This window comes from Panicum hallii, chromosome 5 (assembly GCF_002211085.1).
Source record: "Panicum hallii strain FIL2 chromosome 5, PHallii_v3.1, whole genome shotgun sequence".
NCBI lineage: Eukaryota > Viridiplantae > Streptophyta > Magnoliopsida > Poales > Poaceae > Panicum > Panicum hallii.
Window position 1 is genome coordinate 54928663 of NC_038046.1, and position 136876 is coordinate 55065538.

Here is a 136876-nt window from a genome sequence, read left to right on the forward strand (position 1 = left end):
AGGTCGAGGCGGCGGCTAGGGTTCGGGGCCTCCCGGGTCGCCCGCGTGGGGGCGACGCGGGGGCAGGGGGGGAGTCACGAATCCCGTAAGATGGTTAGGCCCACTAACAAATTCCCTGACAAAAAATGAAAATGTGTATGGTTTGACTTCGACGATTGAGTTTTGTGGTAGCGGAAAAATCGTTTCTTTTCCTTCTCTTCGTTTCCGAAAGAAAATAGTTTATTGCTTGCGCTGCAGAAGTTGATGGTCATGCATAAATTAGAAATGCAAGGCGCATCGAGCATTCTGTTATATGATGTTTCGTGTTATGAAATTCCAAGTGAAATAAATTTTGAAAAAGGGTCAAGAAATAACAATTAGCGGATTAGCCTGAGCTCCATCTGATAGTGCGAACTATTTACCGCGTTCAAGAGCCGATCAACAATGTCTGACGGAACTTCAGAGATCAGGTGACTTGTTGGAATGGCTAATGACGCCATGATAACACACGTGTCAGTCCCCGCTGCCGCACCCGAGCACTCCACCACTGCGCTGTCCCTCCTCCCGACAGGAGGTGGTGTGCGGCGAGGTGAATGGGAGCGGTGCGCGCTACCACTCCCACTCGCGCGAAGGCGAATCCTGCTTCAGAGCGTCTTCCTCTTGACCTCGAGTTTCATGATGTCTTCCAAGCCTATGTCTATTGTTCAACTGCCATTCATTTTCCTCTCTTGCTGCGTGGCTTTTGCATTACCATGCCATTGCTGGAGCCTGGATGCTGGCGCCATTCGGCCCATCTAGCTGGCTGTAGCCACGCACGAGTGATACAGTCGAGGGAATTTATAGAGCTCTTACCGCGGATGCCTTCAGACTAATAAGGCTGTCCCTTGGGCACTCTGGAGATAGTGCTTTCAATACTTTCTCTACTGCATACTCACGTGGCTTCCGTACTTGGTTGGGACCAGGTTCTTCTTCTTTTTCATAAAAAAGAAGATCGTATCCGTCGGTACAGACAGGAGTATCTCCTACCAATGTATCCAGCCCGAGGGGTGCGAGGTTATCCATAATCTGGCACTAAGCTTCTGAGCGACAGGGCGTAAGCTCCGGGCCTGACAACTGGGGGCACAGTCTCCGGACCTCCCCCCACGTACTAGCAGGTCCGGTACCTCCACATGCCCGTAAGGACGAAGTGCTCAGAAACAGTTACTACGGGCCCAGACCACCGCGCGATGGTCTTGGACCCCCACGTGTGGAAGCCGGACCCCCAGCGGGCCTAAGCGCCTGGGCTAGCCAGGGACCCCCCCGCTAAATCAGCACTGCCACGTGTCCGGTGGATTCCAGCCTTCTGCGAGAAGTCAGCCCAACTACCACATTAAATGCGGGTGGTTAGGGTGCGCATACCCAAGACAGGGCATGGGCTGCCCTCTGACACGTTGGGCAGGTATGGGTGACGTCACGGTAAACCCGCCAGTTACCGAGGCGGCGCATCACATCACGGCGCGTCGTGCGTGGGCGAGGGACGTATGGTCACATCACAGCGTCGCGCGCATGGGCGAAGAGTTATTATGACCTGCTGCAGAAAGGCCACGACATGCGTTGCTACAGTGCGCAAAGGCTACATCACGGCAGGTCAGTACAGCCCCTTCGCTTGTCAGCGGGAGCTGACTCTGCATCGACAGCATGAGACCCTGTGCTAGCAAGACGGCACAAGACCATATCCAGACGGAGGATACGCACGGAGGCCGACGAGGAAGATCTCCCGATCTGAGACATTTAAGGCTCTAATGTGTACGTTATTTAATATATCACCGGATCCACCTGTCAGGGCCCCGCTCAGTGTACGCGCTCCCCTTGAGCGTAAGGGAGAGCGCGCACGTTAGAACACGGACACAGAAGTTCACACACACATAAAGGATCACACTCACGCAGGGTCAGGAGTTCCTCCCCCAAAGTTATAAGCAATACATCACACAGTGGACGTAGGGTATTACTCTCAGACGGCCCGAACCACTCTAAACCCGTGTGTGCTACTCGTGTTCATACGCCTCTAGATCGAGCATTCCTTAACTACCCCCAAACTCATCCTAAGCTAAGATTAGACGGGTGCACTCCGCCACTCGGCTGAAGAAATCCTCCGACAGTATCTTTTCGGAAAAAAAGTTCTGAGTTGTACTAGCGTTTGACCATGAATCGGCAGCTAATGTTTCCTGAAACCACACTGCCTCCTACATGTGCTGTATCCTAGTGGTGTAGTCAGGATGAAAACTTACCTATGGTGAACCACCATGGTACAACACCGAACACGCGCGTAAGGAGAGGGGAAAGGGGGTTCCTGGGGTTCCCGCCAGCGGCAGGGCTGGCGGCCGCCATGACTCGCCAAACTGCCGCCGCCACCGCTGTATCCATAAAAATTTCCTTTAGTTTGCATTCACGTGAGTGGTAGACGCGTTCTAAATTTTATCAAGAACAGTAAAAAACTGAATTTTCCCTTTCATTTCAATGTATTGTCAAATTCTTAAAACTAATCACCCTAACAGTTTAAAACCGGAGCTTATAGCCCAATTTCTACTTCCCGGGCGTCGTCGTTCACAGGCTATCAACAGATACGGAGGGATAGCCCAGTCCTCTGCTAGTCTGCTTGATGCAACAGTAACTCCATACCTCTTGCCGCCGGAGCAGTTGCGTGAAGTATGGTCGCGGTATCGTCCTGGCCGTAATGGCGGAGGACAGATTAAAATTCTAGAAGGCAGCTGTTCCTTAACCTTGCGTCCCATGATGAATATGCACCGTATATGCAGAATACGGATGTGTGCCATGATCTGGCGACCTCAAGTTTCCTGATGTCTGCCAAGCCTGCAACTCATGGATGCTAGTTAGGTTGTAGAATGTACCCCTCGCTTCGTGTGCAGCTTCTACTTGTGTTTGTGTTGGATGCTAGCACCGTTCTACTCATCTTGGAGCCCCAAGCCCCCAAGAGAGTGAAATATATAGTCGAGAGGGATAAAAAATAGAGTGCTCTTACTTATTGTACATCCTTTACCCACCCAGGCATGTCCATGTTAGGTGCTGAGAGTCTGAGGCCCTCACTCCAAGTTAAGAGTGCGGTACTGAGAGTCTGGGGTCCTCTGAGATGCACATTATTGCCCCTGACTTTGAGATGATTTCTGGCGGTCAGATCCAGATAAAAGGATGGGATCAAGTACTACTACAGTACCAATGCTGAAGTGCTAAAATCGCACTTCATGAACAATAAAATTGGTTCTGTGTATGCTATGCAGCGAGTATAATGAAGTAATGCATAATCACTATACGAACACATTTCCATGTTACTTGAATCAGAATTCGAGAGTCCAAGTTGACAAATCTTGTTGAAAAATTGCAGTGCTCAACAGCTCGGTGTGCAATTAGTTTGTTGACAAATCTTGTTGAAATTGCAGTGTTCATGAAAAATTGCAGTGCTCAACAGTCCGGTGTGCAATTAGTTTGTTTGCAAATCTTGTTGAAATTGCAGTGTTCATGAAAAATTGCAGTGCTCAACAGTCCGGTGTGCAATTAATTTGTTGACAAATCTTGTTGAAATTGCAGTGTTCAACTGCTTGAAAAACTAGATTTGAAACTGGAAGGCTACCTTTCTGAGTTGACATTTAAATTAGTGACATGTGTAATTAGATGTGATACTCTCAGCTCCTCAGAACGCATCCACATAATATAAGCAAATGCTCCTTGGTTCTTTCATATTTTGGTTTGTTCACTGAGCATAGATCATAAAGGTAAGAGGCACGCTCAAAGACTAGAGGCAATACCCTTTTCAGGTTGCTTATCGGCAGCCTGTAGTGGGCGCACGGTCACCCGAGGTTAGCACGAGAAGGTTCTCCGGCGCCAACGCCTCCTCAGTGTACATGCATCATCCGCCTCCATTTGGTACTTCACAGTTGCAGACAAGGTAGAATTACGCCAAGGGAAGAGGCTGGAAGCTTCATTTTTGAAAATGGCAAAAGTGGTACGACAAGCAAGAGAACGCGCTCCAGTAGACGACTGTCAGCCGTAACTTCGTCACAAAGATCATTAGCTCAGGAACATACGCTTGTTGGCTCGATGGCAAGACCCAATATACAAGCAATGAAGGATAAAAAAAAATCCATGCATATCAACCGGATTTTAACATAATCAGCCAGTGGAATACTCTTATCCCACAGCTAATCCACCGGAGATTTCACCTGGAAGATGCCATCACTAATGGATAGCAGGAGGGAGAGAACCCATGGAACTACCACGAGGCAAACTAACTACCCGTCTACCTAACCTATCAAGAACAAGTTATTAGGATTAGGAATATGGACCAGGAAGCCAGGCCACCAGAGGTGCAGGCAACCGGCGAGGATGAACCGACCTCTGCTTCACCGCTATAGTAGAGATCAAAGGAGGAAGGAGTTGACAGAATTGAGGTTTGGATCGACCATACGGGGCGCTTGTGTTCAAATGGGTCATGCTTCTAAGGAGATTTCCATGGACCTGAAATTGAATGATGCATCATATATGTGCACGAATAAAATTACTTATTCAAATTTTTTTATAGTGGGATTGCTATAAATGCAGAATTGGTAATTTCAGGGAAGGAGCAATGCAATTAACCTTTTTGTTCTTGATGATTCCCAAGCCTATTATTCATGCTAGGCAACATCCACCGCTTCTTTGCATGTTCTTGCTTTAGCTGTGGGAGATGCTAGCACCACTCTATGCATCTATCCATCTCTTGCGGTCTTGCTGGACCTAGGTAGTCGACGCAAGACAAGAATATTATGATCAGAGATGTTTGTATAGTGTGATCGTCTTGTAACCTTTAATTTGCATGGATACAATATAGCACCAGCTGTGTGCAAATAACAATGAGGACTTGGGAGTGCTTGGGATATATATATTGCTATGATGCTATTCATTCTTTCCAGTGCGAACAGGGCACTTGGGTAACATAAAGCATTTAAGCTTCTTCTTTCCTGATGTGAAAAAGAAAAGAAAAGAAAAGGAGGGCCGCTAATCAGCGAGCGTGCTTCAGGAGCGCTCCTAGCGCGCGATCTACGACACCAGCTATCTTTCCTTTTTCGGAATTGTTTTCTCTGCAACTTTCTTTTTTTTGGAAAGTTATAACTGGTAAATAGAACTTTTACGCATAACTTTTTACAGACACATTCTGAAAAATAAATTATCATTGTAACTTTTGCGATACACACAACTTATACGTATAAATCTTTCCTGACAACGCCTTGAAAAATAATTTTTTAGCACAACTTTTACAATACATACAACTTTAATACATAGTTTTTTTTCTCAAATAATTTGTGGAGGACAATTTTTTAGTACAACTTCTATAAGTTTTTATCCTTATTAGGAAGATTTCATAATCTTTTTACCCACAAGTTCATCTTACAACTTCTAAGTACAAATTCTTCGTATATTTTTAGTACGATTTTTATAAAAAGATTGTTAAGAGAACTTCAAACATAATACAAGGTAAAAAGGAAACCCTGAGAAGGAAAAGAAATGATAGCACCTACTATTACGAACGTAATGGGAAACAATATAGAAATGAAAAGAGAACCAAAAAATTGAATACCTAGTCCGTCAGCCGGTCACGTGGGTGGGGAGGGCTGCTGTCAGGTGTCGCGCCAGGAAGCGCTCTAGCGCGCGAGCATGGAATTGGATTCTCGGGTTCTGTGTGGCTTGCATTGTTCTGCCAGCGATGGATGCTAGCACAGTTCTGTTCACCTCAATCGAAAATACAAACAGAAGGCTCATACTGTACATGCCTAGCACCCTGGTAATGCCTAGTTTTAACCTGCGCAGCTCCTTGCAGGTGTTCACTGGTCAGGTTCTTAGATGCGCATCAAAGTCGCAGAGCAGCAGCGACTCCTTCGAGTTGAATAATTGGCTCCCAGCGCTGGAATTCACCTGGCACATGCTCCTTTAGAGCCATCAGGTGACCTAAAGTTGGACACATGTACCATGTTTTAGCAAGAGTTAAATTAGAGTTTGGAACTAATGATCATGGCATGCAGAATGTGCAAATAGTCAGTGAGGAGAAGACGATTCAATTAACTGTAGAATTTCTGATGCCTCCCAAGCCTATCATCACTCATGCTAGTTCCAACCCTTTATCGATAGCTTCTTGCGTGCTAGTACTGTATTAATGGTGGGTGCTATGCTAACGTTGCTCTGTTTATATTGTACGCTCTAGATAGTTGACGCAAGAAAATAGTAGTGTGATCAGGAGTATTTATACAATGAGACCATCTCTCTGCCTCTACTTGCCTTTCAGCGAGCAGCCTACTGTATCCTAATTTGTGAGATCCTGACTTCAGAGTTGTTCACGTTTTTTTTTTCAGCCAGCACATGGGCTTCCAGAGCTGGGCAAGATCACGTTCCTATTAGAAAAGGGAAAAAGAATGAAAAAAAAGAAAGTCAACAGAGCTGAATACCCATATTTGAATATCTAGTGTCGTCCATTCAGTAAGTATGATGAAATTAGTCTGGAGTTTACATTGTACTAGAAATTTGTGCTCTGGCAATGCTACCAGTTATATGATTTTTGTGCACACAGATCAGACTTGAATTGTTTGCCAATTAAGTTGCAGCAGATGTTGTTACAGTGCCAGACATCAATAACTTGGTGGTGACCCCTAGCACCTTTTATTTCTTAGATTCAGCTAGTAGGCAAACAAACGAAAGTTATCCATGGGCGCTAGCGCTATCTTGTTCGTTTTGTCAACTGAGGTAGTAATGTAGTATGCATTTGAGATCAGTTTGGCAATATGAGGAAGAGAGAAGTCACATGAGAAAAGAGTAAATAAATGTCCAAAACTATAGCCATAGATATTACTGAGCTCATAGTTTACTAATAAATTATCTGAACAGATAAGCTCACAATGCAGCAATTTAAGCTACTCGCTAGCAGTATAGTGAAATGGAATCCAGGGAAGGAGGAAGCAACATTAGATCCATTTGCCATTATTCGTCATTAATCTCCAATATATGCTACACAATGGCACGAATACTGTTGTGTTCAATCAACCAAATGTGATGTTGTTCAATTTCTCCTCCACAGCTTTTAGTCATCATCATAGAATAAATATGAAAGGAAATGTAGCCTAGGATGTGCTAATGAATAGAATGAATGCAACTGCAGGTTTTGTTATATGTACTTAAGCGATTGCTCTGTCTTATGAATGTCCATAGCATGTTCTTCTCTGCCTCTTAAGTTTGTTGTTCCTGAAGCCCAGCCATTTGGCCTGTAGTATTTTTTTACGATGCCCCAGTAGTGGTAATTTTAAAGTACACGGATGATTTTAAATGACAGCATTAATCAATAACTGAATGGATAACTTTGTTAGCATTGCACAGTAAAGTATGAACTATGAAAAGTGTATCTATGCATCTAAGCTTTTATGATCAGAGTGAACAAAGTATAGTACTGAGTATTAGTAGAAGTTACTGATTGAGGTCAAGAACAATCTTTTTATTTATGGAAAATACCAAACATAGATCATATTTATCCATGGAATGACTATGTAGTTGCATTCCTGGACCAACTTCAGTATGCTTATGAACAATGCTATCTCCTCTGAAATCAGGCACAAAAGGTAGCTTGATTTGGTAGCCTAGCCAAGCATTGAAGCATTAATCCACAACAAAGAGAAGCAAGCAGCGTCGCATTAATCCAGCAGCATAATCACAACTGCTGATGGAGGTAAGCTGTAGCCTAGTAGTAGCACACTTCCCAACAAAGAAGATGTACCTGACTGAGCCTAGATTGGTGCGGCGGCCGGCCAGCAGAACCGCAACAGGATGCAGGGGGGGGGGGGGCGGACGAATGATCGGATCCGTGATTAGATTCCGGCGGCCGATGGCATGGCCTGAGGCAACAACAGAGCTTGCTGGATTTGAGCGTGGAAGAAGCTGCAACAACAGCTGGCCATGGAGTTCGTCCGCCTCTGAGTCGCCACAAAACGATGCGGCCGCCACGACCTCCTCCTCCTCGTTCTGGTGGGGGGTAGACGGAGGAGCAGCGGTGGACTGGCGGGAGGAGCAGCGGGGAAGAAGGATGGCCGCGCGCCGCGACTCGCGAGGGGGACGCTGCCGCCCGGCTCGAAGCGTCTGGAGGATGGCCGAGGAACGCTGGCCCGCGCCCCCTGATTATCACCGTAGATGCAAGATGCAACGGCCGGGAAATGCAGGCGACGTGGCCTAATGAAGTTGCCCGGTTTGGGCCTAGAATTCGTGTTTAGAAGAAGAAGATTGGTCCTTTCAGATTAAGTCCGCATTTTACAGTCGTTTAACATTGATGGATTATAATTCACGACCTCCTACACCAACTAACCCAGTTTAATTTCGAGTTAGTGATAACAATAACATGGCTACTGCGATCAACCAGATAGGATTTTTCCCCCCAATTCAAGAGGCAACAGAATAAGCAGTACAGCCGACGATTTTCCCCTTATAGTCTGGCCACATATTTTTCGTCACGTAGGCCATATACTCGAAAAATAGCCGATCAGCCGCCGAATAGGCCACAGCATGCTGTCGTCAAACGTATATTCATATGTAAATGAAGAGTCATATTATGTTTGCCAGAACTTGGAGACAACCGACTTGTAACCCAGTTACATCTCGGCTGTGTGTGTTTGCCGATGTCGTACAAGCCTATGCAACTCGTACTAGCCGCTTGGACATCTCACCCGTATCGAGTAGCTGTGTGCCATGTTGCATCTGTGTTGGACGATGCTAGAACTGTTCTATTCACCTTGCAGATGGCAGAGGGATACCATCTAGAATATTTATAACAAGCTTTTACTTTTATCTAGAGTGCTTGAGGTAGTTAAGCCTTTCAGAACTATCTCCTGTGCTCAGATGAACTGTGTACTTTTTGAGTAGTAATGAGTCATTTTCCATCTGCTATCACCAGTTGTAACGCACAACTGCAAATGCAAGTGTAGCTAATTCTTTACGCAACAACACCCTGCATGTACGGATGTACTGCTCTGTGCTAATCAAGAAATTACTAGTGACTACATATATTTTGATTCTTGAGTGACCATAGTTGCTTACCGGTTGGTCTCTGGAAACTCTATTACAGGCGCAAAAAACTCTAATTTACACCTTCAAATTATCAAAAAAATCTAATTTTCAACAGTTAATTATAAAACCGGATAATGAGGATCATAAAACTGTTGAAACAGAGTAAATTTGGCCCCTTGATTGATTTCAACTTTGAATTTTTTTGTTTTATGGAAATTAAAAATATTCAAGTTTAAACTTAAAAATCATTTTAAATTAGAAAAATACAAAATGGGTGATAATATTTTTTAAAAAAATGTAACCTCTCCGAGGTACTCTAATTCTCAGTTACTCGGATCCAATTTTTTCATATTTCTAGTATTTGTTTGCTTATAGTTATGCCTATTATTCTTAAATAAATAAGATTCAAATAGAGCGGCAATAGATAGGTTACATTTTTAGATCTTGGGTACCAGTTTTATATTTTTATAATTTAAAATGAATTAGTTTTGATTATTTAGATCTAACAAAAATTTTTAATTTTTTAAGAAAATACAAAACCACTTTTAAAAGCACCTAAAGATCAAATTTACTCGGTTTTGACAGTTGATGCCTCTAGTTCGATTTAATTTGTAGTTGAAGGCTTGGATACATATATATCATGAACAGATGTTAGGAGATTGTTCTCTGATAATCCAGATCGGAGTTCTCTAGAACATGTCGAGGCATCCAAATCCAAGAGGCGGCACACGAGACATAGTTGGGTAAATGTGCCATTTCTGTCAAAGGGAGATATAGTCACGCCAAAAAAAGTAATGGTTCCTACACATTCATTCACTGGCGTCCTCACAGAAGCACTAGACATGGATTTCACAATCAGGTCTTCCTCGGATTCCGGTCTCAATCTGCAACCGTTTGGGAACAGAAAAAGCTTCTCGTGATCACCCTCCCACAAAATATGCCCCAATTAAAGCCTCAACACAATCAGAGATGGTTTTGGAACACATCCATCCGTGTTCCTTGTCCAATAATTGTGGATTCGCCATCTACCGCATGTATCTGAGGCCTTGCCTATGATTCCTGATGCCTACGAGGCCTACGCTGATTACTTGTATCTGCATTTGCTGTGCCATGTGTGTTCATCCGTTCCGTGGAATTGCGGGATGTATCATGTATGTGCATGAATATGATCGTAATGCATGGGCATCACCTACATGGACATAAATATAGCAGTCTAGCTCTCTGCACATGTGCCCGTGTGGCGGTGTACTGTGCAGTTTTTTTGCGACTACTTGAATGTGTGCTCCCTGTGCAGATTGCAATCATTTCTGTACAACAGTAAAATCAGGTAGATCCATTTCAACCCCTTTCTAAGAAAAAAGAAACTAAAAAATAAAAGTTCAATGAAAGCTTCGATGTCCGCACAAGTAATGCAACACACAAAGGAACCTGCTGCCATATCTCCCCACTTATTCTTATGTTATTCATTCGCCAATATAGTGTATTTATAAAAAAAAAGATATCGTGTTTTGTGGATTGTCGATCTCCCTCGTTCTAGTTTCACGATTGATATATAGCTCATTGTAATTTTGGTTGCTTTTGATAGTCAAGTAACATTCGACAAACAATTTGACTATAAAGTAGTTGAGTCACATTAGTGCAGAATTGTAAGGAACATGAACCCATTAAGGTATAATTGTGATTTTGGTGATTGTGTGACAATATAGTCAATGGGACTAAATTTTGGTGGATTTTTAGGTCCTATGAATGGAGTCCAATATATATACAAGATGGTCCAATTCGTTGTCAAGATGTTCAAGATGATCCAAATGATTGCAACAACGAATTGGAAAAGTGCCATCCGAAATTAGTCGACCGGTTGAACCAACGGTCCTAGAATATAACGGGTCGGTGCATTGATAGTTGAAACAAGGATCAAGTGAAGAAGTACTCAGTACCATCAGTTGAACCGATGCTATAAGAAGGAAGGCGTCGGTGTAATGAGGAGATAACATGGCAATCAAGTGAAGAGATAATAGAGGCACCGGTTAAACCGACGGTGTAAAGAAGACGTGCTGTGGTTACTTAGTACGCATATTTTGGCTTCAGAAGGGTTCCAAGCAAAGTTTTCAGCACCGGTTGAACCGACGGGCGTCCGTGCAAGGCGTCCGTGCAATGACATCAGCAGAAGATGGCAGTTGGAGTTCAACGGCTAGAGCAGGCTGTGTGTGACGGGTTAAACAGACGGTGGCGACTGGTTTAACCGACGCTTTATGATTTTTAAGGAAAAAGTATGTAACGGCTAGCAGTGGATGTCTAGCCTATATAAGATCTCACCCCGGGTCATTTGAGGCTGCTGGAGTTCTGAGAAACTACCCACACTCTGAAGAAAAGTTCTCAAAGCCACCCAAGAGCTTATTGATCACATCCTTAGGTTTACCACAAACTTTAAGAGTGTTGGTGCTAGAATTAGCTCTAGAGAGAGTGAGAGAGCAGGCCATTGCTGCCTCGTGTGCTGGTTCTTGAGTGAACCACAGATTGTATCTCGGTGTGCCGGCCCCTTGGAGTTTTGGTGGCTCGTCAGCAAGTCATTGACCCTCCGGCTTGGTGTGGAGCGGCGACGAAGGTTTTATACGGGGGACGTGGAGATCCCCTTCCTTCATGGAGAAACTCCTTAGTGGAGACGGCATCGAGGTGACCGGGGACTTGGCGAGAGCCTTGGTGGCGAGTCAAAAAGAGCCCCGGAAGAGACTCTGTGACCGGGAAGCGAGTGCTTCAACAACGTGGACTAGGGGTGACCTTATGCCTACCGATACCACAGGATAAATCATCGTATCAAGAGTTTGCTTTCCCTCATCCCCTTCCTCTAAGCTTCCGCGTTTCTTATTACAATCTTGTATGCCTTTACATTCTTAGTGTAGTGTCTTGTTAGGATTGGCTATAGGTTGAAAAATTCTTTGGGATAAGATTTTCACACTAGTTGAACCCTAGTTGCACATCTAGATAATATATTTTGTGTTAACTAGTTTAAACCATAGGTTAAAGTTTTAAAATTGCCTAATTCACCCCCCCCCCTCTAGGAGGGGGAGGGTACGAGCACCGATTCCTTTCAAATACCTTTGAATTTAATTTAAGTAAATTTAAGAATACTATTTGATTAGTTGAAGCCAATAGTTCCAGCGCACTAATCTGATGTACCTGCACATGCACCTACCCATATCTCGCTATGTACTGATGCATTCATCAAGATAGCGACTATAAGTTTCCTATAGTATGTTGAGTGGTGCGTGGTGACCCTAGGTAATTTCTCTCTTGCTAGTCTTACAGTGTAACTTGTGGGATTGTTCACCTTTCATCTCCCTGGGGATACAAACTAAGTTGGATAATGCTTATACAATATTGCTCATCATAATCTCTTTGTGAAAGAAAAAAGTTTCTGACTTGGCTTTCTGAGTGAAACATTGCAGTCCATTGGAGCTCAAATGCAATATTATTCCTAAGTTCAAGAATTGATCAGAGGCATACACGTGGCTAGTTTAAGCTGGACAATAACGCTTTTCCAAACAGCAGATCGTCAGTGTACTGGATATAAATGGCAACGGGTAAAATCCGCGCGGATATACCCTTCAAATACATGTACCCGCGAGCTAAAACTCACGCTCATGCCCGCATCCGCACCCGCTACCCGCACGGATAGAGAATCACGCCCATACCCGCTATCCGCGGATATCACATGCCTGCGGGCACGCCCGTAGACCTGCAAACTTAAGAAAACCAAGTACACAAAAATATCTAACAGCAAGTAAACAAGCTTTCATGGACATCATCTTCATGGCGCCTGTCGGGCGGGTGGTCCAGGGCGCCGAGGAGGACCCCTTGCGGCAGTGGTGGCCGGTCCAAGCCTACAGGGGCAGTGAGGAGGGCCCCATGGCGGCGGGCGGTCCAGGGGCCGTGAGTCTCCTCGGCGGCTGGTCCACCATGTGCGCGCCCGAGAGGGAAGAGGGAGGGAAGAGGGGGCGGGGTGGGTGCATCGGCGGGCGGCGCGGCGCCTTTCTCCGCGGAGTCGAGGAGGGGGTCTGGGGGCGGATAGCCCTGTGGCGGCGCGTGGAGGGGGAGAGGGGCGGACGGGCCCGTGGCGGTGCGTGGAGCGGGAGAGAGGCGCGGACGGCTCCACTAGTGGCGCGTGGAGGGAGCTAGAAAGGGGCGGACCACAAACGAGCCCCTGGCGACACACGGAGGGAGGAGTTGGGAGAAGGGAAAAAATATGGATGCGTAAGGTTAAAACCCTAACAATAACTTGTATATCTGGAGTTTTGGATCCACCTGTCAGCTATTGATGTGGGTATGGTGGGTTTGCGGATGCGGATATCAATTTTTCATACCCATGAGTAAATACCCGTTGGGTTTAGAATGTTCTCGCGTCCGTACCCGCGGGTATGAACTTAGACCTATATCCGTACCCGTCGGGTTTAATGTCCGCGGGCACACGAATTTTTTTTTCTATCCGTTGCCATCTTTAATGCTCAATCATAGCGCCAGTGGGATTGGCGATGTGCTGGCACCTGGGGCATGATTCCTGAGTCATAACTCATAACGCGCATCTGCATTCCAAGGCAGCACTCTGCTTTGGTCCCCTCTCAATCAGACGAATCCTTCGTTCTCGATCGTGAAACTGCTGCAAGGTGTTAGACTGTAACTTATTGGCTCCAGCATTCCAGGTGACTAACAGTGAACAGTGAAAGCAACTGGCATGTGACTCACCATCAATTTTTGAGAAAAAAAATCTGAGGGTAATTCACTGGTGAATTTTATTTGTAGTCTGGATAATTCTGCATGTGACCTGCAAGTGTTAAGCCACCACACTCCTCTTCATAGAGAAATCAAGTCTCATGACTCGTCATTGTACCACTCCAACCACCCACCCACTCCATTTTTCAGCTCATATAAGCATACACGACACTTGTTTTGCTTCATCGTTTCAGTGTTAATTTGTCCTCTCCTGTTCATATGTTAGTCTGTTACTATTTTTTAGATGGCTATGCCCTATGCATCCTTCAGGTAACAGGATCTTACAACTGTATGTCTCTATACTGTATGTCTACCAAATCCTTAACGGTAGTTGTAGGCTTGGGAGGTAACAGGATCTTACAACTTACAATTTTGTAGTCCGACTGTCCGCAAAGACTGAAGGTGTGTGGATAAAGGCTGCAACAACATTATTGTTGTTCTACCTCGCTACTCCAAGACATTGGAGTCTGAGAGAAGAACTGTTGCTTGTCACCGGAGCCATTCCATCTTTCGTATGCTTGCGGCTGGAGACGGATCCAGCAACATAGCGGCTACTGCAGACGTGCGTTGTTTGTGTGCATTAAGGCTCATCTGCACCATCCGATTTACTCCCTCCGGACCAATTTCTAAGGCGCATGGAGAAGAATTCCACATACCAAGGCAAGATTAACTCAAGCATCAATTTTCATCGTTTCCGCATCTCATTCATTTTGCAATCAGCTGCCTACACGAAATTGTCTTTGCTTTAGACCAGTCTTAATCCACAGTTACCAAAAGTAAGAACTTGGTAACTGTGCCGGAGGAGTGTCATGGTGATAAAATTCTCCTCACATCTTATGAAACTCCCCATCCTCTCTCCTCTCAATAATTCTAACATGTTAGCAAATTTGCTAATATGGCATGACATTTAATCATCTGACGCGCATGCATAGTCCCTTCATATACCTCCTATCCAAAGAGTAATCACCAGCATTGAAGTGTCTGGCAATACGTCTTATAAAAAGATCTTGAGAGAGTAGTCAAATACAGCGAGTTACTAAACAATGAAGTGCTATGCCGCTTTAGGACAATTACATTAGGCAACAGTTCATTTACATCCTCGAACTATCATAAAAGTTCAATTTTCAAATTTCAACTACAAAATCGGAGAACGAAGGCCGTCCAACTATTAAAACCGGACAAATTTGACCCTTTGGGTGGTTTCAAAGTTGGTTTTGTATTTTTTCTAAAAAATAAAAAAATCTGGTTAGATCTAAAAAATCAAAACTAATCATTTTAAAATGAAAAATACAAAACTGGTACCAATTTTTTTCTAAAAATATAACATATCTATCGGTACTCTATTTGAATCTTATTTATTTAAAAATAATAGGCACAACTACAAGCAAATAAATACTAGGAAAATGAAAAATTTGGATCCGAATAACTGACAAGTAGAGTGTTAATAGATAGTTTACATTTTTAGAAAATAGCTGGCACCAATTCCTTTTTCTATTTAATATGAATTACTTATAAATTTTTAGTTTGAATATGATTATTTTTAATTTTTTAAAATAGAAAACCACCTTTGAAACCACTCAAGGGGCTAAATTGATCCGGTTTCCACAATTGGATGGTCTTCGTTATCTGGTTGTAGATATAAGTTGAAAATTAGATTTTTGTGATAGTTCAAAGGTATAAACTAGATTTTTTTTCCATTACATTACTGCATGCCAGCGGTCTCAAAGTTTGTTTTATGTAGTTTCACATAGGACTTCAATAATATGGGGCAGGGAGGAGAGAGAATAAAACGGTTATTACCATTGCTTAAACTAAAATTAAGAACTATAAGATTGCTTCCTTACTATTATACAAATTGTTATTATGTAACCCATCATATTTTATTTTTGAGAAGAGTCCAGTCTACACTCTCGAACTATTGAAAACCCGATTTTGAACGGAGGCTATCCAACTCTCTGAATGCACTATTATTGATTGGAGCTCAAACATTGCCCATGCATTCGCGCAGGCGTTGGTGAAACCGGTTTTGGTACCGATCTTGGTCTTTTTGTCCAAGTTTCAATTTTAACTCTCCACCTATATTGGATTTGGCTCAAGCTCCGGTTCTACATTCACCCGACTTGTGGCAAAGTTGGTTCTTTAGGAGTCAATATTGCGAAACAAACCGCGAAAGTAGGATTACTCAAGCTGTCATTTGGAGATTTTGACCTCTTCTCTTTCTTTTAGCTGTTTTCTTGGTTTGCATCGGAGCTTTCTGATGTCTTGACTACATATTTCTTTTAGGGAAACATGGGTCTAACCTTGAAGATGTAGCTACTTCTGTAATAATTGTGGTATGATGCATCCTGATGTATGTGCCGGAATATATATTCCATTGCCTAAAAAACTTGTAACTAAAGTCATTTGTTTCACCATCAAACTCACCCCTCCGATCTGTTTACGACTGTATAAAGCCATTACCCGGTATGCTATTAGTCTGCGCTGCACCCACTGGTCATGCTACCTTATTTTCCCTACTACTTTTCCTGCCGTATTTATTTCTTATTATGTGGCGTAAGTAAGGCTTGGGAGGTCTCGGAAACATGTGGTGTAGTTCGTCGGCCATTTGAAGCGCTCAGTTTCAGCACATATGTGCGATAGGCGCAGCAGGCTCAGTATTACATGAGGCCGTAGGTTTTCGCTTTTCTGTTGGATTGACCACATGAGAGTGTTGCATATAGGGAGTGGACGGATGAGATGCAGAAGTTCAAAATGATGCTGCCCTGTGAAACAAACTACAGAAGATGACCAGCCAAGCTTTCAACCGATCCATGGTGATTGGTTGGTCCAGCCCTTCTGCGTCCTTTGCCTGAATGAAAAAACTCTGGAGGTGTACTCCTCTTGCTCTGGGAAGTACATACGAGGATGCGCTGCAAGGGTATGGTACGATATGTTCCTTTTGTTATGCCGGTAGTCATCGAAGATCTGGACTTGAAACTACTAAAATTTGTCTGCCTATCGACATCTTTGCCACACCTTCTCAGCAATGCTTAACCTTGGACTCAGAAAAAATAATCTTGTTTACCATTGCTGATGATTGCCGCCAATCGATCTATTCACCAAAATACTCAATCTCCTGGGCTTGAAGCCTTGAACAATTGATATGCCCAATTTAATTAGTTTCTCTGAAATATTAATCTACTTTAAAATGTATATTTGAGATGCATGGATTTCACTGAGTTTCTGCCCGTATAAACGTAGGTATAATTATACAATTATTATCACTAATTTTCCCAAACTGCCACATGTAAACCACGTTGAAATTTATGCATCTGAATATCTGATGCAAGTTAAACTTGCTGCCGCAGCGGCAAGAACCATGGACGCCGATGGATATTGATGAAAGCAAGCGAGACGGTTAAACTTGTTCTTGGTCTACGTATTTGGTTGATCGACTCCCCATAGTGTTACAAGTCATGAACTCATCGCACCTGTAATTCTCAAACTTGGGTTCAGTACTGAAGTTGTATCATTGGAGAATAGAGAGAATAGCAGCATTCTACCGTCGCATCGCAGTTACAAGCGCACCAGCCAAAGCAGCGGTCTGCAAACCTCTGAAGCTAAGACCAAATTCAGTTGCTCTCTGAGGGTCCAGCAGATTGCTGAAACATTATGAAAATTCAGCATGACTGACTGCAGTGCCGGCTCGACATTGTTAATGGCCCAGACTGAACAACTTGACTTCAGAGTGTTGGCTCCTACCTCGATTGAGAGGTTCCTGCTCCTGACGGTGGCGTGACGTGCCCCTGTCCCGGAAGAGGTCCGCGGCAGACCGGAGGGAGGCCGCCGCCCCGCGCCCGGTGCCGCGAGCGCGGCCATCTCCTCGGCGCTGGCGCGCGCGCGGGGGCAGCTGCAGAGTCGGAGGCGAGGCAGTGGTGGGGGATACGCGGAGGCGGGGCTGGGCGAGGGTCAATAATGACCGTAGAACTCCGATCCAACGGCCCCAAAGGGTGGACATTTACCGTCCGGTGGACGGTACCTCGTTTGCCACCCACCCCGACCGCGGCGTCCCGCAGGCGCGCCACCGCATCGCCGCCGCTGCACGGAGGAGGTCTTTCCCATATTGCGGCTACCTCCTTGCTTCCCGGCGGCCAGATGGACCCAGTTCCCTAGACGACTTCATTTGTCTCGCCGGAGCACCTCTCTGCTCAGGCGGGCGCGGCCATCTCCCCTGCTCATGCCGCGATCGAGGTGGAGGGCAGCAGCGGCGGCTCCAATCGAAAGGTGGCTGGCAGGGGCGGCCGGTGCGTTGAGCGCCGATGGGGCATGTCAAGTTGGGTGGCATGGACACGGACACAGGGTCTCCATTATGCCGACTGTTGCATAATGGTTCCGAGGACATCACTGTCTCCAACGCCTCCACGAAGCAGGTGGGGTAAATGTAAATTTCAATTCACTGACGGCGTAGGCACAAGTTTATATGGGTATGTGAGACTAAATTTTGACGACAACATGGACATTCTACTCCCATCTGGGGTAATTCAGGTTATCTGCACTCACTCTGTTTCAGCCTATATAAGTTGCCATGAAGCTTCTCTTTTCATGCTCGCACACTAGTGGCTTATATATGCAGTCTCCCTTGAGCATGCATGTATGTAGGAATTAGTCCCTTAGGTTTCTCCTCGTTAATACACGATGGCAGCATTAGGATTGGAAGGCACTGGGAAGTAACAATTTAGAATATCCATCACCATATCCACAACTCCTGGTTATAGCAATTGCTTGAAGGTAAAGCGTAGCAGTTATGAACCATGAGTGTATCATGTTTCCTCTCACAAACTCTTGACAAAACCAAGAGTGCCGCTACCCACCTCTCCAGTTCTCTCTCCTTCACGAAGCCATTTGTCAGGCGGAACAAGGAGCTTCATGGCACCAGATCTGAAACTAGACCTATATATGGTCAGCCCCCTGCAAAGGCAAGGGAACCAGAGATAAGCCTCGACGCTAGCTGGTCATGGAAGCAATTGTCTTCACACTGATGGCATAAGCGAAAGATCGTGACCAATGGAAACTTGACCAATGCAGCTGTAAGGAATCACTAATCTGAGCTGAGACGCATCTTTTTTTAGTACAAGGCCACTTCGCACTCAAATTCCTTCACACTCAAATTCTTCACACTGATGCGTCTCAGCTGCCTGGCGGAGAAATATTTCTCTCAGCTCAGCTTCGAAGCACGATATCGAATGGCTCCGCACTCGTGTAGTGTAGGATACGCGTCGTAGGCCGCCTAGAGAAGAGGACAATATCAAAGCACCGCTAGGGCTCTTCTAGGCTCTCTTTGCATTTATGTGTACTCATCTGTCAGGTTACTTCGTAGCTTCTCTCTGACTTGTACTAAAAGAAAAGGACGCGTCTCAGCTCAGATTAGTTATTACAAATATTCTTACAGCTGCACTGGTCAAGTTTCTTTCAGTGACCTTATTTACTTGTTGGTTACTCTCTCTGAAAACCCTGAGAACGCTAATTTAATGTCACACTGAAATGAGTGTGCTTAGTAGTATCTGATTATGCCAGTTCTTACATCATCAACAGCGCAACATGCAGAGTAAATGAAATTCATCGTCTATGAGCTAGCAAGTAAGGGTGCACTTGCACGGCCGCTATAAGAGAGATCCGTGTAGACATGCATGATGCATGCTTAGCACTGAGCCAAAAGTAATGGAATGGCCGCCGACTTTTAATATAAAAGTCCTCCCCAATTACCCGCTGCCAATATAATTGTGATACCCTCACAGAGACTGATCGGCTCTTGAACAAGTAAATAGAACATGAACAAGGCTACCTAGCTCTGCCTAGCTCTATTTAATCTAGAAAGGGCTGAAAGCCGAGTGCAAAATGTTTATGATGTTCACACATTAATGTAAAGCAAACTTGGCATTCTGAGAAGGAATGCAATGATTTTTTTCTTCACGCAAAAACCACCACCTTTGGCTGTAGATCTCTGAAGGTAACCTTTTTTTTCCGAGGAATGAGCTCTGGAGGTACTTGCATTAATATGCATCTAAATTTCAATGTCGATGTATCCTTGTTGTTGAGAAATTACACATGTTGGTGTACACTTATTGAGCACTGGGGATGGTTTTTGTGCATGGCCTTACTCATTAATCTATCCCGGCCTATATAAAGTTGGAACAATCTTCTCCTTCATGTTCACCCATGCTGTTGTATCCTGTTTAGCTGTGTGTGTACATAGGGGATAGTCGCTTGAGCATGTACATGGAAATCAACCGACCCAGGATTCCTCCTAGTATTGGTATATGATGACAGCGTTAGGCCTGGGAGGTTCTAGGAAATTAGAGTTTAGCAGGAACGCAAACATCTGCGCAACTGCAGGTTCGTGTGGTTGCAGGTAGGCATGGGAGATGAATGCTTGGGGATTGCATGTTGCGGATTGTTGCAGATATGGCATCGAGGGCATGATCGAAGCCCTGCGCGATGGCAATGGGACGAATCACAGACCACCCCTCCACACTAACCTGTAGATGTGAACTCCCATATGCGACCGTGAAATATGGTGGAGAACAACAAGGAGAAAATTAATACAATGTGCATCGATTTTGTGCAGTACGAGTTTCTTTTACAACTTATTGTGCAAACAAATTAATATACACAAAAAAAGTTAATGGAGATGAGGAACCCCCCTGTATAAGTGCTTTAGAGGAAACTTTTAGGGAACAGGAGGGTGCGAGCCCCTGCCGATTATACATTAATAAAAAGGAAAAAAGTTCTTTACAAAGAGCTTCAGAAGCATTTGCCAGTGTAGAATTAATATACATATAAGTTCACTATATCAATTTTTTCCGTGACAGAAATAGGTCCATGGTCATTGCACCAGGCACATGGTAATCCAAGTTCTGTGCATTCACTCCTTTTTTTTTTCTTTTTCGAGCTCATTTCCAAGCTAGTTTTTACATTTACAAGGGGTTTATGCAGTCTCTTGACTCTTGAGCATGTACGTAGGAATTGGTTCGTTTGACTTCTGTTCGTTGGTGTATGATGATGAAACTATTAACCCAATCAGCAATTTCCGGCGACACGAAAGGTGTCCTGTATGCTACAAATGCAAAATTAGGCTTGGAAGGTGTCCATAGCTCGAGGTGAAGCAGGATCAGAGCCAAGTTATGGTGGTAGCAATGGTTAAGACGCATCGCTTCATGTTGTCCTCGGCCGTGGTCCCAACAAGAAGCCCGCACGTGCGGGTCCACCTGTCCGGCCAGTCCACCGTAATAAGACTTAGCCATCTGGTGGAACATATCGTCTCTTCATCAGGTCGGTCCTGTGAATGTCTAGCATATGAGCAAGGGGGGATAGTTTTCGCGTGTCAAATTTGTTCAAAACAGGTTTCATGTGCAACAAATTCTGCAGAGGAAGTGAGCTATGGTAATCACTTAAAATAGTCTTCAGATAAATGGAGAAAGATCATCTCAACAGAAAAGATGAGCAAGAATATTGGCATTTATTTTGGACATAGAGATCTCTTTCACTCTGCAATTCATCACCTGTAAGACGTTATTCTACCAGCGCAGAGAGCATTGACCGGAATGTAAGCACTTTGCACCGTCCATTACATCTGAAAGAACTCATTACATTCACCCACTTTGCTGAATGAAATAAAATCTCTCAGCGTCTGTTCGAATGCTGTATGAAAAGAAAGTTCTTCTATATCCTGTAGGTTTCTTCATCTTCAGTTGTCACCAAAGAGGTTCTGAGCATTTATTCATTTTCATCTATCCTTTTTGCAGTACTAGACACCAACCGCCTAAACAGGCATACGGAATATAGCAGAAGAATTACTTATGCAGGACACCTGCATACTTGGGTTCTCTTCTAGACTTGCATGGTTTAAAAGAGTGACCCATGTGAATGTTGACTTGATCTTATCAGAACTCGGAGAACAACTCCAAGTGCAGTCCTGTGCATCAGTTCATGGCCATCCTTCATTCACAACTTAGTTTGATATCTCTATTTCAACCTATATAAGGTCTCCCATATCTCCATTCAAGTCCATATGTCTGCAGTTTCATCTAATTCCGTTTTTGCATAGATTTGAAATGTTAATATTTGCTCTGACCATAGCTCTTAGTATATGATTACGATAGGCTTAGAAGGTATCGGGAATGTAGAGTCGAAGCCAAGTAATGGTGGTACTGGCAAACACGACCTGATCTGAGTGTAGCCAACTCTTCTTCGAAGTACTCCTGAAAGCATTCTTGCATCAGTTAAGCAATTACCGGCCGTTCTCTCCAACCATCAACAACCTGTGTACTGCAAATCTTGCATGAGATTAGTTTATCAACATTTTGTTACATTAAATCAGCTTTCAATTAACAGAAATACCACCTTTCACCATGTACTGCAAATGTTTCGACTTGTAGAAATTACATTTCCGTAACATGTTGAAAGGGACTTTGCTAATCAGTGCAAATACAAAACAAATTCAGAGCGAAGTTGATGCATTGATCACTCGACACATTTGCTGCAAAAGAAAAATAGAATCTGTAAAACCATGACCATCGCCTTTTTTCTCCTTGCGAGGGCATTACATTTCATGACACAAAACTGGAGCACAATGCGCCGATGAAGGCAAAAGATGAGGTGCTCATTTGCTCTTCTTAGCCTATGGTACAACACAAGACTGACGGTTTATTTGTACATGTGTCAGGTAAGCTTTATCCTACCAACAACTACAAAACTGCCACACTGCCGTCCATGTAACCACTCTGATGCACTTAGTTTCTGACAGTAACCTATGGCTAAAATCTCACTGAAGTTTAACCTCTCTGTAAAATGGAAAACCTCAGCTCTCAATATCCGTGTCCATGCTGGAGAGCAAGCTCTTCAGTGTCTCGTATGTCATAAAGGCAATGCCAACACTAGGAACAACTTTGAGGTACTCAGGGGCGATCCCTCTATAAAAGCCACGAGGGCCTTCCTTCTGCAAAATGTCACGAACAGTTCCAGTAATTGTTAATTTATGGCCAGAAGCTGTCCCAGCTGCTCCTTGTAGTTGCATCCGCCGTTTTACAAGATCAAGAGGAAATGTGGCTGAAATAATGAATGTGACATAAATACAGCTAGCTCCTCGAGAAGAGTTCATTCTTATTGAGTAAGTAATAAATACTGCAATGCGTGTCATAGTTTTGTTTACTTGGTGAAGAAAAAATCAACACTTAGGGGGGAATTTTGGACAGATGGATTTACCTGTCGATGATGCAATGCCAGATAGACTTCCAGAAAACAAGCTAACAACCACGGTAGAGTCGTGAGGCCTGATGCACAGATGTTCATAACCATCAGTGAGAATTTTGAACAACAAATTCAAGAGGTTGTTATAATATTAAATAAAGAGTAATAACGACGAGCACCTTTCCATTTGCCAATGAGACCTCAGTGATTCATATACAGAAAAGCTGATTGCTATACTAGGTCCAACTCCCTGTAATAATTCCTAAAAATTACTGGCAACCCAACTTAAAAATAGCATATATCAGTAAAATGTTCATGGCCTACCAGTAATGTGGCCCCAAGGCCTTTGTACAATCCTTTGACACCCTCATCTCTACAAATTGTACACACCGCGTGTGAGATGCCCTTGTAATACCTAGTTGTTTTCTGCAGAAATTTAGACGAAAAGAAGCTTTGGTCCATAAAGCAACACCATGCAAAAGCTGATTTGGAGGATACAAAATTGATCGCTTCTTATGTTTTACTCAGGAACAGAATAATAATGTTACCTGTGTCGCCAAACGAGTACGGACAACATCCAACGGGTAAGTTGCAGATGCGGCTGTTATTCCCGCCAACCCACCACCAAGCAAACGTACAACACCAACATTGTTTGAGTCTCTATCCAAGCCTGGGACCATTTGGAGAAGCTGAAATGCTTATTTCAAATCAGCTCACTAAAATAATATTGAATGACAAAGCTCGCTATGCAATGTTTTATTTCAGTGTTAAAGCTCAAGAATCTTGGTGCTTACATTTTTGTAGCGGTCATATGAATAGAAGCTGATGGCAGAATAAGGTAAGCGATGTACAATTGTCACTAGATTTCCTTTCCAAAAGGCTCGGAACCCTTCTTCTCGAACAATTCGTGAAGCCTCATGCCATATGCTATACTTCCTTAGAGCTGCAACATCTGCGTGCATACCTGCCACCTGTCGAATCAGTGTGTCACAAGCTCGTATAAGAAATCTTAAGGTCAAAAACGGTGTTGACTCTTTCTTACGGACCAATCCAAGATTAGACATGTACAGAGAATTAACTAGTAACAGCAACAGGAGTTAAATATTTTCAAGCACGAATCAAGAGTTCAGGACACTAGTTAAGCATCAGGATGTACCACAGCTATGCAAAGAGCGATAAATGCAAAACTGCAAATGATACGACGCGACGTTATTGATGTGCAGTTGGCCACATTTATACTGTGTCCAGTGCCTACTAACACATGAGAAACCTAATGCTTCTTTTAGCTTCCATTCATGACAGTTCTTAACTATCAGTCCCTAGAAACCAGAAATCCTATAAAGGTACATAATGCAATGTTCCAAAATGTCGATAGCCTTATACATGCATAAACAAAGGCATTTCAATTCTAAGTGCCGTGTGAGCATCCAGATTCCGATAAGCCTTCTAATTCTAGTATGAGATGAAAATCCATTTCAACAAATGTTTTAATCCACAATCGTTTGTATCTTTTCTTGAGAAGCTATATCCAGTAACAAATAGCACATGCAAAAACTAACTACTAGAAACAGTAGAATGAACCATCTCTTATTATTAGCATCCGATTCCTTTTAAGAATCATGAAATGAAAGGGAACAACAGGCTTCCCGTCAGTCTCACATCAGACACATTGCTACTCCATTCCATTTTAGAGCACACAGAATCTCAAAACAACAGATAGCATTGCTTTCGCCCACCGACAATGAAGCCAAGGCCACACAAAAAGGGAGATTGCTTTATTATGGACAGAATCCACTCCTCAACAACCATCAAAGCACTACCGAATCAACTAAAACAAACCAAATATACTACATATCTTTCTTAATTAGCTCCGTGTGGCTGCTAGCGTCCGCCAATCAGTTAGACCTCGAAACAGGGATAGAGCATAACATAAAGACATGTGCCTAATCCCCCTCAGAGTAAACAGAAGAAAAAAATCGCATGCAAGATAGACGGTCGCCTCTTTCTTCCGCTCTAAGCCTCTAATCCCGACCCCGAAGCTCGTCGATTCCAATCCGCACCACCACCGCTCAGCGCAAAAACGTAAAAATCTGTTTCTAGATTACCCCGGGGGGGGGGGGGGGGGGGGGGGGGGGCGGTGGAGCAAGTTTACCTGGAAGAGGATGGTGAGCCGCGCGAGCGGGGCGGTGCACGTCTTGCTGACGGCGCCTGCGAAGCCTCCGGAGGCGAGGTGCGCCACCGTGCCGATGTGGCGCTGCTCCTGGCGCCGGCCGACGGCGGCGCGGCCGCCGCCGCCGTCGACGACGACGCCCACGCGCGCCTCCGTCTGCATCCCCTCCGTATAGGGGGGCCTAGGGTTCGCCGGTGTGAACGCGCGGCGCGGGCTGCGGCGCCGAGGCCCGAGGGGAGGAGCCGGGGAGGGGAGCGGAATTCGAAGCTGCGAGGGTGGGCGCGTTGTGCCTTCCACCTCCTCACGTTTCTCTCTCTCCCCACCCTGCTCTGCACCTCTTCTTTCTAGGTTTTTTTTTGTTTAAAAGAAAGATAAAGAAATCTAGGAGCCGGCACAAATCCGAGTCGAATTTCGAATCCGTGCATGATTTTCGTCAGAGATTTCGGTAGGAAATCATACAGTAGCGCCTGCATTTCAGCATTTGAGATTATTATTTTGAACTGGGCGAGCGCATCACAGTTTCCTAGGTTAAAAGCGCATTTAATTTGTGCCTCTTGCATTTGCAGCACAATTTTGCTTGGGCCACACACCGTGCCGGAGCCTAGCGTAGGTCATACTGGCCTCCGGCCCCCTTGATTTGGCAAAATTACTAAGATTCAGCAGTACACCTATTGTTTTAAAACACCATCTTATTCTTATTCTTACTCCATAAACCGCAGATGCGTGGCATCGAAAGAAAAAGAATACAACAAGATGACCATATTCTTGCCGATATTGTAGTGTCGGTCACGTGGATCACAAGGGACCCGACAGGCCAAGGGTCTTTTGTCACCAAACGTCTGAGCATATCCTGCTCCTGCACCCTAAGCAGCATGAGCTGTATCGCCGGAAGGAGTGCCGGCGTTGGTTTTTTTTTTCTTTTTCTTTTGCCCTTCTTTTCGTTTGTTGTTATAGATATATAGATATTCATGTGTCGTCCAGCTTGCTCATTTTTTTTTCTCCAATTTGCTGCGTCATGGACTCATCGATATGATACCATATTGCGAGTTGTTCTATGCAAAATGTGGACACGCAGGAAACCATGGACCAGCCGGAGGGCCGCCCCTAGTTTCTCCGGGAAAACCAGAGTTCAGAGGCACATCACCTCACTACTTGGTAGTGTCACTGCCGCAAAGATTCTTGTGACGGTGCCACAAGCGGCAGAGAGATGAGGGAGATGGAGCCGTGCTAATGGTTCAGGATTAGCGGCGTAACTGTACGCGACAACGCGATTAGCACTGACCAAAGTAGTCTGACAAAACTATGCGGCGCGTCGATGATTCTGCTGCGTCCAGCCCTCTCCGTATGCGGCACGGAACAGAGTTTGCTTTAGCCCACAAGCACAGCTCTACTGGGCCGGGAACCGCTCGACGACTTGGGCCGTCCGGAAAGCCCACAAGGCTGAGATTACAAACGTACGCTTCTGCATGCGCTCAATTATTGCTCTCATACATATCCTTTTTTAGATAAAGTGCTCTCATACATATCCTGCCCCAGAAAGATGCTTCAGCACAGACTACTAGCACGAGATAATTAACGAGAATTTAGCCACAAGGTTACATGCAACAAGCAGTATCAATGAGATTTGCGTTGAGCCAAGTGACAGAAGGACTGATCCAGAGCTCCAGCTTTGCTGTTTCTGACAGGCTAGCCGTGCTGTTTGCTTAGATAGTGCTATATTAGGGTCCAGGTAGGTATTGGATAGAATATTTACAGGGTAAAGCAGGTAGGTATAATTCACATAATACAGTACTGTGACTACTGCAAAGAGGTACTTTGACGGTCTGTTAAACCATGTACACATCATAGTCTTCTGAGATGAAAAGTTGGCTGGAGAAAGGGGTCATTCTGAATCTGTCTGCTCAGCTTCATTTCCTCTGGCAGTCTTCTGTCTCTTTGGCTCCCTCTCTTCTTTAATCTCCATATTCTCCTAACATCAGTGGGAAAATTAACCAACTTGATCATCGTTCAGGATGGGGGCCAACCAAGAGGGCCGCGGCTCTGGTGCGAACTGATGGTAGCAGAAATTTTTTCGACTGTAGTCTCACCAGCGGGCTCCTCTGCTGAGACACCGACGAGCTTTTGCGCCGGCTTATCAAAGATCATGATGTTCATAGCGCCTGTCGCGTCTTCCATTACTGCATCCAGCTTGTACCTTGGTTACCGACAGCACCATCATGGTTAAAGAAATTTCAGGAGGAGAAAACAAAACATGGCGCTGTGTATAAAACAACGAGTTTGAGAAGCCATGTGGGAATGGCAGCAAGGGTCTTTCAGGTTCTTACAGTGGAACAGGTAACCTGTTATTGGGACAACCTTTGATGCACAAGGGTTTGCTTCCATCCCGACTGATCGGCCAATCGCAGTGGAAGCATCCCTCGTACCACCAATCCTCGGTGCAGTTGATGCCTTTCAAGGTGACTATGCACAAAAATATGGTCCTCGACTATAATAAAAAAAAAGGGACATATCAGTGAGAGACTGAGAGAGACATAAGGTTTGAATCTTATCACAGGACACCTACTTACGTGTAATTCATATGGGTTCAGGCTTCTCAGCTGTTCGGTTGTTCGCTGGCTATCAACTAGCTCAGTTGGATTTCGGTTGTTCGCTGGCTATCAACTAGCTCAGTTGGATTTATAGGGCTTTGTAGCTGACATGGGAGGCGATCGATTGGTTTGTGTTGATCAGCCAAACTACATGCACATAAAACAGTTAGTGCTGCTGAACTAGTGTTATGTAACCTTAATCAGTATTTCTCCTCAAGTATAAAATCATTGAGTTAACTCAGTCCACACCTTGCGCGGAGCTCTTGCACAAGTATCCAAATCCAGGTAGTACTTTGAAGCTGATGTTGAGCGAACTGTAAATCCTATCCCTGAATGCATGATAGTGAGGTGAGATCTGGAAAACAAGGAGAGGAGGACATAATAATTCGGTTGAACAAATAGCAGAGTGTGGATCAGACCTTTGTATAGTTGAACAAGCATCCCTGCAAAAACAGCAACAATTGAGACTTCCCGGCCTTGCTTGACAACCTTCTCTGCATCAAAATTGCGACAGAGATCCCCGTACATAGCAACATTCATTGGCCTTCCCCTGAAAATGGTAGCACATAAACTAAGGTGCTGCCACAAAAAGAGAATAATGAGTGGAAGGAAGACTAGTAACCCATCACCTCAAATCACGCAGATATAGGTTGCGGAAGGGCATGTTACGCCATGCCTCCCACTTCCAGGCCTGCCCCTCTTCCTCAATGGATACTATCTGGCCAATGACATCTGCCAAAAACAAGCAACCAAATAAAAGGGTCAGTTCAGACATGTTCATGAAGCAAAGAGTAACTGCAAATGTAATATCATTTCCCCCAAAAACATCTACCTGTAAGCAAGCTATTGTCTTTGTTCCTGGAAGGAACATCGCCAAAATCAACGAACTCGAAGCTATGGAGAGGTATCGAAGAACCGGCATCGTCGCTTATCTCATACATCACTGTCTATCCTCCCATGTGAATCATTAAGTCATTCCTACAGGCCATGTAGCACTTCATTTTTTGGCGTACTATGAAATTCGACAGGGCGTAGACCTTCCCTTCAACTAGCTGGTGTTTGAGTCGCTTCATGTCTCTGGGAAATGCTAGCGCTTGCATAGTTACACCCTGCAGAACATCGATCAGGGGAAAGAAAGAAAAGAAAAAAAAGGTGTGCCGAGACTCAAAGGAAATGCTACTTCATCAACAATAGTTTGGATGGACTAGGGAAGTTCAGTCGGGGAATGGATTGAATTGAATCACACCTCGTCGTCGATCAGGAGGCTGTCGAGGCCGTACTCCTGGCCAGTATTTGGGTCGGAGGCCACCCAGATCCTGGAGACGCGCACCCGGACTCTGATCCATCCGTGGTTTCTGAGGGTTAGACGAGACAAAGGGGTGAACCCACCCTGTGATGAACCCATTTTGGCCTGGCTGCTCAAGCTTGTTTGCGTCCCTAACCCTAATAAGCTGTAGCAGAATTTGGGCTCCCTGGTGGCTGACGAGGTGCTCGGCTGAGGTTTAGGGCACCTAGAGTTAGTTTGCCTTGCTTTTGGTAGGTTGTTGGGTCGCGAACTTGTAACAGAGTAATCGTGTTTGGAAGTTTGGACTTCTCTGGCCGGTTTCCTATCTCTGGAACCCGCTTGTGTAAACTTTATCTTCTATCCTCTTAATTAAATACGTGCTCAGGTACGGTCGCGAAAAAATAAGCTGCAGCAGAATACAGAACGGAAACGAACAGAGATCACTAGAGCTATAGCCTGGGCAACCGCATATAGACACCAAAACCAGCGATAAATCTTTTTATATTATTACTCGCTCCATAAAAAACAATCTTGAGAATTCCACTTGATTGAGGCGGTTTCCTAAAATGCCGCATGCTGTGCACCTAATTGGGGTGTTTGAATCCTCATTATGCATGTAAAGTTAATTAGGGGCAGCTAAGTCATTTTGGTTCAAAGCTAATCTGTTTAGGGTCTATTTGATTGGGGCACAGATTATCATAATATTGATAGTAGCTGTAGATTATAGGAACCAAGATTGTAAATTATAAATAGATAGACTTCTTAGACTAAATTTACTGGTGTCCTCTAAATCTCACCCCCAAAGCAATATTATATCCTCCTTGCATCCTCTGTATCAAAATCCGCTCCACCAACACTCCCTATATCATGTCCTTTGTACCCCACGATACAATTTTTAATAGTTATATCTGAAACAAACTCCAACTAGTTGCCGTCGGAGAGAGAAGGCAGAGAGGATGGAGGAACTCGGGACGTCCTCTGCATTTGGGGAGCACAGGCACCGTCCTTTAATTTACGGAGCTTTTTACGGGGTACCGATGCAGCGTTTACAGGACCCAATCGTCCTCTATAATAGGGAATAGGATCTTTTAGAGGATACCGATAAAGACAGTCTTAGATCCCTAGATTATGAGGTGGTTGGAGACTCAAAATATGCATGACTGAATTCTATAACCTATACCATAATCTAGGCTGTTTTGGATGGATTATAGATTTTTACAATGTAGTTTTCATGATTTTTTAATGTAGTTTTCATGATATTTTGTTGATCCAAATATACCCTCCTTAAGATTCTATGTTTGCATTCTTTTTTGACGGATGAGATCCGCCTCTTTTGTCCCACACTCATATCTAATCAAGACAAACGTGTCATCTTTGTTTTGCTGTGTTGCCCACCGTCCTATCTCTCAAATTTGTGCCGTGATAACACAGTTCAAAGTTTTTATTATATTGTGCCTTTTTTTGATCTGTGCCAAAAGTTCATGCTCTATGTGGCCTAAAAATGGCACGATCCAAATATCAACTCTGTTATCTAGGGTGATCCCAATCCCCATCTAGGATTCATGATGTGGTGCCCCCGGTCTTAGACAATGCAATGCACCTTTGTTACAGTGACGCCTTCGAGTTCGACCGGGGGCAGCCAAGCCCAGAAGGCTAAGACTGCATCATTATGTGCAGACAGATGTTACAAACATAAACATCACAGCATCGTTCAAAAGAATACATATGCACCACAGTATCAGATCCTGATCTCCAAGAAAGGTGCATCATAGTTCAGACTACTAGCATTACATAATTAATAACGTGACTTTGATACTACGACGTCACACGATTAGCAACAAGATTTACACTGAACCATGCGGCAAAAGGATCGATCCAGCTCCAGCTCTGCAGTTTCTGACAGACTATAGCAGTGCTGTTTGCAGGAGATGCTGCTACATTAGGGTCTCGATGGCTATTGCAAGGAATATGTACAGGGTAGAACAGTTCTAATTTCACAAAGGATACTTCCATAACTGCGGCAGATACGTTGTACTTCGACGATCTGACTAACCATGTACACGTCTTATTCTTCTAGATGATATGTTGTTGATGGCTGCAGAAAGGGGGTCATTCTGCATCTGTCTGCTAAGCTTCATTGCGTTTGGCGATCTTCTGCCTTTTTGGTTCCCTCTCTTCTTTTTCTTTAATCGTCATTTTCTCCTGATGTCAATTGGGGAAAAAAGAATTGGTCAGCAGATTAGTTGTTTTTCATGAGTTCGATCCAGCTTTCCAAAATCAAATGCAACCTTTTTACATGTCACTTTACATCCTTAAGTCAGGCAATATTTCGTTTCAAAAAGGAAATAGAAGGATAAATGAGTCTGATATCATATTCTACCTTTTTCACTGGTGAACTGGAAATGCAGGATGCAGGAGAGTTCCCGCCCTGTGGCAATTCACAACCACCTCCTGCTTCACTCTCTTCTTCATCCACCATCTTCTCCTAATACCAATGGGCAAATTAAAAACCAACTTGATCAGCAGGCTAGGAGTTTTGCTAGAGGTCAACCCGTTTTCAGAAATTGGATGCAACTTTCTTGTTCATATCAATTTACCTCTGCATGCCATTTCATTTCGAAAAGGAAAAAAGAAAAATAAATGGATAATATCTCCTACCTTTACAATTTTTACAGGACTGGACTCGTAGGATATAGAAGAGCCCTCTTCCTCTGACAGGAGAGGGCCACCTCCTGCTGCCACCTGAGCTGAACCAATGAGCTGCAGCCCATCGTCGTTCAGGATGTGCTTCACCACAAAGCACCCATTGTCAGCAGCAAGTACGAAGGCGTGGCTCTGGTGGGAACAAAGAACAGCTGAAATGTCTTCGCCTGTAACCTCTCGAACGAGCTCCTCCGCTGCAGCACCAATAAGCTCTTGTGCTTGGTCATCAAAAATCATGACGTCCATAGCACCTGTCGTGTCTTCCATCACTGCATTCAGCTTGTACCTTGCTTACCGATAACATCAACAAGGTTAACAACTTTCAGAAGGAAAATATACCAGGATTATGTAGGAACTCTGAATTGGGCAGCCGTGAGGGAATGGCAGCCAGGTCCTTTAAGGTTCTTACCGTGGAACAGGCGGTGGAATTTTCGGGCAACCTTGGATGCACAAGGAATTGATTCCATCCCCACGGATCGACCATTTGCAGTGAAAGCATGACCAATAAAACCAACCTTTGGTGCAGTCTATGCCTTTCAAGGTGGCCCTGCGCAAAAATGTGGTGCTCGGCTACAGGGGAGAAAGGACAGATAAGTGACCGAAACATAAGGTTTGAATATGATTACAATGCACCAAGTTACCTCTAATTCATGTGGGTTCAGGCTTTTCAGCTATTTGATTGTTCGCCAGTTTTTAACTAAGTCAGTTGGATTTACAGGATTTTGTACCTGACACGGGAGGAGATGGATCGGTTTATGTGGATCTGTCAAACTGCGTACACATAAAACAGTTAGCACTGGACTGATGTATTTATCCAAAATTATAAATCATTGAATTCACTCAGGCACCTTGCACGGAACTCTTGCACCTGTGGTATATCCAAATCCAAGTAGTACTTTGAAGTTGATGTTGAGCAAACTGTAAATCCTTTGCCTAAATAGCATAACAGTGATATGAGATCTGTAACACAAGGAAATAGGAATGTACATATAGTGTTGCTTAACATAACTGAGAGTGGAGATCAGACCCTTGTACCATCGAACGAGCATCCCTGCAAAAACAGCAAAAATTGGGGCTTTTCTGCCTTGCATGGAAACCAGCTCTGCATCGAAATTTCGACCAAGATCTCCGAACAGCGCAACATTCAATTTCCTTCCCCTGGAAATGGTAATGAATAAACTAAGTACAAAAACGGCATGAAAAATAGAAAAGACAATTTGGAAAGAACACTTGTAACCCATCACCTTAAATCGTGTAAACATATGTTATGGAAAGGTATGTTACGCCAAATTTTCCACTTCCAAGCCTCCCCCACGCCTTCAATGGATACTATCTGGCCAATCACATCAACAAATAAGCAAGTGAAAGGATCAGGTCAGAGTCTTCAGACTTCAGACGAGTTGCCAACAGAAACACTTCCATTGCAAATTATACTGTGAGCTCCCCTAACCATGTACCTGTAAAGAAGCGTTTGTTGCCATTCCTCGCAGGAACATCTTCGAAATCAACAAACTCAAAGCTATGGGGAGGTATCGAAGAACATGTGCTGTCATCTATCTCATCTACCACTGTTGCCTCATGTGAATCATCAAGCTATTCCTACAGGCCATGTAGTCCTGCTGCCTTGGGACTACTTTAAAATCTGATAAGGCGTACACCTTCCCTTCAACTAGCTGGTCTTTGAGCCGCTTCATGTCCGCTGTCGAATGCACGAGCTTGCATAGTTACACCCTGCAAATCAGAAAAAGAAAAAATAACTTGAAATCAGTGTGCTGAGACTCGAGAAAAAAATGTTAATCAGGCACGAGAAGTGGGATAGTAAGGTTATCATCAGTCAGTTGGTATGGGCGATGGAACTTCAGTTTGGGGATGGGTTGCATCACCTCCTCATCGATCAGGAGGCAGTCGAGACCGAACTCCGTGCCAGTATTTGGATTGAAGGCCACCCAGATCCTGGAGACGCGCACCCGGACTTTGATCCTTCCGTGATTTCCGCGGGTTAGCCGAGACAAAGGACCTTGCGATGAACCCGTTTTGGCCTGGGGGCTCAAGGTTGTCCTCATCCCTAACTAACCCTAAGCTGCAGCAGAACACAGAAGACACCGAGCAGAGATCAGTAGCGCTAGAGAACCGCAGAGAGACATCAAAACCAGCGGTGGATCTTTCCATGCTATCTAGGTCGATCCCAATTTCTATCTCCTTCGCTGGAAATCATGTGGCCCTGCTCAGGAATATGCGACTATTTCTGAGCCAGGTTCATCCATTACTGTTTACTGACGAAAGGGGGGAAATGCAGCGACGATCCTAGATTAGCAACTGCATAACGTTTCAAGAACAAGCAGCACCGGCCTACTACTTGCGGGTATCACGAACAACCGAGCAACAACCAGAGCTAAACAATACTGAAACAACTGGACCTTTCTTTCTGGTGGAGGGATGGAGGCCTCTGCGTAGCATGTCTTGCCGATCAGAATAGCGAAAATGGAGCTGTTCGTGCGGAGCTACTGGGCAGCTGAGCTGCTGCGGCCGTGGTGAACGAGGAAATAGAGGAGACGTGGATCGTACGCGGAAGGAACAGTGAAGCGACTGCCGACTGGTGTAAAAAAAGTGATCTGATCTTGACGGGACGCGACAGTCAGCGAGTAAAGGCGACTGATCCCATGTAAAAGAAACGTACCAGGACTAGAAGCATCCATGCCCCCTCATCACCTTGCGGCAATTCAATAAATTGGCAATTCAATAAATTTCACATCCAATCGCTATCCTCATGTCCTACGTCGTCTAGGCCCCGACCGACGACGCTACCCGCGTCGTCAACTCGTCCGTCTCTCCGCCTCGCCGGCGTTGTTTTCTTCTACACCCTAGCGCCATTTTCTTCTACATCCCAATCAGTACGCCGGTGGATTTAACGGCGGGGCACATGCGGTGGTTAAAGGAGCTTGCGCCGGTGCTGCAAGTGCAGGTATGCGGGTAGCTGCCGACTGGTTACCAGTGATCGCAAGTGCATGAAGAAGAAGCTGCCTGGTTTAATGGTTAGATTATGTGCGCTACTGCTACTCCAATCTGTGAACGGAGGCGTGCAGCCATGGAAGCCAAGCCAAGGGCTGCCTGGCGAGGCCGGCACTGGCACCACGAGGCCACCATGTGTTGAGGATGTGGACGAGGAGCATGACAACGTCAGGCGACGAGGAGTGGAGAACCGGAGAATGAGAAGCAGGTTGGCACCTTAGCGATTACTATAGCGGCGTACACTGATTGATTGCTGATGTTTCTCTGGGGTGGCCCAAAACACCAATACCCAGTGAAGGTCTGGATTGGGTCAACCCAAAACCCAATAAATATTTGTTGGTACTGTGGGTTAGGGTTTGGGTCAATCAATGCCGACCCATTTTAAAAACGAATCGCCGTACGTGTCAAACTCGATCGCTAGGCCATTCTCACACATGATACGTACCTTAATGACTCGTTAGTCTGGACATCTAGTCGAAGTTAATTAGTATAAGCTAGCTTGCTGAATTGTTTCCAAGGATCAGCTAGCTGCAGGTATCCACGTACGTACCTGCCTGCCGTTGCCAAGAAGTGCTCCTGCCGGCGCCTCCATTCTCCGTTTAATTTTCGCTGCGGGAAGGCGCGACGGCGTCGGTCGTCTGTGCGCTCCGATCCCCGGCCGGTGACCGTACCCCCACTTGGGCCTCGCCGCGCGGTTTGCCGGCCGCGCGCCGTGGACCCCCGCCGCTGCAGAGGCAGAGAGATCTATGCCGTCGCACACTAAAGCCAGCAGACACGCTGGTAACAAGCAACCCTCTCGGTGGTCTAGCTAAAGATGTCGATCGACACACAACAGGATCGTGCACGAACATCAATCCGAATCGGAGAAGAGTTTCGCCTTGATCACATACACGCGTAACCGTGCTCGATCCGTATTCAGGCCTGACCTGCATTGGACTATGGGAGTGCGTCCACGTGGCAATGATTTCACAGTGTCTGGATTCAGACGAAAACTTTGCAGACGTGTCAAGTTCATCACGACACCAGATCCGGTAACAGCACCCAGGCGATTCGGATGATGGCATGACACAAACCGATCCGCATCCGCCGATAACAATGTCCATTGTCCAAGAATAATCCCAGGTCCAGAGTCAGCCTGGGCGTTCGGGCTACCCGAAATTTCGGGTCGGGCTTTTCGAGCTTTTTAAGATTTCGGGTATCTGCAAACGCTACCCGAAAATTTCGGGTTCGGGTTCGGGTAGCCCGTTCACAAACTAACATTTAACAACAACAAAATCAGCCATTACTCCATTACATGACTCTCAGACTCTGAATATCAATGTCTCAAAGCAACATTTTACAGCAGACAAATGACAAATCAACCATTATTCCATCTCAAGTTTCAAAGACAAATGACAATAACAAGGACGTACATGATAATTAAAGCTACGGCGCCACGGTGGAGGGCAGGGCATGGCCACGCGCGGGCGGGCCGGACTCGGAGCCGCGCTGTCGGAGGCTCGGAGCCGCGCCGCGGAGGGAGGAGCGCCGCCACCGCCGGAGGGAGGAGCGCCGCCACCGCCGGAGGGGAGAGAGACGGGCGACGGCTAGGGCGCCGCGACTCGCTCGCGAGTCGCGACCTCGCCCTCGCGTTCCTGCTCGCTCGGGATAGCCCAATAGGGGATTGGGGGTTGCCGGGTTGGGCCACTCTCTTGCCGGCTTGCCGCATTCCTCCTTGGGCCGGCCATCTTAAATTCTTAATTGGGCCGAGTAAATTAGTTCGGGTAGATCGGGCTATTCGGGTACCGCCCACTGATACCCGAAAAAGCCCGAAATAAGTTCGGGTTTTGGGGTTTGCTACCCGAGCAGGCCCATCGGGTATCGGGTATCGGGCTATTCGGGTTCGGGCTTGGGTAGTTCGGGCTTCGGGCTTCGGGCTCGGGTTTTATGCCCAGACTGAGTCCAGAGGGTAGCAGGGTTCACAGAGGACTCGTCTCCGATCTTCCTCTTCCACACGATGACACACACGTCGGCGTCCTTGTCCGATCCTACTCCAAATCGAAGCTACCTAGCAGTAGGATATGTCCGCGAGTCTGAACTGCCAATGCCCGCCGTACGTGTACGTGATCATCAGGTACAATCGATACGCCAGCAACTAGCATCGATCGACGAGCGGGCGCCGCCATGGTGGTGGTCACCCGGAGCATGGCGGCGCGGCGGGCGTCGCTGGCGAACGCGCTCCCGCACGACATGGCGGTCGAGATCGCGGGGCAAGTCGCGGCGACCTCGCCCCGGCCCGTCAAAGACCTCCGCAGCCTGCGCGCCAGCTGCCGGGCCATGCGCGCGGCGTGCGGCGACCGCGCCGTCGGGAGGCGCGTCGCGCTCGAGCGGGAGGCCTCGATGCTGTGGTCCGACAGCGAGCGCTACCTCGCCGTCGTCGGCAGCCTATCCGGTGCGGGCAACCCGGAGGCCTGCTTCCTGTCGGGGGTCGCGCTCGCATTCGCGCACCGGTGCGCGCGCCCGGGCGTCGAGCTGCTCGAACGGGCCGCCGCCGAGGGGCACAAGGTGGCGGCCTACGTGCTCGCCCTCGTCCTCTACAAGACCGCCGGCGCCAGCGACGTCGCGAGGCGGCACATTAGGGAGGTCGAGGGTGAGGTGGCTGCGGCTAGCGGCAGCCACAACAAGAAGGCCGCCACGAGGAGCAACCAGGAGTGCGTGCGGTGCCGCGCGCAGGCCATGGAGGCAATCCAGCAGGCGACGTGGAAGATGGCCAAGCTGTCGGACCCGGTGCCGGCGGTGGCGGCACCGCCGAAGGACGACGGCAGCCATCGATGCACGGCCAGCGGCTGTGGCGTGCGGGAAGCGTGGTGCGACCGGTGCATGTTTTGCAGCGAGGACTGCAGGATCAGGTACGAGTGCGCTACGTTCTTCTCGCAGCTGCCACTGACCGTCGCAAACTTCGTGACATAGAACTGTTCAACTGTGCAAATTGAACGGGAAGGACCTCCATGCATGTGTTCATGTAAAGATTTTGTTTCATCGTACGGTAAATAAAGAAAAACATTGCATCAGAAGATATATTGTCGACGTTAATTCATACAGAAGAAACTTCTGCATATGCATGCGTGTATGTGAGGCTGTAACAGTAGAGAAAAAGCAGAGCACCAGCACACCCCGTTCCGCAATCCACTGTTTTCAGCTTCCAAATCGATAGGTTACGTTGTTAATTGTTATGGTGCCACCAAATATTGATGTTCTCTAAATTTCTGAAGATGTGGAGGTGTATCTAGCCATTAAGTTTAAATTCTCTCCGACACGGATTTAGGTGCATGTCATTATTTTATGGGCTATATTTCTTATTTTCTTTTAAAAAATACACTACGTCCTGTTCGAAATTCGTCCTCAAATATTATCGAGGACGAATTTAGAATCATTTCATTAATAGATATGACTCATCTTCGTCTTTCCCCACTTCTAACTAAGAAAAGTAGGCAGATTACACGGTGCTTTAACAAAAAGGTACATGTGACTTTTCATGCCCCTCTTAAATTACCCACAAATTTTAAGATCCCTTAGGACATGAGCAATGTTGGAATAAGAGTGATCTTTAGGACCTTATGAATAGCTATAACCAGTGTGGAGGCAGTTCTTATAGGTTTCTTATACCTGTAAGACGTTAGCCACCCATAGCGCTATAGGTTGTCCATAAAATTAAAAATTAGTATCTTCTCTCACCCCCGGGATCCCTCTCTCTTTCCAATCTCGTTGCTCCTCCCACCATCTTTTTTTATTTCTTCATGGGTCCCACCCTTACTGTTTATTTTTACAACAAGCATTGTGAGATGAGAAATAAAGGTCTGTTTGGCATGGCTCTGGAACTGAACTCCACCTCCACCAACTTCAAACAAATTTATAGCCAAACACCCCAACTCAAAAACTCCACGGAGCTCCAAAATTCTGGAGCTGTAGTTCAAAAAAATTTTGGAGCAGCTCTCGCGCAGCTCCAAAACATCCTGTTTTTAACTTCAACGTGGAGTTCGGAAAAAATTACTCACCTTTACCATTCGTTACACACGTACCGGTTCCTTTCTTTCTTTCTCGCCCCGCCCCCTCCGCTAGTTGCCTCCCCACCTGATGCCTCCTCCCCACCCGACACCTCCGCCTCGCCTACCTCCGCCGGCGCCCGCCAGGATGGGCCACCCCGCCGCCAGGAGGGTGCTTCCTTCCCCTCGCCTTCCCCTCCTGCGCCTCCCCGGTTCTCCTCCCCTCCCTCCCCCATCCGACGCCCCCATGGCCCTGCTCGTCGGACCCTAGATCCCTCGGGAGCAAGCCGTCCAGGCAAGGAGCTCGTGGACGAGGTGGGCACAGAGCCGCTGCCGGCGGGCCTAGCTTCGACTAGGGCACGGAGCCACCGCCGGCGGAGGTGGGTGCAGAAGAGGTCGGCGAGGAAGTCACTTTACATGTCGTCGGTGAACATAGCGCCAGGGCCGCAGGTGACCGTGCTCCGCCACCGGTCAACGAGCGCCTAGGAGATGGAGGGATACGCGACGGGTTGCATCGGGACCGACGAGGTGGAGGCCAAGGTGCGGCTGGTGATGGACTTTGAGGAGGGCTGCGAGCTCAGGACATGAGTCGCGACGTGCAAGGAAAAGCCATGGCTGCGCTGGAGGATGACATGTGGGGCCATGAGTTAGGGGGAAAAGGACAATCCATCCTCGAAACACTTTTTCTAGAGCTGGGGGCATCCTCCATGCCAAACACCCCATCCAGCCAGCTCCAACTCCACCCAGAGAGCTAGCTCCCGCTAGAGTTTTGGAGTGGAGCTGCTCCGGGCAGAGTTGGAGCTATGCCAAACAGACCCCAACCATTGACCAGTGTTACGGGACCCACATATAAGAACTACTTTTGCTCTACACATTGCCCTTGCCCTTCTATTTGAAGGTGGAGCAAATATATACAGTTATAAAGCAGGGCCAAAAGGGTCTTGATCTATAAAAATGAATTGAAAACCTCTTGCAAGAATTTACGGTCGCACAGACACAGTTCTGTTGAATGCCCTTTGCTCGTTCTCAAAGCTAAGTGTAGCAAACAAAAGCGAGAGTATAAATTGTGAGCATCTATCAAAAAGAGTTAAATGAACGATTAATACATAAACTTGGCAGATAGGTGCATTTAGGTGCATCATCTCTCTAATTGCTTATTTGGATACAGTAACTTGGCAGGTGGGAGGATATAACTCCATCATCTCACTAATTGCTCATTTGCACGCAGTAACTTGGCAAGTAAGTGCATTCTCGCGGACATGACATGTGAGCAAACTTTTGACATGCTGGTAGCTGATCTAGTATGCAACATGTGTCATGCTCATGCATGGCGCCGTAGTTCGTGGACGCCTCATGCACCCCGCAGCATGACTGTTTGTTGCTGTGTTTAGGACCACACATCTCAAAATGACGATGCATGGGGTGTGAAGGAATCAGAGGTGTTTATTTTGAGGACTGTTCGATTATAAGAAGAGAGCCGGTTTGAGCATTTTATTTAACTTGGTTAGGAATTTAAGGATGGGGAAGAAGATTGTGTTTCTATGTGTACTCACCTACCAAATTGTTGTGCTCGAACGTGCAACTAGAGAGATCATGACCGAAGCGCACCCAGCGCACCCGTCTGCCAAGTTATTGCACCCAAATGAACAATTACAGTGCCAAGTTCGTATACCAACCGTGCATTTAACTCTACCAAAAATATCAAAACGTCGAGAATATACGAATTTAATGGTATTATTAGTTCAGGACTATGAAGCAGCAAACCCTGGATAAAGAAAAAAACATCCCACAAGAGCAAAAGCTGGCGGCGCACACGAATCGTAGAACGCATCCGATGGAAATAAAACTAAATTTTGAAGAAAACTAGGAAACTCATTGTTGTGGCGCGATTGCAAAGAAGAAGATTCATCGGCGCTATAACTGCAATTCATGCCAACTTTGGGCTACCAATGACCTTTCTTGGGCTGGGCTGAAGTCCACAAACAGAACAGAGAACTCCTTTCCCCCTACTTCTTCTCCCAACCTTCTTCTCTGCAGCTGCAACTGTAGCTGCCGCTCACTTCTCCCAACCTTGAGCTGCCGCCGGCGCCCAGCATCCCGCTCCCGGTGCCTCCCGCTAGCGCTAGGCCATCCCGTCTGCAGCTTCGCCACTGAGGTTAGCTTGTTTTCCCTTCCTTTTCTCCTTCTAATCTTTGATTTAAGAATCCATCGAATCCAAGAAATGGCGCAGCGAGATGATGCCAATCCTCCACCACTCGCAGATCGGATGGCGAGGAGGTCGAGGAAGAAGCAGCGCGTGCCCAGCCTCTCCGACGACCTCATCGTCGAGATCATCTCGCGGGTGCCCTACAGATCGCTTTGCCGCTTCAAGTGCGTCTCCAGATCCTGGCTCGCCCTCTGCGCCGACCCGGACCTCCGCAAGAAATCGCCCCAGACGCTGTCCGGCTTCTTCTGCTTCCCCGTCATGAAGACGACGACACCGACCTCAACAGCCTCCGGTTCCTCAATCTTTCTGGGAGAGGTCGGCAGCTGGTCGACCCCTCCCCCCCTCTCTTGGAGGGCTATGCGCGTCCCCCCCTGTTCATGGAGTGCTGCAGCAGCCTTCTCCTCTGGAAAGTCTGGAGATCGTCTCCGTATGAGCCAGAGTACGTCGTGTCGAATCCCGCGACTCAGGAATGGTTCCTGTTGCCGCGTACAGAGGCTTGGCACCCTCTGCACTTTGTCCGTTTGGGTTGCGACCCGGCCGTGCCCTCCTGCTTCTATGTGTTTATGTTCGTGACGAGTGGGTGATTCAGAGTAACTGGAATGGACAGAGTGAGTGGGACGACGACACTAGAGTGGGGCTTGATACAGATACCATCTTCTTTAATGGCACCCTCTATTCAATTACCACTGATTTATAGCTAGCGTCGATACACAGAGGGCAAGACTTGGGGGAAAATCCGCATGCCACACAGCTACATATGACCCAAGATCAGCAAGGATGACTGTTTCATCGCGCATTCTCAGGGCCGATTGCATGCTATGCACATGGATTTTCGTAATGACAACCAGCTATCGGTTTGGGCACTTGGGACTAATGGCAATGAGCAGTGGGCCCTGGAACATAATGTGAACATCACGCAACTCCTTGGAAGGCATCATCGCAGCAGATATGAGTTCTACACATTGGTTGCAGCACATCCAGAGCGTAACTTGATTTCCTTACTGGTGGGTTGCGTAATGAACTCATGTTGTATGATATGGACAAGAAGGAAGTTCATGCTATCTGCACTCTTCAAGAATACTTTCTGGCCCCATGTTTGCCCTATATTCCCTGCTTTGTGGAATGGTCTTTGCCTCTTCAGATGGTCACTGATAGTTAGATCAGATTCCCTTATGCTAAGTTGGAACGGCATCAGTGCCTTCATAATAATGGTGTTGGATAGGGCCTGAACTCTAGTTTTGGGTAGTGATGGCTTGGATAGTCTGATCTCCGAAGTCTACATCAGTTTGGGATTTTTACTGCTGGTGTTCCTTTGTGGCTTCAAGCAACATTGGTTAGTAATGTATCTTATATGTAACCAAGCTCTTCACTAGGTGCTAATAGCCTAATAGTAGAGTTATTCGAGTGGCTGCAGTTGTTCTGTTTGCTTTGATATGCTAACAGCTGTTGTCAGTTTTTAAGTTGCTAGGTCCTCGTTTTAAGTAATTGTGACTGAACACATTATGTATGCTGGAGTTTTCCGCATTCTCACATTTGTTCTTAATTTCCTGCATGTAATTATGCAACTTATTATGAGTCGACATTGAATACTGACTTACAGAGTGTCATGTTGTTTGTTTACCTTATGCTCACTTCTTGTTTGACGTGGCAATACTGCTGGTAGTATATTATCTCCTTGATTCCAGTCTGCATGATGTTCTGTTGATGCGGCCAACCTTATGATGCTTCATCACAGGGTTCAAAAGTAGTTAACTTTCAAGTTATGCTGTGCTAGGCCTAGATAATCTAAGGGCCGGACTCTAAAAGGACTGGGCTCTAATCTTATTCAATTTTGAGCTAAATATATAATGACCAAGTTGGATTGTGAAGAGAGCACTAGGACCATGATCCGTTACCGCCCCTGGCTCCATGATACTTCCAAAGTTATGTTTGCTTAATTAGGTATGTAGTGCTTATGTGGTCTGGTGTATTGTTTGTTCTTGCACTGATATTTCATAATCTTATCCTTTGACCAATAATTCTGTCTTGGATTCTGACTAGAGCACCGCTACAACATCAGCAAGCACTAGCTGACACAAGAGATTGCAGGATCACATTATCATATATGAATCTCTCAATCAATATAGGTTGTTGCCAGCTAAGTTCAGTTCTGAACCATAGGATTTTTTGTCTTTAAATCTAGAAAGCAAACATAATTGTCCACTTGGCATTCGAAACTTTGAGTTCTCAGATATACTAAACAGATTGAATTCCTTTGCAAACTGCTATCAGCAGTACCAAGTGGCTTCTGAAAACTGGTGTAGTCAATGGACAAAACTGAAAGTTCTGAAGTCAAATATTGGAGATGACATATAGATCATACAAGCAACTAGCAATAGCACATCAGTTTTCATTACGGTTATTCATGATGATGTATGCTTAGATTTTGGTATCAGCAAATTGTTAAAGTGTAGTGAATCTTCATACGTATTGTTGTGCCAGCATCCTTCTGAATGTTGATGCAAATGAAGATTGTTCAGGTTATCTGAAGAGTTTATTCGTAAGCCTTAGTTAGCTAACTACCAGAGGCGCTCGATCCTAGTATTGGCTGGTCGAGGGCAAAGCGGTAAAACCGGGGAACTGTGAGGGCGAGGTGCCTGTGCTGTGCCCATCGCGAAGGCAATCCGGGAGGGAAGGTGATGTGTGACGTGGCGGGGCTGGCAGACCCGGTGTTGGCTGCGCACTAATCAAATATTACCCAACGCAATCATAAAGAGATATAATCTGGCTGCGGCCCTGCCAAGGCCCGGTGTCAAAATCAGAATCAGGTTAACGCTTGGGGCACCGCGTCCTCACCACAACCCAAATGTTTCCAGGGTAACAAAAAGCAGAGCAACAGAGCTTCGAATCCTACTTGAACATTTACCAAATATCATTGGTTCCTCCAGATCAGTGGGCCGTTGTCATACCACCAGAAACATATAGTCATGAAAACGAACTTGGACAGCTCCGGTTGTGCATATGCGTCCTTAATGCTTATCTAATGATGAGCAGTACGTCACTCCAAAATCTGAATGTGCAAAGAAACTTGACTATCTTATGCCTGGGAAGAGGGAAGATGCAAGCGGTGGCCATGATCTCTACTGCTTGAAGAAATCCTTCAGCTTCCTCAGCCAGAGGAGGTACTCGCGGCTGTCCTTGTTGATCATGTACTCATGCAAGAAGTTTGTCGTCAGGGGTGAGATGCCACGCAGTTCCAGGTACTTGTGGAATGCCTTCTGCAGGTTCTCATCAAGGTCACTGAAGCAGACAAGCAAATGTTAATCGTCAGCACAAAATAGGGATACATTAAAGCGCTAATATATTCAAGAAATCAAAACGAGTTAGTTTAGTTGTCTCCTTACTTGAAATCAGGACCCTCATATGCAATTAAGTCATTTTCATCATCCCCTGACAGCTGCCTCACGGACAAGGAGTCAATGAGGACCTCATCAGGATAGGCAGTGCAGGTGAATTCAAGGACGGGTCCATCACTCTTGGTGATAGTGACCGTGAGAGGGATGCTCGACTGGGGGGGCTTCTCGCCTTGATCTTCATCGCCGCCATCTCCCTCCTCGCCCTTGTCCTCGCCCTTGTCCTCGTCATCCCGGTCATGATCAGGCTCATCTCCAGTGACTAGGCTGGGCATGTGAGCCACAACCTCAATCTGCTCACCATGATATGTCCTTGTAAGGGTAATTGCATTCATCCCCTTCTCATCAGTGATTTTGAAAGGGAAGTTATCTGGAATCTCCTCAACCTGATTTCAAGACGAACAAATGAGAACCAAACTGAAAAACAAAAACTACTAAAAATGAACAGATAGCTCTCTATAAAGTAAATACATAAATGACAATGCAAGGTTCTCTGCACAAGATTAGAACTGGCTGGTTGACATCAGAACCGTCATGTGGGATGGGTCACATACATAAATCTCCATTTTTTCAACTCTGCATACCAAAAATCGTACAAGTTGAGCTAAACTGCTAACGCATTGAATTCACAGGCAGACTCTTCTATCCTGCCATATAGCTATCAACAATTGCAATAAATTCATTTGTTTCTCTGCTACCTACGGACCATCTGTAATACTCAAAGCAAGGATGCTTTAAATTGGCACAGATGAATCACAATGGTTATATCACACTGTTCATACTAATACACACAACAACGCCAAGCAGCAGCAAATATTCATCAGCTTCCACAAATAAACTACAATACAATAACAAAATTATAGTGACAACAGGCACATGTATTCAAAGACAGAGCTGTCAGGTCAGTAAAACCAAAAGAAAATATTTGTACTAGAAACCGTATAATTTCTGGATTGGTATAGTTATATAGTACGAGAAGAAGCTAAGACACTAAAATTGATTAAAATCAAGAGAAGAGTAGCAGTTATTATCAGATGTGTAGCAAAAGCACCACAATTTTCTGAGGAAAACTCCAATACAGCTAAATTCTTCCTCAGAGCAAAAGAATCAGTTGTTCGAACGTGCAGAAGAATTACGAGCTTCGGGTAAACGGCAAGCAGGGGAACAGGACTACACTCCCATTAGCGGAATGAGCATACGGATTGGATCAAAATATCAACACAACAATACTATTTAAACATCCTCCTTGTCCCTAATATCATATCCCAATTCGCAGCGCTTACAGCAGCATACATGACACAAATAATCAATCCACCAAACAGGCCATAAATTTGCTCCTTAGCGTGACTAAACTTTCACCGACAAGGGACCAGGGCGCGAAACAAGGATTGATTCTTGGGCTTTTACGCTAAGATCCGAACTAAGATACATTATTCATAGGGGGAATCGGCTCGCTTACCCTGTCGTGGTCGTCGCAGTCCTCGGCGTACTTGATCTCGGAGTCGATGACGCTGAGGAGCTCGGCGTCGGAGCTGGGCCTCGTCGCGGGCGCCGACGAGAACGGCATCGCGCGGGGCTGCGGCCGCGCCGCGGCGGCGGCGAGGGGCCGGAGCAGGGCGCCGCCGCGTTGGGCCCCCGAGGAGGCGGAGGCGCGGAGGATGAGGGGTGCGGCGGATGCCACGGCACGGCGGGCGGCGGCGAAGAGGGCCATGGCGAGAGGAGCGGCGGCGTGTGAAGGCCTGCTAGGGTTTACGGGGTTTAGGGGTTGGGGGCGCCTCTGGAAGGCGTGGGGGATTGCGAGGCTTTAAGGAGAAGGGAAGCGGTGGGACCCATCCGTCAGCTTGATCTCTAGCCTGTTTTGTTCCATATTTTCTGCCCAGGCCCCAGGGTGTGCTTCTTGCGGAAGAAGAAAGGAATTGCTTCTTTTTTTTTAAACTACTACTCCTAGATTCTACTCAGAACGAATACATTTCGGGAGCCCAAAGGACAAATACCAGCTTACAATTGGAAGTGTGTTTTCCTGTGCTCACGCTTCACTAAACAGCTGATCAATTTATCGTTTTGAAAAATATGATTTCTGTCAAATATTGTTTTGAAAAATATGATTTCAGTCAAATATCTTTAGCAATATGAGCCCAGCCCAAAGCTGATTCAATGATTCCTCACCGTTCCAAACGAAAGAAATACCTTTAGCAAGCAGAATGCGCTCCTTTCTGCACAACAAATCAACCATCAGAACTCCGCCACATATACCCAGAGAAGCAGCACAGAAATGGTAACAGCTAAAGCTAGAAGTAACCAGTAATTCTTAATTTTCTTGAAATGCAGCTACAGATCTACATGCTCCTGATTCGCCAGCTGATACAGGTTCATCGAGACAGATACATCTTTCCCTCTCCTTTAGAGAGAGTCATAAGCTTCGCGTAATTGTAATATTCCTGTAACACATACTAAGGCTAGGCTACCAAAACAATGTTGCCGAATCACGTTTCTGTTCCTCATTGCTGGACGAAAGCCCTCAGCTTCCTCATCCACCGGATGTACTCCTGTGCCTGCTTGGTCACCATGTAGTCGTGCATGTAGTTGGTAGCTGGCAGCGTGATCCCCCGTTGCTCCAGGTACTTGAACAGGCCTTTCTGCACATTCACAGGGAGCTCCCTGCAATAGAAACGAACCAGCATTGAGTGGATTGGCAGCTAGCATTTCATTATTATAGAACGTAAACTGAACGTGGAAACTGTTATTGCTTACGTGAATTCAGGGCCCTCGTACGGGAACTTCTCTTCCCCATCATCATCATCTGTTTTCTCTACTATCAGCATATCATCGATGGTGATCTCCTCACGGAAGGCTGTGCAAGTGAACTCAAGCTTTGGGCCAGAGGCTTTGGAGACTACAACCTTTAAAGAAATGCTACTATCTGCGGCACTCTCATCTTCTTCATCATCATCCTCCTCCTTGCCAGCACTCTCACTGTCGCCCTCACCATCCTCATCATCAAACTCAGGGCCCCCTTCTAAATTAGGCATGCTGACAACGACCTCAATCTTCTCATCCTTGTAGTCCCTTTTCAAAATAACCACGCTCATACCGTCTTCGTCAAGGATTTCAAAAGGGAAATTGTCTGGAACAGGTTCCTGTCAAAATAAGGATTAATGAATACAGGCATACAGCTAAAAGGCTTGAATATTTGCAAAACCAAGGACTGTTGAACCAGAAATCCAGAATGTAAACTTTTTTATGCTAAATGTTAAACCTTGCAGAAAGTAATATCTGCCACAAGTAAATTCAGGAGAATGCATGGTCAGATAATCAGTCAACCTCAATGTCAGTTTGAACATTGCACTCGCATGGAGCCTCAAGGTAGTTCAAAGCTTGAAACAAAATAAACCCTCAACAAACTCAATAGTAGGTCCCAGTCATTTAAAGTCATTCTCCCCTAAAATCATTAGAATGATTGGGTGATTTGACACCAGCTGAATTATTGCAGCTGGTCAAAAGAAAAGTGATCCAAGTTTCTTACTTTTTTGGGGATATTATTATAAAAAGTGGCAACATGAAACCGAGTTATACTGTAAATCACATGAAAGGTTATTGCACATACATGCAAAGAAATACCATTGGCATACTTTATTGGTCATATGTATATATGCACGAAGCAGGCAGCAAGCACAAGAAAAGAAAATATCTAAGATATGCGAGAAAAAATTTTGAAGGAAGCCAGAAATCTGGATCCAACAGGGCAGTGAATACCAGATGCAAAGAACATAACAGCTCTCTGACTAACAACCCATACGGCAAATCTGTAGTATGACCGCTTACAGAATATAGAAAACATGACTGGAGAATCTTGATGCCAAGTTGTGCAGAATGAAATGATATCCATGTAGAACATGAACTGGTTCAATCCACTACCAATAAGTGCAACGAAGTACCAAAATGTCCTTTTGAGGGGATAATCCTGCTCCATTTCTACCATAATTAAGCGATGAGAAAACTGTGTAAAGCAAATCCTTTATGCAAACTAGAATTAAGTGGTCAAAAACAATGTTAATTATTTTTCACTGTGAGTGTGAATTAAGCTCTTCCTCCTAACATGCCAAATTATCGACATCAACCTAGTGGTAAATCAGCAACTAGAGTTCAGTACACCTGTTAGTTGCTACCAATCAGTCAGCCGTGAACTCACTAGAACAGTAGAACTTGACAAAATTTCAGGAAAACATCACAAGCTCCTCTCTAATCCGGATAGAGACGCTTCTCTAGTCGCGCAATCCCAGTACTTCTACGAGGTTATTACATACTATCGCTAAATATACCACGCAATTGGACCGGAACCAGATGATTCAGCTGCAACTGCAAATGTGGGGAGCGCGAGGGAGTCACCTGCTCGTCGCTGTCGAGGTACTCCTGCGCCTCCCTGATCTCGACGTCGAGGGCTCCGGGGAGGTTCCCGGCGCCGGATCCCTTCTTCTTCTTGCCCTTGACCTTGCTCTCCAGCACCACCTCCACCGGCACCGACTTGGCGCCCTTCGCCGCGTGCAGCGGAGCCAGGAGGGTCCGCCGGGGCTGCGGGCAGGCCCATGCGCCGGCGCCCGCGCGTACGGCAGACGGGACGGAGTTGAGGAGGGTGACGGAGGCGGAGGCGGCGGCAGTCGCGGAGACGAAGGCCATGGCGGAGGGGAGGGGAGGGGATAAGGCGAGGAAGAGGGGAGGGGTTTGCTTGGGTTTTGGATGGGGCGGCTTTATTACGGCACATAGGCTGCCGGGGTGCATGGCCCACACGTCAGTGACAGCAGAGGCGTTTCTTCGGTTGCGTTTCGCGTTTGTCCTATTGCCATTTATCGCGTTCGTGTGCGCAGAGGAATTTGGTAGAAACACTGGAACGCTGCAATTGGGAAGGCAAATTTTCTATGAATTGTTCGAGAAACTGAATAATTTCGGCACAATCATAATGAAAATTCGCCGTTTCAACTTTTGGTCCTAAAAGGAAATTATTTGGTTCCTCAAAAGTTTTTAGGCGAGCCAAACAATGGTAGTAGTTGGAAAAGATGGCATGTTTTGCTTTCTTCCGTTTCTTTTTTCCCCCTTGAATTGGTGCTAACTGCTAACAGCTTCGACCAAGCACAATCATGCTCCCTTCGCTTTTTCAAATGACATGTTCTGAACTTCTGATCAAGCCGCACATAGGATGTATTGATTTCCAAAGCAAGGAAAGAGAAATCAAGAAAAAGATAAAAGAGTAGGCATCCGAGGCCAAGAAGGAGCAGCAAGAGTTCATGCGCAAACTGGACAAGAACATCACAGCGCCTTGACCGCAAAATCACAAACATGTGTACATCAGATTATCATCAGTAGCAGCTTTCATATTTCGCCGTGTCTGAGCGCCTGCAATTTGGCGAGCCCCAGACTGATCACGTATATACAACGGCAGAGGAAGAGGAGCCTCCTTCACAAGGCCCCTTTCGGATTCATCATCCATCCATCGCTGCCTTTATTCCAAGAAGCCAAGGGAAGGAAGAACACAGGCTGTTCCAAGAAGCAGCAGCCAAGAGAAACGAGAATCAACGAAGACTCACAGACTCACACACAGAATTCTTCTTCGCACGCCTCGTATCGTGTCTTGCAGCATGTCGCGTCCAAGCGGCCCCTCGGCCGGCTCACCCGCGATCGTAGTAGCCGCGCCCCGTGGAGGCGAGGAAGGCCGGCATGTCGGCGGCGCCGGCGAGGCGGACGTAGTAGGGCGCGAGGGGCGACTCCGACGGCGACTGGTTGCGGAAGGGGTTGCCGAGGGGCGTCTCCCCGCCGCTGGCGAGGTGGAGGATGGCCCGGTACAGGAACGGCAGCAGGCCCTCCATGGATGGACGTCTCCACTCTCTTCCAGCGAAAAGCTCCAAAAGGGCAAGCCAACAACTCCTCCTCTTCTCTCTGTTTGCGAGAGGTGCGCGAGGGGAGCGGGTGTTTATGAAGGCGATTAGCGAGACAAAGAACTGCTCCCAGCTTTGACTAATCAATTCGACCGGAGGTTAGTGAGGAACAACTGGATTAGCTGGGCTGGGGAAATGGTCAATGAGAGGATGGCCCTAGCCGCCACATCAACTGGACGAGGAGGGGAGAGGAAGAGGATAATGTGCCCGGACTAGACGAAGGTGATACTTATCAGGAAGGGAAGATGCCAGGCACAGGATGGTCTGGCGCAGGTGCTGCAGCTGGGAAGTCGGAATATTGGTTGTGGGAACAAGTCAGTGGGTGGGGGCAAAAATGATTTTTCTGGTGTCTGGTGCCTCCGCCGGTGGAAAAAACCTGGATTTCTGATTCTGGTCTGGGGGAGGGGAGGAAGAGCAATCCAGTGCTCCGCATGAAGATGGCCTCGATGGGCTTGTGCTTGAAGAAACTGGAGGGCCGCAAAAAAGATGCAACAGGCTGGGGACAAGGGACAAGTTACCTGGCGCTAGGACAAATTCTAGTGATGTTTGTTATGCCTTCCGGGGCTTGTTTGGTGAAGCTTGCGATCGAGACTTCAACTAAAACCTTATCATTGGGTTGACGAATACAGATTTAATAATCGAAGTTTGGTAGACCATCTTTCTCAGGTATCGGAGCGGGAAGAATGGCTCGGCTTGAAGCATCATCCAACTTTCTGAAAACGACATGCTACTATTTCTTAGGTGCGGACAAAGGGAGGGCAAGGGATCAAACTGCTTCTCTTGGACCATAAGCTTACATTTGAATCCGTCCAGACAACTAACACACCAAGAAAAACAGGGTACAACAGTGTGAGGTTCTTGCGTATATATCATCCGCGCTGAAATCTGCGATCCTCAATAACACATAATTTAATTCCCAGAGTGAATCTCTAGTATCAAGTGGTAAAGCCTCTCTCTACATAAGCTACCTATAGCTTAAGGCTGGATCTTTTGTGCGACTGGTTCCTCCGCGCGAAAGATGAGCGAGTCAACAGGGGGTAAGCAAAGATGTTGCTTACAAAACTGGTGCGGCCATGATCCAAGGTGATGTGGATGGGCATCACCTCAACGAGCACAATCCTACGTACTAAGGTGGAAGATCTGGCAATCTGGTTTGTATTCGTTCTTGGATGTAGCCTCTTCAAACTTCTTCAATGGTCCTTCGTTCTCTGTCAAGCCAGTCTGGACAAAGTATCTAGTCCACCATGAAGAACTCCGCAATTTTGCCTGCGAACGAACAAACCGGATAAATTTTCTAGCCTTCAGTGAAGTACAGTATAATATTCCATTATTGATGTGGAAACTTGGATTAGACAGCAAGACAGCCAAACAAACAGTCTCCAAACAAGACCAACCATCAATAGCACCAACAGATATCCTACTAGGATGCGGAACAAAAGAAATCTATTTACGTAACACAACAAAATGGCCAAATCAACATGTTCTGAACAAGACTGACCATCAATATTCAGTAACAGTAATGGACTGACTGACTGGGCAATGGGTAACAAGTGTCTCAAAATACAGCATAACAAAACAATAGTCAATATATAAAATCCAAATTAATTCTGGGACATCAAACGTTCAGACGAAAATATGCCCACACAAGCAATATCATTAGATCACCAAGCGGAGCAGTAACTTTTTAGAAAATCAGCAATTCTTTGCGTAAAATTAATCCTAAAGTGTTCGCATCATGAACAGGAAACACGTAGAACAATAGGTTTGGCTCAGTAGAAGCGGCCTTCTTGTAGTTAAATCATACGCAACACAAATCTGTACGCAATCAACAGTACATACCGGTCTCCCAAATTTTGGTAGTTCTGAAACCTTAGGTTTCTGCTGACCTGGATTGCCTGGAATGAAGAAATGAAACAAACACTACTCAGATAATCTATGCCTGAAATGAAGAATGAAACAAACACTACTCAGATAATCTGTGCCATCCGCTGTCATAAAACATGCAAAAGCTATGTTAAAAATATTTAATAAAAGTATACAAGAAATATTACAGGAGTTGCACAGTTTTCAGGGGCATACGCAGACATCACTAGCAAGTTGCCAACCTTGATTGACTCAACACTCAAAAGGAATGAAACTAGAGCTGTTTGAACAGCAAAGTTTCAGCTCCAGTACCCAACCCAAGAGTTCAATCATGTACCTGCTATAGAGACCTAACATTAAACCTTAAAAGTTCATACCACTTTGATCTCCATGATGTATTATCATCTGCTGTTGCACTAGCACCAGATTTACATTGGTTACATTAGGATACAAACACATACTATCTTAAAAGTTCATCCTTCAATTTTTTTTATTGGATAAAGAAAATATAACTACCCAAAGACACAACTAAGATACATGCAGTTCTTAATCAAAAGATGTGGAAAAAGAATGGCAAATTGAACATTATTCTACAAGAAAATTTCAAATAAAATATTCTTCTCTTCAAATGTAACAGCCACCTAATGAAAGATAAATAATCAGTAGTATTTGTTACTTGCAGAGAGCAAAGGACAAGGAGTTCGCTTGATCACTTCTAAAAAAAAAGAAATGATTCTTATACCGTGGAAAAAGTACATCTATAGGCATGCACATGTCAAATATAGGTTCTCCCAACAATAAAAGACAGTAAATGTTTCAAGAAGTAAGAAAGGATTCTTATACCATGAAAAAGTACATCTATAGGCATGTCTATGTCAAATATAGGTTCTCCCAACAACAAAAGACAGTAAATGTTTCAAGTACATACCAGCAAAGATAACAAGGCCATCGGTAGAAACCCTTGCCAAATCTGGAAGTGTTTTGTTCAGATACCTTGGGGTCAGATAATCTAAAGCATCTGACACGACAACAAGATTGAAAGAATCTGAGCGGTATGGAAGGGGGAACTTTATATCAGACATGCGCACAAAGCCCTTGCGCACAAGGCTTTTGCAACTACTGTCAGTATCCTCCAAATCATAAGGCTCCACTCCCCAAGCTTCAACCTTTCCTTCTTTCAACAAGTTAGAAACTACTGTACAACTATCTGGGCCTACATGGAGCACTTTTTTTATCGCAGTGCCATATGCCTTTTTAAGATAAGGAAGCGCCCGCATAACTTCTGATGTGCAAGAACCTGGGAGCAGACATAAACAAAAAGTCTGAGATAAATAGGAGGATAAGATTTCCACATTAGTACTTTCGGAAGCTAAAACATAAAGAAGATGGCTAAGACACCAAACTAGGGATGTAAGTGGGTACCCAATGGTGTTTTATGGGTCAACTAAGTAATTACGATGGCATGCCATCCTAGTTCATTTCTCCTCCTAAATTAATTACGCACAATGCCATCCTAGTTCATTTTATCAAGTTTTTGGGTCGACCCAATGACCCAAAATAAATATAACTTGCATCCCTACACCAAACAATAAAAATTCAACTGTTCACTGTGTTATTGGCAAATTTATTTTATCTAGCTGGCTTGTATCAACCTCATAATGATTAACGTCATAAATCATGTACCCTAATTTACAGGATTTGCTACTGGTCTATCCAGGTCCAAGAAAAAGGTAGGTAGATTAATCAACAACAAAAAAATGTTTTGCTGTCCAACAACCAAATTATAGTGACATGGTATAGTTCGTGTGTTCAATGGGAAAATCATCTATTTATCATGTCCCCGTAATTGGTCATCAGTTCCTAGCATTTGAATGCTCTATTTCATTGCCTAGTGAAGAATAACACCAAACATGGAGATAGTAAGATCTAGATGCAGCCATGCAGGTTTTCCCCAGGAAAATGATTCTAAGGAATCAGCATAGGAACGTGTTTGAGATACTTGGAGGTTGCCGCACCACTAAACAATGATAAGCTTACAAGAACATGGGCAAATAGAGGGCGCTGTGAGATTGATTGCTGAAGAAAATTATTTTTTCGGAGTGAAGAAAAATTAGTTGAGCGTATGAAGTGTGCATCATAATAGCAAAGCACAGCTTGAAGTCAGAGAGAACAAAATTAATTCCAAGCTGCAACTATAATGGCATACAAGCAGAGTAAATTTTAGGAAGAAATTTTGCATTAGGATACTCTGAAACGACAGCAGTAATTGATGTAACTTGAGAAAGAGATGCAAAGGATAAATGTACCTTCGGACCTGCTCACAGCTTCTCTGCTTGTAACAGTTACACCTGGACATTGGGGAAAGAGTCAAACAAGAAGTGCAAGGAATGAAGGAGAAACTGTTTGGACTTATTCGGTCTTCTGGAACAAAACCACAATGCAAACTGATAAGATTTTAATCATAATTCGCAGCTGCTAACTGAATGACTTATTGACTTAGTCACTCTGCTTTCTACATTGCGTGATAATAAATATGCATTATCACTTCTCAGAAACAATTAGCAACTGCACATTGTAGGTGTGTGTCCACAACTCCACATTCCAATGAAGTGTTGACTTAGAAAACAGGTACTGAATTTAATTTGGAATGTCACAAGCCATGCTCACTGGTCCAAAAATTAAGCAAGTACAGAATTTAATTCGTACATGTCACAAGCCACGCCAATTAGCAGTTATAAACTTTCCATAACCCAACGTTAATTAGGAAAAATAAGTTAGCGAATCTAACCGAGAGCCTTTAACCGACCTGAGCCACTGTTGAAGTAGGCGATGAGAAGAATTACGCCCTGCAGACATGAACAACTAAACCGTCAGAGTCAGAGCAAATTCCAAACGGCACCGTTAGCATCCTGGTAGCACAGGACAAGGAGGAAATACCAGGACGACGAGGGCAATGGTGAGCACGGGCGGCGAGCGCGACTTATGGTGGAACAGGCCGCCGACGGACGGCAGGCCCCCGTCCGACACCCGCCGGCTCGGGTTCACCGACCTCCTAGACATCCTCCTCGCCTCCCTCCCGAATCCGGCTAGCCAAGCTCCCTCTTCCCTTCGATGGCCTACGAATACACACCACCGCTCAGATTAGCGGGAAACTCGGAATAGAACGACGAGAGCCCCCACAATGCCGCGGACGAGAGCCTCCACGCACGCGGATGCATCCGCAGCCGGCGAGCCGGACCCACCCTCTACGCCAGCCGCAGATCGGAACCCCTTGTGGCGCGAGGAGGAGGCGGCGGCGGTACCTCTGTCAATGGCGGGGACGCGGGGGAGGAATCCGGCGCGCTAGGGTTGCCGGATTGGGAACGGATCTGAGGCGGGGAGGCCGGGACGAAGTGGGGCGGGGCGGAGTGGGGTGGGGGGCAGCGAGTGGGTGGCGATCCGGCGCGATAGGGAGGGAGGGGCGGCACGAGCAGGGCACGGGAATGGAGTTACGCTTCGCTGATGGAGCTCGCGGGGGAATAGAGAGCGCGGCCGGCTATATACGACGGTGGCAGATTGGGCACGCCATTAGCGACCGGGATCGGGGTTTAGTGGGGCGCGGCCCGAATTCCGAGGACGGGGGCGGAGGAGATTTTGTTCGGGGATGTCGGTCGTCGACGCGTCGTGGCGCGCGTGACGCTGACCGGTGGGGCCTCCTGGTCTTTTCTATACTCTGTTTTGGTCTGGTGGCCTGGCCCGGGTGGCTTCCGGCCCAACCCATCGTGCTCCTGTCGGTGTCCCAACACTAGTCAACGCTCGGATGGACACTCGTAAACCTGACATGGCATCGTCGATCCAGAATTCAGTGTACCTAACACTAACACAGTTGGCCTTTCAGAAAAAAACACTAACACAGTTGGAGAAAAACTAAGACCCTGTTTGCTTGCTTACAGGAACTAAAAGTAAGTCCCCAGTCACGTCAAATATATAACACCAATTAGAAGTATTAAATATAGTCTAATTATAAAATCAATTATATAAATGGAGGCTAATTCGCGAAACGAATCTATTAAGTCTAATTAGTCCATGATTTGACAGTGTTGTGCTACAGTAAATATATGCTAATGATAGATTAATTAGGCTTAATAGATTCATCTCCATTTATGTAATTAGTTTTATAAAGGCTAATTAGTTTATGATTTGACAATGTTGTACTACAGTAAATATGTGCAAATGATAGATTAATTAGGCTTAATAAATTCGTCTTGTAAATTAATCTCCATTTATCAATTAGTTTTATAGTTAGATTATGTTTAGTCCCACCGATTGATATCCAAATATCTGATGTGATACGAATTAAAAATAAAATAAATTACTGGATCCCAACATTCCTAACACAGTTGAGTGCTTAATAAAAAATGGAAAACAGAGCACGGCTGCGTCAGCATGGCAATGTATAAAGCTTCAGAACCCTGCGTTGTCAAATGTCAATACATGATACGAAGTACGAGGTCACTTGCACAGATTTGTTGTTTTTTTGAAAAACACGGCAGGAGCACTGCCAAATCATACAAGAGGAGGAGCAAAGGTTCATACAAGCATGCTAGATATTATTACGCGAAAACAAAAGGACTCGCTCTCAGGAAACAAAAACCCCAGAATTACATCAAGTAGCGCGGATTTTATTGTCGTTGATTTACATGTAATTACCAGTAAATACAAGACAGCATGCCCTCTTCTCTATAACTCAATTTACAATCCTCGTGTGCTTGCGAAAATCGATACGCGCAGGGTTCAATCGCTAAAATCAGTCCCACAACTCCACAAGCCACTAGCCCAGTAGCCTCATCGATCAGCTGCAGAACAGAGTCTCCTTTGTGGCATTCCCAGTGGTTGAGTTCAGTCTGATGGACAAGTGATTGCACAGTATTAGTAGGCCACATTAATTGGCGGAATGACCATTAGTCCACGCATGTCTAATTTTCAAAAGAGAGAAAAAGTCCACGCATGACAACTGTCGGCGCACTGCATTCTTACCCGTCAGCGATTTTGCAGAGGTACTCCCGTTGGTCGTCTCGCAGTGGGACATCGGTAAAATCTGCAGGTTCAAGAAACGGATGGTTAGTTATTCAAGAGCCGTAGACGCAATCAGTCAACCTAGCACAATCCTAGGCCTAGCGTTTGATCCTGTTTGAACTTTGGTGTAACTTTTGCTCATTTATTTACGTATGGAACTCCCTCCCTCTGAGAATTTGTTTTAACTTCTAGTACTAATGAGAATTTTCAGATCAGTGGAAACGCTCATATGTCAATGTTCTGCGAATGGGCTGGGACAGGAGGTCAGTAGAGATGACCAAAAGAGCACTTGCCTGCCCCAGTTATGTTAGCGCCTTTGAACGAAGTGTTTCCTGTGACCAGTGCCCCTTCCAAGTTGGCATTTGTTAAATTTGCCTGCAAAATGGAACGAGACGAAACCAAATAATGAGATTGCTGTGAAACCAATTCCTGTAAGCTAAGCACTAAATAGTTGTGGACCCAGTAGTTATTGGTCTGAAAACCAGTTACTAGCTATTGCAATGTCTGGCCATGCTGACATAAATGAAACTGGCAGTTCAATCGGAAGAGAAACGGAGTTTGTTCAACGAAAGGAACAAGCAAAGGGAGGAGCCTGAACAAGATGAGCACGAAAACATTGTACCTTTGATAAATTTGCCAGTGAGAAATCGGCGCCTCTAAGATCAGCTTCAGAGAGATCAGCACCTGAATCCATCGGCAGACTGACATATTCAGTAACTTACAACCATAACCAAATCATAAGCTGTCCAATGAAGAAAATCTGGAATACGCATTGGTATCAAGCAAATGCAGTACTACTTGTGAGGTCTGCGTCGAAGAAGCTCGCGCCGAGCAGGTTCGCGCCTTTGAAGTTGGCCTGCCTCAGTATAGACTGCAGCAACAGAAGGTCCAAGGATCACCAAGCATGCACAAGACTCTGAAAAAACAGCATGCTTGTCTATGCACAGAAATTCCTAAGCTTTCATGCGTTTCTTCAAGCACGTGATCTAACCAACAAAAATGTAAGGGATAAAATAACAAAAGACAAGTTCAGATGTGCAATCGCACTATCGCAGTACCGTCTTGAAGTCCTGCTTGACGAGCGTCTGGCCGCTGAAGTCCTTGCCGGTGAGGTCCTGCCCCCGCGTCACCTGCTTCCCGTACGGGCCTCCTCCCTGCGGCCACACGCGCGCGCGCGCCGTCAGCACCTCTACCCCCAAATTCTTGCGATAATTCGAACCAGACAGAGCAGTAAACGGCTGACTATGAAAGCGAGGGACGGGTCGGCGACGAGGAGCGAGGCGGCGACGAGGGCGGCGGCGCCGGCATTGGCGAGGTGGAAGTGCACGGAGGAGCGTGCAGGCGTCGCCGGCGGCGCGGCGCCGGCGAGGGCGGGCGGAGACGGGGCGAGCTTGAGGGCGCCCAGGATGTCCATGGCCGGCTGCTCGTTTCTCTCTCCTTACGTGGCTGCGTGTTTATCCGTCTTATCTGTTTGGTGGCGCTGCTTGGCCGGGCAGCCAGTGGCCGTTCGCCACGGTGGCTGTTTCTCACAGCCAGTGGCACACACGTCTCTCTTCTTATTTCTTTTTTTTTGCTGGACAAAACAAAGGTAAAATAAGCTTACCTTTCGCTTTTGAGGTGGTATATAAAAGTTACCTGGTTAATGGTAAGGGAAAAACAACGAGAGAAATTTCTATTTGACAATGGGAAAAAAGACCTTGAATGGTAAGCTCTCGCTTGTACCTTCTCCAACAGGAATCGACACAGATAGCTGATTAAGATCGGAGCTGACATGGAGCAAAGGGAACGAGTATAAAAACAAATCGCTGGGACTCGGCGCTAGCTCGCAGCGTGATAAGCGTGATGCTCGCGTCTTGCGATCCCATATGAATCACGTGCTTCTGAAGATCACACGAGGTCGAGCTCTAGATCGCGACAGGGGCTGATCACCTTGGTTGTTTGCAGCCTTGCACAATGGGTAGGTGCTTAGCTACCCTACCTAGGTTGTTACTTTCATGTGATTACAACTGATGTAATCGGCCTCGGATGCTATTTTTGCGCACCTAGAAGGTGACGCATTACGTAAAATTTCTTATTTTCTGCTTAATACAAAGGTGCGCAGCTCTCATGTATATCTGGGGAAAAAAGCTCGCAGCTAATAAATCAAGGAACGAAGAACGTATCACTGCTTCGATGAATAAGGTTGAGGAAGAGGAAAAAAAATATGACAGATGCAACATTGGGTGGGTGGATTTTTATGCTATCTCTATTAGCTGACATGGACAGCCCAAACCGTTTTTACATCTCTTGAGTGTAGCACTCAAAACTATAAAACGCCACAAAAGCATATAGATACACAAGGGAACCATAATAATCCACTCGTTATTATTATTGAGTAAAGTACAAAGCCACTTGAATCTTACTTCGGAAGGATAATAGCAACAACTTTACGAAAAATTTTATTGAAAAAAAAAAGAAAATAAAGAATAAGGTGCCAGCCCAGTTTTTTTTAGTGGAAACTGGATCAAAAACCACGCACCCATCCCATACAGTACAACTCACTCTGAAAATCCACAGCAAACTAACACCACTAACAAGTCGAAGAACAGCCACTTGAATCTAACCGGAGATCCTATTAGCTTCAAGTATTTCTTGCATGATCCGCTTCAGCGCCCAGTCATCTGTGACGATCGTGCTGTGCCTAGCCCCCTCGAGCCTGATCGACTTGAACAGCTTGTTCTGCTCGTTCTGCTGGCGCATCTGCTCGTCGAACGCCAGCATGCTGACCAGGTTGATGAACCCGTCCCCGTCGCCGTACACCAGCACCGGCCGCGCATTGAAGTCGCCGTCCCAGTACACGAGCTGCTCCAGCGTCTCGTTGCTCTCGCCGTTGATGCACGTCGTGGGCACCATGGGCGGCTGGAACCGGTCCATGCTCGTGACCTCCCGCCGCCTGAAGGCCAGCACGCTGGCGGCGCCGAAGCCGGCGGCGGCGAGGAACTCCGCCATGTCGTGCGCCGAGTAGTTCCGCCGCGCGGTGACCACGAGCGGCCGGCGCCCGAACACGGCCGGGGACGGGAAGTTGACGACGGCGGACTCGAAGGTCCGCCACATCGGCCGCAGGGACGGCGGCGGGGCGGTCGGGACGTAGAGCACCTCCGGCCCGGAGGCCGCGTACTTCACTGTCGGCACGACCCCCGCCGCCGGGGGCGCCGCGGCGAGGATGAGGTGCTTGATGTACCGGTCCCGCCACGCCATCGGGGTGCTCTGCACGAACGCCAGCGCGACCGTCCCTCCGAAGCTGTGCCCGAAGAGGATAGCCTTCCTGCCCTGGTTCCTCCGGCTCGCGTCCTCGATGAGCCTCGTCAGCTGCCGGAAGTAGAAGGAGTAGGCCCGTGAGGTCTGGCCGGGCATCGGAGGAGCACGGCGAAGGTCGTACGGGGCGCCGAATAGGGTGTCGCCGTCACGGTACCCGATCCTCTCGAGCTCGCGCCGGAGGGCCTGAAGGCACCAATCCCTGCAGATCATCAGCGTGAGAGCAGCCATCAGCGTGTGCCACGAGTGACTGCAAGCGTACGAGCAAGAAGAAGCCAAGAACACACACAAGAGAAGCGTCACGATCGATTTGATCCATCACGACTTACGGGTGCTCTGGGTTAATCTGGAACCCTCGTGCGGAGCCGAAGTTGGGCACGCGGGTCTCGACGCCGGGCAGGTTCCGGTAGTCGTCGGCGACGGGGTCGTAGACGAGGCTCATCTGCTCCATGAAGCAGTGGACGTAGTGGTGGCCGGGGAGGTCGGAGCAGTTGTCCCAGAGCCCGAACCAGCCCTTCCCCTTCATCGCGCCGCAGCGCGGCACGGACGGGCGGTAGGCGCCCGTGAGCCGCGCCTCCAGCTTGCTGCAGCTCACCCCGGGCACCAGCACGATCGGATGGAGGACGGCGTCGCCGGCGACGCCTGGGTCTGGAGCAGTGCCATCCTCCTCCGGCCGGTGGTTGATCTCCGGCGAGAGGTACTCCCGGAGGCCAGAGGGAAGCACCAGCAGGAGGAGTGGCAGGAGCCGCAGGAGCTGAGTGGGCGCGCCAGCCATGTGACCTGTGTTTGTGAGTCTGCAGGTGGCTCCAATCAGCTACCTGTTATAAGGTGTTAAGGGCAATGAGGATGCACGAGAAACACGAATTGTACGTAGCGCGTTTTGGGCAATAATTCTGAGGTGTGCTTGTCGGTCTGCACTGTCGGGCTGACTAGGAACGCAGTTTTAGGTTTACGTACATGCATCATGCATCATGCATGCGCTTGTACTCTACGTTAGATCTAGACTATCCACGTCCCATATATAGTAGAGGTCAAAGAAAATATATTTTCATAGTGTACATCATTCTCATGCCATTTTCTAAACACAATTATATAGCCAATATTAGGTAGCGCCATATTTTCCATTATTTATCATTTCAATATAGAAATAAGCCTACCTTAGTACGTTCAACTTGAATGGTGATATTTAAAGGTTTTACATCCTCGTCAGGTTAGCCGTGGATAACAATTTATATTGGATGATTACCTAAATGAGAGCTACCCTTTCTTATTGGAACTACCTCCAATAAATGGTCCTTTAATTTACCAAAATGATACTCCCTCCATCCTAAAATATAGTAACTTCTAGATTTGATCAAAATCAAATATTTTCATCTCTGACCAATAATATTTATAAAATAATTAATTTTAAATAGAAAAAATTACATATTATGATAGTTGATTTATTATGAATCAATTAATATTATTTTTATGTTGTCAATCTTTATGATTGTCCTAGTATCCATAGTCAAAGTTTAAAAGATTTGATCTGAAATAAAATCTAAATATAGCTATATTTTAGGATAGAGGGAGTATGTATTTAACTACACTTTATTATGATTTATGAATGGTAGTTATTGTGGCCCATAGTGTGGCCAAAGAGCAAAGAAGAGCGGAGGTTAGGTATGTGCAGATTGTTTATGGTTTGTGCAAAAGATTATAAGAAGACAAATCAAATATTTTTCGTAATTTATATTTTATTATCAAGTATGTCTGTACGTTGCTACATGTGAAAACTATATATATCTTCTTTCTGCATGCGCGTGTAGCTTCTCCCAATATGTATCTCATGATATAGGATATACCCGATCTAATGAAAAGTACTTACGTAGAGTACGTGATCATACTAACCATATATGGTGATATTTTCGTTGGGTATGTGACCATACATAGAGTATGCGGATATATTCATTTCTATATACTAGTAGTATAATATAATGATAATATATTAAAAAATAGGGGTGTTTTTGAATTTTTTGGTTCATATATATCCTCTTAAAGTATTTTAGAATTGAATTAGTATATGAACCTACTCCAAGTTATAACGAGTATGTGGATATACGTACAGTGATATACTGACGATGAGATCAGAGTACTAAACATGCATGTACACTATTAAATCCATTTTTGTGCGTGTATATGTATTATCGAACTATATATAAGCCAAGTTTTAGAAGCTGACATGAAACATTGCCAGAAAAGCAGAGAGGACTGCGGGTCGTGGAGTGACCTGGCATGATCTCAAATGCCATGTTATTATCCCCACATGTGAAGCGACTATTAATTATAGCATTGTACATGACAACGAGATGCATGCTGTCCTTCGTACTGTCCTCGTTAAACAACCATCTCCAAACTTACCCTGTAATTGATTACCTGGACAATGCATACATCGATGGCTTTCTTCTCATTACCTTTTTATCTCTCTGCAGTATAGTGCAGTCCCCATTGTTAAAATATTACAAGTAAACATATCGGGTGAAAGATCATTCCTCTCCATCGCCTCAAACTTTCTAAGATCCTCTTTGTTTGCCCCCATAGATTATATAATCTAGCTTAAATAATTCTCGGTTGTCAACAAACATCTCAGATTATAATCTAGATTATATAATCCATGTTCCATATTATGATAATCTAGCTTATAGAGGAGGTGCTTATTTCATATTATAATCTATTCTTTTAGCAAACTACCTATTATATTTGAGTAGAAAATACCCACCAATATCGGTATTTCTTTTTATCCCACCCGTTTGGCCTCGTCCCCATCTCCCTCTCCTCCTTTCCTCAATTTCACTCCCAACTCCGGCGAGATCCGGCCGGATTCCGGCGAAAACAGCGCTCTTCCTTGCCATCTCCCACCCAGCAACGGCACCCGCCAGGCCGCTACTTCGTATTGCTACAGTACCACGGCGCACTGTTTGGCGCTGAGGACGCCTGCTTTGCTGGTTGGAGGGCGAGAGCTGCCTCCTGGGCTCCGTTGCCGCAGCCCGAGACGAGCCCGCAGCCTTGAGCGCGAGGCTGCCGAGTAGGGCGAGCAGCTCATCTCTCTCCTCGTGGCATCTTGCCGCAACAACTGCTGCAAGGCCTGCGACCTCCGCGGCAGCGAGCAAGGGGCAACGGGTGCTCCACGACGACACGCGGGAGGAGGACCAGGACCTGACTGCGGCGGCCACCGGCCTTCTGTGGTGGAAAAGACGGAGAGGGTCGGTGAGATCGGTGTCCTGGTTCTGCTAGTGTTTGGGATTTTTAGACATGAAGCAACTTGCGGTGCTTGCTGATAAGAAAGCAATAGGATTGCTCGGTGGAGAAGATTGAGCAGAGGAAGAAGGGAGGAAGATGCGGCTACAATTGCTGCTGTTTTCTTTGCTGGGCGTAGAGAAGACAAAGATGGGATTAGCTACTGCCAGGAGGAGAGAAGAGGAAGGAGAGAGATGCTGCTGTCTTGGTGGAGAAGAAGCAAGGTGCAGAGAAAATAGTGAGGCATTACCATCATTTACAATATAACACCATTAATAATCCACACACATCTAATAATCCAGGTTGCCAAACAGCTTAACTGATTATTTTCTCCAACTTATTATAAGCTAGATTATATAATCCTTGAATTATAAGCTAGATTATATAATCTAGCACGGAAACAAATAGATAATTCTCTACATATTTGCCAAGGTCGGCAAACACCAACAATGCAATTCGTGACAGCAGCCAGAGCTACATCACAAAGTGAAAAATGATCGAGCAAAGGATTTAAGTAGATGGTCTATATATCGCTTAAGGTGATAATTGAGGAACCATCACACGAAAAATATATTAAGTGGACCGTCATTAGTCTAATTGTGGGACTGTTTCACACGTAGCCCACTAGCGCTGCTGATTATTTCATCTAAAGAGGAGAGAGATTCTATGCATGAAGAAGTAGACAAAAAGTATTAACATCACACATATGCATGCAAATCCGAAACTAAAAAAACTATAACTATAAAACCAAGCATCCACATTAATTTTGGATTATACCATTTATCTTTTTTATGATAAGATCTTCAAAATAAGACCATACTTGCCTATGTTTGCACGATATTTTTAAAAAATATTTTCCAATACTAAATACTTAATTTTGAAACTGAAAACAAATATTTTAAGAAGACGAACAAATAATAATATACAACAAATAAAATATTACACATCACGAATATTTAATTGTATAGGATAAATAACAAAAAATAAATATCACAAACAAATGAGGCAACGTCACGGAATAATTTAATCTATAAAGCGAACAAATAATTTAACATCACAAACAAATGATTATACGTTGAAAATAAAAAATATCTGCATGATAGATAAGTTATTCTTACATATCAACAATTTTATCTACAAACTGAATAAATAAATAAATAAATTTTTATTTATGAAAATTAATAATATAGTTTAATATGCAATAAAATCAACGAGTATTATATAAGGATGAATAGAAAATAAGTAAAAAACTAAAGAAAAGGAAATATAATAAAAGTATAAGAAATAGAAAAATGGAAAGTGAAGAAAAGGAAAGAAATGGAATTCTAACTCTTTTAATATGTGCACTCAAATATGCCTATAGCAGTATGTAAATGTGCAACTCGCTTTCCATCCATAGCATGATAGAAACACATAAAAAAGAAGAAAAAAATGATATGCGGATAAATGCTGACGGAGGAATAAGGAATAGGGTGAAAGTGATGTATCCGTGGTCTGCCCATAAAAATAAACAAATAGCCTATTACTACTGCTCTCACCTTATACATGCAACAATACAATATTTTATAATGCGTGCCAGCTTTTTATAGTCATATGCTAGGCGAGAAAAGTAAATGGACATATTTATCTAAAGGAAGAAAGAAAATTGAGAAAAGAATAAAATAATAGGATCGGTAGATAAAGAATAGAATAAGAAATAAAATAATAAAATAAAAAATACCAAATTAGGAGTAAGGAGCAAACCAAAAGAGAATATAAGAAAAGAAATCTTAAAGATTACTGCATTTATATCAATCACATAACTCAGTCCGTAGAAAAAATAGAAAATAATGGAAGAAAATAAGAATAAAGAAGATAGAAATTAAATTGAAAAGAAAGACAAATTATATTTACATACTAGAGAAGAAATATCTGGGATAGCATTGGAAAAAGAATAAAGAGGGAACAAGAAGGAAACGAATACAAAAGAAAACAAAAAAGAAAGAAAAGGTAGGTGCGGCAACTTTGCATGTGCATGCAAATGTTCACTCAAATCATTTTGTATGCACATGCAAGTGCCCAGTCAAATAATTTTCCATGCGGAAACGAATACAAAAGAAAACAAAAAAAGAAAGAAAAGGTAGGTGCGGCAACTTTGCATGTGCATGCAAATATCCACTCAAATCATTTTGTATGCACATGCAAGTGCCCAGTCAAATCATTTTCCATGCGGTCACATGCACCAACCAATTCAACATAAAATTTTAAGCTGATGGAAGAGGTGAGCAATTCACTCATACTTCGACACTTCCCTCACGTGTGAGGCTCCACCAGGCCTCAAACATGAAAATAGAAGTTGGGTGCAATTATTTTATTCAATCGCGTCCGACAGGATTCGAACTCAAGATCTCTAGTTTTGATATCATATTGAGTTGCATGCACTAACCAATTTAACCCAAAAGCTTAAGCTGATGGAAAAAGATAGGCAATTGACTTTATACTTGAGCAGGAAAGGTGACAGCTCAACAGTTAATTGATGATGTCAACTTTGATAGCAGCAATCAAGAGCCTGATACAATTCTGTGGACACGAACAGCTTCCGGGGAGTATACAGCTACATCGGCGTACAACATGCAGTTCGAAGGAGGCATATTTCAACGTTTCCGAAGCTAGTGTGGAAGGTTTAGGCTCCATCCAGATGCAAGTTTTTCATGTAGCTTTTGCTGCAAAATAGAGTGTGGACAGCAGATCGCCTGCCTTCCTGCGTGGAATGGCCACACAACTACTGCCCGCTTTGCGTGAGGAATCTGGAAACAGCACAACATCTTTTCTGAGAGTGTCCTGTCACCTACTTGGTTTGGAAGACTGTAGGTGACTGGTGTCGCTGTTCTTCTTTTGATCTAGCAAACTGGCTATCCACTGCTGACCTGCCCTCCTGGTTCCAAGACCTTACAGGGTCGCTGACGGGTATGCAAGCAAAGGGGGCTCGTTCCTTGGCCATTCTGGTCATTTGGACAGTTTGGGGGGAAAGAAACAGACGTATTTTTGAGGACCAAGTGAAGCCGGCCAGCAGACTTGTTGAGGATATCAAGGAAAGGAGGAGCTAGACTTTGGGTTTCTGCAGGAGCAAAGCACCTGGCTGCACTAGTAGATCACCCCTTTAGCGAGTTACCTGTAATCTTTTCATTCCTTGTGGGGCTATTCCGATGCCCCACCCTGTCTCTGGCTTCGCCAGAGCAGTTGTTAAAACTTGGCGCCTCTGCTGCTTTCTACTTAGTATTAATTAACGCCGGAATCATTCCAGGTCTTCCGAAAAAAAAAAACCCAGCTCAACAGTGCTGCGCTGCACTGCATGTCTCTACAAATTCGAACGGCCGAAAAAAAAGGCTCCATCCTTTACATGGGCGGCTACATGGGCCGCAGGATTACGGGCTGGCCCAGTCAGGCCCACTAACTCTCGCACGGGCTGTGCGCCCGCATAGACGTGCAGCGGCCTTGTTGATCTACAAATCGGCTACTTTTTACCAAGGACGTGTCGTAGGACAAGGTGTGTAGACTCTAGTCTAGAGAGACGCAAGAAGCATATTTTTGTTTGGCTCTTCCATCCCTTTCGCAGTGTCATGTTGCGGTTTTGTTGTTTCTTTCTTGATCTTGATCCTCTATCGTCATGTCTGACGTCAACCGTACCACTGCCGTAATGGCATCGTGTGGTTGAGTTTCGTAGCCGAAAACATAGCAGCTAGCACCCATCTCTTTCGGCTCTTGTGTTTTCCCCTCCCATTTCCTAGCCCCTTGGTTGTAAGTGAACGCTGGCTCACCTAGCCTCTCATGGGCTCAAATTAAACATACGCTTCGCTTCCACGGCCCCTTGAACATGCACGTTAATTTAAAAAGACGAAAACAAATATAATCTGCAAGTTAGAGGCTAGGTAAGACAATCCTATAACTATAGGGAGCTAAGGTGCAATTTTATCGAAAATAAATGTACTTTTTTCCTCTCGAATACGTAGAAAATCTGCGCATCTTTGTATTAGGATAGAAAGAAACAGTTTACGCATCGCGCCACAACTTCGTAGGCTTGCCCGCCTTAAGCTGGATTACATGGTTATTAAGCCCGGGCCGAGAAATTTACAAAAGCGACTACTCGCAAAACAAACAACCTAGCTTTGCTGCTCCGGCATCCGTCCAGGACTGAGCTTCTCTCCTGATGGGCACGAGCAGGTGCTGAACCGACTCAGAGGCGCCCCTGAAAACTCTTGCGTTCCTCTCCCTCCAAATCTGGTCCATGGGCAAGCTTAGCATTAGTTCCTGCGGTACACAGTCCAGCTTGGACTCCTGAACACGCACAATCGATGCAGGAGCACCATCAACCACCGTGCGGAGTACGTCGCGCCGAGCTCGGGAATTGGGCCCGCGCAAAAACAAACGTACTGGCACAGAGCTGATCTGCATCTTGTTTTTTTGCAAATTCATTTGAACGGGCAAAAAGAAAAGCTAGATCCATATTGTCCGCAAGCTATTTTTCCAACTTGAGTATCATGAACAGTCCACATCCATAGGTGGTAATAAGGACATCCCTCGACGATATTCCGGCAGCGACACCTCCGGTTTATTCAAGCAATTCCATCCACACTTTCACTATTGAAACAAACTTAAGGCCATGTTTGGATCGAGTTGTGATTCTTGAAATAGATCGGCTACGAATGAAATTCACTACTATGATCGAGTGAGTCCAAATACTCCAGATAATCATATCGGGTGGATTATAAGAAAGATCCAGCCATCTAGCTAGCCGCAAGCCCACCGTATAGATTCTTCCATGATCGCCTAGAGCCCTAGTCGATGCGATTGGCTTCAAGGATTTCTTGCATGACCCGCTTCAGCGACCAGTCCTCCGTCACAATCGTGCCGTGCCTGGCCCCGCGAAGCTTGATCGTCTTGAACAGCTTGTTCTGCTCCGGCTGCCGGCGCATCTGCTCGTCGAACGCCAGCATGCTGGCCAGGTTGATGTCCTCGTCCCCGTCGCCGTTCACTAGCCCCGGCTCCGCGTCGAAGTCGCCGTCCCAGTACACGAGCTGCTCCGGCGTCTCGATGCCCACCCCGTTGAGGACCGTCGTCGGCACCATGGGCGCCTGGAAGTAACCCATCCGCGGGACCGCCCGCCTCCGGAACGGCTCCGCGGCGGCCCCGTACCCGGCGGCCGCGAAGAAGTCCGCCATGTCGTCGGCGGAGTAGTTCCGCTCCCGGGTGATCACCAGCGGCCGGCGCCCGAACACCGCCGGGGACGGGAAGTTGACGATGGCGGACTCGAAGGTCCGCCACATCGGCCGCAGGGTGAGGGCCAGCGGCTCGGCTCCCGGCACGAAGAGGAGATCCGGCCCGGACGCGAAGAGCTGCACCGGCTGCACGAACCCTCCCGCCGTGAGCGGCGCGGCGAGGACGAGGTGCTTGATGTGCCGCTCCCGCCACGCCATCGGGGTGCTCCGCACGAAGTCCAGCGCCACCATGCCCCCGAAGCTGTGCCCGAAGAGGATGGCCTTCCTGCCCTGGTTCCTCCTGCTCGCGTCCTCGATGAGCCGCGTCAGCTGCCGGAAGTAGCGGGAGAAGACCGCCGACGAGTAGCCCGGCACCGGCGGGGCGTGGCGGAGGTCGTAGGGAGCCCCGAAGAGGGTGTCGCCGTCGCGGTACCCGACCCGCTCCAGCTCCTGCCTGATGATCTCCAGGCACCAGTCCCTGCACAAGACCAGATCAGTGGCCGGTTAGCTCCCACGATGGATGGTTGAGCTCCAGGGAGAGCTGCTGGGATTGGAATGGATGGGATCATGGGATCGCCGATCGCGTGCGGTACGTGTGCTCTGGGTTCCTCTGGAACCCCCGCGAGGAGCCGAAGTTGCGGACGCGCGTCTCGACGCCGGGCAGGTTCCGGTAGTCGCCGGCGGCGGAGTCGTAGACGAGGCTCATCTGCTCCATGAAGCACGGGATGTAGTGGTGCGCGGGGAGGTCGGAGCAGTTGGCCCAGAGCCCGAACCAGCCCTTCCCCTTCATGGCGCCGCAGCGCGGCAGTGACGGGCGGTAGGCGTCCGTGAGGCGCACCTCCAGCTCGCTGCAGCTCACCCCGGGCACCAGCACGATCGGGTGGAGGACGACGCCGCCGGGAGCCGCACCACCACCACCACCATCCTCCCCCGGCGCGCGGTCGATCGCCGGCGAGAGGTACTCCCGGATGCCAGCGGGGAGCAGGAGCAGGAGGGCGAGCGGCAGGAGCCGGAGGATCCCCATGCGTGGCGCACGAGCCGTGCGCCGCCTCACTCCAAATCCCCAATCGATCGTGTCTGCGTTCCGTTCATATAGGGGCGCGCGTGGAGACGAACGCAGACGTGAAGAACGTAGGCCTTGTTAGGTTCCGGCGGCCCGGCCCGGCCCTTTCGAGTTATGATGACATGATTGCCTCTGATGGTCCTCGCTCTCATGATGCTGCTGCCCCGTCAGTTTCGTCTCCTTGAGATCTTGGTTAGAGAGGCCACGCGGTAGCTGTCTGCGCCACGTAGAGGCCACTGTGCATCCAAAGACGCTCGGGGTCATTCCACCAATGAGGAAGAGATTCATCCGAGCAGAAGCGACAAGAGGTTCCAAGCCAAACAAATGCAGTAGCAGGGGACAACCTCAGCTGATCTGTCTCTCTGGGGGCTAACAGAACAATAACCTCAGCTGAGATGAAATTGTGTCATTGTAAAAAATTGGAGCTCTTTCCTTCTTATTATGTGATCTTTGTGTTGTTCCCCCGTCTCCTTGTTCAAGGTTTTACTCCTCCTCCTGCTATGCTGATGTTGTTTCAGTCCCTGTAATATTAACCTGTTTTCTTTGTTCAGTATATGTTCAGGCTGATCCTAATGGATCCGCCGTAGTTCCCGTCAAAATAAAATAAAAAAATAGTAGTAGGGGGAGAAAACACAGCACACGGACAGCAACCATGCGCGGCATTGGGTATCTCCAATTATTATAGATCTCCACAGCATGTGCCGAAATAAATGTAGGTTGCTGAGACGTACTCTTGGAGTCTAATCATTTGCGCGTATAATTTTATTAGTCTGAATAGTTTATTATTGAATAGCTAGAGTATGGTTTTATTATGATAAACCTAGATGGACTTCAAAAGGTTGTTTCGCATCATGGAAATATTTTCATGTCTAGAAATATTCTTTTACGGGGCGAAGCAAGCCCATAGTTCAACCTCAAGCGTCATGGAAATTGTTGCGAAATCGCCGGTTAACATGCCAAAACCACTCCACACAAATACCACGTGGGATCAAAACCAAGGTGGAATTGTTTTTCGGGTATTTTTGATCCAATCAAGTACTTTGAGAGTTTGCGTAGTGTTTGGCTTTAGAGTTGAATGTTGAAAATTGGATTTTTTATGAAAGTTAGACGTCGACGCTCGGACTTTACCCTCTATACGGATTACTTTGGAGTGTAACATTGGTATCTTTCGTTGTCGATTAGGGGAAGGTCCGCAAGTGTGCCAAATCTTTCAGATTTTTTTTTTTGGAAGAAGAGATTTTTGCCTACACACGGTTCTCTAAGGCATCCCTTTCATGCACGTGAATTTCAACTTGTTTTTCGTTGCTTTAATTTCTTCGTAACCTCCCCGTCCAGTCATCCTGTCATGTCCATCTCCTCACCTGTTTCGTTGTTACCTTTCTTTTTCTATCTCCTTCAGGCCATGTTTGGAATGGAGGCTTTTCATAGGAATTTCAAAGGAAAATGTTCCTCTGTTTTTGCTGACGTCATGAGCGTTTGGAATGGAGGAACACACAGATCAATTCCACAGGAAAGGATTGGTTTATTTCGCAAAACGCAGGAAATAAAACATCCAGTCTGGGCTCTGGTTTCGCGGAAGCCCGAGGCAACTCGAGCGAGACAGAGAAGCATTTCATCGGTTTCAATCCAATTAAATGGAGACAAGAGAACCAGACGGATTAGGGGAAAAAAAAAGAAATCGCCTGGAGAACACGAGCTTTGTCTCAAACTTCACCGACGAGTGTCTGCTTGCTGCTCTTTTTCAAAAGAAAAAAATGTCTGCTTGCTTCCGCCCGTCCGGCAACCACTCCCAATCTCTTCCTGGCAATTCCTCGTTGCTATCCATAACAACTTGTATCTGTACCACGACCATTGCTGTGTCAACTGTGATCTGTGAAGGGTGTGATGAAGAGGAAGAAGAAACAACGGAGTGATTGGCTGCTGTTCTGCGGATGGTAGTCGATGGATAAGGACGACCTGCTGCCGGTATGTGTGCCAGCAGATGGAATGAGCTCATGGACCGGTTGCCCTACATGTCATAGTAACAGTTGTTTGTGATTTGCTTTTTGTTATTTGATCCACTAATATTATGAACCAGTATTATTTAATGGTTCACTGTGTGCTAAGCTTGTTAATATCCCAAGTCTTTGTACAAATTCCTGTAGCATGAATTCCTGCATTCCAAACACTCTCTCCAATCCCGTTCCTGTGTTTTCCATTCCTCTGTTTTGCCACTACACTCATATTCCTTTCCTGCGTTTTTTTCCTTTCCTATGTTTTCAATTCCTTCAATCCAAACAGGCCCTCAGGATGTGTACACAAATTAAGACTCCATGAGCGTTTACCTCGTTACGCTCGGTTGTTAGCTAGTGTGACACGTAAAGATGACGGAAGGTTAGCTTAGCTAGGTTAGAGCCTCCAACTTAGAGGAAATTAAAGGTTCTTAGCTTCCATTTCATCCAAGTAATTCAACCAAGCAACGCACGTGCGGCTCTCTAACCAGCAAAAAAGAGCAAGGGATCAACGAGGCAGGCCGCAGGCAGGCAGGAAGCGCACACACGTCGGCGAGGTCTCGGCGCGTACTGGCGCCGGCGACGAGCCCAGGCGGTGCCGCACGGCGAGAGGAGGGGGGCCCTCGCGACCTGCCGGCGCGGCGGCGGAGGATGATGGATCAAGATAGATCATGGGCCGCCGGTTGCAGTGGAGATCCTCCTGGGCCTCATCCATGCATGGGGCCCACGGGCCAGAAAAAGCTTCTGAAACTGAAAAAAGTGGGTTTATACTTTACAAGGATATTTTTGTAAATTTCCCCCAACAAAATTGTCCCCATCACACAGACAGGAGGCAGCGAACCGCAACCGTCTTTCTCGCAAGGCAGCCTCCTTCCCGTCGCCGGCGACCTCGCCCGTCGCCGCTACCGAGATGCCGGTGAGGGTGGTCGACACCGCAACTCCATCGTCGCAGCCCTCCCCAGGTCACCCCAGGGCCCTACCCCCCTCCCATCTCTTCCGACATATGTGCTATGCGCGCATCCGGTCTCCTCTGTGCACCCAGGTTTAGATCTTATCGGAGCCTAATCTCTTAGTAGCCTGGGGTTGATCAATCGCGACATGCGATTTCGTTGGATTCTAATTCGAGGCTTTTCTTATCTAGATTGACCTATGTTAGTGGAGTTTGTGTTGCTTCAGTTTGGTACTGATTTAGGCGGCCTGATCCTTTCTACTGCGTAAGTTATTGCTTTGGAGAATTTAGACTGTGCCGAAATTGAAGTGTCAGATGGGGATACTGGTTGGCTCATTATGATGGTTTCGAGCCTTGGAAATGTTTGGAATTTGGTCCCAATTTCATCGGAAAGCTTTCCCCCTGATAATCTAGTGTTGCTAATATTTGCCTGGGTTTGACCATTCATGTGCCATGTGGGCGTCCTGAAATTATGGATCGTTATTCATATGACATCGTGTGCCCGGAACATGACAACATTTATGCTAATCATGTATTGATCACTGGTTGTCGGAAAATAAATTGATGCCGTGCTTCTGGAAGAACTAATCAATTCTCCTTTTGGATATCTAATAATTCTAGTAGAAGTAAATGTTTTTTCTTTGCAATTTAAAACCTTAACTACCTCTGTGATGGTTTTCTGAGTTCTATAGTTCAACGTGCCATACTGATTAAAATACTCGTTGCAGGCCAAGAGACAAATTCTGTACACCCGTCTCCTCCTAGCTGTTCACTCTTAAGTGCAGGAAGAGTAAGTATTTTTGTTCTTATTATAATATTTAGCCTAAGAACAGAATCCTTATAAAGATTGCGATCCAATAAGATGCAAATCGCTGATTTTTGTTACTGCTTTGGTATCAATTGCGATCTTCCACCATGTCCTCTTGGAAAGCAAATAGGAATTCTCCTCCTTTTTGGCTTCATCGCTACTACGATTGGTTCTGGGCAACTGCTGCTTATGTTTTCTTGGGAATGAAAGGCAGGACTGTTGTTGGATGTGCGCTGTCAGATAGCTGCAGTGCTGCTTATCCTCCAGTTTCTGTTTGATGTGCTGGGATGTAGGACTGTAGGTTATGGTTTTTCTTTTTCAGTCAATTGTGTGAACAGCGTTTGTATTGTTTTATACCACCCAAGAACTGCTTATGGGCATTTTTTTTTTGAACTTTATCATGGAGCCTGAAGAGTTGTCATTTGACCAAACCCACCTGTATCTTTCTTTCAGTGTTTTGCTGGAACTCAGAATGTTTCAAGTCTGCAGAAGGATGAAGCATGGAAAGTTAATGTGCGCATCCATGGTTGTGATCTTGAACAGGGTTATTTATGTGGAACAATGGAAGCGCTTAATGTTCCATTAGCAGATACACCTGTGAGTAACTCATTTGCTCTTCCACTTCGACTCTGAAATCTAATGTTATGCATTCAATACAAAGATTAATTAGGTTTTCTAAATAAACAATTGTGCACCCTGTGCACCATAGAGTTTACAAACTAACTAGGGAATAACAATACATGTGTTGCCGGACTGTAAGACTGAATTTTAAGAAATGTTATACAGAAATATGATGTTGTTTAAGATTACTACGAGAAATTTCTAGCACGTCCTTGTTTTTCTTTCAGCATGTCATTTATGAATTTTAACTTCATGTATTGGCTCTCTGTCCACAGGTAGTGACATTCTGGGAGGGGGAGATAGTAGATGCTAAAAATTACACATTTTTCACTGGCAAATGGGAAGCATCGTGAGTGTTTATGTTTTATGTTAATACCATCCCTATATATGTCCTGGTGTCTCACAGCATTTTGGATTCTTACATGCAAAAACATCCTCTACTATTTTGTAGACCAGAGGATGATATAAGACATTGGTCCAAGTTCCCATCATTTACACCTCTTCTGGTAATTGGTTACCTAAATTGGTATTGTCCATCATTATGAATCTTTTGATGATTTTTTTCTCATTAGTCATTACTTTCCTGCAGAGTCAGATTGAGACAGATGGTGGCAAGTCGCTAGACCTTAGCAACTATCCTCATATATTTATGGTATGTCATTACCTGACCCTTTATTTATTCATGTATAATCATTTTATTTACCATTTCTTGGATTCTGCATGTAGAGATGGAAGGAGCAATACTTTGTCAATGTTGGAGTTGACTGTGGGTTAACCATTGCTGGTTTCTACTACGTCTGCTTTTCTTGTAGCGATGGATCCATTAATGGCTTTTACTATGATCCAAGTAGCAGGTAATAACTATTTTTGTGCAATTTATTTTGTTGCAAATCATAATGACATGGGATCAAATTCACTAAGAGATACGATGGGCTGGGGTAAACTCTTCTGTCTTATCATGTGCAGTCCATTTCAGAAGCTTGAACTGAAGTGTACCAATGAGAAAAATTCTGGATTCACCTTTTCGTCCTATGAGCTACAGTGACAAGCTTGATGCATCTGACGGCCAACTTTCTGTTAGGGATCAGATTCATTAAGGGATACGATGGGCTGTTGTAAACTCTTCTGTCTTATCATGTGCAGTCCATTTCAGAAGCTTGAACTGAAGTGTGCCAATGAGAAAAATTCTGGATTCACCTTTTCGTCCTATGAGCTACAGGGACAGGGACAGGCTTGACGCATCCGATGGCCGACTTTCTGTTAGCATATACTCTGTGTGTGTGTGTGTACTGAACTCTTAGTTCCTAATGTTGTTGTATTAAAAGAAATGAAAGACGGCGTGTATGTAACAGTTATTTCCAGCAAGACTGAGCAACCTTTTGCTTTGTGATCTTAAAGGGAAGCATGCATCTTTTCTTGTTTAAATCTACCTTTTTGTATTATGTTTGTGTTAACTATGACACGATGTGTCTGAATTCATTTGGATAGGGAATGTGAGGATAAGTGCATATTCAGTGAAATGTTAATGTACCCCTTCCCATAACTGCTGCTCTGCAGTTGCGGTTTCTATTTCAACATGGCTATGCTATACATCGTCATTCCTATTTACATACATTGTGAATACAATTTCCCATACAATCATGATGACAAGCTTTACTGAAGAGGAACTTCGTAAAGATTGCTGATTGTATTCTCTCACTCAAGCTTCTGGGTACAATGCTGCGGAGACCTCCTTTTGGTTTCACTTGCAGCTATTGTATGTGTTGACTGACATAATTCTATGAACAAAGTAAGCTCGGGGCATGCTCTTTGACTTTGCATTCCGCTTCCTGACATTGTTAGGTACACAAACTCTACTGATGTTTCATGATGTCTTTGATCTCATGCTCCAAGCTGCTGTTCATTCTCTAAGGAATAAAATTCTTCTGCATCTGCATTGCATTAATACTGTCATTGGTAATTCAATACTAATTTTTTGCTGATAGAATTGCTTTGGCACGTATCTTACCTTCGAACGCACAAGGACGTGTTGGTAGCGAAGCGGGAGGTGTTTCTTCTCTTCCTTCATACAGAAACCAAGAGGAGAGGTCCTTTGCCCTTTGTACCAAAGGCTGCTCAACGCACTCGCTCCATGCGTCAAACAGATTGAGGATAGCATCAGTAACTACTTCTGAGAGTATTCGATCATCTTGTCCAGGTTCCAGCTTCGACATCAGGTATCTGTTGACTGCTATTAGCTTCTCTAGCATGTGTCTTCTATCAATGTTGTATGCTACCATTGTGTCTTGGATTGTAGCAATCACCTTGAGCACCACCTGATAGACTGTAGCGAGTGCGTTCCGGACTACTTCGGTCGCTGCTTCGGACAGCTCCCTGTCGTTCCAGCCACCCTTTTCACCCCCCAACTCGCGTTCTATGGTCGGCGCGAATGTTACAGTCTTGTGCTTGGCTGTGTTGATGCGGAGCTGCTTTGATTCCATCAGCATCTCGTTGGCTTCCTTCATCTCCGACTCGAACCTGCTGCTGATCTTGAAGTATGGCTGTTCCTTGTGTGCGGTAGGGCTCGGGACTGGTGAATTCTGTCTTGGTGTTGCTTCCACGAACACCTCAGACGCCCTCTCCGAATCACCCGCTGCAATACACAAGGTAAAACATTTATCATGCATGCTCCATCATAGTGAAGTCATACTGTAATTGATGTTTAGACTGAATTCATCAGCTAAAGATACACAAGTATTAGGTACTTCATTTCAATTAACAACTAACTGATTCAGTGCCATGTGAACTTGTGACTGACATACTGTAGAAATGTGGATGCTGCGCCTTCCTGGGGGTTCCACGGTACCCAGCGTCTCGCCGCTCCTCCTTGGCCCTGATGCTGATGTCCTCCGCGCTGGGTCCAGCCCTGGGCGTCCACATCATCTCCTCCTGTGCGGGTTTCTTCTTGTGATGCAGCATGTGCATCCATTTCTTAGCCTTGCTCTTCACCTTGCCCAGCACCGCCTTCTTGTGGCTCCCGCCGGGGGTCCGGGGCGACTCCGTCGGGCTCACCGGCGGCGCCCGTGGCGAAGGCCAGTATGGTTGTTGCTCCTCCCATTCATCGTATGGGTGTTGGCCTGCAAATGAATGGGGTCGCCTGGAGTCAAGATTTCATATGAAACTATGAGAGAACGACGACGAATTGAAAGAAGAACCGCCATGGGAAGATCTCCTACCATTTTGGACGAGGTGCTCTCCTCGTTTGGTGCTGATCTTGGTGCTGATCCCGCGCTTCATCCCTCCGATCTTCCTCGCGGCTGCGCAGGAACGACAGCACCCGATCCAAGTCCAAATCCAAAAAAACCTGGGAGGAGCTAAGATGTGCAAGGCAAGAAACGGATTTGCCCGGCCTATCCTAAAGTTGGCAAACTTGACGGAAACGTTCGGAGTTATAGCTGTTGCGAGGGTGAATTTTTGGGGAGGTGTTGCGCTGTGCCCCGCTATTCTTGGGGAGGGTTTGGCGGTCGGAGGGAGGCGAGGTTTTTGTGCCGCGTCCTCAGGGCCCTCCAATGTAGGGATGGGATATATAAAACGAGATCCATATCTTCGACGTGATAGATGCGCAATGCTTTTCTTGTTTATTCTCTCTTGATGCCAATCATCACTGCTGCAAACAAGAAACAACCCGATTTTGGATTCTCTTGAATTAAACGATAGAGGCGTGTTGCAAAAGGAAAACAAAATACATTTAACCCCAAAATAAACATGTTCGAAGACAAAAGAGACAAAAAAAAAAGTAACGATGTCAAGAATGGGATTCGAACCCATGCCCTTTCGGACCAGTACCTGAAACTGGCGCCTTAGACCAACTCGGCCATCTTGACGTTTGTATGACATCGATTATTTAAATTTATATGTCACAATAAATAACCAACACTAGGACCTTTCCTACATTGATCGCAGAAGACGAAAAATGTGCGCATCGGCGATGCCACTAGTGCACGCGTCAGTATTTCTCAAAGTAGAATTGTCAATACATAAGAGGTCGGTCGATGAACACCCACCTACATGGTTAGAACTGACGAATATAATCAGACCACTTTTGTTGAATATAATCGAAGGTTTCTTTGCATCACACATTCTTAAGTTTCTGGAATACCTTTGCCATGTCAAAAACAATCACACAAGCACCCTCCAATCCCTATCGTATACAACGCTAAATGCAGCATAACTGAAGAACATGAATTGCATTTTCACGATAAACTGTTGCTACATCAATCCGTCTCGGCAGTCAAATAAATAGCCCGACTGAGGTGGTTTGCCCGCTAAAGACATGTCATTTGTTGTAAGAGGAGTTACAGTGAGTAGACAATGTTGTACCGATGGAACAGGTTCTCGCCATGCTCCCTGTAATCTGCTAGGCTGAACGTTTGTTTCCCAAACTTGCTGGACGCCCCAAAGGCAGCAGCACCCCTCCACGCGTCGAGAATTGGGTCGGCTGCTCTGACAAGCTTCAGCGGTGAGAGGTACGGCCGATACTGCCGGATCCCGGACTCCAGCCGCGGGATCATGCCGGGGAACAGGGAGCTCCCGCCAGTGACAAGAATGGACTGGCAGAGGCGCTGCTTGACAGACTCGTCCTCCATTAGTCTCCTGAGCGAGATGCTGACCATCTCATCGATGCCGGCCTGATCGATGCCTATCATACCAGGCTGGAAAAGCACTTCAGGGCAGCGGAACCGCTCGATCCCAATGGCAATTCTATAATCCTCTGCAGTGAGAGGCCGGACTTTGGGAGGCTCTGGAGTAAGTTGAACAGCTTCAGATTTGGACACAAATGTAGGGTCGATCTCCTGCGCAAGGAAACATCAAATGACTTCTGACCTGTTGGTTTTTGGAAGAAAACTAAGACAGTATAACATGGTCACCACCTGGAAAGCTTGAAAGTGAGATTTTACCTGGAGCTTTGACGCAATCCGAACAAGTTCTGATTCATCATCATCATTTCCGTCATCATCATTGTCTTTGCTCATCTTATTGTACACTAACCAATCTTCATCTCTCATTCCAAAAGTGTCCTCGCCTTTGCCCCGATCAAATGCAGCAGAGGCAAGCAGCCGCATCCTTTCTTTCTGAGCTGCATTTAGCCGTTCTCCACGGCCTACACCACCAGATGAACCATGGTTCCCATTTGTCTGGCCGCCATTAACTTTCTGTCGCTTTCTCTGCTCAGATTTCTCAGAAAGTTCTGAATACCGGGCACGAAGCTCTTCAAGATATAACTCTGGGTTCTCCCTATATAGTTGAATGAAACAAATTACAAGAACAACAAAGAATGTCTAGCGAATATTTAGAACAATTTGAGATAATTTATCCACATTAACAATAATGTAGAGCCTATCTTGTATTCTTGATATCTATGACAGGAGGTAGATGATTCATACTGAATTCTAGGCATGTAATATTTAAAATGACACACAGTGCGCTGCCACATTTTGTCTTCCTGTTCAATGCAGCAAACAAGCAACAGGATTTCGTCCTTTGCTCTTAAAACCACAGGACCATACCTTACGCAAGATTGAAAACATGCTTGGTAATGCAATTTTTAAAGGGTCAGTATGGCTAAACACAGAATCTAGTTTTGTCCTATATCTGGATACTGAAGCACAAGAGGTAATATCTGAAGAACAACAAAACTTCTGAGGGTGGTTTTGGAATAATTATATTGAAAATCAACGAGAGTGCCAATTTCATATAGGAGGATCTTATCATTGGATGCGAAAAAGGCACAGGGAAGATAAAATTTAGACTGGTGAAATCGCAACTTACGCACGCTTCTGCTCTTCTTGCTTCTCCCGTAATGCCTCCTCTTCAGCACGTTTCTGCTTGGCACGCAATTTACCCTCTGTAGTAGTTTTGAGTAATATCTGTTTCTTCTTTTCTTTTAACTGGTAAAAATACACAAATGTGGAATGCAACAAAGGTCAGTGGTTGGGGGGTATTAACCTAAGAGAATACATATATGCCGTATGCACACAACATTGATGTCTGATGCCCCCAGAAGCACATGAACAAAATTCTGTTAGTAATAACTTAACAAACACACACCTGCTCTGGTGTCAATTCCTCATCCGGAACAGACACAAGCGGATATTTATCAGCCCCTGAGGCATCTGCTTTCTCCTCATTGCCATTGGACTCCCCTTTTGCTTTCCTTAGGGACTGTGTAGCTTTCACAATAGCAGATTTGATTTCCTGCTGGGAAAGATATCCAGATCTACCTAGAATAGCTGTTGCTTCTGATTCCTCAGCTTCATCAAGCTGCTCCGTTAATTCTTCCAAATAAGAAAGTTGCTTCTCTAATTCCACTATCTTCTGAGATCTCTTTGCAGCAGCCATCTCTCGCAAACGTTGACCAGCCTTCTCCTTCAAAGCTGCTTTCCTTGCAAGTTCTTCCTCGGATGGCGGTTCTTCCTTTGGTGGGGGCACCCATGGTAGCTGCCAATACCTCGTTTTCTCTTCAGCTTCTTCCTTGTTGTTCTGCAAAGTGAAGTGATCAATCCATGGTGTTACAAGAGTGTTCAAATAACTAGAAAACATATAACTAATATACTCTGGAGGAAAAAAAATAACACTCACAAACTAGAAGTACAAGCACAATGAATCCTATAGAAAAGCCCTATTCATTCTACACAAATACATCTGAAATAGGAATTCAACAATTCCAAGCTTTATACGAGAACAGAAAAATATATACAAGTTCCTTACCTTAAATATCTGCAACTCTGACAAATAATCAAGAGCTACATAACAATGCTCCTTCTTCAGCTCTTCAGCCTTTTCCCATGTAAAATTTGCCCTATTAAATGTAAAATGGTACTGTCACATGGTAGGAAAAAACGAGGACCATGAAGTAGTTCAGCAATACACTGCTATCACTTACGTGTGATAGGGATACTTTAGAGAGAGAAGCTGCCTCAGAAAATCAGTAACGTGAAATCCACCAACATTGGTTCTACAGCATGCCCCCAATACGGGCTGCCCTTTCAAAAACTGAAAAACAAATCCAAGAAAGTTTTTAGATCAAATAGAAGCAATTTACTAAAGTACGGAAAATGCAATTTTCAGGTGATATTATTTCACACAGATACTTCAATGAATGTAGCAGATTTTTTCTTTTGTTATTGAATACTCCAGGTACCATGATCAAGGAGCTGATTAATAAACCCAAGGATGGATCTAACATGGCAGATTGATATATAGAATCCCAGTAGAGTACTGAAATAATATTTTTCCCAAAGCTCCCTGGAATTACACACTAGATTAAGGCAAACTTGACCAAATTTATTTGGCTAGGAGTATCAGTGGACAATCCCATAAAAATGTTAAGGAAAATGAGAGCGCCTTTGGGTATCAACAAAAATGCATCCAACTCTGTAGCTCCATGAGCAAATAGGTCTTAGCAGTGGTAGTTTCTCATCTTTTACAACACATTAATTAATATATACAGTTTTAATGGTTAAATATATTCAATCTGAGTTGCAAATATTGTAATGCATTCATTGCTGTCTCCTCCTACACATATGCACCGTACTATTTTTCTGGATATAAGGAAAAATCAGGCAAACATGCCAAAAGGATTTATATATGGTGACCATTGGTGAAAAGTGTATCTTGGACAAGAACTTACTGGAACAACATGGCATGTTCCATGTTCACATGAAATAGCCAGCCCATCTTCGCCGCAGTTCCCAAGTTTCTGATTGAATTTGTAACTAAAGGCATTGTCGATGCCAAATGCTACAATTCAGATAGGAAGAAATAGCATGAGCATTGCCAGCCTTATGAGAAGGTAACTAGTAACTACAACTAAATGCAGTTCATAACGACACATATCAAGATCACAGAAACTATTACCAATGGATGGCACACCATATGTCTCGAAAAGTAGTTCTGCCATTCGGGCTCGAGAAAAGGATGGATTGCATTCACATTCTGTCATAAGAATTGGATGGCCCACCTGTTGAGCATCATTGTTAGCTTCCAATCACACTCAACCAAATAATAGTTGGGTTGAAGAAGGAAAACGACACAAAGTTCTGAGATTCAGAGGATATATACAGACAGATAGTATATGGTAGGAACTGCAAGCATTCTAACCATTCGAACTTAATAAGTGTATGCATGTCCAAAAAGGAGTAACGCAACTCAAGCAATGTGCAGCGGTTACACTATGAGAACATGAAAGTGCTGATCCAGGAAGCCAACTCTTCATGGACTATATCTGTTACCATGCAATGATAAGGTGAACAAACTTATTAAAAGAAACATAACTTAATAGCCCATGCTCATTTTGTAGTCAAAATATAGTCAATACCACTTGTTTCTGGTCATTTCCCTTACCTGTTATGAGAACCTGAGGCTCGAGCTCCTCTTGAAAACATTAAGACACTAGACCTGAAAAATTCTACTGATTAACTCTGTATCAACTACAACATGAGGACCTTCCATGCTAAAATCTGTAACTAATGAAAACCTCTATCACCAAATCACACACTGTGTTCATAGTTTATTCCATCATACATAAACAAGCCATGATCCTCTGTGGTTCAACAAGAGCTAGCTGAATTGGCAGTTTTCTTATGTGTCAAATGCAATGTAAAGAAAAATGAAAAATAAAAGAGGAGCAATAAGCCAATGCCAACACAAAAGAAATAGAAAATATTTTGAAGAGAAGCCAGGACACAATGCAAATTTACCTCTGAACTGGCACCTAATCGATCAAAACCATAGTCGAGAATCTGCAGCACAAAAATAATATTGTATCAGAATACAGCCTAGAGTGTAAACATCATGATCCAGAAAATTAAAGATGTTGCATGCTGTCCTTTATGTCTTTGAGCTGTAAGATTGCAATTGGTATCTAGTGCTGTTATAGAGGGGACCATATGAATTATGACAGAGATAACCACTAGGCTAGTTGGCTAAATAATGAAGAGAATACTCTACCAATAAGTTTAAAGGGATCATTTAGCTTTGTCAATGTTTTGTTTACTGTCAACTTTCAACCACCACATCGAAACTATACTTAACATGTATTTCTAATACTTAAATGCTTTTGCCCCAATAGAAATTTTCTAAAGTACATTATCAAAAATGTGATGTTTTTTAATGTATTCTAGAGAAGGGTAACACAACAGACTGGTCACTGGTTTATTTATCTGAAAATTAAATGTGAATATCTATATATCTTCAAATAATTTTTTTTAAAAAAGGGGATGATATTAGAGAAGTAACGAACATATTCCATGTACTCAAACTGATAGACAACATCGTCGTCGAATGGAGAGCGAACTGCCGATCTTGTGCAATCAAAGAACTTCATTAGAGTCGGATCAGTGTCCCCAACAATTGAGACAGTTTCACCTGTACCATGGAAAGTAAATTACAGTGAGTTGAACTTTTGTGAATCCTCTTGCAAGTCTGTGAACTGACACAGTAATGAGAGCTTCAAATAAGCAACAAAAAAAATTCGGTTCCCTTCACATATTCATCGAAAACAATATGAAGCCTACAAAGTGATTGACAAACAAAACACTGACTGTCAATTTTAAATGTTTTCAGAATTACTTGCAGTACGTGTACAGGAAATGGATCATTAGTAACATGAGATCATAAAGAACAACAGTATCAAATCTACACAGCCGATTAAATTCTGATGTTGTATCCAGTTCCCGTGCACTACAACATAATTAGTTCCTGTAGACAAATGGGAAGGGGGCAGACAGCACCTAAGCAGCAAACTAGTTGGAATTAGCTTTGAATGGTGTCGGAATCAAACTCTGTAACCGTCCCAAAGGATCCATGTGCTGCCGAACAATTTACAGAAACAAACAAAAGAGCGAAGCTCTTGAACCCCCACAACAATAACGACAGTTTGAAACAACTACGAAGAAAGTAAAATTCGATCACCAGCGTGAAACGGCACACCCAATTTCTGAAGCCGAACAGTAGGGAGCAAACACCAGGACACAAAATCGACACCTTCACAGAGCAACCAGCCACCAGACAAACGAATCAGCATGCTAAGAGGCGTAATGCGGCGTACCCGTGCTGCGGTGGCGCGGCCTCTGCACGACGTTGCGGAACGCGACGCGCGGCTCCGTCTCGCCCGCCCACCTGCATGGGGGGCGACCACAGAGTTACAGGAATTCCTCGGAGGCTTGCTAGGGTTAGGGTTTGGGGAGTCCCTCGGCGCGGCGGTGACCTCGTACCCGATTCGGAAGGTGGAGGCACCGTTGTCGATAACGATGGGGGTGGACGACGGGAAGCGGGCGAAGTCGGACTCCCGCCGCGGGCGGGTCATCGACGACATCTCGCCGGCGGCGGCGACAGGGCTCGCCGGAGTCGGGGGAGGAGAGGGGTTTGGGGCTTTTGTTAGTCACTTTGTCCTCTTGCTGCGTCGAGTCGACCGTCGTCCTCTTCGGCTCTTCGCTCCCGACTAGCGAGCTCGAGAATTCACGAAATTAGCGTACAACCCCCTGTCTTTCCACATAATTCAAATACTGAACATTAGGGATGTACAGAACAGACAGATGTAAATACGCGCTGATTGTACTGTATTTGCCTGCTCAAAATCTGCAACCACGGATTTCAAAAAATAAAATTCTGCAACCACCGCACGTTCGTACAGTGCGTGTGTCGTTTCCTCTTCGAGACGTTGCTTTATAAGAGATTTCTTTGAAGTCTAGATATTGATCGTGAATGACTCTGAAAACCTATTATGTTTCACTAGTTGCCGTTGTTATGTATTCTTTTATTGTTTTAGGCTGTATGTATCCGGTAAAGGTCCGAAGTAGTATCGGTTGATTATATCACTGATGTAAATTATCTAAGATCGATAAAGCTTCCTTTATATAAAAAATTCAATCTTTTCACAAGATTTTGAAACTATTAAACAATAGCTTTGTATTTGTTTTCATTCAACATTTTTTTGGCTGTGCTAAGCCATTTCTAACTTTGGATGCATATTAGTTTTTGTGTTAGCTTTGGATATTTGAAAACAATACAAGTAGATTTGCCTCTAACTGTAGTTTGATGAAAGTACAACTTTGTATGTTTTACAAATGTTCTATAAAAAAAAACTAGTTAAAGTCTATTTTGGAGGCCGTGTCTGTGTCCAAAGTGTCATCTGATTGTGACTTAGGGTGTGTTCGTTTCCTGGGGCCTAAAGTTTAGAGGGGTCACATCAAAGAGAATCTTGTCATTTAGAAGTATTAAATAAAGTCTAATTACAAAACTAATTGCAGAACCCCAGTGCTAATTCGCGAGACGAATCTAATGAGGTATATTAGTCCATGATTAGCGGATGATTACTGTAGCATCACTGTGGCAAATTATGGGTTAATTAGGCTCATTAAATTTGTCTCGCGAATTAGCACCCAGCTGTGCAAAAAGTTTTATAAACAGATTTTATTTAATACTTCTAAATAGCAAGATTCTTTTTGATGTGATGGGTCTAAAGTTTAGATGGTAGGAAACGAACAGGCCCTTACTATGATGCACATATGAATGCTACAATTTTACAAAGTGCTATACATTGTACTTTTTATTTTCTTGTTGATGCTCTTTGCCCACTCAATTTAAATTTTCACATATATTTATATGCAATTTTGGGTTAATATGGAACCGAGAGCGTGCTACTATGTTAGGTCTTCTAGTTTTCTTTCTTTATTTTAGAATTTTCTTTCTTATATTTTTAGGCATATTTATTCTTTATCTAAAAAATATATCAGACCTTACTAACGTGCTCAAAGGTACTGATTACTGAATGCACTACACATCCTCTTGCAATGAGAGAAACATTGGTAAAAATCACAATTTGGAAAAAAACTGCTTTTGAACAATTTTACGTTGCAAACTTCGAGAAAGAGGGCTAGCCCTTCTCCAAGTGCAGAAAATCAGCAGAATAAAGTACCTCAAATTTTCCCGTCGTTTTTTTATATGTTAGCTAAAGACAAGATAAAACTACAAGTTCTATTCCAATGCACTTGAACTTGCCCAGAGAGCATCACGAGCAAATTTGAAATCCTCGAGAAATCAAATCAAATTCATTTACCCCCTCAAAGAAAAATTGAATTCACTTCTCTGTTCTAAATGGCCGCGAGAATTACAAGACAGAAGAAGGATCTTATTTCATCAGTCCTTCAACGAATATTGAGTCCCGACAAAGCGCTTCTCCTGTTCCTTGCCTCCAGCCGCCTCCGCCTTGCTCACGCCATTCCCATTGCCTCTACCAGCCGCCGAGGGGGGGTCGCCGAATCGAACCTTGCTCTTCGGTGCACCCAGAGCGCCGGCGCTCGCCGCCGCCGGAGACGGCGCAGGCGGCGGCCGCTTCACCGGCTTGCCGTCCATCCGCGCCGCGACGCCGGTGAACTGGGCCGGCTTCCGCGGTTGGTCACCCTGCCTGCCCACGGGCACCGGCGCGGGCGGCGCCTGCTCCACCGGCTTCCCGTCCATCCGCGCCGCGACGCCGGTGAACCGGGACAGCTTGGCGTTGGCCTGGCTGGCAACGGCCGCCGGGGCCGGCGCGGGCGCCGGCTCCGGCTCCACGTAGTCGAGCGGCGGCGCGAAGTCCACGGCGCAGTCGGTGTCGATGGTGCGGACCGCGTCGGCCGGCCGCGCCTCCAACACGTCCAGGTAGTACCGCCGCTCGCCCTCTGTCACCACGATCGTCTCGCCGGCGGTCAGGCAGATGAACTTGCGGAAGTTGTACTCCAGCCTGCACGGGCAAATTCAGAGGTCAAACGTTAGGTGAATCGTCACCCACAAAGCCTGAAAAAAAAAAGAAAGATCAAAACTTTTCGCCGGCAGCAGGCACTCACAGTTCCTTGTGATGGGAGACGTCGAGGAAGTCCGTGGTGTGCGGCTGCAGCTTGACGAAGGTGGCCGTGGGCAGCAGCGTGTTCCTCACCAGCACGAGCTCGTTCTCCTGGACACCCAGGTGCGCCATCAACTGAACAGGAGAAAGAAAAAAAGAAAGCAGAGGTGCAAGCAACTTCAGTTTCGTTCTTTTTTTGGAGAATATGTCTGCAATTCTGCAGCAGAGATAGATGTTTACCCTGGTCGGCATATGGATGAATCCTTCCTCGGCGACGAACTCGTGCACGCCGCAGTGCGTGACGCGCTCCGTGCTGGGGTTCTGGATCTGGAACAGCATCGGGCAGTCGACATTGAGGCGGCTAAGGCGATCAAGGGCAGATGGTGGCATGATTACTGCACGATTACGACGCAACATCATCAGAGGGCTAAAAAGTTAGAATCAGAACACGTCTCGGCGTTCTGCAGGAAAGAAATCGGAGGAAGAAACAGAAGGCTTACCCCAGTTCCCGTCCTCGTCGACGTTCTCCTTGTTCAGGAGAGACATCGACAGGCATCGGTAGTACTGCACGAACGTCCGGTGCTGCAGGTTGAGGTACTCCTGGAAATCCTGCGCGCGAAGATCAGGGTTAGTTGAAGATGTTCATGCTCCCCAAATCGACAAACTACCGACAGTAACTTCAGCAACAAGCCCAATCAATCAATTTGTTTTGCTGCGTCGCATAACAATCCCTTCCCAAAACAAGCAGAGAACAAGATCGACCAAGAACACATCACAGATCGACCGAACTCTGAAGAACTGAGGAAAAAGACTGGTCGGAACCACAAGGAAATTGAGAGAGGGGTTCTGAATCAAGCACAGTACTACCACATACCATCAGGAAATCTGCGTGGACTCGTGTTCCTCCAGCCAAATCCTCTCTCTACGAACTTCGCACGGGCATCGAAGAACAAAACCCAGTCGAATCGCAAGCCTACGTGAAGCTCTCATATTTATGGGAGTGCTCATGATGCGGGCTCGGACCGGAGTCGGCGGCGGATTCCGCTCCACAACCGACTCGAACACGGCCACAGGACACCAAGCCGGGCCCACATGTCGGCGGACCTGCACTGAGAAGACGCGCGAGCTTTGTCCCTCCTCTGGCATCTGGGTCCCACACGTCATTCTCTGCCTCCGAAATAACGGGTTCGCCTCGCAGCCGCATACCCCCATGTGTTGTTCTCCTCGTGCTCCGCCTCGCCGACGGCTCCGCAGAGCCGCGAGCCCACTAAACCCTAACCCTAGATTAGGGGGGCTGAGAAGGGAGTGGGGAGGAATCGAACCGGCGGCTTGCGGCGGCGGCGGAGATGGCGGCTAAGCGGGAGATCTCGAGTACTCTGAGGAACCTAAAGGTGAGGAGCCTCCTGTCTGTTGCGCCCTCCGTTCTTCCGTCGCCATGGTTGGGCATCTCACTGGGTTGGCCGTGTTTGTGTGGCCTGGCGGTGCAGTTTATGCAGCGCGGCGCGGCTGCGCAGAAGGTGGAGGAGAAGGCCAAGGTGGAGGTGCAGGAGGAGGTGGTAGTGGCGTCGAGTGGAGGTTCCGGCTCGTCGGCTCAGGTCGCTAGGAAGTGGTATGGGGATTGCAAGCTTCGTTTCTTATTCATTCTCGCTGTCGTAGTCTTCTATTTGACCAGCATGGTATGGGAGATTTGGGATTCTCAGAATTTGTATGGAGAGCATGAAAATTTGTGCATGGTGAACGTGCATTTTTCATTTTGGGTATGCCTTTAATTTTTATCCAATTAAATTGAATTGCACATGGGAATCTGATAAATATTTCACCCGTTTTTTTGTTACAATATTAATAACTTTAGTTAAATGGATAGTAAGTTGCTTATGCAGTTACATAGTCACAGTGGCATACGGAGAGCGTTGGCAGAGTGTTACATACTGTGTGGCTGTTGTACAACATTCGCTTTGTACACTGAAAAGATACAAACACTTTTTAGGTTATGCGGAAACTCTTGACCAATTACAGCTAGCTTTATCTGTAGGTGCTGACCAAACCGGTACTGTTTCTCTATGCAGCATAGTTATCATGGAGGGCAATCCGCATCCAGGTGCTGTGAAGGGTCGAATGTCATTCCAAAACTTCAATCCGTCCATTGATGTGAGTCTTGAACGTTGTTTTGTTATACATGTCATTGTGGCTATTGCGCACATGTAGATTTGTGTTCCCTTACAAAAGCCTAGATATGTAGAAACTAAATGAAGAGGCCAGAGGTGACCGTGAATCAGAATCAGCTTCGCCTAGTAACCATCATCAAGATAGTGCAAACTCCAGCAGGTTAGCTATTTCTCTGTTATTATGTTACCTTGGCAATTTCATCTGTCTTGAAATATGTTTAGCTTTAATTAATGAATGATACTCTGTAATTGTCTAAATAAGAAACAACAGAAGCTCTTAAATTAATCACTAAGCAGTAAGCACCAGGCATGTCAGGGTTTATGGTAAGACACCAGTCCAATTTCTTGGAACACGTGGATTACCTGGATATTCACAATGAACACCGATGTCTGGATCAGAATGTTCAGGGAACCTGTGAAATTCTTTTATTGAGCTTTGCACATGTTATTTGGACTACCTAGATGCGAGCTTTGTATCCGTTAACATACATATGTTTGATTGTATGAATGAATGGGATGACGAGAATTTCAAGGGTACTTGAGTTTGAATGTTTTGCATGTGTGCTACAAAAGGTTCAGGATTTCCATACATGCTTACATGAAGCTCATTCTAACATATGCCCATGCTTTTTTGACTGGCCTTTGTTTTTTGCTGTGGAAAAATATTGCTAGTCAAAATTAGCTTCAATTATCAGTAAATTATGGACCAGGACGCCATAGAAAGGGCTGTAGGCACAGTATTAACCATAAGAGCAGTAGAGCACTTGCTTCTGTATTTCTATAGTAGTATGTACTGTTAGCCACCCTATATCTGTGAAATTTTCAATATATATGGATGCATCATTTTTATTTGGTATTTGGACGAAATGAATTCACATATGATATATTTTGCAATGGAAATGCAGAGGGGATGAAGTTCCAGGATCAAGATTTAGAGGTTTCGACATTGAAAGTTCAGAAAGCATATCTCTGAATGAACTGAAGAGGAAAGAGCCTGAACTTGATATGGAAACACCCTCTGATAACCCACAAAAGACCAATGTTGATGGTAGGACATCTTCGCAAAGCAATGGCCGTGGATCGCACAAGTCAAACAAGCGTGAAAAAAAGTATGACTTCAATCATCTCAGACAAAAGAAATAAAAATGAGGTTCTAGTTACCATGACCATGACTAGCTCTTGTACCCCATTTGTAGTTGTACTGGGTTGGCCATTTGCCCTGTTCTGTGGATTATATCTGGAGTGCTGGTAACCATGCCGTGGCGCTCCTGTTCTTAACTAGTGAGGTCTGAGATGCCTAGCATTATCTTTTCTGGTGATGTATTGTTTTACTCCACTACTCTGTTGTAGTGTTGTAAGATGAGTTCTGCAACAGTAGCAGCAGCAGTAGCAAATACAATTTTGCCTATGCCTTGTGTCAGCGTGTATTATTGATATCAGATGGTAATGTTCAAAATGGTACTGCAGCTTCATTTGATTATCCGCTTTTGCTCTGTGCTGGATCCTGCATATATTAGAAGTGAAAGAACACCTTGACGTACCTTTTTCTCTATTTTGCTGTTCCTGCGCGATGAAAAATGTTCGTATTCGGGATACGCCTGTTGCCTTCTCTTTCAGTATATTTATCGATAAGGATCAGTCCCAAAGGTGATAGTTTGTATGTTCATATTTGGTAGGAAGAGTATTAAATATCTTATATGATCCCTTTGGAAACCATTTCAGTTCCAAACATGCCTGAGAAACTGCTATGGGGATTTTTCTTGGCGACAAGGCATACCTTGCATTTATACGCGATGCAAATTGCCTTTCCAAAACTAATTTTTCATGCTGGCCCCACCTGTCAATGAGCGATGTCGTCCAGAAGTCTATTTGATTTCTTTCTCCGCTTTCAAGTTGCAGTCTTGCGGTTCGGCGTTCGGCGCTCAAAGCTAAACCCTAGCTCAAACCCCGACTAGCCGGCGGCGGCAGTAGAGCGAGGGATACCCGGAGATGCCGCCGGCGGCTGCGGTTGCGTCGGCTGTGGAGAGGCTACAGGCGGCGGCGCAGGACGCGGCCAACTCCTCGTCACGCTCGGCCGCCGCGTTCTCCGAGCAGGCGCAGCAGGTCCTCGTGCCCAGGGCCGCCGGGTAAGCCGTCTCCGCCGACGCCTTCCTCCTTATCCTCCTCGATTCGCTGCATCCTCCGACCTAACATTTATGCTTGCTCGGTTGTTCGCCCTGAGTTGGTGAGGCCATGCGGAATTTGCATTGTACTACTTCAGATCCCCGTTTTGGTTAGAGTCGTACTTCTTATCTGATATCCGGACTTGATTGAATCAGTTCACTTTCAAGGATTGGAATAAAAAGAAGGCCAATTTGTTATATCTTGATTCTTACCTTGCACTAGTCTGAAATTGTGATGTTTACATTATCAACATTTTTACACTACCAGGTTTGAATGTAACCAAATGGCCAATAGAGAACCATAGGAAATCCCCTTATTATGAAGCTTTCAGTTGTTGTCAAGTTAAGTTGAAAGTACTAGCTTGATGTATTGAATTTTACTAGGTTTCTATCTCTATATTACTATCTAGTTGAGATAAGTTGAAAGTAGTAGGTTTGTGTATGAGTTTTGAATCTTGAGATTATCTGCCCAGTGTTCAGGTTGCTCCATAATTTCAGCTTATGTGCACTGTGGTTTTCCCCTAACCGCAAATTTGTGAAAAACTATACAGAGAACATTAGCTTTCACTGTCAGCAAAGCTGAAGAGCTTGTCAAGAATAGTTACAGTGATGTGATATTCGTATAGTTGTGACAGAACTGAGGACTTGAATAAAATCTTTGAGTTGCTCTAAAGTTTGGTTGACCCCAAGAAGGCTGTAGTGTTGTTTGCATTAGCGGTACTCTAATCCTGACATTAAAAGTTGTTTCTACTATGGTTCTCCGAATGTGATAATCTGTTCTGCCTTGCAGCCGGGTTGTTTCTTTGTCGATGTGTACAAAGGTCAGCGCTATTAGCTTTGCAGTTGGTGTGGTGGTAGGGTTCACGCTCAAGAAAAGGTTGCGCCGATGGGCTGCTAGAGTGCTGAAGAGAATCAAGGACGATGATTAGTGCAATCTTTTTCTCATTGCCTCCAGACTTTGTTCAGAACTATGGCTGCTTAGTACTTCAGGATGTTCTCAAGCTGACTCTTTGAGCGGTTCCATAGATTTGCTTTGAATGTAAGTTTATGAATATTACAGTAATGTGGAATGTGCAAATGGTGATATTATGTTGCTAATAGCAGGGGTATGAATTGGTTGCCACACTTTGTCGTGAAACTTTGTCCATTGCTATGTTTGGGTACGTGGCCAAGTTTGATGCTCGACACATCAGGATTACTGAAAGCACTATATGTTCCATATTTTTGTATTGCAGTAACAGCGATGGTAATGTTTTGGTTAGGTTCTGACAATCGGTCCTGACTGCGTTTGGTATGTTTCGAGAGTTATGAGCTAATTCAGTAATAGCATTGTTGTTCAATAGAGTATCCAGAGCAGATCATTTCATTTCCTGCTGCTATCGACATGGAGGATACTTACGTGGATCTTCGTGCTTTACACAAGGCAAGATTGAAAGATATTATAGAGAGATGTTTTCTCTTCTTTGAAAGCCAACATGTGGATGGAGGGAAAAAGGGGTCTAAAAACCTGTGGAAAAAAATAGGAAGCATTTTCTTGGTTATCTCCATGAGCTTTCTGGGCATTTGTGCCCGCCATGCATCACACCATGGCCTTGCATTCGTTAAAACAGCACTCCAACTGCTCTGAACGAGATGTGGAAAGCTCCTCCTCTGTTCAGTTGATTGAAAGCTAGTGATTTGGTTATTGAAAGCAATTTTTTTTAAAAGAAGTGTAGAAACTAAGATTTTGGGAAGTTTAACTTGAAGTGGTTAATAGCCCTGTGTCACTGTCAAGCTATTTCTTGTTAGGTCCCGTTTGGATTCTTAGAATTGAATTTCATTCTAATAATTATAATTTAGACATAAATTAATTAAGCTAATATAGTTGTATGTATTTGTATATTATTGTTGGTATGGGAGAGATATTTATATACCGTACTTCTACTATAGGGAAGCGAGTCGAAGGGTATGCTATAAGTTGTACATTAGAAATATAAGATGAAGATCTATATAATCAATTTCCATCTCCCACCTCCATAAATTTAAGATAAGCTTTATATATATATATATATATATATATATATATATATATATATATATATATATATACACTTTGGAAAGTTGTTGAATGCCACATTTCTAGATAAATAGACTACTAAATTCCAATTCCTCAAAATGAAGGGATCCAAACAGGATCTTAGAGAAATACAGTTCAATGGCGGGGAGGAGACATAGCTGTTTCTTTACAGCGTAGCAGAGGTTAGGAGGCCCGAGTGGGGGTTTTGCATATTGAAAACCACTGCCAAGCTGCAGAGAGAGGCCCTAGTTGCAATGTAACAATGAAACTTGATCTCCAGGAGGCGGTCATGCGTACGGGCTAGCGGCTAAGGAAGATGTGATAGAAGAGTCGTTGACGAATGCCAGGATTCGCTTGCGCCACCTTCGAAGTCGCAACACATGTAATCACACGTGAGGTCACCCGCGGCACCTGGATGTCTAATTTTTATCTTCACTAGGAACACATACATGGTTAGGTGAGCAGAAGCTCTCGTGCGTGCCGGTTTAGCGCAAGCCCGTGATGATGTAGCACCCGTTCGTTGCGGTTGCGCGGTCACTTTTGGCAACATTGTTGTGCTTGCTCCTGCGCTCGCGCGCCCCGGGGCAGGTAGAGTACTTTTTTTTTCACGACCCACTTGTGTCTGTGTGGATGTAACATACATGTAGGGTGTAAGCGTATTGACCTTTCTTTTTTCCAGTGAAGAACAAAGAGGGACGGTAGTTGAAACGCTTATTAATAAGGTCATTCGGTTTGATGTGATTGTCATAGACAAACTAATGTTTTCTGTCATTCCATGCCAACGAACCTGTCAACAGAAGAAATGGTTTGGGAAGTTTGAGCCGGCCTGCACGCCAGCGCGCGCGGGTAGGTTTGCAGGTGGGGAACTCGAGCTCTCAACAGAAATCCGGATATATCAAAAAGTCACACCGTCTAGATCTGGCGTCCAAAGGACGATTTTTTTTTCTTCTAAAGAAATGGCACAAAAGTTCCAAAGGAGGGCCATTTGCCTCGGGCTGACGCACAGAGGCCGTCGACACGAGCTCCCCAGCTCGCCTTGGTTCAGCTTCTGTCGCCAGCCACCGGCCTCTCCTATGTTCTTCGTCTTGAGAAATAGTGCTAGTAGCCTGGTACTTCCGAGGACAGATCAAGAAATAGAGCGTGGTATTTCAGTACTCGGCCGAAATAGAACCTGGTACTCATGCATATGAACAGGATGCAAAGACGTACGAGATGTCTTGTATTTCAGTACTTGGTCGAAAAGTGATTACGTCTTCTATATATGGTGGGATGGAGAGAGTATTATATATAGTGAAAACAGACACGAACAGAAATTAAGATCCCGTTTTTCTATGCATCTGGATATACATTATATCCTATAGAAATTAAGATCCCGTTTGGATCCAAGTGCTAATAGATAAAAATGATAAACTTTAGCACTAGCTCATCCAAAAAACTCAGGAACTTTAGCACGTGTATGATTGCTTATATATGCAAAAATTTAGCATTCAATTTTAGCTCCTCCAAACAGACCCTAGCTCGGAATGAGTGTAGATTTCTGCTGGCTGCTTTAATTTCCTGAGAACTTACTCTATGCAACAATCGTCGGTTTACATGAAAGTGGCACTTTTGATTTGTGCGTGATTTTGTACCGGCAAGTGCGGGGCAGGCCGGCCGGGGCAAAACGGACTCGAATCGAAGCGCTACCTGTCAGAAGATTTGGATCGTGGCTGCCTGGCCGGGTAGTTTGTTGGGGCAGATTCCGGTTTGTATTGCTTGGGGTATATAGGTAGGTAGGTAGGTAGGCTATGGCGCATCATGGAATGCAAACGAAGCTCACCGTTATAAATACGGCTTCGCTCTTGTTCTCTTCTCCATCAGTCAAGTTTCCTTCGACTCCTGTGCCATCATTTGTGTTCTTTATTTTGAGAACAAGATGGTGGTGGCCGGCACCTGGTGTGATGAGGAGGCCGGCGGCGGTGCGGCACCGGAGCATCATCGTCATCAGGCTGGCATGCTCGGCCTCGCACTCGCCTCCGTAGCCATAACCTTGGCGGCGAGGGAGCCGCCGCCGTGGCTCCACGGGGATGCCTACTACTACTTCGTCGCCCTCATCTCCGGGGCCTTCTTCGTCGGGGTGGCCGCCTCCATATGGGCGGCCCCCTGCGCGCGCCGTGCCGCCCGGAGCAAGAAGCTCGTGTACGCCTCCACCGTGGCGCTGCTCGGCGCAGCCGCCGGCCTCGAGCTGGCGTCGCTCCTGCTGTGACTGTGTGCCTCGACGATCACGCCACCGTCCGATCCGTATTCACACATGTCTCTGCGTGTGCTCATCAGTGCATGGTACGGAGTTGATAGATTTCTCCTTGTTCCTGGCTTGTTCATCAGTTTGGTCTCTGTGCTCCCCTCGTGTGCGTGTGACGGTTGTTCGAGGCACGCACGTGCGTGGTATATGATGATAAAATAATATGCAGTTTTGAATTTGAGATAAAAATTATTTATTGAAATGTTATTGAATTGGGCGCGGTAGATCGACAAAAGTTCGAATTATTATGATGTGGAAATGGAGGTGGAACAGAGTATATATGCACAAGGAAAAAGAAATAGAAGCAAATGAAACACAGGAGGAGAGGTTATTTGTAGTTTTCTATATATACAGGAGTGCCTCGATCATAAAGTAGTGAAAAAATTTTAGGGCGCCCCTTCTCCTAAAACAACGTACAGGAGCGACGTCAAGGGCCTAGACGCCTAGCCGTCATTGCACGGAATGGAATGAGCATGACCGCGGCTGGAGAGGACGACGGATGAGAGGGCAAAACAAATCAGATGGCAAAAGGATGGTCAGAGAGGACACATATTGGGCTACACATTTCATGCGGGACCACCTGTCCGTCGGTCATACCATGGCGTAAAGGAAGCTTCCTAAAATTGATGATGGGTGGTGACAGGCAGCGGGTTAGGTTCTACTGTTAAAACTCCGGCGACGACTCCCGATCCGGATTTTGTTATAGCTGCATCGGCGATCAGCTATATATAGACCTAGCAAACAACTCGCGCGATTGTCCTGGCAGCTTGCTCCAGTCAGTCCCGAGACTGATTGTCTGTGTTGTCGTCTCACGGTCTCAGCTACGTGGTCATGCTAATAAGAATGAGCAGCATGCTGCTTGCTGCATGTGCCATTTCCTCTTTGTGTCTTGTTAGTTGTTACACCTGGGTGTGTTGTTTTATAATGTCATGCGTGTCAGAGTTATTATAAAAGCCTTATTTTCTTCTATATAAATGAAAAAGAATTGTGAGGGTTATACCATGTAGCTTTGTGCTCCACCTATTTTCTTGGTATCCACCAGCTAGCCTAGCGTTTTAGCGAGGGCAGATTAGTAAAATTATAACCGGCCGAACGGCTCCTAGCACTTTGTGTAAGAATGGACTGCCCCTTGTGGCCTTATGGTTCCTTGGCTCCTACCTTTTGCTTGTGACCATTATATATTTGTGAAAGAACCGTGATGTCGCCTAGAGAGGGTGAACAAGTGCACCTAAAAATTTTCACTCCAAAGCAGCGGATAAAATTCACTGCCTGCCAAATCCGGAACTTCCGGGTTAGCAAATCCGGAACTTCCGGATTTAAGTAGGATAGTAGATGAACTCAGAACTTTCGGGTTCAACAAATCGGAACTTCTGGGTTCACACGGAGTAGAGTGAAGACAATAAATCTAGTGTGAATAAATAGTTAGAAGTTCAAACCCCAGATGTAGAGTAGGCTAAGTGGAGTTTCTAGAGCAGGTCCACACAGTTCATGTAATTAAAAAATAACAATCTCTCCAAGAATACAAGTGTTCAATGGAGAGCTTCTCAAATCTACGATATAAAATCGAACACAATTGACACAAGGAATTTTATCGAAGTTCGGATTCACCGCATGTGTTACACAAGCTCAGTGAATCCTACTCCCCGTTGAGGAGCACCGCGAAGCCTCCCCGCCAAGTCGCTACACAAGCACACCTTGACCTTCCACTATATTGATTCCCTTCCCTTGTGAAGGTGGAAACCGACCCTTACAAACTTCCCACGACAGCCCACACAATTGGATGCTCACCGGGCAACATCTAGCCGTCTCGGAGCCAAAGCTCCAAGAGTAGCAAATGCGAAACAAGCGATTTCGGCCAAACTCAAGTGCTTAAGGTTTGCTGTGCTCTCTAGCGCTCTCAAGCTTTCACTCTCTCAAACCCAACTCAAAGATATTACAAGAATCACACAATCTCACAAAGAGAGGTTCGGGGAGAGCTCAACAAGGCTACAAAAGCTTTCTTGGGATGATCAGCAACCAGCAGAAAAATAGAATAGCAGCCCACCAAGAAGAGGGCTTAAGGGTATAAATAGCTGGGTCCAAAGAAACTAGCCGTTATGTGATAGTTAGAACCCAGAACTTCCGGATTCTCATACTCGGAACCTCCGGATTTTCAAACCTACTAGCCGTTAGTGCCACGTAAGCAAAATCCGAAACTTCTGGGTTGCCCCTATTAATTCCACTCAATGTGCACTTCAGACTTCTGTGTCTCTCTCAATTTACTTGGGTTACTTGAGCATTGAGACTAAACCAAAACACAATGTGATGCATCCCTCTTGATAGTACGGCACGCCTATACTCAAGATCAAAGATATATTACATTTCAACCATTTGAGTTTCTTGAAACTGTACCATATCGTGCCTGATCATTCTCAATCTGAGGAGTGCATCCAACTTGGTTTCTATAACTTGAGCACAACTTGCTTGAGCTAGTGACTTGAACTATTATCTTTGAATAAAATTCACTTTTTGTTCAAACCACCATCTTTACAATAGGATTTTAGAAGGATTGATACTTGCTAATATGAACACTCTACATGATCAAAATTCTTCAAATTCAATCCAAAGAAAGTTTCTTCACCTAGCGTTGGTACCTCGGCACAAACCAATTGCCCTTCGCCAAGCTTAGTCCCTCGAAACACTATCCCAAATTCTAGCTCTTCATTCTTGCATCACATAGAGTTTCATATAGGTTTGTATCATAATTAAATCATCGATGAAATCAATTCTTTAAAATTCTTTGCAACTTATCTTCTATTGATAGATTTTCCATTTCTTCACAAGAAATTCCTTTCTAGTACTATGACTTTGTCAACAAGCTTCATTTGGATATGAGAATAAATAGTTGTCATTAAACATGTAACTCAATCCATATAGTAATTACTGCTTGTTAATATTGTCACTTTAATTCATAGCTTAATCACACGTCTTGTCATGAGACTTTTATCTTTACTTTCAATGTCCTTCATCATAAATATTTTATTGATATACCAATCAACTCCTGCTCATATACTCAATAAGATCATTAGTTGTTTAATTACGGTGTTATTTTATTCAACAAAACCCATTAGAACCCTGGATGCACTTTCAATTTATACTTATAACTTTTTCATGATGCACCGGTTCTTGCGGATCCTTGCGGTTCGAGGCCCATGTCGTGCGCAACAGGTTCGTCGACATTAGAAAATTTGCCTTGCAGTGAGCAGATGTCGTTTAATCTCTACCCACAAAAGTAATGGTTAGATCTATCGAGATAAACTTGCAAAATTGCTGATACCATGGTAGATTTGCATTTTATAGAACAGGCTGCCTTACCCATTCGAGCCGAAGCTTGTCCTCACCACCTATGTTACCCATCGGTTTCCTTGGTGGGTAGATTGCTACCGAAATGACACGGTGCAGCCGTGCAGGGACCAACAAGAAGGCACAAGGAACTGGGGAGATAAAAAAATAACGGAGATGAAAAACCCGAGACGAAACATCGTCGCTGGCAGCCCCGCGGGCGCGAGAGATGCTGGGTCGCGCCACTAAAGAAAAAGCTCCTATATATCATCTAAATTTATATTTATTTAGTCTAAGTAACTTGCTTTTTTTTCTTTTTGTTGTATTTTCTTCTCATTCTCTCATTATTAATTATTACTTATATTTATTAATTGAATTTTTCTTTATATTTATGCACCCTGAAATGTTTTATTACTGGAATTACCTTGGTGATTTTCTTAGCCGTAGTGTTTAACAGCCAAGGAAATATATATTTCTTAGCGGATGACAAGAATAGCCAAGGAATCGGGTCATTTCCTTGGCGTTAATGCTGGACCACCAAGGAAATTGAGCATTTCCTAGGCAGTTTTATTGAGCAGCCAAGAAAATGATATATTTTCTTGGCGGTTGGCGGCCAAAAAATATCTGTCAAGTACACATCTTGCTTATTTTCACTTAAACATATACAAGTGTTTATATCTTGTTAAGTTCGCACGTACAACACTCAAACATGGGTGCAGTTCTAGGGAGGAAACAAAGAAAAAAAAATGCGCTAGAGATGATCGAATTTGGATTTTAAGTCAGGGAAAGAAACTAAAAAAATAACAAAAATTGAAGTTAGAGAGGATCAAAAATGGGAAAAAAACTCAAGAGTGGATTCAAACCTGTGACCTATCGGTATGGAGGAATAACGCTAAACCACTACACCACTGGCAAGAAGGAAAGAGGGTTCAAACTCGCAACCTTCTATTCAAGAAGGACGACGGATACCATTACGCTGCAGCTTCGTTTGTGAAACTAAAAGAGACAAATGTAATAGAAGATACGGCCAGCTATAGACATATTTATAGTTTATTTTTCTCTTTTTAATTCAGAACTATAAAATTTGTAATTGGTATTTCTCCCTCGTATGAAGTTCAAATTTGATAGTTCTTTCTCCTAAATTTTTTCTAAAATCATGATCTTTCATTTAATGATGTTTGTTTGTATGTTAATTATCGCTTCTTGATCTTTTACATATGTCTTGTTTTCTTCCACCTATGTAAAGAATAGAAAAATATGTTTATGCATAACAATTAGCGATGTAACTTCATATTTTTTAATATTATGGTAAATATAAGATTGTACCCAAATTTGGGGTGCATACAAGCTCAAAAAATGTTATGAGGTATTCAATCTCAAAGTTTGACTTGAGTTATATGAAATTATGTGAGAAAGGTATCCATTAGTTGAATAATGTATAGCTCCACACTATTAGAACCACTTGAATTTTTTATGGAAAGCTAATAAAACAAAATTCATTGTCATTTTAAATTGTAGAATGTTCTGATCTAATTGAGATATTATTATAATTATTCTATGGTAATTTGGAGATAGAAGTATAAATTATACATAGAAAACAATTGAATTATTGATCTAGCTCTAGAATATGGGTTGTAACGGAACATATAAAACTAAATATAATTTTACACAATTTTTCGAATCTTATTCGAGATATAATATTTTGGGTATAAGACATGCTACTTCATAAGTTTTTAAATTTAAATGTATCTTTGTTTAAATGATAAAAATTTTGAACACTTTTGTTAACTGGGCAAAAAAATTCTATCCTGGGCCATTTTCTACTAAAGCCCAAGTCCTACTGACCGTTCATCTATGAACCAATAATCTAGAGTGACCCTAAGATCTATAAAACTTGTACCGGCAGAGGTACCCCTGCGCCTGCTCGCTTGCTCGCGCGGGGAGAGCGCTCGCAGCGCGGGGACGCGCACGGTTCTCGAGGCGAGCAGCGCCTGGCAGCAGCGCTGGAGCGCCTGCTCGCTCGCTCGCTGCCAGCCAGCGGCTGCGGCGGCCAGCACTAGCGCTGCCACGCACGGCTCACGCACGCGGGGCTCTCCATCCCGGTGGCAGCGGCGAGCTCCTAGACAGGTCAGGTCTGCTTGGCGAGCTCATTAACTGGTAGTTGATGGGGACCTCGAGCTTGGTAGATGGAACCCAGATCTGGCAAGATAGGAACAAGCGTATCCTAGTTGGATTTGTTTGATACGTAGCACTGCATGCTTCAAAAGACTTCGTAAAATCGCTGTGTACCATTTCTTATACGTCTTGTTAACTTGCGCCCTTTTCTCTTTCTCTAGAAGAATAGTTACCAGAAACTTCGTGAGAATATACTGGACTTAGTTTTATGCTTCATGTAAGTATGAGTGGGTTTCAATTGTGGACCATTAAGAATGCTTCACTGATGGCAGCAGTAGAAATATTGCTGAGATTTCCTATCACGAGATTCTCACTGAAAGTATTCCATTTAAGTGGCCTTCTAGGTGCTTGTGCCTGTGATTAACGGCTTCAACATTTCCGGTGAAAGAGGTCCTTGCTGAGCAACCATCAGTCCACATGTTTGTTAGCTATTCTTTCCACTTGTGCGAATTCTGTTTCCGCCCCTTTCTCTTGACTAATTCTTGATGCCTTTTTATCAGGTGAGGAGGAAAAATGGTGATGATACGATCGGATTCCTTATTTGTGATAAGGTGAAATTACCTTGCTGATTCTTCAGTTTTTTCTAGCGTTTGCTTTATGCATTGGCTTCCTTTTTTATAACTGCATTGGCTTGATAACTGCACTGGCATCATTTGAGAACAATGTTCCTTCTATTCAGGTAGTACTATAATAGGCTCTTCAAGATGAGATGCAGAAAAAGCGAGCTGAGAAGAATGTTGAGAATTGCATTATCAATAGTAAGCTTGTTATTAGTCTCTATTTGATTTTGTATGAGAATTTATGATCTTTCTAGTTGTTTTGCTGTCAGTGTATAGATCTTTTTGTAAGTTAGTATCTACAATATCCACTTCAGGTAGTTTTGTGGACAAGTCTGTTCTATTTGTAGCACTCAATTTGATTAATACCGTAGAACTGGTTGAATAAAGGATTAATTGTTGCTTCATGTTGGATCATATTAAATTGTATTGTATTTTTTTGTTGGTGATTATTTTTCCTTGGTGGTTGGTAGTCATGTTAGGGCAGCCAAGGATTGTGATTTCCTTGGTGGCTACCGACTGCCAAGGAAACTAATTTGCTTGGCGGTCACAGGGTGTTAAGGAAACTAATTTGCTTGGTGGTCACAGGCTATCAAGGAAACTAATTTGCTTGGCGGTTTGTACTTTTTCTTGGCGCATTTTAGATTTTGCCATTGTCCTAGTTTCCTTGGCAGCCACACCGCCAAGGAAAGTATTATTGGAGGCCGGCACCTAGGGAAATTCAATTTCCTTAGCTCTCTATTTTTGGCGGATTTTGCTTGGCGGCCGGCCGCTAAGGATCATTTCTTTAACGGTTTTGGTACTTTCCTCAGCGGTTTTGGACCGCCTAGGCAATCCTATTTCGGTGTAGTGATTCACGAGTAAGCATGATTTGTTCTATATTTATATTTTTCTATTAATTTTATATCTGTAGTGTTCTATTTTAGTTGTATAACAAAATCCCGTATTATGCAGGATTTGTTCCACATATGTATATTTTTACACTTGGTTGTGTTGTCTATAATGTTTTGTTTCAAACCTAGTATATATGAATTGTCCCTGGTATAAAAGTTTAGAAGTTTTGCCGTTCTTGCTCCTATTTCAAAGCGAAATGGTGATTTATTTTGTTCCTATTTTTTGAACTGTATAATTTTATCCCCTGCTTTTGCAAAACGAAGGCACCGTTTACCCTGGTTTAACTTATGTTAGTTAGAGGGGAAAAAATAGGTTGGAGAAATATTCAGAGTGATGGGAAAAGACTTTAATAGCCCTCATCTTATCAAAAGCTCTCTCCTTCCGTGTCATCCGCAAATCTCACAGCTCCTGCCCCTTGCGCGTGCACCCTAGCAGGCGGCGGCGGGAGCAGGCGGGCCCAGCAGGCAGCACGCGGCGGGAGCATGCGGGTGATGGAACGCGCAGATACTTGTCCGTTGTCAGTACGCGCGGGCAAGCAAGCGGCCGGGCTGCATTCGTCGGGGCGCCAAAGCTTCACCAGGCGGCCTTCTTCCGTTGTCGTCAGCTGCGTGGCTCGGTCAGCAGTGTCAGTGTGGTTCCATGCTTTTGGCCTTTTCCGCTGGGCCTCTACCGTTCGTGCGTGTCAGAGCTGCTTGTTCGATGTCGTGGTTCTTTTTTACCTCGCATAAATAAGACTGTTGCTTGAAATCCAGAGTCTAGGGAATCACCTATCACCTTGCTTGTAAAGTACTGTACAAACTATACCATACTTGTCCTGTTGCTGGCGCGAATTACTCAGTTACATTTTCTCGACTTTGCGGGATGGAGGATATCATGCCATTTAGTAAACTTTTTTTTCTTTATTTTTGCTTGGGGCTAGTTTTCTCCTGAGCACTAACTAGATGTACAAATCGAGTTGTACACAGCAAAATAACGGAGGTGCTCATAAGTACCAAAAGCAAAACAAATCAAAAGTAGAGGAAAGAAGAGGGAGCTAGCATGGAATGAATTGCGTGTTGGGCCGGTGCCTTTGGATCGTAAGGCGCGTAACGTTTCTCCATGACTCCTCCGTTCACATCACCCCACCCGGGGCTATTAAAAGTCGGAGCCAGTTCCAAGTCGCCAGATCGGCTGCAGTACTGCAGCCTGCGGTGCGCAACTCAGATGGGCTTGTACACTTAGCTGGTTATGTTTTGCACCTACGGCCCACGTTCTGGCCCAATATTTTTCTCATCGAGAGCTCCGTTATAAGAGCCACCGCCAGTGCCGATGGAGGGAAAAAGCAGCGGGAAAGCAGTAGATTGGAGGGAAAACACACTCCAACACAGTATCGTTCGCGGTTGAGACGGCAAGAAGAACGGATTTTGAAGGCAAAGAGCGATTCATCTGCTTCAAGGGAAGATGGGTGAGGATGTGAATGGAGACACTTACAGACCCTACACGTGACTAAGATTCTTCTATTTTCTTTATCATACCATCAGGTTCTCTGAGGCGTCATTCTCTCTGCTAGATAATATAATAATACTCTCTGGAAGCAAAATTTTTAGTAATTTTTGATTCAGCTGTGTACTACGCAAGATGATTGTGCTACTTACTTTGTTTATTTGGCCGTGCCGGACGCCTGGACCTGCTAGCTTACTGCATGCTTCTTGTATTTGGTTGAGCAGAGCAGCTTACTTTGAACTTGTCATCTACTATTTCAAAAATTCAAGTTATAATTGGTACTATTTTTCTATATTTACTAGTTAGTAAAGCGTCGCTTCGCGCTACGCCTTTACGCTTAAAAGTTAAAAAGGGGGTCGCTCGCCTTAACTCGACTTATCACCTTAATAAGTATGATTTTCTTGTATAAGCATTGATAAAAGTACTAATGAATTTCAGGGAGAAAGTATTACCCTCTTTAGTTCCTCATGTTGGCATGAAATTTACAAATCCAGAAGAGGGTTGGAAGTTTTGGCTAGCCTACAGTGGGCAGAGTGGTTTTGAAGTTAGGAAGCAATATGCAAACAAAAGTAAGATTGATGGAAAGGTAACATCATGTAGATTTGTTTGTGCCAAGGAAGGTCATAGAGGGAAGGACAAGAGGAGTAATCAAGTGAAATGTCCCCGAGCTGAAACAAGAACAGACTGTGAAGTGCGTATGGGTCTTGTAAATGATAAAGAGACAGATGGATATAAAGTTTATGATCTGAAGTTGGAACACAACCATGAACTTCATTCACCAGAAATTTTTCACTTGATGGTGTCACAAAGAAAAATTTTAGAATTGCAAGCTTTTGAAATAGAAACAGCTGATGATTCAGGAATAGGTCCTGAAGCATCACATGAATTAGCGTGTCGCCAAGTGGGTGGGCTGCTTAATCTAGGTTACACCCTACGCGACCATAAAAACTATTTGCGAGGCAAGCGGCAATGCGAGATGGCATATGGTGAAGCGGGAAGCATGCTCCAATATTTTCGAGATAAAATAGCAGCAAACCCATCATTTCAATACGCGACACAAATGGATATTGAGGAGAAGATTGCAAATATATTTTGGGCTGATGCTAAAATGATTGCTGACTATATACATTTTGGTGATGTTGTTTCCTTTGACACTACTTTTGGGACAAATAGAGAGAGTCGGTCTTTTGGTGTTTTTGTTGGATTCAACCAGTTCAGAGAAACGGTAGTTTTTGGTGCTGCTCTAATGTATGATGAAACATTTGAGTCTTTTCGGTGGCTCTTTGAGACCTTTCTATAAGCATATAATGGAAAGCAACCCAAAACATTCTATACAGACTAAGATTTTGCAATGGGAAAGGCAGTTGAGCTAGTGTTTTATGAGTCATGGCATGGATTGTGCACCTTTCACATAATGCAAAATGCTATCAAACATTTGCCTAAGCAAGAAAAAGATGAAGGCTCAAATGTTCTAGCTGATTTCAGGGCATGCATGTTTGAGTATGTGGATCAGGAAAAATTTGAAAGAGAATTTGCCATCTTGAGGACAAAGGTACATAAGCAAACTTGGTTAGACAGTATTTATAGTTTAAAAGAAAAATGGGCTGAATGTTATATGAAATATGTTTACACATTGGGCATGCGAAGCACACAATTGAGTGAGAGTCTAAATAATGATTTGAAAATTCATTTCAAATCAGATTTTAACATCATTCGATTTCTGAAGCATTTTGAAAGAGTGGTTGAAGGAAAAAGAAATAATGAGCTGAATTCAGAATTTGAATCAAGAAAAAAATTACCAAGGGTCATAGTGAAGGTACCTATGCTGTTGCAAGCAAGCAAAATGTACACACCAATCATATTTGAAGCTTTTCAAGGTCAATATGCAAGGTCTATGACAGCATGTACGAGAGTATTGGATGGAAACTATGAATATCTTGTTGCAACAGGGAGCCTTGGTGAGGAATTTGTCCTTGATGAAGAGTATAGAGTTATTGGCAACCCCTTAGACCAAACAGCTACATGCAGTTGCAACTTATTTAATAGAATCGGAATAATATGTGCTCATGCTTTGAAAGTTCTTGATTTAATGAATATTAAGTCATTGCCTACACAGTATATATTAAAGCGTTGGACACGACAAGCAAGGAGTGGCATTGTACTGGATAGGAATGGAAAAAATGTAATTGAAAATCCAAAGCTTGATGCAATGCTTCGTTACAGATATTTCTCTCACAAACTTCTGAATTTGGCACACCGAGTAGCCTACTTTCCCGAGTGCACTTCATTGATGGACAATGCAATAGACCTCCTCAGCCAGCAGCTTGAAGACAAAATTAGTTTGTGCCCAAGTATTTCTAATGCTGGTGAAAGTGCAACTCATGTTAATGTTGCTGCACAGAATGACACATTGAGTAATGCACAGTTAAAGAAAAAAGAGGTTCGCACAAGAAGTTCAAAGAGACAAAAACTTGGCTGGGAAGAAAAGTACAAAGGGAGGAAAAAAGAACAAAGAAAAACTCTTGTGTCTGTACAAATACCAATGGTATGTCAAATTTCTTTAACAAGTGCATTACATCATTATTATACATTTTCGTGCGCTGATACTCTCTCTTTCGACTTTCTATTCTCGCAAGGCACAAGATATTGGGAAAGAAGCAAGCAGTGACAAACACAGGGACTCTGAAGAATATGGGACCATCAGCTCCTTCACTCAACTATTGAACGGGGCAAGCAGTGATGATCTGAAATTTGAGGGATTCTTTTAGTTCTTGAGCAAATCGGGAGAGCTATTTTGTTGTTGACCCCTGTATTTTGTTCTTGGCAATTGTGAGGTTTAAGTTACACTGCAATTGTGGGGTATTTTGTTAAAAAGACACACTGAAAATGCATTCATTCTGGATTGAACGTTCAGCGTGAACCAGAAAATATTGTTCCATCAGCACAAACACCTTGATGGCTTGATGTAGTTCCGTCCAGACTCGCAGCGACCGCGAGAGGGCCAGGCGCCCCGGCGAGGTGTGATAAGCGGAAAGCCCCCGGACTCTGCAGCGAGCTTGCCAGCCTTGGGGTCGAGCTTCGGCTCCATTTTGACAGCAGCATCGCGCGGACGTGATTCAGCGGCGGCGGCAGCGGCGTCGATTTGCCTGAAGCTGCAAGGACAGAGAGAAAGGGGAACAACGATCCCAGCTCCCAAGAGACGAAAGGAAAGAAGCTGGGCCTTATCTTGGCCCGTATGTACACAACGTGGATGGAGAAAATAGGAGAATCGTTGGATTTAAGATGGACGTGGGCACCGCAGGCTGCAGTACTGCAGCCGATCTGCAGTACGCAACACCAGCTGCCTTGCGGCTGCGGCGCGGGAGCTGCGCAGAGCAGAGGGGCAGCGCCCGACGCGCGATTCCGCGTGAGTGATGTGGACACGATTCCATGTGCTTGAGTGATGTGGACACGATTCCGTGTGCTGCGTTGCGTTCGCGCTTTCCCGTCCGGCGTCCCGAATTTCGCTGAAGTTGACTTGTCGACCTACTTCAGCTGGTGCCCAGATAAGACGGGCCGAACTGGAATTGAAACGGTAAGGGGTGCGCCCAGATGGAGACTTGGGAAGGTTCGTGAGCGTCGGGTGAGTTGCTCCCTTGAAGGCAACCGTTTTGACTCCTAATATTTGCGAGGAATTGAGCCTGCTTCGCGATTGCTTATATAGGCTGGAGGAGCTCGAGCACCTTGTCCTTCACCACTCTTCGTACCTCCAGTCGACGACAGCCTTCCTCGTCATCATCTGGAGATCAAGAGCCCGGCCGGCCCATGCTCGATGGCTCTCGGAAGAACCTGGGGAGAAGAGGAGGCTGACGCCGCCGCTGCATCAGAGCTTCATCAGGCGCCAGCCTGCTTCCAGGCATCGGCCCTAGCCGGCCTCGCCACGACCTCCATGGCCGTCACCTTGGCGGTGCGCGAGCCGCCGCCGGGGCTCGACAAGAACACGTACCTCCTCGCTGTTGCAGGGGCATTCTTCGCTGGGGTCGCGGAGGTCATCACTGCCGCCGTCTGCGTCTCCAACAATCCCCGCGCTCGCTGTGCCGCGGGGAAGAAGCTCATGTACGCCTCCGTCGCGCCACTGGCCGCGGTCGTCGGTCTCTCCGTGGCCTCGCTGCTCTGGTAATAACCTCGTCGGTCGCTCGTCGTCCATGCCGCCGCCGGAGACTCCTCCTCACTGTCGGCGGCCCCAGCTCCGGTTGCAGCCAGCCTTCACTGCTCCTGCTATGTAATATGTGTTGTCGTCCTCAGCTGCGTCGGTCAGGTCTCAATAAGCATCAAGCAGCTCCATGCATGATCCACCGTGTCGTTTACTGCTTCTGGCTGTTTATGCTGTTCACTCGTGCGTCCAAGAGTCAGTATGAAGTATTCTTTTTTTTCCTCTTCTCCTCCTGCAAAGGGAAGGAGTTGTTTACAGTCGTTTTGCACTCCAGGGCATCGGCTATCATGTTGCTCTATGCTAAATAACTGGTGTCATCCCTGATCAGCCACATATATGTACTCCATCTGTTTGTTCATGTCCATAGGCCATAGCCACCAGTGTTCTTCTGATAGATCGTCGATGGGGATCACGCCGTTTACACCAAACTAATCAATCAACCATGATGGGACCAGTATATTTAGTACCGGTTGATGACTCCAATCGAGACTAAAACATCATATTTAGTCTCGGTTGGAATTTCCAACCGGAACAAAAGGTATCTCTCTGCTCCTCACTAGCCCCTGGCTATTGAATCCGGAACTAAAGCATTCATTAGTTTTGGACACAACAACAGCCTTGACAAATATGGAGGACGAAAGATTCTTTCAACTTCACGAAATCCAGAAATGTGCGTGTGTCCAAATTGTATTATGAAACTCGACTAGATGCAAATATAGAATGGAAGCAAAGGGGTCGGTAGCAAAATGAACAACAGACGAAGAAAAAAAAAAGCCAGGCCTAAAGCAAGGGAAAGGCCCCCAAACATAAGAACCAAAACTGCGTTTGGGTTGTGCACTTGAGGTGGCCGTGAAGCTCCCAATCTTTTGGTGATTAGATAAAAATGACAATAGCTTAATTTTAGGACCGAAATTAAGAGTAATTTTACGGTGCTCGGAAATTTTAATAGCCATTGAAAGATCCAGATCCAAAGGTTAAAGAGTGGGAGGAATCTGTTACGAAGAACCTAAGATGTGGAGCGGAACCTATAATTTTGTGGGCTAGGAAAACACTTCGAAAAATAATGATAATGGTATTTTTGGTAGATTGATTTTGTGTTTTGGCCAAATCTATATCTCTATTTGCAGTTGTCGGCCATTCCAAATGGTTTTACATAATGAGAAAATCCTTCACGAAATTACAATGCCAGAGGAGTTTGCCGTCCCGGAACCGCGTGGTAACAAGACGCTCGCTGATGAAGTACAATTCGACCATAACGGAGGGAAATACAAGCCACAAGGCCAAAAAAAGGCTCGTCCTCTAGTCCTCCTGCGGGTGTCCGGAGCACAGTGTGACCCTTATTTCTTTTTTGATAATAGCACAGTGTGACCTGGCCCTTGCGTAAAATTGGCTGAGTTTGCTAAGCTGCACAAGGACGGGGTGACACCGAGGCGAGCATACACACCGACCCCGAGGCACGCGCGGATTCTCGTCCAAGCCATCGCAAACCTTTATTTTTTTTTTCTATCCGAGCTAGTCAACTCAGCTGAACACAATTCAGACGTACGAGCCTGTTACCATCAACATTGGTGCTTTGAACCAGTGACGGAGCTCCTTGTGTGGCAAGGTATGGCAACGGCCATACCTATGGTCGGAAGAAAAAAAATTAGGCTGCCCCTACCCCTGCTCCCCCCCCCGCCCGCCGCCGCCCCTCCCCTGCTCCCCCCCTCGTGCGCCGCCGCCCCCTCCCCCCCCCCCCCGCGCCGCCGCCCACGCTCCCCCCGCGCGCCGCCGCCCCCTCCCCCCCTGCGGCTGTCCCCTGCTCGCCCCTCGCGCCACCGCCCCCTCCCCCCCCCCGCGCGGCCGTCCCCTGCTCGCCCCGCGCGCCACCGCCCCCTCCCCCCCCCCCCGCGCGGCCGTCCCCTGCTCCCCCGCGCGCCGCCGCCCCCTCCCCCCCCCCCCGCGCCACCGCCCCCTGCCCCTGCTCCCCCGCGCGCCGCTGCCCCTGCCTCTGCCGCCGACACTTGTTTTGTCGTTAATTTTTTTTGCTGTTTTCTTCGCCATACCACGATTTCGTCACGTCCTCCGCCACTTCTTTGAACTGTGCCTTCGGTACTACCAACATATAATAAGCAAAGGAGCCTGCATCAGTCTCCTCGATCGACGCATCGACTCGACCACCCTAGACTCCCGCGCGACGCCAATATAAAACCCTCCGCTCCCCATTTCGCAAAGCCTCTCCGATCGTCCCCTTGGTTCAGATATTATGGCGCCACCGGGTATCATAGGCGGCGCCTGCAGGCGGGAAGAGGATGCTCACGGCGGTGCTGCTGCGTCGAAGCAGCTTCACCTGCCGGGTGGTCTAGTCATCCTCGCCGTAGCGGCATCCGTTATCGCGTCACTGGTCGTCGTGCGCGAGCCGCCGCGGGGGATCGACGAGAAGGCCTGCTTCCTCGCCCTCTGCTGGGGCGTCTTCCTTGCCGGGGTTGCGCGGATCGCCGCCGCCGTGTGGGCCTCGGACGTCGAGCCCCGCCGTCGTCGCCGCCGTGCCGCGCCGCCGCCGCTGCCGCGATAATCGTCGTCACCGGCGGCAGCCTTTCCGCTGCTGCTGCTTCACTGCTGTGGAGACTGGTGACTGGTGAGGTCGCAGCCGCCTCAGCTCGCTCGCCTGGGCCTCTCGATCGCTCGGAGGCCGGAGCCTTCGCCGAGCGGAGTGGTTCAATCTCTGTCCGTGTTGTCTTCCAGGTCAATGAATAAGCAGCAGGCATGTCAACGTCAGCACGCATCGTTTCCTGTATCTGGGCTTGATATTATTATATTTGTGCTGTCGTGCGTCTGAGAGTTAAGAGTCCGTTTGGGAGGGCTTCCGCAGCGGCTCCGCCGGCAGCTCCTGCAGGAGCTCTTCCAAACGCCCGCTCCAACGGAGCGCTTCTGCCCGGAAGGATGGAAGAGCCAGAGCCCTTTTGTGCAGCAACTAGTCGGAGCCGGCAGAGCCAGACAATCCAGCTCCGGCTCCGGCTCTACCCTTCGTGGAGCCCTCCCAAAGAAGGTCTTATACAGTACATCTGAAGTCGTCTCTCTCGCACACACAAAAAAGAGAGGAATATATGCTAAATAAATCTACTTGGCTTGTTATTGGTGTGGATCACATTTGTGTTTTGTTCTTGAGAGCCTTCCAGTGCTCGCCGTCATGTTCTCCAAAGTAACGGAGGGCGATCATGGCGTTGATCCGTCACTAGTCAACTGAAAATCTTCAATTGTTTCTTGAGTTTCATTTTTAGTGGGACGAAACCTCAAAATATGCCCGGATCGTATTACGAAGCAAGTAGATGATGCAGGTGCAGAACTAAAACGACAATACCAGAAGCAAGAAAATTCAGAAAACAGAGCAAAAGCAGCGCAAACAAACAGAGAAAATAAAGGCAAGGAGAGGCGTGTCGGGCCGGGCTATACGCTTGGGCCGGGCCGGCGAGCCTCCCAACCTGTTACTCTTTTGGCCCTCTTTCTTATAGAACAAAAATAACTCTCGCCGCCGGTGCTTGGTCATGGGCTCACGCGGGATGCGGGGTGTGAGGGTCGGATGTTTGAGTAGGAGTTAAAGTATTATATAAGTAATAATAGATAAGAAATTAAATAGAAAAAATATTATATTTTTTAAACTGTATATCCAAATCAAAATCCGACTGCGCTGCTGTATTTTTTACGATGAAATCTTCAAAATAAGATTCCACTTGAATGCATTTGGACGATTTTTTGGTGCAATATTTTTCTAACGTGGAATAAGTTTTTTAAGCTGGAACAATTATTCCAACATAATAAAAGAATATTCTATCTTCTGAAATAATTGTTCCAACGTAATGAAAAAATATTCCGCCTTCTGAAACAATTGTCCCGTGCAATAAAAATTTAACTTATTTGTTCCAGGAGGAAAAGAAAAAAAAAGAAATTAGCAAAGCTGGGCCGTTAATCCACTGATGGGCCGGCAAAACAGCAAAAAACGAGCAGGCCGCGACTGGGAATATTTGCGGGGCTTATGGCCATTCCAAATTTCCAATACCGCGGGATCGCGATGTCATTTTGTTTATTTGGCCGTAAATTATCAAGGATGCGATGGGACTATGAAGAACAAGCTAGTCGTCACTTGAAACCCTGTTAGTCCAACGCATTAATTCCGAGCATCTCTTGATCTCGATCTGGATGAAGCAGCGACGACGACAGTCTAAGCAAGGCAGCTTCGTCCTGAAAGATGGTGCACACGGCAGCAGTACCACGCTACAAGAGCAAGCAGCAGCTAGCTAGCTGACTTAGCTGACTTGGCCGCCGTAAGGATACCAATATAATTGCATTGGCCACCGACAGTGAAGACGGCGAGATGCGACCGGCGGGGCTGCTGCTTCGAAGTTCACGTGACGTATGCCAGAGGAAGGAGCCGGTCTTGCTTGCTAGCTGCTGCGCCCGTCGGCGCCGGCCGGCAGGGTAGCGGCGACGAGGCCGTTTGCCGGCAGCGCCATAGGTAGCACGCACTACATACACAGCGGCGCGACCGGCCGGCGAGTGCGTTGGTCCGTGTGCCCTTGCATCACGAGCTCGTCTCGCATGGGCAGCTCGGGCGGTGGCGTTGGTTTCATTGTATACGATCACCGGATAGGGTGCGGTTTTGTGCTGTGAATGATCTCTTGGTCGCGCTGCATGTATGTTTCTCTCCCATGTAACGCAAGGAAGCAAATAGCCAAAAAAAGGTTGTATGATCCCGTTGACTTCGGCGGTGGGAATTACTGTAACTTGCACGCGTACGCTAACTCGGATAGCAATATGCCATCCTCTACTGCCTATCTCCGTCCATGTTCACGAGGTATAAGGGCGTGAGGACGTTACTACTACTTTTTTTTTACCTTGCCAAACACACGGTATATATACGACATTGCTTACTTTCATCTCATCTAAGGCCGCAGTCGCAGCCTCCGGCTAAGTACAGATGGCGGTGGCCATTAATGCCCCGAGGCAAAAGGAGGCCCCCGGCGGCTGTGCTGTGTCGATGTTCCGTCAGGCCGCCTTGGCCGGCCTCGCCACCGTCTCCATGGCCATCGCATTGGCCATGTCGTCCGAGCTGCCGGCCTCGCCACCGTCTGCAGGCGGGCTCCACAGCACCGCCTGCTCAATCGCGCTCTCGGGCGCCTTCCTTGCCGGGACGGCGGGGGTCCTCGCCGCCGTCTGGGTCTCGGGCAATCCCCCCGCCCGCCGCCGTGCCGCGGGGAGGAAGCTCGCGTACGCCTCCGTCGTGCCGCTCGCCGTCGTCGCCGGCCTCTTGCTGGCTTCACTGCTCTGGTAATTAAGTTTGTGTGTCGGCGGGATCTCGGGGGCCGGGGATGTACGGGATCCGTGTTGTCGTCAGCATGCGTGGATCAGGTATACTTAGGGTCAATAAGCAGCGTGCACTCGCTATTTCCTGTTTGTAGCTTCTTTTTTGTCGTTGTGGGTATAAGCATTCGATTCATTTCAGGGTCTTGATTATATTTAAAGCGTTTCTAAAGTCGGATAGTCCAGATCTAGCATAATGTACCACGTCGATCGATCTATCTGTACTAATCTTTACTAGACTTACTACATGTACTACTGCATCTCTGCTTAATTACCGGGACAGCCACTAATTTCTCCTCCTCCCAAAGTTGCCTGATGCCCGAGGGAGATCAGATCATGCCGTTTAGCCTTTCAACCATGAAGGCAGGGAGCAGCCAATGCAAAAATAATCTTTTTTTTCTCCACTCATGCTAAATTGCTAATCTTCGTAATTGTTGTAACGATAACCACCGGCCTGTGACCCGAGATTGTATTGCGTTGCGATGTAACTGTTGCGAAAACAAGAAGTTCAGAAGTAAAAGATGAACGTGTAATAAGGAAGTAAAATGATAAGATGTTCTTTTCGAAGAAGAAGAAGGAGAAGAAGAAGAAGAAACGTGTGTAAGGAAGAAGTCTTCGATGGAGACATGTCAGCGGCTAACTACAAGGTAATACTCCACGTCACCATATACCATATGTGGTGGACGTCGGTTAATGAATATGGAGATAATTATTACTATGTTGTCTTTCCATATACAAGCAGGCCCCGGACGTACTGAACAATATAAATCGTTACAGCAAGCACACAGCACACGACGTGTCGTTGCTCAATGCTGCTTAGTAATAAAGGCAGGCCAAAGCCTGTGCCGGTTCTAGTCTTCGATGAATCACGACCCCTGTACGTTTCGATCGGCGTAATCATGCATGACGGGAGAGGGAAGCAAAACAAAGTGCAAGTCCCCGGTCAAACTCGATCCGATCCGTCCGTTCCGTTTGACTGGCGACAGAATTAAAAGAACGTCGAGTGCAGCGGGTGGACGGAGGCCGGGCTGGCTTGGGAAAGGACTCGTGATTCTAGGGTCTTTTTATGATGGCTTATACTAGCTAGTGTTCGAGAAGAACTCGTATAAAAAAATCCGAGGATTAAAATTAATTACATACTACTAAAACTTCGTATGTTGTATATATAAAAGTATTATAAGAAAGAATACAAATGGCATCACTGTAATATATTTTTTTACACCAATAATTGTTTCTTGTAATCAAGTCAATTAATAACTAGGTAATAATTTGATTACTAAATTACCCTTAATAATGGACGGTTAGATCTTCAATGTACTGTATATCGCTAAGTAGTGCTATAGGATACCGGCAGGAGCTCTAATTTTATATGCAATCGAAAGTAGACATGGTCCATCTATCATACAGAGGACATGTTGGCACAAGAAGCTAGTAGAGACGAAACAATTCATCTCTACTAAATATGGCTCCACATGCCAATTAATAAAATGATGCTAAAATTAATCTTTTTTTATGTGGAATAGAAACTGAGACACTAAGCATCCGGAGGGAGTAGTAGCTTCCTTCCCGTGTCGAGTGCATGCAAGTATTGATGTGTTTTGCTTTGATTTGCTCCACCATTCGGTCGAGTCCAGCCTGCTGCCTGCCTGCCTGCCTGCTCCGTGTCGTCGTCTCCCGTCTCCTGTCCAGTACTACTACTGCAAATTGCGTCCACATGCCTGTACCTTTTCAATTATGAAGAATAAAGGCGACGGTTATGCATGCATGTTGCGTCCATGAGACTGTTGGGCGACTCGAATCAAGCATATGCGCCTTTCTTTCTTTCTTTCCTTTTTGCGGGTAATTCTTTCTTTCTTTCTTTCTTTTTTGACAACACGAAGAAATGAACTGCATTTAATTTTGTTTTTGAAGGGACAGGAGGAGGGTGGAGGGAGCACGCTCCTACTGATATATGAAAAAAAAAGGATTACAAAGAAAGAACAGTCCGAAGGGAAAGAAAAGAGAAGACCAGAAATACAACTAAGAAAGAAAGAAAGAAAAATGCAGTAACAAGGTTTTTGTTGATTATTATTAGTACTTGTTATATATGCAAGATGACCTGGACCATCCTTGTCAATTGAATCACCTGTGAGCTGACATGTTTGTACGCCATCGGCAACGACAAATATAATCCTCTTGTATTTCCTATTCGGAAAATCTGCACACACGTTTTGTACACAACTTGGAGAGGTCAACGCTGACCCGTATGGCCGTATATCATCAACAGATTGTATACTTCTGCACTGGCAACTTTATGGCTTCGTGGGCCTGCTTCGGCCCAAAACGAAGATCCATGCATTCGATGTATGAGCGGTGACTTGAACGTCCCAATCTGGAGAAACGAGGTAAAATAGACGTTTTGGTTCATCAACTTTCATCCGAGGGTCAAATTTATCTCTTAACTTTTAGAAACTACGGCTGAGACGCACGCTCCTCGCTTGCGTCGCCCCCGAGGGGCGCCCGAGCGGACCCCCGTCACCGCCCCCAGTCCTCCCGCCTCCCTCCCTCCACCTCACCGCCACCGGAGGGCCTCCGCGCGGAAGCCCGCCGGGGCTCAAGGACGGCAGCGGTGGGGCTTTTTCCTCACGAGCTTCTCCCTCCCTCCCACTGTCCCTCTCCCTTCCCTCTCGACGGCGCGCATGGCGGCTGGCTCCGGCTCCAGCTCCGGTGGCCGGCGCTACGACTCGGTGGTGGCCAGATCCACCTCGTGCCGGGCTGCTTCTTCCCCACTCACACCGGCAAGGTCCGAGCCAGCGCTGTCGGCTCGTCGTTGCCGGCAGCCGGCATGCCATCCCGGCCCTGCAAATCGACCAGGTGGTCAGATCCGGCATGCAGTCCCGGCCCTGTAGGTTGGCCAGGTGGCCAGATCCGGCACCATGGCTGCTGGTTCTGGCACCTTTAGACACGGCGCGGTGCTCGGCCACGGCGTGCGCGTGCAGAGCGGTGCCTACGCGGTAGAGGCGGTGCTCTGCTGCGGCGCGGGTCCTGGCAGCGCGCAACCTTCCCAGGGTGCGCGTTGGGACACGTCGTCCAGTCGTGGTTCCGCGCGCGCGCACACTGTCTGTCGGCCTAACAGTGCGGTGGGGCCTAGCTGCTTCGTGCGCGCGAGCGCATCACACGGGCTCGGTGGAGGCTTCGTCGGCGGCGGCGGCTCGCGCGGGTGCTCCGCCTCACAGTGTGGTGGAGCCTGGTTTGAGGGCCGACGCAGCTGTGCGGCTGTCGTGTGCAGCCGGCGCGTCGATGCCTCTCTTCGTGGGCTCGCATGAGGGCTGAATCGGCTATGGATCTGCGCTCCCCCTCCGGCCCCGCTGCTCCTCGTGGCTTTGGTCTTCCTCGTTCAAGCTCAGTGGTAGCCATGGCCATAGCTGTACATAACGGCGGTTCTGGACGAAAGCTCTGTCTAGCTCATGCTTAGAGCTTAGGCCAGCTACGGTGATGTCCTCGGACGTCACACCTCTCGCTGGAGGCATCGTCGAAGAACCTCCAAACAACCTTGGCCATGGATTCTCTTTCTCCAGGTGAAAACCAAGATCCGGCTTGCCGGATTGAGCAATGTTGGTGTCTTAACGTCATGTCCTCGTTGGAGGCATTGTCTCGGAGACGGGCATCTCGAACTTGTGCATGGTGTGGTGATGTGGTTTCTGCTACAATTTGGAGATTGTGCTTAGCGTGGTTGTGTTATTCGTGGCTAAGTCACGTGGCTAAGCCGCATTTTTGTTCTTGTGCTAGGACATGGTGTTTATCCGTGGTTATGCCACAATATGCCCTTGGGTCAGGGTGTAGTGTATGAGACCTAGTTTAGCTAGGTAGGTTGTCAGGTTTCAGCCTGGTTTTTTTAAATTAACCGAGTATTGTACGGTTTTGTCTCATTTTCCCAAAAAATGAGGCCTTTGATATGTGGTTTGCCACACTATTTCAATACAATTCAAGTGGGGATGCTCTCCCCCGTTGACCATTCAAAAAAAGATTAACCAATATAGTCCCTCAACTTTTATTTTTAGATCAAACTAATCCTTATACGTTTATTATACTCCATATAAAATGAGATTTATGCAAAAAGTTCTTTTTGCGCTTGGCTCCTTCTCCTTTTAAATTCCGTAACCATTTATTATTACTAAAAAGAGTATTTGACAAATGCAAGCGAATCAGATTAGTGGCATCTATGCATTTAGAAGCTGAACATCACAAGTGCTTAATTTGAAACATAAAATTTTATTTACCCATGCATCGTATTGTATTGCTTATGCATGGAGAGTAAAATTAAAGCTACTTATTGCATAACTACGTACCATCATATAAAATATTACGAAAGTTGAGCAAACAATGACACAAGCCGTGGAAATTGAGGAGGAGAAGAAGAAGCCAAGGGTAAAATGAATTTTTTGCATTTATCCCATGTTATTATGCAGTATAACATTAGTACAAGGATGAGTTTAATCTAAAATAAAAGTTAGAGTAATATATTGGTCAATTTAAAAGTTGAGTTGAGGGACGAGCTTGGTTCTGAGAATAAATTTGAGGGACGGAAATACATATTTTGCCGAGAAAGAATATAACGAGTGAAAGGTGGTGTGCCACGTTTACTTGGCGGCACTTGGAGGACAGGTCCCGACTCGACGATTCGACTCGCGCGATGTGAATGAGATCGATGTACTGTTTGGAATTTACCCTAGATACCCGTGCTGGTGGTCAGCTTCAGGAAATCAAAGATATCCGGAGTTCTGACCTTGCGTGGGCTTCAAAATCTAGTCTAGAGCTTGTGTACGTCGAAGAATGGTCAATGTTGGCATGCTGGCGAGGTTTGAGCGAGGCTGCAGGTGGATCAAGGAAACGAAAGAGAAAAGGAACACGAAAACCTGCGGAAATGGAGACGGAGACACCTCTGATCTGACCTCTCCCCTCCCATAGTCGTCTGCTCTGATATGATTGTCTCTGCATGCAATGCCCCAAGCCGTAGTCGTTTATCTTGTTGATCCCAAAGCCAGTCGATTGGCATCTTACTAATTAATTACTATCGTCTGTTCGTCGTCTGTTCTCGCCTGTGTGGAACTCGCGTGTTTCTTCGACCAAGCTGTGGGAGAGAGGGATGCCAGATTTAACGCTGAACTCGACTCAACAATATATGCCGTTTTTATTGTACCACCCGCTGTCTTCTACAATTATTTCTAATACATCTTCCATTCTAAATTTATATACGCTATATGTCCAGATACATAAGTAAAACCTATATTCTTAAAAAAGCTAAAATAATATATAATTTCTTTAAGTATCTAATGAACATTTAGGATTGATATGGATACAACATATATACTAATGATATCTCTTAGTTGTCTTAGGACACGTTAAGTTTCCAACGTGGGTGGGCAGTTATACCAACTTGCAACCTGCTATGTGAGTACCTTATGAACATCTAGGGTTGATGGAGAGGACAGTCTCCGAGACATAAGGATAGAGGGCTGGTTTTGGCTGCCCTTTTTTGAGCCTCTCATCATTTGCGTCGCTATATATGTGGTTTTCCGAGGGGTGGTTGTAATCCAACGTATACAAGGAAATATAAAGCTCAAATTCGTGTGTGCCCCCTATATATCTTCTTTGTTCTTAGTACGAACAGAGTTTCCTCTCCTCTTGGCCATTTTCATTTTTCCTGTTGTGCTAGCTACAATTTTTTGGTGGATGAAACACAGAGAAACAGACTCACGCGACCGATGGTCGCAGCTTCATAGCACATGTGCATGTATAGGCATGCACGCCGGCTGGTACAAAATGATAGATACAAGTCTCATTTGATATCCGATCCTAACAAGCACGCGATAGGTACAAAAAGAACTGCTAATAATAAGGTCAACCTAGGGTGTGTTCGTTTCCTGGGGTCTAAAGTTTAGAGGGGTCACATCAAAGAGAATCTTATCATTTATAAGTATTAAATAAAGTCTAATTATAAAACTAATTGCAGAACCCCAGTGCTAATTCGCGAGACGAATCTAATGAGGTATATTAGTCCATGATTAGCGGATGATTACTGTAGTATCACTGTTGCAAATTATGGATTAATTAGGCTCATTAAATTTGTCTCGCGAATTAGCACCCAGCTGTGCAAAAAGTTTTATAAACAGATTTTATTTAATATTTTTAAATAGTAAGATTCTCTTTGATGTGATGGGTCTAAAATTTAGAGGGCTGGAAACGAACAGGCCCCTAATCTAATAATCCAACAAACCTCGGTCCTCGTAGACAGTTCAGGAGCTATATATATTAGATCCGAGCCCACGGGACCGTGCACATAGCGTACATCTTACAGGATAAGGGGTGAAACATGTGCCCACACCTTACATCAGTTGTAGCCATTCATAACGTAGTAGAACTGTTCATGCCTTGATCCTCGTAGATAGTTCAGAAGCTATATATGCATGCTCTGTTGAGTCGTAGTTGTTCCCCAGCTGCCCAGCTAATTAAGCACCGATTGGACCATTATATTTGCAGCGCGGTTCAGTCCACGCACATGCTCGGGTTGCATGATGAAAAGTTGATTTCACATTAATAAAGTCAAAAAGGAGTGCCCTGGCGTCTATCTATTTATGTCATGCGTTATCAGTATTTCCGCTGCAATAGTAAACGGCCGGGTCATCACCTAGGTCAACGGGTCACCTTCATTCTTCCGTGTTCAATCGATCCAGCAATAGTAGACGACTCCGCTGCATCATCATCATCGCTCTTTATTAATCATAAGCTAGCATAAACTTCCTTATCTATTCATCTGTTAGCCAGTGTATACCATAGTTTATCTTTGGCCGTTACAAAATCATGATAGTTACGAAGAACTTTTAAATACCGATCCAATAGTATCAATTTTATCACAAATATTCACATACCATTGGGCTAAGCATGTGATTAAATTAGGCCAACTAATTAATTACGAACATAGGGTAATTGTGACAAAGATAATACGAACTGAGCCGGCTCATTAGCAAACCTTAGATGGTATTTACATTTATTATCGTGGATGCAAATGACAAAAAAATGTTTCTTGAAATTAAACAGCGATGAAAACAATTTCGCACAATAAATTACTCCACCATTCCAACCAAACAATACAACCATCCATTAAAAATCTTGCACTATTTTTTTCTAGAGGAACCAATCGATCCCTGCTCATTGAAACACTCTTCAACTACATTATTCATCCGCTCCTAATTACTACTGGATTCAGACCCTTTGCCGAGTGTCTGGGACACTCGGCAAAGTTCCGATTACACTCGGCAAAGGTTTTGCTGAATGCCAAAAAGCACTCGGCAAAGAGAAGCACTCGGCAAAAATGTAAATCGGAAAAAATCCAAGAAAATAGGAAAAAAATTTATTGGGGAGGCATGCACAGCCAGCTAGTGACCCATCCAATGGGTTGCACATTTTTCAGCAATTTTTTATAAGTTGTCGATGATAGATTTTGATCTCACAACTCCTGCACACAAACAACTCTCTCTACCACTGCACCATTGGACCAAGTGTGTCAACATTACGTTTTTATTCTCCACATATTATAATTAACCGAGTGTAAATTATTTATTTGAGATAGTAAATAAATTCAAATAAAAAAGTTGTTAACTACAAAATAGCATAACTTTTCGAGATATACAACTTTTATTTTGGTAGTTTCTTCATCCGAGATCGTTTATAAAATTTGAATTTCAAATTTCAAAACTTCAAACGTATTTTATTATGACACAATAATTTCAAATCAAAAAGTTGTCAACTACAAACTTTGATAACCTTTTTAGATCTACAACTTTAATTTTGATGGTTTTTCCATTCGAGGTCATTTGCAAAATTCGAATTTTAAATTTTCTATATTCAAATGTAGTTTTTGTTGATAAGATGACTTCAAATTAAAATGTTGCCAACCGTAAAATCTTATAACTTCTCAATATCTACAAAGTTTATTTTCATTATTTTATCATTTCTTCATCTGACATGATAATTCTAATATTGTTCATAAATCTTATATATCTATCTTATAGTTTCATAAACTACGAGAGAGATATATGTTTTGTGAACAAATTTATATTTATTTTATCAAATGAAGAAATGTCCAAAATAAGAATTATGCATCTTAAAGAGTTATACAACTTTGTAGTTGAAAATATTTTTATTTAAATTAATTTACTACTTCAAAATATGATTTAAAAATTACCTTTACCTAGTGTTTAAAAAACACTCGGCAAAGGGACTCTTTGCCGAGTGTCGAAAACAGGCACTCGGCAAAGAGTTTATTTGACACTCGGCAAAGACATCTTTGCCGAGTGCCGAAAAAAGGCACTCGGCAAAGAAGCTCTTTGCCGAGTGTCTAAAAAAGGCACTCGGCAAAGACGTATTTGCCGAGTGCCGAAAACGACACTCGGCAAAGACACTCTTTGTTGAGTGCTTGAAAAAAAACACTCGGCAAAGCACTTGACACTCGGCAAAGATCTTTTTTTCGGTAGTGGTTATAACACCATTTCAATCCGCACCTGCACAATAACAGTTAAACAGAATAGAACATGCTTATTTATTTGCGTGTCCATTCATTAGGTCCCAGTGGTAGTGTCACGAGAGTTTTATAGATATTAAATTTATAACACATCAGCAGTTTTGATGATACCGTAGAGAATTAAAGATGAGAGCTACGACACGGTGCTGGTCCGGTTACCGACGCCGAGGACACGCGATGAAACTCGCATTGAGGCCGATTCGTTTCCTCGCTGTATCTGCTGCTCCCCCTCTCCCCTCCAGACCTCCCCGCTCTGTCCCGCGCGTCCCCTCCCCGCACCACGCGAGAGCAGCTTGCAAGTGGCGGCTCAATCGAAGCTGTAGCGTGTCGATGAGATTAAGCTGTGACCTGATTGATTGCTCTCTGATTTGGGAATGGAGTTGCCGATTTGGGGCCTCAACTCCTTTCCCCAAAGCGAAGGGCTGTGCCTTGAAAAAAAATTCTCTGCGGCCGCGCCCCAGGTGCGACACCGCCATGGATGTCGACACGTATCTGGAAGCTCTCGCACGCACAGCATGCATACACGTCTCTTTTCTTTTCTTTTTCTTTTTCTTTTTCTTTTTCTCCGGGTGCACGTGACGTGCCGATCCGTTCTAAGAGCGCTTTTTTAAAAAGGCAAACGGACCATTTCTTCTTCTATTCCTGACGCACAAAGATTCTGGAATAAAAAAGGACAAGAGAATCCTAATACGAGTGTGGAATCGCGCATGCATCTGCGCCGCCTGGTTAACCTGGTAAGGTTTTCATGCCATGGCAATTCGAATTGATACGGTTGTCCGCATCACGGGAGTGAGTTTGAGACCGCTGATTGTAGCAGTCGCACCATTCATAATCTGGGAATAATATTTAGTTACAATTGTGCTTTTTTTTCGCGACGAAAACAATTGCGCTGTAGGTACGGTGCAGCAAGTGTGAAACTGAACTCCTACTGCTACTGCTCCAGCAAATGCGTTTGGCAGCCTAAGCCTGGGCTGTCTCTGATTTCCTGACTGCCCCAATGAGGCGACTGAAATCCAAACAAACAAAAAAGTTGTTCGCTTTCAGCCCAGAAACAAATTTGTTTGCTCGACACCGGACAGACATTGTAGCCCAAAATTTCAGTTCAGCCCACAAGACGCATCCAATACCGCATTCGGCTGGCTCAGAAGTACGTACCAGTGAGCCTGGCACAAAACCGCAGCTCGTGAGCAGCAGCCCTAAGCAAATGATTTCCCGTGCAGTGGTAGTTTTTTCCTTACATGTGAGTTACAGTTGCCTTTGGCATTCTTTTCAGCAATAATGCTGTGATAAAATTAGGGTGTTCGTACACTTGATTTTTTTTGTTAGTACAATACTTCATCCGTTCCAAATTATTAGTCGTTTAGACTATATATATACAAAAGCTAAAACGACTAATAATTTTAGACTGAGCAAGTATTAGATAAAATCTGGAGTAAGTAACAGTTAAAATGAGATGACCGGAAAATCGAGACTATCCGTGTTCATACATTCTTTTTGACATATCCATATCCGACTTGAATCCTCGAGAAAAAAAAATACAAGGTACTGCTATCAGCAATATCCATCCATATCCATTCTGCTTTCAACTCTAATGTGACTACTCGCAACATAGCAAATCCAAGAATGAACACAAATCTAAGAGCAAGAGGAATGTATGTATCTTAATCGAAGGCCGTGGAACTGTGGTTCAACATAGTACTCGGCGCTTCTAAGACATTGGTAGTGTCGACGATGTGCCGAGCGCACTTAGCTACAGTAGTATTTAACTTTTATGTGCTACGTACAATAATTACGGCGCTGTTAGCGCCTAGCTTGGACCTTTTCTCTCATCTTACTTGTAACCGAGTACGTCACCCCTGGTCGCACGTCATGTCTAACGCCGCACGTCTCATATTCTTCTTTTATATTAAAATATAATAAAAAAGAGGGAAACATTGTGGAATTTTGCATAGGTCGCGCTCATTGGTAACATCGACAAGGGCGCGCCTCCGACCCTAACCGCTAGGGGCCAGGCCGCTCAGTCAGTGCTACGCCGTCCCTGACTCGGGCATGTCGGCGGTCGATGTCGATCGCGTCTCGACTGCTCCTCCCGACAAAAATTTAGCTGATGGAAATAGTTGTCGGATATATATACACGCTCAAGGGGGTCGGGAACACGCTCCGGAGGGAACCGCAGCATGAGGAATGTAAGGCCCATCGTGATCTGTTTGAGATCGAGCTAGCCTTTCTAGCTTGATTTCGAGATCATCAGCGAACACCGCCGCCGGGCCAGTCTAGAAAGCAAATTAAAGCAGCGGAGCCTCTCGGTCGCCTGAAATTAGAGACGATGGTGCTCACCGCCGGCAGCACCTTGCAGGAAGAGGAGGCAGTCGCCGCCGCCGCTGCACTGAAGCTTCATCAGGCTGCAGCCTTTGAGGGTGGCGTAGTCGGCCTCGCAACGGCCTCTGCGGCCATGACCTTAGCCGTGTGCGAGCCTCCGGCAGGGATACACCCGGACGCCTACTTTCTCGCGGTCTCCGGGTGCTTTTTCACCGGGGTGGCGCAGCTCGGCGCCGCCGTGTGGGCGCTGAGCGGCACCGGCGGACGCCATGGCACCGGGAGGAAGCTCCTGTACGCTTCCTTGGGCCCGCTCGCCGCCGCCGTCGGCCTCTCGGTGGCTTCATCCCTGCTCGGCCAGTAAAAGATACCGTACCGCTCGTCGCCTCCTCAGCGGTCTCTCTTGTCATTGCTCGTGATCGAATACAGTTAAGTTCGATTATTGCTGATGCGTGATGAGTTCATGGGAGTTCAGTATACACATGTCTGTGTCATCGTCAGCTGCGACGGGTAAGCACGTGTTATTTTCTCTGTTTCTGTCTTTGTTCATGTGGAGAGTATCAGTCGTGTTCTTCGATAGTCGTTCTTATTTAAAGTCGACTACTCCAGTGTACTACCTATCAAGTATATATCTCCAAGCTAAATCTATATATATCGTGTTGCTTGTTTTCTATGTGGCATTCTATATCGGCAAAGTAGTCATGTCCTCCTCAAGGTCTAGGATCGGAGGGGGAACGAACATGCCTCGTAACTTGTTGGTGTCAAGGAATGTTAATGTTTTATTACGACTCGATAATTTTCTGATGAATTGTTAAGCGCCACTGCAATTTTTATTGTGAACATAGTACTTCCTCTGTCCCAAATTACAATTCATTTTGAGATTTCTAAATACATATATTTTACTATACATCTAGATGTATACTGTATCCAGATACATAGCAAAATCTATATATGTAAAAAGATCGAAACGAATTGTAATTTAAAATAAAGGGAGTAGTTTACAAAGATCAAGAAGAAAGCAAGAATTACCGAATTACTCATCAATTCTACTGCTAAAAAACCCGACATCACTCCTGAGAAAACCCTCCACGCTACGTAAAACGGACTTTTATTGGGCACATGCAACTGACGTGCTTTCTAAAATCATGCCAGAAGTTAATTTGGCATGAAAACCAAACCAGTTCGTTCACTTAATTATGTGGTAGTTGCAAGGAATGAGGAAGGGGATGACGGTAATGATAATATGGCCCATTTATAATTCAATTTTTAAAGTTGCACTCTTTTATGATAATTTTTCAAATAACAGACTATATAGTTTCCATGGGATGAAGGAAGAAGTCATTTTGGAGACCCCGTAGAGATGGGGTGGTGGAACCTTTGTTCCCGCTTTGCATAAAACGATATGGATGAACAAAAACTTTACATGATGTGGGTTATATGGTGGGGAGATGGTAAGAAGAAGAAAAATGACGTCGACGAGATTTTCAAGATGGTTAAATGGTTGGAGATGAGATCTGGTCAGCTGAAAAACCTCCCAGCCTTCATGCAGGGTATTTTTTTTTAAACACTGTGCAGACGTGTCAGTGTTTTACCACCAACCCCACGAGGGATTCCCCGAGGTGGTGGATTTGTAGGGAGGGTGTCGTCGAGATCAGAAACTCGAAGGTACTAGCAACACAAGGTTAGGTTTAGATATGTTTGGGCCACGAGTTATGTAATATCCTACGTCATGTATGATACTTTGTATTGCCTGAAGGTTAGATGATGTTTTGGAGGGGTCTCTGCCCGTTCTTATATACTCTGGGAGATAGAGTTACGTGTATCCTAATATCTATGTGCTGTGTCGTCAAAGGCATCACATCACACGCAGCCCGGCCTGACGGCTTTGAATTCGAGCGATCAGATTTGTTAAGTTTTCGGGAAGGTTTATTTTAGCTTCAAGTTCACTTATTTTATGTAAACTAAGGTATTGTAGCGTGAAGCCGTTTCCCTAGTAGAAGAATAAATTCCCCAAATAGCACAAGAATCTCATGTATTGGTTCAGGTAAATCCATTATATTTATAAATATAGGTGGAAAAATCATAAGCCAAGTAATATCAGTTTCTTTTTACCTTCAACATCTTTGACTTTACCAGGGAAGCCGATTTAGAAGAAATCTGCTCAATTACTTGATTATTCTGACCCCCCTCCAGTTTATAGGTGCGACGTGGAGGGAACGGGGGCTTCGACCGCCCATCAGGTCTTCTTCGTGAAACATGTTTTGTCCCAATTAGTATGTACGATCAGCACGGCAGCAGAAATTGGTATGTAGCGCTGCTTCCGCGCAGCAGCTAGCTGTATCGCGGGGTTTCGATCTTGCCGCCGCTGTCGTCTTTGTAGTTGCAGACTTGCAGTAGCAGTAATTCCCTTTAGTTACGAGCTGATCCCTAGCTTCCGACGGAGATGCGCTCGGCGTATATCACGATATGCATCAGCGGTCAGCCCAGCCGTAGCGTACGTCGCTAGCTGATCTCGCCATCAGCCCCGCCGCTCAGACTGTCCGCCCATCTTGTCTTGTGCGCGCATGCTCGGTCTGTTTGCTTTCTGCTACTGCCGAACAATCTGCGTATCGTACTTATACCCCTGCACCCTTGCCAGAGCCACGCACTTCACCCTGCAGCTAGCTAGCTAGCGTACTCCCGTGCGTGCGTCCATCCATCCGAATCCGATCCCGGTCCGTGGCTGTACGCAGTGTAAGTGTCTCATGAGGCTCTGGAGGTGAGAGGAAGAGGCCGAGGGAGAAGCTAGCTGCCGCCGCCGGCAGCAGCTTCACTACGTACCAGCCGGCGCTGCGAGGGAGGTACTGGCAGCACAGCGTGTGCGAATTAGGCCAGGGCAGCTTCTCGGAGCTCTGGGAATCCCATCGTACGTCTCCGGACGGGCCACAGGGTGGCCATCAAGATTACCTTGATTCGTTTTTCTCATGAACAAATTGAAGGCGTTTCGGCCTTTGACATCAACCGTGTGAGTGGAGCGCAAGAACCGTGTGGTGTGATGCGCCTGCTCAAGCAAGCACCCACCCCACCGATGAGGCGGGCGATGAGCACAGCCACCGCGCGACATGCATCCACGATCGCCACCACCGCGACCTCATGATGGATGATGATGGAGAACATGCATGCATCATATGGACTCGGAGAGCAGCGTCAAGATCGTCGGCTTCAGCTTCCGCAACCCCTCCAGGGCTTCATTTATCAGCCTCACCAAGCTGATGACCGCTTATTAGCGCGGGGTGCATGCGTGCGGGGTCGTCTCAGGTTGATGTATGGAGTTCCGAGGAGCTACACAGACATCCTCCACGGCAGTCTGCTGTACTATTTCGATACTGTAAATGATAGGAGATGATATTATTCTTCTCTTCTCTTGTAGTATAAGCTTAGCTTAGTCGAAAATAATGCTTATATTTTTTGAATGGGAGAGTACGTCATCCGTACGTGCACAGGAGCACTACTGCCTTCATCCTAATTAATTTGTTGGTTTGCATTGATTATGTCGTAGTCCGCGAGGCGATCGAATTCCTCGTGCCGCCGTGGGCGCCGATGCTGCTGCCGTTGTCGTTGGTTGCTGCCTCAGCTCGTTGGTTCAGCAGCAGCAGCAGCCATCGTGCAGATCGATCGATGTTGCTGCAAACGTTGGACTCGATGATGTTTGTCAACTTGGAGAGAAAAATAAATAATTAAAAGACCGATGTAAAGGTCCAATTTGTCCACTTAATGAGCTATTTTTTTATACGAGTTCCACCAAAATAAAAAGAGAGAGATTTCCAAAACATTATTACTCCACGCTTTCCTGCCGAGGTAAGGTATGGAAGTTGCCGACCAAGTAACTCTGTGGAGGTTTTATAGGGAATTTTATGGATATTAAATGCTGTGCCGCATCAGTAAATTTACTAATTATGAGAAGAGAGGATAGAGAGTCTTATAAGATAAGAATGAAATTTTATCACCATGACACTCCTCTAGCTCGGTTACCAAACTCCGAAATATTATTATCTTCAGTAGATATATGCGATAATACGGCGGTTAGTCGCATGTGCTATGAATAGATATGCCATAGTGAACGGGCAGTACCATTAACTCACCGGACAACATAGCTTCAGTCGTCACATATTCTGATAAAAAAATTATTACATACCTCTTCATGTGAATCGGAACTATTGCATGCCAAATAAACGGCGAAAATACTAGTCTGACCTGAGTTGACACGAGAGGTTGAGCAGCACTAAACGGCGAAGTGGAGCACAAAAGACTCTACCGTTTGAACTTGGTGGCTGAGCAAGCAGGGCTACAAGTCTGACAGCTACGGGTGTGGTCGTTTAGTTAGTAGGATGTGCTAGAGTGCTAGTCGCGTGGGCCTTGCTTAGCGAACCCGGCCGCCGATTCGGAAACCCAAAACGCACACACCACGACGTAGCAGAGGGCACCGGGCTGTTTGAGCTAGGCTGATCGGCCTCATGGGCCTTGCAGTGGCCCAGCTGACTGTGGGCACTATATTTGCTTTTTTTCCATTTTCTAATTGATGAAATCTCTTCAATTTAAAATCGAATTTTTCTGAGAATTCCAACAGTACCACTAGTTTGAGAAACGGAATCAATTTTTTTGTTGGCTGGAGACGGATGCGGTTGACCGATCAAGTGTAGGAGGCGAAGCTTCATCGTCCCATGCAGATCGACGACGAGACGCCAGCAGCCCGAATCCGAACCCCGAAGCCTGGCTGCGGCGCGAGGAGAAATGGCGGCGGCGGCGATGGAGAGGCGGAGGAGGAAGAAGTCATGTTTGAGCTGGGTTGCAAAGGCTGAAATGAGATCGCGGCTCTTCAGAAGCGCGCACGATGTATAGCCACGCCGAGAGAAAATCCTACCTCATGAAAATAAAACAAAAGAGAAAGAAAAACCCGTTAAATTCAGTGATAAATAAAGTCGTGTGGAAGTGCGGCCCGGCCTGGTTACCTGACAGCCTCCCATTTCCATGATCGTTTCACTTTTATGGGCCCTGCATCTTCGGATTTTCGTTGTCGGTGGCCCATTTTAAGTTGTGGGCCATGAACTAGTTTAGCCACTGAATAGTATATTTTATTGTCAATTATATATTAACAAAGTGACGATCCGTTTTCGAAAGAATGATGAATGACATAACTACGCGTATAATAACTTTATCGGGCAACGGAGAAGACATAAAGTTCTTAATAAAAAGAAGACAAGATAGGACCAACCATTTGTACCAGTTTAAGAGACTGAGTCGCCCCAAAAAGAAAAATCCAATTACAGCTGTTTGGATGGTTTGGAATTGGGAATTAGAAATCCATCTCAATATTCACCGCTCCCACCCTCCCTCGCGTTCAATATCAAGCTCTCCTCCTCGATTTTGCGTCGAATTCGCCTCCCCCTCGGAAAAAACAGCGTCCCCTTCCGCCTTTCTTCTTCCTCAGCACCGCCGGCGCCCCTTCTTCTTCCTCGGCACCGGCGGGCGGCACCCCCTTCCTTCTTCCACACCGGTCCGCGCCTCCGCTTGGGTGCCCACTGATTAGTACTATATTTACTAATCGAGAAAACAAAAAAGTGTGTGCAACAACGGTTTTAAAAATTATTCCGTGCTGATAAAACTCAAAATGATAAATATAGTACTATGATGCACTAACACACATATTATATACGATAAAACAATGCAACACATAATAGTCATATATTATCATACAGATAAAGTGATAACACATATTTTGATCTGTGCAACTGTGCTTGTAATTTGAATAGAAACATGTATACAATTTCTGAGTGCATCAGCCATATATTGGGCAATAAATATTCATCCGTACAAAACAATGTGAGCATTACTTTAATAATTTATATGTTCAACAAAAAAACGTGCATATGTTGTGCTAATATTTTAATTTGTCTGTGCAAAACAAATATGTGCAAATATTTCGAGATTCCTGTTGGTTAAAAGTACACATGGATGTAGTGATTTATCCATGCACAAAAAGTGTGTGCGTTTGCCATGGTAATTTTTATGTTTTCGTGCAAAAAGAATATGTGCAGCTATCATGCACATATATTTTATATTTTTCTGTGCATGTAAATTACACATCAAGAAGCAACGAGGTTATTTTTCTTCCGCACAAAAACCATGCATAAGTATTTGATTTGTTCTTTGCATGAAATAGGTGCGTCCTTATTCAATGAAGAACATTTTCACATTATTTTATCACACCTAAAATCAGTGCATCTGGTATACATCGATTTTACTGCTCAGAAAACTATTTGATCTTTTGTAGATCTATTATTTTTGTACAAGAAATGTGCGTCCCTAATATGTTGAGCATTTGACTGATTTTTCTTGCACAAAAAAAACGTGCATCAGGGCATGCCAACGGGAAATTATCTCTTGTCATTTTGATAAAAATGTGTTACTTGATCTGTGTACGTGCTGAACAAAAAAATGTGCATCAAGAAATATTGAAAATATTATTTTGACAAATACTTCGTGCATCTGTATTTATTGATTGTGCATCATGTTTTCTAGATACGCGTGCATATGCTTTCTCATATATTCAACATTTTAGTTAATTTTGTGAATATGTGCATGTGCGCGAAACAAGCGATTTTGTCGCTCAGTGAACTCTTTTTTAGTTTCATCTGCATAAAAGATATCGTCCTACCTACATTTTAATAGTTGATTTTATTCTTTAAGAAATTGCTTGATGTTCTATGGACCTGTTGTAAAAAGATAATTTATTTGCACTAAAATATGTGCTGTTGTCGTTATATCTTTTAATCCGCAAATAGTATTTTATCATTTGTTGATCTGCACAAGTGCAGTTTATCGTGTTGGGTGCGTCGTGTGCACAAGACTAATTCATAAAGAAAATAATCAATTTTTCATACACAAAAATACGTGCATCATGTGCGTGAAATAATAAAATTTTTATGTGCATGAATACGTACATCATCGTGCATTGAAATATTTTTTAAAATTTTATTGTGTACTAAAAATTATATGCCGCCTCAATGAACGTTTTAAAGGAGGGTGTCTTTGCACATGAATGCACTCGAGCATTCTGGTCTTCTGGAATCGTCCCTCTTCCATCCGCCTTGGAGATTGAAAATAATTATTTATCTACAGTAACCATGCCTGCTACCGTGCTACTACCACCACACAGCTGTCCCTGTCGCCTCCGCCTGACCGCCTGGAAACCAAAAAAGAAAAAGAAAAAAAGAAGATCCAGGAAGGTAAACGCAAGGCGTTCGAGGGAATGGAGCTGCAACGCCCCATGGGAGGAGGGGGTCAAAGGCCCGGCGCCACGGTCCCTGAGCGGCGGGCCCGCAACTAGCTAGCTAGCACGGGAATGGACGCCCAGCGGCCCAGGGTCTGGTCCACCCCCCACCGGGACGTGGCCTAGCATGCATCCACGCGAGTCTGCTGCGACTGCGAGGTCGATCGAATTCACGCGCGTGCGGCAAACGGGCCGGCCGGGCGCAGCAGACGGCGCCACGGCGGCGGGCCCCACCGGGGCCGGGGCGGGGCCGGAGAGGTACGTGCGGTGGGCCCACGTCTTTGTCGGGCTGCCCACGTCGTGTCGCGCTCGATCTGGCATTGGCCCACGCTCACGAGCCTCGCGTGCGCTTTCCCGACACGGAAATTCCAAAATTCCTTCCGTCTCCCCGTTCGTCCCGGCGCTGGCGGCCCAGCCCAACCCCTCTCGCTGGTCGCTGCTCCGGCTAGCTAGCTCCCAGCGGCGGAGGGAAGCGATTGGCGGAGGCCAGGGTTCCCGCGGGGGGCGAGGGCGCGATGCCGCGGCGCGGGCGCGTGGAGCTGCGGCGGATCGAGGACCGCGTCAGCCGGCAGGTGCGCTTCTCCAAGCGCCGCGCGGGGCTCTTCAAGAAGGCCTTCGAGCTCTCGCTCCTCTGCGACGCCGAGGTCGCGCTCATCGTCTTCTCCCCCGCCGGCAAGCTCTACGAGTACGCCTCAGCCAGGTTCGTTCCACGGTCACCAGCTTCCGCCACTACTCTTACTTCGAACCACTGCGTCTTGCTTGCTTGTTCATCCATTAATTAGTAGACTTGGCAACAGACGTGTTGCTCCGTTCGGCGGCGGTGGTGGCTGTAGCTAGACGACCACCGAAAAGGGATGGTATTTCTCATCTTTGAAAACCAAAGGAGATGGGAAGGTGCATTCCACGTGAAATTTTATAAATCTAATTCATAAAAAAAAATACTTACCTCCACTCCAATCGAACTAGCTGCGATGATGTCCGGATGCTCCAGAATCGAACATATACTGGTTTTGATGAGTTTATTTTACAATGAGCTAATGTCCTGCTGCCATTTTATTTTCTTCTTTACAGCATAGAAGATACGTACGACCGCTATCAGCAATTCGCCGGAGCAGCAGGAGACGAGAACGGGGATCGAAATGGAAACGATCCAAAGATCTCGGTGTGTGCATAAATAATTGCAGCCTGTAGCTGATGCCCAGTTCTTGATCATATATCAGAAACCATCAGTCTTTGCATAATGCGACACTTGTTCTAAATGTAGTTAGCATAACGTTCTGTTGGTACAGTCGTCTATGCAAAATGCCAGAAAGATAAATATAATGCTAAGCTTTTGATAGATGTAGCTGACTAGGGTGTTTTGGTACAGAACAAGGATGAAGCTTCAGATTTGCAGTCGACGCTTAGAGAGATTGTAACCTGGTATAAGTACAGCACTCGGTCTCATGATTCCTACCTGCTTACTTTTTTTGATCAATTGTGAATGATTATTATTGCATCATGCCCGCAGGTGTCTCCAGAGCAATCCTGACGAATCAGATGCCAATGAGCTAGAGAAGTTGGAAAATCTTTTGAAAAATGCTTTGAGGGATACGAGATCCAAGAAGGTATATATACGTACAAGACTAAAACATATATAACTGTTTCTATCTGCCATCCTTGTGCCTTATCTTTGTGGTGCTTCGGGGTACCTAGTTAAGCACCCAACATATTTCACATTGTTGGTAATCAAAATGTTTGTTGGTAATTAAAATGTTTGTACCTAGTTAAGCATCTAACATATATAGCTGCCTTGTTTGTGCCTTATTTTGGTTAATGATAATCCGATAATAAGAGAGCACACTGATCGAGCCCCATTCCTTTGGATGTGGCTAATTGTTGGTTGTTTTCTTTGAGTACGGCCTAGCCTGCACCTTGTGTAAATGAATGCTAGTCTGCATGGAAATAGCACTGGGATGGGCAGTTAAACTGTTGGACATGCACATGCTGCTGCTACTGGACAACTTTGTGAGCATCAAAATACTTCTGAGAGAGAGCTCTGTTGGGAACAAGTGCGTGTAGGGTCTAGGAATTATCCTGTGATAACAAGATGGGCTAGTATCTTCTGTCTTTTTTTTTCTTCTGATTAACTGGCAGTAGACAGTAGTGATACTTTTTCTACGAATGTAACCACAAGTGTATGGCTGCCTTACTCATTAGCACTGCTAATGAGCTATATCCACAAGGTAGGGTTGTAAGAACTGGCACTTATTAATACTATACGATTGTGATCTTGTTGTTTGTGTAGCCTGTAGCCTGAAATGATCGGTCAACTAAAAAAACAAGCTATCAGTGCTCGTTGCTCTCAGCAACTGCAAAACGTGGTAATTATAAGCCCCCATGACATGCTAATTTCTACTTAATTTTGTTTGGTGGTCAGATGCAGCTTCTGGCGAAACAAAACAGTGGAGAGGGAACAAGCGGTCAAGGCTGCAATGTTGTAGCTATAAAGCAGGAGCAAGGAACAGCGTGAGCACGGAATTGACCTGTGTGCAGCTCGCGAATGAAACAGAACATTTTGGTTCGTTTCTTTGAGTTGGTTCGCCTTACTGATTTATTTGATGCCTGTACTGATTGTGGGATTGTGGTAACACAGTTCAGCTAGCTTGGATATGCCAACTTGCAGTATCCCTTTCATTCATTAATGGCACAACAGTTTGGTGCTGGCGTGCCGTAGCCGATCAGATTGAATAACCATGTGTTTAGTTTAGGTTGGAGGTGGGTTGGGTCCATCTCTATTTTTTTTTTTTTGGAATCAACCCATGCGATGTTTGGTTAGAGGGTTAATCCAGCACAATTTTATGTTTGGCTATAGAGATTGAGAGGGTTGAGATGGATGACAATTTGATTTGCCAATTTCACACCTTTAGACATTCATTTGTGTACCGCACCTGTCATCCTCGGACCCCACCTGCACATCCCGCTGCCCGCTGCCGCGCAGCCCCATGCTCCCTCCTCCTATCTCGGCCGCGGCTCGGCTTTGCGCTGCCCCTGCGTCGGCCTCGGCACCGGCGGCCATCCCCCCCCCCCCCCCCCCCCCAACACACACACACACCCCGCCTCTCTGCGCCGCCCGAGCTCCCCGCGCAGCCGCGAGCCGAGCTCGCACCGGCCCTGCATCGCTCCTCCGCCAGAGCTCGCCATGGATCCGCCCGCAATTCCCTGCGCCGCGTGGCCGTCTTTGCGTTGGCCTGGCCGCTGGCCCTGCGCGACTGCTTCGCGTCGCACTGGCCACCTCCGCCTCGCGCGGCTGCTCCGCTTTGCGACGGCCGCCGCCTGCCCACCGCTTGCCTACAGGACTCCTGACGCCCGCCTCCGCCGCGCCGCAACCCGAGCTCGCCGCGCCACCATCACCTTCCAAGTCGCAGCCGAGGACAGGAAACGGCAAAGGGACAAACAAAAAGCGGGTCGAGATGGTCACTTCGTTTTGAGGAACCAAACCAACTCGCATCTCAGGGTTATATGTTTCCTTTACAGGTGAATCCAACCCACTAGTTCTCAAACCAAACATTCTAAAAACTGGCTCCAACTCAATCTGACCCACTTCAACCCTCAAACCAAACACATGTTAATATTTTTTGACATATCTCTATGCTATGCAGTGGCCAGTTATTTGATCAGTTAGACAGGCTCGCATGATTTCATTGGAAAAGGTGCGTTGATCGAGCAAAATGATGTTTTGCATGTGCCACTTAACAGTTCTTGAGGTTTACTTATGGCACAAGTCATAACTGGAATTATACCTAAGTTTGTGAAGCATACACGCACCCTCTCTACTGCTGGAGACAAATACTTTTGCACGAGACTAATAGCTATTTCCATCCATTACAAAATATAGCGAATCTTTATAGTTTTTTTTCATAAGTTAAACCTTTTTAACTTTGATTAAATTTATAGAAAAATATATTAATGTCTACACTACCAAACAAGTATGCTAACAATACATATCTTATGATGGCTTTAACAAAACTTGTTTGTTTGATATTGTAGATATTTAGAAGTTTGACATAGAACAATACTAAAAAAATCTATGTTTTGAAATGAAGTAAGCAGATGAGCGACTAAATGATACTTCCTCCGTTACAAATTGTAGGTTATTTTGTCAAATCTAGATACATAGTAAAATTATGTATCTTGATATAATGCTTATCTAAGTGCATAGTAAAAGTTACGTATTTAAATTTATCAAAACAATTTATAATTTAGAACAGAGGGAGTAGATAATAAGATGAGGAACGTGTGTTCGATACCATACTGTACTTACTATATTGAAGAAGAAGCGGCGGATCTCAGGAGGGCTAGGGGCCTCGAGCCCCCCCTACTAGAAGCAAGGAGAAGCTAGGGGAAGAGAGAAAAGGGGTGAAGAAGATATCAGCTCTTCTACATCTCTTGGCCAAATCCGCCACTGTGCAGAAGTCGCATGCTGCCACCTCGAGAACTCGGTCAGCTGTACAGTTGGCAGCTAGTTCTTTCTCCGTCATCGTCCTCTTCTTCCGTGCTCCGTTGCTTCTCTCCTTGGCCATACAGGCTAATCTCCTCCTCTTATGCCATCTGCTTGACGAAACGAAACAAAGGGGAATAATGCATGGAAATACAGACATAAGGGAGAAATCAGATTGTAAGGCTATCTCCAACGATATCCCCTAAATCTCATCCTCTATATCCATCCTCCATATCA

The 136876-nt window shown here is 45.4% G+C and overlaps 17 protein-coding genes and 1 non-coding gene across 26 annotated transcripts; 6 read left to right on the top strand and 12 right to left on the bottom strand.

Annotated features, from left to right (window-relative positions):
* Window positions 1-22276: 22276 nt before the first annotated feature.
* Window positions 22277-25538, bottom strand: LOC112896005 (mitochondrial substrate carrier family protein B-like). The gene is made up of 7 exons (XM_025964039.1): window positions 25190-25538; window positions 23832-24008; window positions 23586-23726; window positions 23362-23463; window positions 23217-23287; window positions 23053-23120; window positions 22277-22896 (listed from the first exon to the last, which is right to left on the bottom strand). Exons 1-7 carry the CDS (start codon window positions 25367-25369, stop codon window positions 22649-22651), a joined length of 987 nt encoding a protein of 328 aa, XP_025819824.1. The 5' UTR covers window positions 25370-25538; the 3' UTR covers window positions 22277-22648.
* Window positions 25539-30790: 5252 nt separating this feature from the next.
* LOC112895163 lies at window positions 30791-34314 on the bottom strand. The gene is made up of 11 exons (XM_025963068.1): window positions 34201-34314; window positions 33667-33863; window positions 33241-33514; window positions 33028-33116; window positions 32811-32941; window positions 32632-32716; window positions 32512-32554; window positions 32193-32353; window positions 31739-32069; window positions 31461-31565; window positions 30791-31282 (listed from the first exon to the last, which is right to left on the bottom strand). The coding sequence occupies exons 3-11, from the start codon at window positions 33334-33336 to the stop codon at window positions 31208-31210; spliced, it is 1116 nt and encodes a 371-aa protein (XP_025818853.1). The 5' UTR covers window positions 33337-33514; window positions 33667-33863; window positions 34201-34314; the 3' UTR covers window positions 30791-31207.
* Window positions 34315-36955: 2641 nt separating this feature from the next.
* On the top strand, window positions 36956-37741 carry LOC112892812. The gene has a single exon (XM_025959920.1). It carries the CDS (start codon window positions 36956-36958, stop codon window positions 37739-37741), a length of 786 nt encoding a protein of 261 aa, XP_025815705.1.
* A 6127-nt stretch (window positions 37742-43868) lies between these two features.
* On the bottom strand, window positions 43869-46353 carry LOC112891532 (uncharacterized protein At2g39795, mitochondrial-like). Its single transcript, XM_025958421.1, has 3 exons — window positions 45872-46353; window positions 44404-44798; window positions 43869-44299 (listed from the first exon to the last, which is right to left on the bottom strand). The coding sequence occupies exons 1-3, from the start codon at window positions 46121-46123 to the stop codon at window positions 44140-44142; spliced, it is 807 nt and encodes a 268-aa protein (XP_025814206.1). The 5' UTR covers window positions 46124-46353; the 3' UTR covers window positions 43869-44139.
* A 335-nt stretch (window positions 46354-46688) lies between these two features.
* On the bottom strand, window positions 46689-49101 carry LOC112891530 (uncharacterized protein At2g39795, mitochondrial-like). Its single transcript, XM_025958414.1, has 3 exons — window positions 48799-49101; window positions 47164-47549; window positions 46689-47070 (listed from the first exon to the last, which is right to left on the bottom strand). Exons 1-3 carry the CDS (start codon window positions 49084-49086, stop codon window positions 46911-46913), a joined length of 834 nt encoding a protein of 277 aa, XP_025814199.1. The 5' UTR covers window positions 49087-49101; the 3' UTR covers window positions 46689-46910.
* A 1995-nt stretch (window positions 49102-51096) lies between these two features.
* Window positions 51097-55853, bottom strand: LOC112891531 (probable pectin methylesterase CGR2). 5 transcript variants are annotated; one of them, XM_025958415.1, is made up of 7 exons: window positions 55411-55821; window positions 55140-55318; window positions 54991-55048; window positions 54509-54550; window positions 53131-53499; window positions 52179-52234; window positions 51097-51605 (listed from the first exon to the last, which is right to left on the bottom strand). In XM_025958415.1, exons 1-7 carry the CDS (start codon window positions 55418-55420, stop codon window positions 51459-51461), a joined length of 861 nt encoding a protein of 286 aa, XP_025814200.1. In that variant the 5' UTR covers window positions 55421-55821; the 3' UTR covers window positions 51097-51458. The 5 variants fall into 5 exon arrangements, with proteins under 5 accessions (XP_025814200.1, XP_025814204.1, XP_025814205.1 ...); XM_025958419.1 differs by having other exon boundaries at window positions 55505-55819; XM_025958420.1 differs by having other exon boundaries at window positions 55445-55819.
* An 868-nt stretch (window positions 55854-56721) lies between these two features.
* Window positions 56722-58718, bottom strand: LOC112893870 (thylakoid lumenal 15 kDa protein 1, chloroplastic). Of its 2 annotated transcripts, none has more exons than XM_025961389.1 (7): window positions 58501-58718; window positions 58316-58411; window positions 58053-58128; window positions 57880-57941; window positions 57551-57632; window positions 57219-57279; window positions 56722-57085 (listed from the first exon to the last, which is right to left on the bottom strand). In XM_025961389.1, exons 1-7 carry the CDS (start codon window positions 58669-58671, stop codon window positions 57034-57036), a joined length of 600 nt encoding a protein of 199 aa, XP_025817174.1. In that variant the 5' UTR covers window positions 58672-58718; the 3' UTR covers window positions 56722-57033. The 2 variants fall into 2 exon arrangements, with proteins under 2 accessions (XP_025817174.1, XP_025817175.1); XM_025961390.1 differs by having other exon boundaries at window positions 58056-58128; window positions 58501-58712.
* Window positions 58719-59598: 880 nt separating this feature from the next.
* Window positions 59599-61330, bottom strand: LOC112895140 (lecithin-cholesterol acyltransferase-like 1). Its single transcript, XM_025963018.1, has 2 exons — window positions 60881-61330; window positions 59599-60753 (listed from the first exon to the last, which is right to left on the bottom strand). The coding sequence occupies exons 1-2, from the start codon at window positions 61324-61326 to the stop codon at window positions 59856-59858; spliced, it is 1344 nt and encodes a 447-aa protein (XP_025818803.1). The 5' UTR covers window positions 61327-61330; the 3' UTR covers window positions 59599-59855.
* A 6985-nt stretch (window positions 61331-68315) lies between these two features.
* On the bottom strand, window positions 68316-70250 carry LOC112894551 (lecithin-cholesterol acyltransferase-like 1). Its single transcript, XM_025962298.1, has 2 exons — window positions 69655-70250; window positions 68316-69539 (listed from the first exon to the last, which is right to left on the bottom strand). Exons 1-2 carry the CDS (start codon window positions 70083-70085, stop codon window positions 68642-68644), a joined length of 1329 nt encoding a protein of 442 aa, XP_025818083.1. The 5' UTR covers window positions 70086-70250; the 3' UTR covers window positions 68316-68641.
* A 2674-nt stretch (window positions 70251-72924) lies between these two features.
* On the top strand, window positions 72925-75918 carry LOC112895434 (glucose-induced degradation protein 4 homolog). The gene is made up of 8 exons (XM_025963386.1): window positions 72925-73077; window positions 73793-73854; window positions 74326-74469; window positions 74769-74842; window positions 74945-74999; window positions 75083-75145; window positions 75220-75347; window positions 75460-75918. The coding sequence occupies exons 1-8, from the start codon at window positions 73026-73028 to the stop codon at window positions 75536-75538; spliced, it is 657 nt and encodes a 218-aa protein (XP_025819171.1). The 5' UTR covers window positions 72925-73025; the 3' UTR covers window positions 75539-75918.
* Window positions 75919-76095: 177 nt separating this feature from the next.
* LOC112895433 lies at window positions 76096-78062 on the bottom strand. The gene is made up of 4 exons (XM_025963385.1): window positions 77709-78062; window positions 77295-77609; window positions 76502-77125; window positions 76096-76424 (listed from the first exon to the last, which is right to left on the bottom strand). The coding sequence occupies exons 1-4, from the start codon at window positions 77767-77769 to the stop codon at window positions 76375-76377; spliced, it is 1050 nt and encodes a 349-aa protein (XP_025819170.1). The 5' UTR covers window positions 77770-78062; the 3' UTR covers window positions 76096-76374.
* A 213-nt stretch (window positions 78063-78275) lies between these two features.
* On the bottom strand, window positions 78276-78356 carry TRNAL-CAG. The gene has a single exon. It is a non-coding gene; the product is annotated as a tRNA-Leu (tRNA).
* A 216-nt stretch (window positions 78357-78572) lies between these two features.
* LOC112893813 (actin-related protein 5) lies at window positions 78573-84954 on the bottom strand. 2 transcript variants are annotated; one of them, XM_025961313.1, is made up of 12 exons: window positions 84747-84954; window positions 84581-84651; window positions 83774-83898; window positions 83232-83273; window positions 82390-82492; window positions 82163-82272; window positions 81416-81525; window positions 81241-81331; window positions 80581-81012; window positions 80302-80420; window positions 79431-79767; window positions 78573-79325 (listed from the first exon to the last, which is right to left on the bottom strand). In XM_025961313.1, exons 1-12 carry the CDS (start codon window positions 84845-84847, stop codon window positions 78828-78830), a joined length of 2139 nt encoding a protein of 712 aa, XP_025817098.1. In that variant the 5' UTR covers window positions 84848-84954; the 3' UTR covers window positions 78573-78827. The 2 variants fall into 2 exon arrangements, with proteins under 2 accessions (XP_025817098.1, XP_025817099.1); XM_025961314.1 differs by lacking the exons at window positions 83232-83273; window positions 83774-83898; window positions 84581-84651; window positions 84747-84954 and adding an exon at window positions 82876-82894.
* A 1529-nt stretch (window positions 84955-86483) lies between these two features.
* On the bottom strand, window positions 86484-88361 carry LOC112895770 (ubiquitin recognition factor in ER-associated degradation protein 1-like). Its single transcript, XM_025963760.1, has 5 exons — window positions 88227-88361; window positions 87853-87961; window positions 87593-87747; window positions 87357-87487; window positions 86484-87253 (listed from the first exon to the last, which is right to left on the bottom strand). The coding sequence occupies exons 1-5, from the start codon at window positions 88227-88229 to the stop codon at window positions 86671-86673; spliced, it is 981 nt and encodes a 326-aa protein (XP_025819545.1). The 5' UTR covers window positions 88230-88361; the 3' UTR covers window positions 86484-86670.
* A 188-nt stretch (window positions 88362-88549) lies between these two features.
* LOC112895771 lies at window positions 88550-90997 on the top strand. Its single transcript, XM_025963761.1, has 5 exons — window positions 88550-88743; window positions 88840-88961; window positions 89419-89500; window positions 89592-89677; window positions 90423-90997. The coding sequence occupies exons 1-5, from the start codon at window positions 88699-88701 to the stop codon at window positions 90658-90660; spliced, it is 573 nt and encodes a 190-aa protein (XP_025819546.1). The 5' UTR covers window positions 88550-88698; the 3' UTR covers window positions 90661-90997.
* Window positions 90998-91394: 397 nt separating this feature from the next.
* LOC112894675 lies at window positions 91395-92802 on the top strand. Its single transcript, XM_025962451.1, has 2 exons — window positions 91395-91643; window positions 92470-92802. The coding sequence occupies exons 1-2, from the start codon at window positions 91507-91509 to the stop codon at window positions 92606-92608; spliced, it is 276 nt and encodes a 91-aa protein (XP_025818236.1). The 5' UTR covers window positions 91395-91506; the 3' UTR covers window positions 92609-92802.
* Window positions 92803-108186: 15384 nt separating this feature from the next.
* On the top strand, window positions 108187-108973 carry LOC112895359. Its single transcript, XM_025963313.1, has one exon. It carries the CDS (start codon window positions 108257-108259, stop codon window positions 108602-108604), a length of 348 nt encoding a protein of 115 aa, XP_025819098.1. The 5' UTR covers window positions 108187-108256; the 3' UTR covers window positions 108605-108973.
* A 23551-nt stretch (window positions 108974-132524) lies between these two features.
* Window positions 132525-135079, top strand: LOC112894145 (MADS-box transcription factor 51-like). Of its 3 annotated transcripts, XM_025961766.1 has the most exons (6): window positions 132527-132859; window positions 133231-133321; window positions 133529-133581; window positions 133670-133766; window positions 134579-134719; window positions 134795-135079. In XM_025961766.1, exons 1-5 carry the CDS (start codon window positions 132675-132677, stop codon window positions 134669-134671), a joined length of 519 nt encoding a protein of 172 aa, XP_025817551.1. In that variant the 5' UTR covers window positions 132527-132674; the 3' UTR covers window positions 134672-134719; window positions 134795-135079. The 3 variants fall into 3 exon arrangements, with proteins under 3 accessions (XP_025817552.1, XP_025817551.1, XP_025817550.1); XM_025961767.1 differs by having other exon boundaries at window positions 132525-132859; window positions 134585-134839; XM_025961765.1 differs by having other exon boundaries at window positions 134579-134839.
* The last annotated feature ends 1797 nt before the right edge of the window (window positions 135080-136876 follow it).

Bases quoted from the DNA above. Each gene is read 5' to 3' on its own strand.
- LOC112896005 (XM_025964039.1), bottom strand. From the start codon at position 25,369: ATGCAGACGGAGGCGCGCGTGGGCGTCGTCGTCGACGGCGGCGGCGGC. The intron at 24,009-25,189 runs GTAAACTTGCTC...CTGATTCGACAG, and splicing joins GGCTCACCATCCTCTTCCAG to GTGGCAGGTATGCACGCAGA. The intron at 23,464-23,585 runs GTAACATTATTA...AAATTTCTGCAG, and splicing joins GTACTCGTTTGGCGACACAG to AAAACAACTAGGTATTACAA.
- LOC112895163 (XM_025963068.1), bottom strand. From the start codon at position 33,336: ATGACAGCACATGTTCTTCGATACCTCCCCATAGCTTTGAGTTTGTTG. The intron at 32,354-32,511 runs GTACAAAATCCT...TCTCCCCTGTAG, and splicing joins TCCATCTCCTCCCGTGTCAG to CCGAGCACCACATTTTTGCG. The intron at 32,070-32,192 runs GTAAGAACCTTA...TCGGTAAGCAAG, and splicing joins ATTCCACCGCCTGTTCCACG to GTACAAGCTGAATGCAGTGA.
- LOC112892812 (XM_025959920.1), top strand. From the start codon at position 36,956: ATGGTGGTGGTCACCCGGAGCATGGCGGCGCGGCGGGCGTCGCTGGCG.
- LOC112891532 (XM_025958421.1), bottom strand. From the start codon at position 46,123: ATGGCCCTCTTCGCCGCCGCCCGCCGTGCCGTGGCATCCGCCGCACCC. The intron at 44,799-45,871 runs GTAAGCGAGCCG...TCTTGAAATCAG, and splicing joins ACTGCGACGACCACGACAGG to GTTGAGGAGATTCCAGATAA. The intron at 44,300-44,403 runs GTAAGGAGACAA...TGTCTGCTTCAG, and splicing joins TATGAGGGTCCTGATTTCAA to TGACCTTGATGAGAACCTGC.
- LOC112891530 (XM_025958414.1), bottom strand. From the start codon at position 49,086: ATGGCCTTCGTCTCCGCGACTGCCGCCGCCTCCGCCTCCGTCACCCTC. The intron at 47,550-48,798 runs GTGACTCCCTCG...TTATTTTGACAG, and splicing joins ACCTCGACAGCGACGAGCAG to GAACCTGTTCCAGACAATTT. The intron at 47,071-47,163 runs GTAAGCAATAAC...TTTCTATTGCAG, and splicing joins TACGAGGGCCCTGAATTCAC to GGAGCTCCCTGTGAATGTGC.
- LOC112891531 (XM_025958415.1), bottom strand. The intron at 53,500-54,508 runs GTACATTTATCC...GTCTGCTCCCAG, and splicing joins AGCTGTGAGCAGGTCCGAAG to GTTCTTGCACATCAGAAGTT. The intron at 52,235-53,130 runs GTATGTACTTGA...TCTTCATTCCAG, and splicing joins TGGCCTTGTTATCTTTGCTG to GCAATCCAGGTCAGCAGAAA.
- LOC112893870 (XM_025961389.1), bottom strand. From the start codon at position 58,671: ATGGACATCCTGGGCGCCCTCAAGCTCGCCCCGTCTCCGCCCGCCCTC. The intron at 58,129-58,315 runs GTACTGCGATAG...CTGTTGCTGCAG, and splicing joins TCAAGCAGGACTTCAAGACG to TCTATACTGAGGCAGGCCAA. The intron at 57,086-57,218 runs GTAAGAATGCAG...CTTGTCCATCAG, and splicing joins CTCTGCAAAATCGCTGACGG to ACTGAACTCAACCACTGGGA.
- LOC112895140 (XM_025963018.1), bottom strand. From the start codon at position 61,326: ATGGCTGGCGCGCCCACTCAGCTCCTGCGGCTCCTGCCACTCCTCCTG. The intron at 60,754-60,880 runs GTAAGTCGTGAT...GATGATCTGCAG, and splicing joins CAGATTAACCCAGAGCACCC to GGATTGGTGCCTTCAGGCCC.
- LOC112894551 (XM_025962298.1), bottom strand. From the start codon at position 70,085: ATGGGGATCCTCCGGCTCCTGCCGCTCGCCCTCCTGCTCCTGCTCCCC. The intron at 69,540-69,654 runs GTACCGCACGCG...GGTCTTGTGCAG, and splicing joins CAGAGGAACCCAGAGCACAC to GGACTGGTGCCTGGAGATCA.
- LOC112895434 (XM_025963386.1), top strand. From the start codon at position 73,026: ATGCCGGTGAGGGTGGTCGACACCGCAACTCCATCGTCGCAGCCCTCC. The intron at 74,470-74,768 runs GTGAGTAACTCA...CTCTGTCCACAG, and splicing joins TTCCATTAGCAGATACACCT to GTAGTGACATTCTGGGAGGG. The intron at 75,348-75,459 runs GTAATAACTATT...TATCATGTGCAG, and splicing joins TACTATGATCCAAGTAGCAG to TCCATTTCAGAAGCTTGAAC.
- LOC112895433 (XM_025963385.1), bottom strand. From the start codon at position 77,769: ATGAAGCGCGGGATCAGCACCAAGATCAGCACCAAACGAGGAGAGCAC. The intron at 77,610-77,708 runs GTAGGAGATCTT...ATTCATTTGCAG, and splicing joins AGAGCACCTCGTCCAAAATG to GCCAACACCCATACGATGAA. The intron at 76,425-76,501 runs GTAAGATACGTG...AATGCAATGCAG, and splicing joins ACGTCCTTGTGCGTTCGAAG to ATGCAGAAGAATTTTATTCC.
- LOC112893813 (XM_025961313.1), bottom strand. From the start codon at position 84,847: ATGTCGTCGATGACCCGCCCGCGGCGGGAGTCCGACTTCGCCCGCTTC. The intron at 82,493-83,231 runs GTAAATTTGCAT...GATGCTCAACAG, and splicing joins GATTAGGTGCCAGTTCAGAG to GTGGGCCATCCAATTCTTAT. The intron at 81,332-81,415 runs GTAAGTGATAGC...TACATTTAATAG, and splicing joins CTAAAGTATCCCTATCACAC to GGCAAATTTTACATGGGAAA.
- LOC112895770 (XM_025963760.1), bottom strand. The intron at 87,748-87,852 runs GTAAGCCTTCTG...GTAATCGTGCAG, and splicing joins CGACGAGGACGGGAACTGGG to TAATCATGCCACCATCTGCC. The intron at 87,488-87,592 runs GTAAACATCTAT...TCTCCTGTTCAG, and splicing joins TCATCCATATGCCGACCAGG to TTGATGGCGCACCTGGGTGT.
- LOC112895771 (XM_025963761.1), top strand. From the start codon at position 88,699: ATGGCGGCTAAGCGGGAGATCTCGAGTACTCTGAGGAACCTAAAG. The intron at 88,744-88,839 runs GTGAGGAGCCTC...CTGGCGGTGCAG, and splicing joins GTACTCTGAGGAACCTAAAG to TTTATGCAGCGCGGCGCGGC. The intron at 89,501-89,591 runs GTGAGTCTTGAA...CTAGATATGTAG, and splicing joins ACTTCAATCCGTCCATTGAT to AAACTAAATGAAGAGGCCAG.
- LOC112894675 (XM_025962451.1), top strand. From the start codon at position 91,507: ATGCCGCCGGCGGCTGCGGTTGCGTCGGCTGTGGAGAGGCTACAGGCG. The intron at 91,644-92,469 runs GTAAGCCGTCTC...TCTGCCTTGCAG, and splicing joins CTCGTGCCCAGGGCCGCCGG to CCGGGTTGTTTCTTTGTCGA.
- LOC112895359 (XM_025963313.1), top strand. From the start codon at position 108,257: ATGGCTCTCGGAAGAACCTGGGGAGAAGAGGAGGCTGACGCCGCCGCT.
- LOC112894145 (XM_025961766.1), top strand. From the start codon at position 132,675: ATGCCGCGGCGCGGGCGCGTGGAGCTGCGGCGGATCGAGGACCGCGTC. The intron at 132,860-133,230 runs GTTCGTTCCACG...TCTTCTTTACAG, and splicing joins TACGAGTACGCCTCAGCCAG to CATAGAAGATACGTACGACC. The intron at 133,767-134,578 runs GTATATATACGT...TTTGGTGGTCAG, and splicing joins GGGATACGAGATCCAAGAAG to ATGCAGCTTCTGGCGAAACA.